This window comes from Argopecten irradians, chromosome 11 (genome assembly GCF_041381155.1).
Source record: "Argopecten irradians isolate NY chromosome 11, Ai_NY, whole genome shotgun sequence".
Classification (NCBI taxonomy): domain Eukaryota; kingdom Metazoa; phylum Mollusca; class Bivalvia; order Pectinida; family Pectinidae; genus Argopecten; species Argopecten irradians.
Window position 1 is genome coordinate 25,545,276 of NC_091144.1, and position 144,179 is coordinate 25,689,454.

The 144,179-nt window shown below is 37.1% G+C and overlaps 6 protein-coding genes across 7 annotated transcripts; 3 read left to right on the forward strand and 3 right to left on the reverse strand.

The window, feature by feature from the left end:
• Window positions 1-5,301: 5,301 nt before the first annotated feature.
• On the forward strand, window positions 5,302-84,920 carry LOC138335117 (uncharacterized). Of its 2 annotated transcripts, none has more exons than XM_069284044.1 (10): window positions 5,302-5,429; window positions 56,291-56,445; window positions 61,944-62,164; window positions 62,727-62,787; window positions 69,478-69,796; window positions 72,466-74,400; window positions 75,650-75,839; window positions 76,267-76,513; window positions 76,870-77,013; window positions 77,589-84,920. In XM_069284044.1, exons 2-10 carry the CDS (start codon window positions 56,353-56,355, stop codon window positions 77,709-77,711), a joined length of 3,333 nt encoding a protein of 1,110 aa, XP_069140145.1. In that variant the 5' UTR covers window positions 5,302-5,429; window positions 56,291-56,352; the 3' UTR covers window positions 77,712-84,920. The 2 variants fall into 2 exon arrangements, with proteins under 2 accessions (XP_069140145.1, XP_069140146.1); XM_069284045.1 differs by lacking the exon at window positions 5,302-5,429 and adding an exon at window positions 29,823-29,959.
• On the forward strand, window positions 33,162-33,941 carry LOC138334502 (uncharacterized). The gene has a single exon (XM_069283160.1). It carries the CDS (start codon window positions 33,162-33,164, stop codon window positions 33,939-33,941), a length of 780 nt encoding a protein of 259 aa, XP_069139261.1.
• Window positions 41,479-46,161, reverse strand: LOC138334503 (uncharacterized). The gene has a single exon (XM_069283162.1). The coding sequence runs from the start codon at window positions 46,159-46,161 to the stop codon at window positions 41,479-41,481; it is 4,683 nt and encodes a 1,560-aa protein (XP_069139263.1).
• LOC138335116 (plectin-like) lies at window positions 45,692-48,792 on the reverse strand. Its single transcript, XM_069284043.1, has 2 exons — window positions 48,638-48,792; window positions 45,692-47,776 (listed from the first exon to the last, which is right to left on the reverse strand). The coding sequence occupies exon 2, from the start codon at window positions 47,640-47,642 to the stop codon at window positions 46,242-46,244; it is 1,401 nt and encodes a 466-aa protein (XP_069140144.1). The 5' UTR covers window positions 47,643-47,776; window positions 48,638-48,792; the 3' UTR covers window positions 45,692-46,241.
• Window positions 84,921-90,891: 5,971 nt separating the features above from the next.
• On the forward strand, window positions 90,892-97,948 carry LOC138335119 (insulin-like growth factor-binding protein-related protein 1). Its single transcript, XM_069284047.1, has 4 exons — window positions 90,892-91,489; window positions 94,288-94,437; window positions 94,898-95,074; window positions 97,004-97,948. The coding sequence occupies exons 1-4, from the start codon at window positions 91,078-91,080 to the stop codon at window positions 97,033-97,035; spliced, it is 771 nt and encodes a 256-aa protein (XP_069140148.1). The 5' UTR covers window positions 90,892-91,077; the 3' UTR covers window positions 97,036-97,948.
• A 705-nt stretch (window positions 97,949-98,653) lies between these two features.
• LOC138335118 (hephaestin-like protein) lies at window positions 98,654-113,637 on the reverse strand. Its single transcript, XM_069284046.1, has 13 exons — window positions 113,394-113,637; window positions 111,320-111,567; window positions 110,377-110,589; window positions 109,573-109,900; window positions 109,147-109,253; window positions 108,455-108,617; window positions 108,026-108,306; window positions 107,461-107,672; window positions 105,294-105,444; window positions 104,320-104,532; window positions 103,617-103,839; window positions 101,124-102,091; window positions 98,654-99,248 (listed from the first exon to the last, which is right to left on the reverse strand). The coding sequence occupies exons 1-13, from the start codon at window positions 113,561-113,563 to the stop codon at window positions 99,211-99,213; spliced, it is 3,315 nt and encodes a 1,104-aa protein (XP_069140147.1). The 5' UTR covers window positions 113,564-113,637; the 3' UTR covers window positions 98,654-99,210.
• Window positions 113,638-144,179: the final 30,542 nt, after the last annotated feature.

Sequence of the window (144,179 nt, forward strand, 5' to 3'; positions counted from 1 at the left end):
CTTTATGGAATGCAGTACTGATTGTGCATGTACCGAAAGCAAAATCAATTATTTTAAACTAGACATTTATATATGTGCGATTTGCATCTTTAATCAGATTGGAGCAAGATATACTTTGATATCAATTATATACCATAAAACGACAGACCAATAAATATATTGGAACTTTTTTACTTATAACACACTCTATACAAAATCTGACAGAGTGAAACGAAGGGAAGTAACTCTGATAAATCAGGAAGTAACATGTACGTGTAGTAGTCAGTGAAGCTTCTGGTTAGTTGTGTTGCTGGTTTTTTTCTGTTTTGCGTCATTTTGATTTTCTTAAACCTACCAGCCAGCAAGGCGAAAAAACACAGACAACAAATTAACACAATGTTTTGTTAAGTTTATTGGGTGTTCAAATTGATTCTGATTTTGTGACAAAAATAAATTATTTCATTTCAACTGATCAAATTTAGAAAATAATTTTCTTTTTATAGATTTTATATTTATGGAAATTGTAGGAAACATTACTTACCCTATAACGCGCCTCTTTTATTGTCAAGTTCGAAAAAATGTTTATGTTTGTTTTCACACTCAAGAGACCTAAAACCTACCAGCACGCCCCAGCTAGCAGCAACACGTCGGACAGACGTTGGCCCAATGCATGACACTAGGTTGGCCCAACGTCAGATGATGACATTGCACCGACGTATTTTTGTCCAACGGATCTACGTTGTCCAGACGTCAGATCCCGACGCTTTGATAACGTTGCCAGACATTGTTCCAGCATCATGTTGTAACTGCTTTCGACGGCTTTCCAACGTTAATCAGATATGTATAGACCTAATTTGCCATTGAAAATAATAACAAACACAGCAAAAAAAGTTTTACTGCTTTTAATATATCACCACAACTTCATTCACTGCTGTACTCAAGAGTCACTGTCTCGTCCCACAGAAATGCTTCTGTCATCCGCTTCTGCCACTGTAAATGGAAAGATGTTATTTAAAAGTACAATAATAATAATTATAACTTAGGAAAGTGTCATTTCTGTATGTACAACAGTTGTATGCAACCGCCATTATGAGAGTCACATGATAATTAAATCGTAGACACATAACCAAATAACGGTAAATATAACTGAAAAACATAAATGTATAGCAACACATAATAACATGAAAATATAAATGACATCTCCATTTTGGAATTCTGTATATAAATAAACCTGTGTGTCGATATAAAAAAAGTTGTGATTTTAAACTGAGTGTACTACGGTATGTATAATACATAGACTTTGTTACATATGTTACGTTGATAAACCCACCCAGGTAAACTAGGTGGTTATAAAACACCACCAAATATATTTATCATATTACATTCCTAAAACATATCTGTACAATTAGGTGTAATTATTATAAGGATATAAAGTTAAAACTTCTTAAATCAACACTGTGTCACCTGCAGTCTTGTTCTGTCGGCGGGAAATTTAAATGTTGCTGTGGCCTCACCCACTATAAAACAATTGATAACGGATAACCGCGCTCGCTGTACTATGGCGCTAAACTGACCCCCTCCCATGAGAATCCGATAACACTTTGGGTGTTAAGCCTAGCGGCATGTTGTCGTATGTCGTATTATGTATGTTTTGTACACAGGGGTATCAGTGAAGTATATACTAGTATATATGTATCTGTTGGAGATGTTTAATTATAGGGGTTAGTTACAGATTTAAAAGGTCTCTAAAACATTAGAGATTTTTTATAAAAGTTAAATATCATAGCCCGTAAAAAATGTGTTTAACGGTTATATTTCAAACGTTGCTCCATCGTCTCGGCAACGTTATTAGTGTTTCATCATTTGAAATTGGCGTTAACAATTTTAAGTGGTTGAACCAACGTTGGCTAAACGTCGTGCATTTACTTTATCTTCATGAGGAAAACGTCGACGTTTGTCCAACGTCGACAAAACGTAAGAAATCCGACTGCGACCTAGCCGACTGAAAATGACGTCGGACCAACGTAACTCTGCTAGCTGGGGCGGACGCAAAACAGAAAAAACCACAACTATGGCCTTACATGATCTCCACTAAGTCTTAAACAGTATAAGCACAGGTGTTTGGCTCTATAGACATTTTTCTTTCTATATGTACATGTAATACTGTGTAAAGGTCTATAACTCGGCCGGCCATATAACACTACCCAATTTCAGAAAAAAAGTATGATTATTAACAAACCGTATAAGATGCGACAATGGGAATACTATCAATCGACACCCTGACAGTTTATCTTTAATTTGGTATATGATACACTATATACTATGCCATATAAATGTCACTAGGTATCCAGAAACATAGAAACAGACAGTTTTCAACTGGTCGGACACGGTGCTGTCCCCCGATAAACACGCCAGGGCTCTAATGGGTAGTCACAACATACCGTTATTCGATTCTTTTAATATAGATTATCAGCATTTAAGGACCAAACTACCTGCTCACCAGTTATCGCACACAGATTCTTCAGTTTTCTTATGATAGAGACAGAGGGAGCAGTGGCGTAGGAAGTGAAACGTAATGGGGGGGGGGGGCAAAGGGGCAAAGGTCCTCAATATTTTGTACACCCCCCCCCCCCCCCCAACTCACAACCATATATGCTTTATGTACATTTTTCATATATCATTAGACAGTGAGGTCGCTAAAAGGAAATTAACGAATACGCAAGTTGGCCAAATTAGCGTGTGAGCGTCGAAGGCGCGAGATTTTGGTGTTTTAGGTGTCTGAGGGTGACTCCCGAGAAAAAATATTGTAATTTAGAATGGCTGAGATGAGTTTTACAATGTATTTTGATGGTTTTGCGAGCGCCCGAAAGCGCGAGATTTTGTTTTTTTGGGGGTCCGGGGCCTCCCCCGGGAAAAATATTACGATTTAGAAATGAGGTTTAATGAATTTCCGAGCGCCCGAAAGCGCGAGATGTTTGTGTTTGGGGGTTCTGGGGGTCTCCCCCGGAAAAAAAATTACGTTTTAGAATGGCTTAGATGAGTTTTACGATGCATTTTGATAAATTTGTGAGCGCCCAAAGGCGCGAGAATTTGGTGTTAGGGGGGTCCGGGTGTCTCCCTCGGAAAAAAAAATACGTTTTAGAATGGCTGAGATGAGTTTACGATGTATTTTAATGATTATAAAGTGTTCTTAACTTGGTAATTTTTCGATTTAAAGCTACCTGCATTCAGAAATGATAATTGTGTCGTCATAAAATTATGCAACCCTACTCGATCTGAATATACCGGCTTCACACCATCGGCACATTGTTGTGTAACATTAAAAAAATGAATTAATTGTCTCGCTAAGATATATAAACAAATTGATCTTTTAAGAGACATTTTTTTAAATAGTACATAGAATCCCTTGATGTACATTTTTAGTCTAGTTCGTGTGTATTGATTTTTTACTGTTTAAGGTTTGACATTATGTGCTTGAACTTTCTAGGAAATGCGCCGCGCAGCGGAAAATTTTCTATAATGAAGTATGAAAAATGTGCAGGAGGACCCTTTATTCTTTCAAATAAGCATTTCTAGAAAATTTTAGTCGGCGAAAATGGGGGGTGGGGGGGGGGGGGGGGGCAAAAAGACATGTTTGCCCCTCCCCCCCGTCCTGGGGAACGGGCAGTAGCCCCCCCCCCCTGCCCCCCCCCCCCGCTTCCTACGCTCCTGAGAGGGAGGATACTGATATGTATCATAAAAGTGATATTTCTCTCAACGGTGAAATCCAAAGTTATAGACCCTTTCGATATACTGTAGAACTTTTCGGAACTCATGATGCTGCAAGTCTTCCTATATAACATGCATTGTAATACTGGGTATACACAGGGGCGTAGGAAGCGGGGGGGGGTGGGGGGCAACTGCCCCCCCCCCCCGTTCCCCAGAACGGGGGGGCAAACATGTCTTTTTGCCCCCCCCCCCCATTTTCGCCGACTGAAATTTTTCTAAAAATGCTTATTTGAAAGAAAAAAGGGTCCTCCTGCACATTTTTCGTACTTCATTCTAGAAAATTTTCCGCTGCGCGGCGCATTTCCTAAATCGTTCAAGCACATATGTCAAACCTTAAATTCAATACACACGAACTAGACTAAAATGTCCATCAAGAGAGTCTATGTACTATTTAAAAAAATGTCTCTTAAAAGATCAATTTGTCTTAGCGAGAAAATTATTCATTTTTTATGTTACACAACAATGTGCCGATGGTGTGAAGCCGGTGTATTCAGATCGAGTAGGGTTGCATAATGTTATGACGACACAATTATCATTTCTAAATGCAGGTAGCTTTAAATCGAAAAACTACCATGTTCAGAACGCTTTATAATCATTAAAATACATCGTAAAACTCATCTCAGCCATTCTAAATCGTATTTTTTTTCCCGGGGAGACCCCCGGACCCCATAACACCAAATTCTCGCGCCTTTGGGCGCTCGCAAATTCATCGAAATGCATCGTAAAACTCATCTTAGCCATTCAAAATCGTAATTTTTTTCCCGGGGGAGACCCCCGGACCCCCAAAACACCAAAATCTCGCGCTTTCGGGCGCTCGCAAATTCATCAAAACTCATTTAAGCTATTCTAAATCATAATATTTTTCCCGGGGGAGGCCCCGGACCCCCCAAACACCAAAATCTCGCGCTTTCGGGCACTCGCAAAATCATCAAAATACATTGTAAAGCTCATCTCAGCAATTCTAAATTACTATATTTTCCCCCGGGGGTCACCCTCAGACCCCTAAAACACCAAAATTTCGCGCCTTCGGCGATCAAACGCTAATTTGGCCAATTTGCGTATTCTTTAATTTCCTTTTAGCGGGGGGTGGGGGGGGGGTTTACAAAATATTGAGGACCTTTGCCCCCCCCCCCCCACCCCCCATTACGTTTCATCTTCCTACGCCACTGATACATGTGCATGTAGGTGCCTAATAAATATTAAAATGGTTAGCGTTTATTCGGTAAAACTTCCATTAAGACAAATGAAATTGTAGATTTCTATATCAAAGTACATTTTTTTTCCTTTTATGCACAACCGGAAAACAATATTTTTTGACTTACATGTACATGCAAAACGCTCTATTCCCTACATCATTCAAATTCAACAACATTTTATTTCAACAATATTTAATTGAATTTTTTTTTCTCATAATCATCACTTAACAGAAACAGAAACAAAAAAATCTTTGCGATTAATTCAAATATAGGTTTTATGTTATACAAAATGATTTTATCTCTGCTGTGTCTTATCATTTACTTTCAGCGTAATATACTTAGAGTTGTCTCCCATTACCTATGTTGTGTGATGGCGCTTGACACGGAAGTGAAATTGATGAAGAGCAGACGGAATGAGGATGAAAATAATTTTGAGGACGAAAATGTCGACTACCTGGCGGTTTAGCAGGGGCTAAATTAAGAAAGGTAATTTGATGTTATTCAAAACAATATAGAGAGTGTTTTTTAGTATCAACAGGTGGTTTTGTCGTTGAATTCCAACACTTCGATTTGTCAACGATACCCACATGTTGGCATCTGCAGCATGTCAGCTTCTTTGTGGAGCTGTCAGTGACTAACGAGTGTATATGTGAGTCAGTGTCGCACTGCATGGGATTTAGATATGGTCGTCCTCAGGTGATATTCATACAGGTCAGTACACAGATAGTGGTCGACACAAATTCAAAGATTTTAATAATTTCATCATAAATTGGATCAGTTCTAAAAACATAGACTGATAGATAGTGTAGCCATGGTAGATTACATTTACAAAACTCCATTTCTAGATTGTATTATGCTATCGCATATACTGACAGTATATATAGGAATATAGTAGATGAAATAACAAGGAAGAACCCAGTCCAGGTTTCAAACTCAAAGTACACCAGGACTTCGACAATTTTAATTGCACTACTCTTTCTTATAGGCCTACTGTAGAGTTCTTACTCTTCTATACGCTAGCTGTCATTAATGTGTAAAGCTTTCTGTGATTAAGAGAAATGAAGTCACTATAGTGACCATTCCGTGGCTCAAACCTAGGACCTCTGAACACCAGCCCGGCTGGATGCTAGCCTCGATCTTATACCTAATTGAGCTAGCTACCAGCTACTGGTTAATCAATGGTTGACCCATGCCATATTATTAGGCTTTTTTAGGTCATCTGACCCGAAGGGTCAGGATGACCTATTGTCATCATGCACCGTCCGTCGTCGTGCGCCGTGCGCCGTGCGCCGTCCGCCGTCCGCCGTGCGCCGTCCGCCGTGCGCCGTGCGCCGTGCGTAAACTTTTCATTCAAACAACTTCTTCTCAATAACCGGAAGGCCCAGGGTACTCATATTTTGGCCTGTAGGTTGCTGGGATGGAGGGCTACCAAGTTTGTTCAAATGAATGACCTTGACCTTCATTCAAGGTCACAGGGGTCAAAAAGGCCAAAATCTTTAAACGACTTCTTCTCAAGAACCAGAATGCCCAGGGTACTGATATTTGGTCTGTAGGTTGCTGGGATGAAGGGCTACCAAGTTTGTTCAAATAAATGACCTTGACCTTCATTCAAGGTCACAGGGGTCAAATAGGCTAAAATTCTTTAAACAACTTCTTGTGAATAACTAAGAGGCCTAGAGACCTGATATTAGGCCTGTAGCATGCTGGGATGAAGGGCTACAAAGTTTGTTCGGATAAATGACCTTGACCTTCATTCAAGGTCACAGGGGTCAAATAGGCTAAAATTCTTTAAACAACTTCTTGTGAATAACTAAGATGCCTAGAGACCTGATATTAGGCCTGTGGCATGCTGGGATGAAGGGCTACCAAGTTTGTTCGGATAAATGACCTTGACCTTCATTCAAGGTCACAGGGGTCAAATAGGCTAAAATTCTTTAAACAACTTCTTGTGAATAACTAAGATGCCTAGAGACCTGATATTAGGCCTGTAGCATGCTGGTATGAAGGGCTACCATGTTTGTTCAAATTAATGACCTTGACCTTCATTCAAGGTCACAGGGGTCAAATAGGCTAAAATTCTTTAAACAACTTCTTGTGAATAACTAAGAGGCCTAGAGACCTGATATTAGGCCTGTGGCATGCTGGGATGAAGGGCTACCAAGTTTGTTAAAAAAATGACCTTGACCTACATTCAAGGTCACGGGGGTCAAATAGGCTAAAATCTTTAAAGGACTTCTTCTCAAGAACCAGAAGGCTCAGGGTACTGATATTAGACCTGTGACATGCTTGGATGAAGGGCTACCAAGTTTGTTCAAATGAATGACCTTAACCTTCATTCAAGGTCAAAGGGAACAAAAAGGCTAAAATCTTTAAACGACTTCTTCTCAAGAACCAGAAGGCTCAGGGTACTGATATTGGACCTGTGACATGCTGGGATGAAGGGCCACCAAGTTTGTTCAAATGAATGACCTTGACCTTCATTCAAGGTCACAGGGGTCAAAAAGGCCAAAATCTTTAAACGACTTCTTCTCAAGAACCAGAAGGCCCAGGGTAGTGGTATTTGGCCTGTAGGATGCTGGGATGAAGGGTTACCAAGTTTGTTCAAATGAATGACCTTGACCTTCATTCAAGGTCACAGGGGTCAAAAAGGCTAAAATCTTTAAACGACTTCTTCTCAAGAACCAGAAGGCTCAGGGTACTGATATTGGACCTGGTACATGCTGGGATGAAGGGCTATCAAGTTTGTTCAAATGAATGACCTTGACCTTCATTCAAGGTCACAGGCGGCAAATAGGCTAAAATCTTTAAACAACTATGTTGTACTAATAGTCAGATGACCGTTAAGGCCCATGGGCCTCTTGTTTTTTTTTAATTTTTTTTTTGCCTAATATATAGTCAGCTCGCGGTACCTCTTAAAAATGTGAAATCGTAGGCCAGATTTGGTCTACGCTACGTCAGCGGCATATTTCTAATATATCGTCCATGCAATGCCGGGAAAACGTACACATACCTTTATATTGGGATCTTATGTACTCCTTTGCCCCCATGTTACATCCCATTTATGAAATTAAACAACTGTGTACAATGAAATACTTCCGAGACCCTTCTATTTCACACATTTGTAATGGCCGCCGTATACACATTTAGTAGAGCAAACGGCAGCCAATCAACTTCGCTTCCGGTTTTATTTTTAAATATCCACGTGTAGTTGAAAGATAAACAAAATTCTACCGTGTATATGCTACATGTATATGCAACGTGAATATCGTGAAAGTTATGCGGTACCAGCAATAGTCGTGTTCAATTTGAATATTTGACAACATGTCGTGTATGTCGACCATGATTTTACTTTAAAAACTCTAACTGGCTAGCATTTTGTTTATCTTTCAACTACACGTGGTTTTTTTAAAATAAAACCGGAAGCGAAGTTGATTGGCTGCCGTTCTCTACTAAATGTGTATACGGCGGCCATTACAAATGTGTGAAATAGAAGGGTCTCGGAAGTATTTCATTGTACACAGTTGTTTAATTTCATAAATGGGATGTAACATGGGGGCAAAGGAGTACATAAGATCCCAATATAAAGGTATGTGTACGTTTTCCCGGCATTGCATGGACGATATATTAGAAATATGCCGCTGACGTAGCGTAGGCCAAATCTGGCCTACGATTTCACATTTTTAAGAGGTACCGCGAGCTGACTATATATTAGGCAAAAAAAAAAAAAAAAAAAAAGCCTAATAATATAGGCAGGTTTAGCGGACTAGCTACCAGCTACTGGTTAATCAATGGTTGACCCATGCCAGTTAAATCCCACTTCATTAAGATAACTGGTGCTTAATTGATATACATGTGCTAAATAATCATGCATCGTTGCATATGGTTTAATAGCTGCACAGGGACTTAATTATTCCCGTCTTTGCATATTAAGAGTTATACCTCCCATGTGATAATTAAGGTATTTATTGATATGTCGTTATTTTGTGAATTAATCTCACATCGTTTTCTCAAAAAAGTACGAAGTAACATTTTTTATACACATGATGTCATGGTTATTACCTATCTGCAAGGGTAGATAACTCTGTAATATGCAAAAACAGAATAATCATATACAGTGTTTTTCCTGCCTATATATTTGGGGCCGAATTTCTGCCCCATTCCCAATTGTATATCTTGTAATTTTTTTCCAAAATCTATATCTAAATTTCCCAAATCAGTGACTCTGACACACAATTTGTGTTACAAAACAAAAAGATCTTGAAATTCCAAGTCATATTTAGTATGAACATCTTAGACTGGTTCTTAAGGAAGCATAATTGTTTATTTCTACTTAATATCTTTTCCAAAATTTCCATAAACACAGTTAAATTTTTTCCCAAATTTCTACTTTATCGCTCAAATATTCCCAATTTTCACCCAGTGGCAATTTCCCAAAATACTCAGGAAAAACACTGATATAATTGCAACATATTGACACATTTTGACCCTGAACTTCTTTCTTGAGCTTGAATTACAAACTTTCAAAAGTTAATACATACTAGTACCCATATAATCACTTGGCCCTATATAAATGTTCTTCGTTTTCCAATTTTACAAACTCTGTCTGGTGTGGTCAAATAAACTTTGATTTCAACATTGTTGGTAATTCAGGAAAGTCACTTCTGTTCTTAAGCTATTATAAAGCAGCTACATGTATAGTGGCAATGTAGATATGAATTTTGTGGTAGTAGATCGAAACTCAATTTGGCTATTTATAGTGCTACCTCATGGAACCATACTGCTATAAACTGTGTAGGATTGGACACTCAGTCAAATCATATAATGACAACTGTGGAGGGTGAAGGTGTCGGTGGGAGGGGGATAGCAGCTCACCACAAGTCGAGGCATATAAGTCAGATCTTGTGTGTCACGAACATGGTACAGAACTAGCCTTCCTGATGGGCATTCCTAACTAAACGTCTAGATGATTAAAGTTAGGTTGGCAATACTAGGCTAATATAATTAATATAATTTTAAGCGAAATCTTTTCGTTGGATAATGAGATTAAACTGCTGAATTGGAAGGGGATTTTTGGAAATTATAAATTGCATTCATTTTGGAATTTGGCAATGTGATCAATATTCCCTATGATCTGACCCCAATAGTTCCCAAAAAAATGCCCTGAAAGTAAAGCTTGAAACAATTAAATCCAGTCACATCTCTCCACAATTTCTTTACAATTAAGCTTGTATTGTAAACATAATATTATTGACATATATCATTGTTATTCTTTGCTGTGATCAATAACCTTTGACCTTCATTCAAGGTTATGGGATCAAATATGTCAAAATCTTTGAACCACTTCTTCTCAACAATAAGAAGATCTAGACAAAGAGACCATGCAGGTATAAAAGGGACTAATTCACGTACCACATGATACCCAATAACATTTGTGGGGGACTATAGGAGATTTTAGAAAAGATGGCGTGACATCACAGAAAGTTTACATCCGGGTCCTCAAAGGTACAAACACAGTATGGCGACTAATAAAAACAATAACAGATACACACATCCCTGCTACACAATCGAAACTGTGACAAAAGTATACACTTTCATACTTGCTAATTCTGATTTTAAAATGGTTTCTTATTGTTTCAGAGGTTACAGACATTTATATTTTTAGCCCACCATCATCAGATGGTGGGCTATTCAAATCGCTTTTCGTCCGTGGTCCGTCCTTCTGTCCTTCCGTCCGTCCGTCCGTCCGTCCTTCCGTCCGTTAACATTTCTTGTTACCGCTATTTCTCCAAAGGGCTTAAGGGATCTTTCTCAAATTTCATATGTAGCTTCCTCTAGGGCCCTAGTTGTGCATATTGCATTTTGGGACCAATCGGTGAATAAAATGGCCGCCAGGCGGCCATCTTGGATTTTGATAGTTAAAGTTTGTTACCACTATTTCTCAGAAAGTACAGAAGGGATCTCTCTCAAATTTTATATGTAGGTTTCCCTAGGGCCCTAGTTGTGCATATTGCATTTTGGGATGGATCAGTCAACAAGATGGCCGCCAGGCAGCCATCTTTGATTTTGACAATTGAAGATTGTTACCGCTATTTCTCAGAAAGTAGTTGTACTGAAGCAATCTCTCTCAAATTTCATATGTAGGTTCCCCTAGGGCCCTAGTTGTGCATATTGCATTTTGGAACGAATCGGTCAACAAGATGGCCGCCAGGTAGCCATCTTGGATTTTGACAATTGAAGTTTGTTACTGCTATTTCTCAGAAAATTCTGAAGCAATCTCTCTCAAATTTCACATGTAGGTTCCCCTAGGGCCCTAGTTGTGCATATTGCATTTTGGGATGGATTGGTCAACAAGATGGCCACCAGGCAGCCATCTTGGATTTTGATAGTTAAAGTTTGTTACAGCTATTTCTCAAAAAGTACTGAAGGGATCTCTTTCAAATTTCATTTGTAGGTTCCCCTAGGGCCTTAGTTGTGCATAATGTATTTTGGGACGGTTCGGTCAACAAGATGGCCGCCAGGCCGCCATCTTCGATCTTGATAGTTAAAGTTTGTTACCGCTATTTCCCAGAAATAACTGAAGTGGTCTCTCTCAAATTTCATATGAAGGTTCCTCTAGGGTCCTAGTTGTACATAGGCCCTAGTTGTGCATATTGCCTTTTGGGACCGATTGGTCAATAAGATGGCCGCCAGGCAGCCATCTTGGATTTTGATAGTTAAAGTTTGTTACCGCTATTTCTCAGAAAGTACCGAAGCGATCTCTCTCAAATTTCATATGTATGTTCCCCTAGGACCTTAGTTGTGCATATTGCATTTTAGGACCGATCGGTCAACAAGATGGCCGACAGATAGCCATCTTGGATTTTGATAGTTGAAGTTTGTTACTGCTATTTCTAAAAAATGAATGAAGTGATCTGTTTCATATTTCATATATGTTGTATGTTTGAAAAAGTTTGAAAAGCAGAGAAAATTAAGATCCTTCTTTCCATAGTCAGACGTAGATCATACTTTGGTGGGCGCCAAGATCCCCCTGGGATCTCTTGTTATATTTACAATGTTTATTGCTAAATATATTTCTGTAGATGCGGTTCCGGGCCGTCATACGTACCCGTGTTTTGTTCACATCTAGACCTTATCTAAATCCATGTTTTGAAAAAGTTATGAATAGATAATTGATTTTTTGGTGTCATGTTTCTGTTATATATGAAAAAGCTGTTCACAACACTATTTAATATATCGAAATGTGGACCATATCTGGCCAGACCACGGCCGCTCGTGCATGGCTTCGTTGGTAGATCATCTCGGGCCACAGCCCATACTTGGGGAAATTAATAATAATGATACGTATGTAATTACCAACACATATCTCAATAAGTACTTGTGTTTTTCGTTCTTTACCGTGTATATCTTGTTTTAAAGGAATGCTATAAACCACTGTGTTACACGTACATGCAGATCTACATGTGTACGTACACGTATGTCTGCCGATATATCTTGAAAAATAAAATGGTGAAATCGCTCAGTTTTCATGCTGTAGAGTTTATTGTTTAATTTTCAGTCGCTTTCATTCCATGGGTTGCTGTATGAAGTCTTAAATTGAAGTGATATTAGTTTTTAATATTTTGAATACATGTTAGATTGACTACATTTAGATTTATAAATACAGATCTTAGTACTGAAATGCCGACCAGAGCACTTTGCGCAAGGCTTCGAGAATCCTAAAATACTTTAAGTTTTGTTTAAGATATCATAAAAAGTAACTATAAACTGACTCATTTGTCATATCATAAACTCAATTCCTACATTTTTGACGAAAAAGTTATCAAGAATACTTAATTTGTTGACTCTGAAAAAAGTCGAAATTCGGGATGTCGGCAGTACGTAATATGGCTGCAGTGCGCTTGGGGTAATCTACGAAAGCAAATTTTAATTTTGTCATAATCACAAATCGCAATTTTGTGTTTTACCATGAAAGACTTAGAAAACAGTAATCGCTTTTTAAAATGACAGTATGATATTTTGGGGAACTTGGAATTTAATTTGTAATTTTAAGCCGATAATGGCGATATTTGCAATATTCTGTCAATGTTTATACGGTATAATGGCGACCGTGTTTTTCTCATGGGCGGTCGAAAATGGAGTCTAAACAAAATAAAATATATGAATATCATATTTTTAGCCCACCATCATCAGATGGTGGGCTATTCAAATCGCCTTTCGTCCGTGGTCCGTGGTCCGTGGTCCGTCCGTCCGTCCTTCTGTCTGTCCTTCTGTCCGTCCGTCTGTTAACAATTCTTGTTACCGCTATTTCTCAGAAAGTACTGAAGGGATCTTTCTCAAATTTCATATGTCGGTTCCCTTAGGACCCTCGTTGTGCATATTGCATTTTGGGACCGATCGGTCAACAAGATGGCCGACAGGCGGCCATCTTTGATTTTGATAGTTAAAGTTTGTTACCGCTATTTCTCAAAAAGTGCTGAAGGGATCTTTCTCAAATTTCATATACAGGTTTCCCTAGGACCCTAGTTGTGCATATTACATTTTGGGACCGATCGATGAACAAGATGGCGGAGAGGCGGCCATCTTGGATTTTGATAGTTAAAGTTTGTTACCGCTATTTATCAAAAAGTATTGAAGGGATCTTTCTCAAATTTCATATATAGGTTCCCCTAGGGCCCTAGTTGTGCATGTTGCATTTTGGGACCGATCGGTGAACAAGATGGCCGACAGGCGGCCATCTTGTAATTTGATAGTTAAAGTTTGTTACCGCTATTTCTCAAAAAGTACTGAAGGGATCTTTCTCAAATTTCATATATAGGTTCCCCTAGGGCCCTTGTTGTGCATGTTGAATTTTGGGACCGATCGGTGAACAAGCTGGCCACCAGGCAGCCATCTTGGATTTTGATAGTTAAAGTTTGTTACCGCTATTTCTCAAAAAGTGCTGAAGGGATCTTTCTCAAATTTCATATATAGGTTCCCCTAGGGCCCTAGTTGTGCATGTTGCATTTTGGTACCGATCGTTGAACAAGATGGCCGAAAGGCGGTCATCTTGGATTTTGATAGTTAAAGTTTGTTACTGCTATTTCTCAAAAAGTACAAAAGGGATCTTTCTCAAATCTCATATGTCGGTTCCCCTAGGACCCTTGTTGTGCATATTGCATTTTGGGACCGATTGGTCAACAAGATGGCCGACAGGCAGCCATCTTGGATTTTAATGGTTAAAGTTTGTTACCACTATTTCTCAAAAAGTGCTAAAGGGATCTTTCTCAAATTTCATATACAGGCCCCCCTAGGACCCTAATTGTGCATATTGCATTTTGGTACCGATCGGTGAACAAGATGGCCGACAGGCGGTCATCTTGGATTTTGATAGTTAAAGTTTGTTACTGCTATTTCTCAAAAAGTACTGAAGGGATCTTTCTCAAATTTCATATGTCGGTTTCCCTAGGACCTTAGTTGTGCATATTGCATTTTGGGACCGACTGGTCAACAAGATGGTCGACAGGCGGCCATCTTGGATTTTAATGGTTAAAGTTTGTTACCACTATTTCTCAAAAAGGGCTGAAGGGATCTTTCTCAAATTTCATATACAGGTTCCCCTAGGACCCTAATTGTGCATATTGCATTTTGGGACCGATCGGAAACAAGATGACCGACTGACGGCCATCTTGGATTTTGATAGTTAAAGTTTGTTATCAATATTTCTCAAAAAGTACTGAAGGGAGCTTTCTCAAATTCCATGCATAGTTTCCCCTTGTACCCTAGTTGTGCATAGTACATTTAAGGACTGATCCATAATGCCTTTCGGCACTGATTGGTAAACAAGATGGCAAACCGGCCGCCATCTTAGATTTCATTGTTGAAGTTTGTTACCACTATGTCTTAGAAAGTACTATAGCGATCTGTTTCAAATTTTATATGTAGTGTGTTTGAACAAGCTTGAAAAGCAGGGAAAAGATCCCTTTTTCCATTGTCAGACATAGATCATTCTTTGGTGGGCGCCAAGATCCCTCTGGGATCTCTTGTTATATCTATAATTATTATTATTACATATTTTCTTTTACACTTTTTGAAATGAAATTAAAGCAACATTTCTCGGATTACCGTACAATTTATTACAATAAAATGTAAACAAACATTCCAAGCGGTTGTGTTTCCACTATGTTAAGTGTACAGATATACGGAGTTGTACCTTTGAGCGCCCGGATGTACCTTTGTGTGACGTCATCGCCATCTTTTCTGAAATCTCCTATTGTTTCTATTGGTTATGGAATGACGTCATAAGATGATGTCCCGCACAAACATCATTTCAGCGGGAAGATTACAAAAAGTTACGTTCTAGCTATTACCAATGGAGATATCTAGTCAAGCACAAATGATATGGGATATCATGTGGTACGGGAATTAGTCCCATTGGTCTCATAGCATGCTGATAAAGTATTATTGTTTATTATTATATATATATATTATATAAAGGACTACCAAGACTAAACTAAGATTGACCTTGACCTTCATTAAAGAATACAGTGGTCAAGCACAAGAGCATCGGTCAAAGTTATTATTTATAGTGACCAATATGAAGGACTACCAAGACTTTACAATATACATATGATTGACCTTGACCTTCATTGAAGGATACAGCGGTTAAGTACAATAATTCCTTATAAGGACTTTACTGATTTACCAAGTCATGCTACCTATGCATGATGCTACAAGCCAAACATTTGATTCCTCGGTCTTCTTCCCATGAAACCTGACTAATCCAATGTTTGCTTTTGTAGTGTACACAGGTAGCATGTAAGCAATGCATGCCCATTGAGCTGTGCAGTATCATGTATTTAAATTGAGCCCTTGTTATATTTATATACAGTATCATGTACATACATTGTTCGTTCGAGACCTTGTTATATTTATGCACTATCATGTCCATACATTGAGCCCTTGTTATATTTATATACAGTTTCATGTCCATACATTGAGCCCTTGTTATATTTGTATACAGTATCCTGTACATACATTGAGCCCTTGTTGTATTTATATACAGTATCATGTTTTTATACATTGAGCCCTTGTTATATTTATATACAGTATCATGTCCATACATTGAGCCCTTGTTATATTTATATACAGTATCATGTCCATACATTGAGCCCTTGTTATATTTATATACAGTATCATGTCCATACATTGAGCCCTTGTTATATTTATATACAGTATCATGTCCATACATTGAGCCCTTGTTATATTTATATACAGTATCATGTACATACATTGAGCCCTTGTTATATTTTATATACAGTATCATGTACATACATTGAGCCCTTGTTATATTTATATACAGTATCATGTACATACATTGAGCCCTTGTTATATTTATATAGTTCATGTATCATGTACAGTACATTGAGCCCTTGTTATATTTATATACAGTATCATGTCCATACATTGAGCCCTTGTTATATTTATATACAGTATCATGTCCATACATTGAGCCCTTGTTATATTTATATACAGTATCATGTCCATACATTGAGCCCTTGTTATATTTATATACAGTATCATGTCCATACATTGAGCCCTTGTTATATTTATATACAGTATCATGTCCATACATTGAGCCCTTGTTATATTTTTATACAGTATCATGTCCATACATTGAGCCCTTGTTATATTTATATACAGTATCATGTCCATACATTGAGCCCTTGTTATATTTTATATACAGTATCATGTCCATACATTGAGCCCTTGTTATATTTATATACAGTATCATGTCCATACATTGAGCCCTTGTTATATTTATATACAGTATCATGTCCATACATTGAGCCCTTGTTATATTTATATATACAGTATCATGTACATACATTGAGCCCTTGTTATATTTATATACAGTATCATGTACATACATTGAGCCCTTGTTATATTTATATACAGTATCATGTACATACATTGAGCCCTTGTTATATTTATATACAGTATCATGTACATACATTGAGCCCTTGTTATATTTTTATACAGTATCATGTCCATACATTGAGCCCTTGTTATATTTATATACAGTATCATGTCCATACATTGAGCCCTTGTTATATTTATATACAGTATCATGTACATACATTGAGCCCTTGTTATATTTATATACAGTATCATGTTATATTTTTATACAGTATCATGTCCATACATTGAGCCCTTGTTATATTTTTATATACAGTATCATGTCCATACATTGAGCCCTTGTTATATTTATATACAGTATCATGTACATACATTGAGCCCTTGTTTTTATACATTGAGCCCTTGTTATATTTATATACATATCATGTCCATACATTGAGCCCTTGTTACATACATTGAGCCCTTGTTATATTTATATACAGTATCATGTCCATACATTGAGCCCTTGTTATATTTATAAACAGCCCTTTATTATATCATGTACATACATTGAGCCCTTGAAACATATTTTATAATAAATCATTTGACCATACTCTGAGCCCTTGTTAAAGGGCAAATTTTTACTATACATGTCCCCAAAAAGTAGCATTGAATTTTTTCTTGGTATAATCCTTTGGATTTTTCATCATACAGTATCATGTCCAATAAACATTATTGGGAGCGGACAATCATATTTTTATAAATGAGTTATTGTAGGGGCCTGAGGGGGTGGGGCCCCCAAAGGGCAAATAATTTTAGCTTTAAAATCCATCCTCCTTACATTTGATGGATTTCATCTATATTTATGTAAAACATTATTGGGGTAGACGAGATAATCATTTATGTAAATTGTGGTCCAACCCCTAGGGGCTGATGGGTGGGGAAAATGGGCAAAGTTTTCTTAATTTTAGCTTTAAATCGCTACTAGTCCTTAGAGTTCTGCATGGATTTACCAAAATTTGTGAAAACATCATTGGGGAAGGGGAACAGAACTTGTATAAATTTTGAGCTCTGTCCAACGGGGGCAGGATTGGGGCCCCTAAATAGGGGAAATATAGAGATTTTAATCCTTTAAAATCCTACTTGTCCTACAAATTTCTGAATGGACTTTATTTAACCAAATTTGACCAGAAACATCATTGGGGGAAGGGGAACAGATTATATTGTATATAAATAATTTTGTCTGATACAGCCCTGTAGATCAGGGGGGGGGCCCCCAATAGGGGAAAATTCTTAATTTTTAAAACCATATTTAATATCAGCTATCTTGTCCTATAGGGGTTATAATTGATATTGAAAATCATATATCAACATTTTCGTAAAGATTTTGGGGTATTCCAAATGGGGCCACTTTGTTTTAATTTTCATCTCCGATCTCAATAAACAAAATTGGGCATAGGGGGGATTGCCCAACATGCAAACATTGATATCCATAGATTTTAGATGTATATCCTGAAAATTTGCCTGTCCCAAACATCCTGTTAGGGGAAGGTTTCATCATGTCATTATCATTGAAAATTGTGTTAAGGGGTTTTAATTGATGCCAGCCGAATACACATAGTAAACACTTTAGGGACATAAGTATCATGTCATACAAATTTTTAGTATTGACAAATTACAGTATCTTGAGATTTAGGTTTATCATTTACAGTCTATGATCCAATGAAAATTGGATAAGTTTTAATTGATGCCCAAACAACATGATTGAAGATTTAGCGGACCTAAGTATTTTAACACAGATTCTGACCTGTTTTAATACAACATCATCCACAATTAGCTTCATTAATGAAAAGTCTATAGGGTTTTAGATTGATTCAGAACTATGTATAATATTTTTATAAGGACCCCCATGGGGAGGATGAGCGGGGCCCCTTGGGAGCTTTGCAGAAAGGCTTTAAAAATCTGACTATCCTTATATAACTTGTCCTTAATGGGTTTACCATATTTATGATTGAAGTCAATGTTTGTTACATTTACCTTTTTCAAGGGGAACTAAACATCCATATTGACCAACAGGAGTACACTTGCCCATTTTGGATATAATTAAGTTAACCAATAGTTTTCCAATACAAATACTGTGACTTTGTTTGTTTATGCCTAAGGTAGATGACACAACTTGTATTAAGTACAGTATCATGTCCATACATTAAGAGCCCTTTGTTATATTTATATACAGTATCATGTACATACATTGAGCCCCCCCCCTTGTTATATTATATATACAGTATCATGTCCATGACATTGAGCCCTTGTTATATTATATACAGTTTTCATGTCCATAACCTTAATTGAGCCCTTGTTATATTTATATACAGTATCATGAACAAACATAGAGCCCCTTGTTTATATTTATATACAGTATGTTGTCCATACATTGAGCCCTTGTTATAATAAATACAGTATCATGTCCATACATGAGCCCTGTTATATTTATATACAGTATCATGACCATACATTGAGCCTTGTTTATATTTATATACAGTATCATGTAAGCATACATTGAGCCCTTGTTATATGTATATACAGAAACCTGTACATACATTGAGCCCTCGTTATAATTATATACAGTATGTTGTCCATAATTGAGCCCTAGTTATATTTAGCTCACCTGGCCCGAAGTGCCGGTGAGCTTATGTCCATTGCTCGGAGTCGGCTCCGTCCTCAACATTTCCTTTAAATCGCTACTTGTATCCATAGAGTTCAGCTTGGATTGTAACCAAATTTGGCCACAAACATCCTTAGGGAAAGGGGAACAGAACTTTATAAATTTTTGGCTCTGACCCCCCGGGGTCAGGACGGGCGGGGCCCAATAGGGGAAATAGAGGTTAATCCTATAAATCGCTACTTGTTCCCTTGAGTTCTGCATGGATATGTAAACCAAAATTTGACCAGAACAAATCCTGGGGAAGGGGAACTGAACTTGTATAAATTTTGGGGCTCTGACCCCCCGGGGGCAGGAGGGCTGGGGCCCAATAGGGAAATAGAGGTTAATCCTAATAAATCGCTACTTGTCCTAGAGTTCTGCATGGATTGCAAACCAAATTTGCCAGAAACATCCTTTGGAAGGGGAACAGAACCTGTATAAATTTTGGTTCTGACCCCCCGGGGGTCAGGATGAGGTGTGGGGCCCAATAGTGGACATAGAGGTAAATCCTATAAATTGCTACTTGTCCTAGAGTTCTGCATGGATTGTAACCAAATTTGACCAGAAACCATCCTTGGGGAAAGGGGAACTGAAACTTGTATAAATTTTTGGCATCTGACCCCCTGGGGGTCAGGAGGGGCGGGGCCCAATAGGGGAAATTGAGAGGTAAAATCCTATAAATCGCTACTTGTCCTAGAGTTCTTCATGATTGTAACCAAATTTAGCCACAAAACATCCTTGGGGAAGGGGAACAGAACTTGTATAAATTTTGGCTTCTGAGCCCCCCGGAAGTCCAGGGAGTGGTGGGGCCCAATGGGGGAAATAGAGGTTAATCCTATAAATCGCTACTTGTCCTAGAGTTCTGCATTGATTGTACCAATTTGGGCCAGAAACATCCTTGGGGAAGTGGAACAGATATTTGTAAAAATTTTGGCTCTGACTCCCCCAGGGGCAGGAGGGCCGGAGCCCAATAGTGGGAAAAAGAGTTAAATCCGTATAAGCCGCTACTAGTCAAGAGATTTCTGCTATGGATTGTAACCAAATTTGGCCACAAACCTCCTTGTGGGAAGGGTAACGAGAACTTGTATAAATTTTGGCCACTGACCCTCCCCCGGGGGCAGGATGGGTCCGGGGCCCAATATTGGGAAATAGAGGAAAAATCTGAAAAATCGATACTTGTCCTAGAGTTTCTGCCATGATATGTAAACCAAATTTGGCCAGAAACCATCCTTGGGGATATGGGAACAGAACATTGTATAAATTTGCTCTGACACCCCCGGGTCCAGGAGGGATCGGTGCCCCAATAGGGAGACAAATGAGGTAATCCTATAAATCGCTACTTGTCCAAGAGTTCTTCATGGATTAGTAACCAAATTATAGCCCGAAAACATCCTTATGGGAATAGGGGAACTGAACATGAAATAAATTTTGGCTCTGACCCCCCCTGGGGCAGGCGGGGTCTGGCCCAACAGGTGGACATAGGTGTCTATCCTATAAAATCTCTACTTGTCCTAGATTTCTTCATTGATTGTAACCAAAATTGCCCCCCCCCTAACACAAAACTTCCTTGGTGGAAGGGGAAACTGTAACATGTACAAATTTTGGCTACTGGACCCCCCGGGGTCAGGAGCGTGCGGGCCCAATGTGGACAAAGATGTTATATCCTATAAAATCGCTATCTTGTCCTAGAGGTTCTGCAATTGATAGTGTAACCATATTATGGCCAGAAACATCCTTGGTGGAAAGGGAACAGAATATAGTACAAATGTTTGGCATCCGAGTATGACGCCCCGTTCGGTCGGTGTCTGACACACTAGGAGCGGTGGAGCCCACTGGGGGAAAGGAGGTTAATCCTATAAGCCGCTATCTTGTCCTACTAGTTTTCGGCATTGATTGTAACCAAAATTAGGCCATGAAAACCCAACCATTGGGGAAGGGGAACAGAACATGAGTAAATTTTTGGCTCTGACTCCACCCGGGGTCAGTAGGGTCCGGAGCCCAATAGTGGGAAAAAGAAGATGTAAAATCCCAATAAGCGCGCTACGTGAGCTAAGATTTCAGCATGTTATTGAAACCGAATGGCCCAGAAACATCCTTTGGAGGAAGGTGAACAGAACTGGTGTAATTTTGGGCACTGACTCCCCCCGGGGCAAGGAGGGACGGGGCCCAATATGGGTAAAAAGATGAAGAATCCTGATAAGCCGCTACATTTCCTAGAGTTTCTGGCATTGATGTGTAACCACATTTGGCCAGAAACATCCTTGGTGAAGGTGTAACAGAAAATTGTTAGTAAATTTTTGGCTCTGACGTCCCCCGGGTGCATGAGGGTCCGGGGCCCAATAAGGGAATATGCGGTAAAACTGGATAAATCGCTACTTTTTTCCAAGAGTTCTGCATTGATTGTACCTCAAGATTGTGTCCTAGATACAAATCACATGTTGGGTGACAGGGGATACAGAAATTGTGTACAATTCTTGGTGCTCATGACTCTCTCGGGGCAAGGAGGGTCGACCGGGCCCAATATGGGGAAATAGCGGAAAATCTGATAAACATCGCGTACTTTTTCCTAGAGTGTCTGCATGATTTGAAACCAAATATATGTACCACAAAACATCCCTGTTGATGCAAGGGGAACCAGAACTTTGTAATTTTGGCACTGACTCCCTCGGGCCCAAAATTGTCTGGGCCCAATAAAGGGGATATAGAGGTAATTCCAATAACATTTGCTAACTACGTCCAAATGAGTTCTGCTTGGATTGTATATATAACCAAATTTGACAACACACATCCATGGGGAAAGGGGAATAGAGTAAAACAGATGATTGTATAAAGGAGGGCAAGAACCAATGTGGGAAATAGAGAGTAAATCCCTATAAATCGCTACTCGTCCTATGTATTCTGCTTGGAACAAATTTTAAACCAATTTTGGCAAAAACATCCTTGGGGTTTAACAGAATTTTATAAATTTTTGGCTTTGACCCCCTGGAATCGAAAGAGTTGGGGCCAATTAGGGGAATTAGAGGTAAATATTCAAATTCCTATCAGAAAGAAAACAATGAACCTGTATTCAGAACTTTACTAGGCCATTACAAACCAGGATAGAGCAATACAGCCCTCTGGGCCTCTGTTTTATACAGTATCATGTACATACAAAGAGTCCCTTGTTTTAATACCATTGAGCCCATGTTATATTATATACCAGTAACATGTCCATAATTGATCCCTTAGCAATATATAACATGTATACCAGTATCAGTACCTCACATTGATTCCCTTGTTATAATACAATGCTGCCCTTGTTATATTTTATATACAGTATCAGTCCAAACATATGAGCCCTATGTTATATTTTATATACCGTATCATGTCCATACATTGATTCTCCTAGTTATAATACCTTTGAGCCCTTTGATATATTTTATATACAGTACATGTCCATACATTGATCCCTTTGTTAATATGATACATTGACCCTCGAAGTATATTTTATATACGTATCATACCATACATTGAGTGCCCTTGTTATAATTTATATACAGTATGCATTCCAACATTGAGGCCCATTGTTATAATACATAGAAGCCCTTTGATATATTTACATTGAGTAACATGTCCAATACATATTTGATCCCTTGTTATAAAGTACAGTTGATCTATGTCCATATTTAAATTCGGTATCATGGTCCATACATTTGGAGACCACCCTTGTTATAAAACATTGAGCCCCTTGTTATATTTATGTATAGTATCATTCCGGTACATTGAGTCCTTGTTATATATACATGTTATACAGTATCTGTACGGTTGATTGATCCTTGTTATAATACATTAAGCCCTTGTTATATTTTATACAGTAGCATGTCCCATGACATTGAGCCCTTGTTATTATATACAGTATACATATCATGTAACATACATTAATCCCTTGTTATTAAATACATAGAGCCTAGTTATATTTATATACAGTATCAAGTCCCCATACATTGAGCCCTTACGAGTATCTAGCATGTAATACAGTACATGTACATACATTGATCCGTTGTTATAATACATTAAGCCCTTGTTTATATTTATATACAGTAACATGACATACATGACCCTTGTTATATTATACATTGAGCCCGTTGTTACTATTTATATTACAGTATCATGTCCATACCTTGATCTTTTATAATAACACATTAATCAAGTAACATACATTGATCCCTGTTATAAAATTACATTGAGCCCTTGTTAATAAAATTATAAACAAGAATCATGTCCATCCATATAGAGCCTTTTATATTTTAAATACAGTAACAAGTACATACAAAGAGCCCTTGTTATATTAATATATAGTATCATGTCCATACGTTGAGCCCTTGTTATATATAAACAGTATCATCGTACGTTACATTGAACCCTTGTTACTATTACATTGAGCCCTTGTTATATTTATATACCAGTATCAATTGTCCATAACATTGAGCCCTTGTGTATATATAGCAAGTATATATCAGTATCCATGGTACAATACATTGATATCCTTGTTATAATAACATTGAGGCCCTATGTAAAATTTATATCCAGTATCATGTCCATACATTAGAGCCCATGGTTATATTATACAATTAAACCGTATCATGGCCATATCATTGATCCCATGTTTATAAATACATTAACCCTTGTTATATTTGTATACAAGTAGCATGTACCCACATTGAACCCTTGTATATACTAAACAATTGAGCCCTTAGTTATATTTAATAAACATGTAATCATGTAACATACATTGACCTCCTTGTTATATATATAAACAGTATCATGTACATCAATGATCCCATTGTTATAATACATTTGAGCCCATGTTATATTTTATATCTATACATGTATCTTGTCCATACATTGACCCCTTGTTATATTTTATCTACAGTAATCATGTACATACATTGATCCCTTGTTAAATATATATATAGTATCAAGTTACAAACAATGTGAGCCCATTGTTATATACATGAAAAAGTTTGTCCATGACATTGAGCCCTTGTTATATTTATATACAGTATCATGTCCAACATTTGAGGCCTTGTAATATTTATCTACAGTGGTCAAGTCCAATACATTAGCCCATGTTAATATTAATATACAGTATGTTGTCCATACATTGAAGCCCTTGTTATATTTAATAAACAGTATCATGCCATTACCATTGAAGCCCTTGTTATATTTATATACTGTTATCATAGTACAGTACATTGAGCCCTTGTTATAATTATATACAGTAACATGTACAATACATTGAGCCCTTGTTTAATATACAGTAAATCATAAATCGCTAGCCCTTGTCCATATTGAGCCCTTTATTTCTGTATCATGTAACCAAATTTGAGCCCAAATATCCTTGGGGGAAGGGGAACATTGAACTTGTATAAATTTTGGCTCTGACCCCCCAGGGGGCAGTATCATGTCCATACATTGGCCCGGGTTATATAGGGGAAAATAGAGGTAAATCCTTTAAATCGCTACTTACTTGTCATAGAGTTCTGCATGGAATTGTAACCAAATTTGGCCACAAACATCCTTGGGGGAAGGGGAACAGAAAATATTGAACTTGTATAAATTTTGGCTCTGACCCCCCCGGGGGGCAGGAGGGGCGGGGCCCAATAGGGGAAATAGAGGTAAATCCTATAAATCGCTACTTGTCCTAGAGTTCTGCATGGATTGTAACCAAATTTGGCCACAAACATCCTTGGGGAAGGGGAACAGAACTTGTATAAATTTTGGCTCTGACCCCCCGGGGGCAGGAGGGGGGGCCCAATAGGGGAAATAGAGGTTAAATCCTATAAATCGCTACATACTTGTCCTAGAGTTCTGCATGGATTTGTAACCAAATTTGGCCACAAACATCCTTGGGGAAGGGGAACAGAACTTGTATAAATTTTGGCTCTCCCCCCCCCCGGGGCAGGAGGGGCGGGGCCCAATAGGGGAAATAGAGGTAAATCCTATAAAATCGCTACTTGTCCTAGAGCATGCATGGATGGATTGTAACCAAATTTGGCCAGAAACATCCTTGGGGGAAGGGGAACAGAACTTGTATAAATTTTTGGCTCTGACCCCCCGGGGGCAGGAGGGGCGGGGCCCAATAGGGGAAATAGAGGTTAATCCTATAAATTGTGCTACTTGTCCTAGAGTTCTGCATGGATTGTAACCAAATTTGGCCCAGAAACATCCTTGGGGGGAAAGGGAACTGAACTTGTATACATAGTTGCCTCTGCTCTGACCCCCTGTAATCAAACCCAGGAGAGGGGCGGGTGCCCAATGGTGGGTAAATAGAGGTTAATCCTATAAATCGCACAGTAGTCCAAGAGTTTCTGCATTTTGATTGTAACCAAATTTGGCCAAAACATCCTTGGGGAAGGGAACAGATATTGTACTACATTTTTGGCTCTGCCTCCCCAGGGGCATGATGGCCGGAGCCAATAGGGGAAAAAAGAGGTACAACCTATAAGCCGCTACTAGTCATAGAGTTCCTAGCATGGATTATAACCAAAGTTGGACCCACTCTAAAACAACAAAAACCCATCCTTGGGGGAAGGTGAACCCGAACTTGTATACATTTTGCTCTGACGCCCCCAGGGGCAGGAGGGTCGGGGCCCAATAGGGGAAATAGAAGGTAAATCTGGGGGGGATAATCGCTACTTGTGTCCAATAGTTCAGCATTGTTTGTAACCAAATTTTGACCAGAAACATCCTTGGGTGAAAGGGAACAGAACCTTGTATAAATTTTGGCTCTGACCCCTCCCGGGGGCAGGAGGGGCGGCACCAATAGGTGAAAAAGAGGTAAAATCCTATATTAAATTAAGTCGCAACTTGGTCCTAGAGTTCTGCATGGATTGAAACCAAATTTTGGCCAGAAACCATCCTAGGGGAAAGGGTAAACAGAACTTGTAATAAATTTTGGCTCTGACCCCCCGGGGTCAGGAGGGCGGGGGCCCAATAGTGGGAAATAGAGGTACAATCCTATAAAATCGCTACTTGTCCTAGAGTTCTGCCATGGATTGTCAACCAAATTTTGGCCAGAAACATCCCTTGGGGGAAGGGAACAGAACCTGTCATATAAATTTTGGCTCTGATCCCCCCGGGTCCAGGAGGGGGGGGGCCCAATAGCTAATCAGGGGAAATAGAGGTTAATCCTATAAATCGCTAACTTGTCCTATAGTATCTGCAATGGAGGATTGTAACCCAAATTTGGCCAGAAACATCCTTGGGGGAAGGGGGGGTGGGGAAACAGAAACTTGTATAAATTTTGGGCTCTGACCCCCCTGGGGCAGGCAGGGGACACGGGGGCCCAATAGGGGGAAATAGAGGTAAATCCTATAAAATCGCTACTTGTCCTAGAGTTCTGCATGGATTGTAACCAAATTTGAGCCAGAAAACACAGGCACATCCTTGGGGGAAGGAGGAAACTGAACCATGTAAAATTTTGGCTCTAGACCCCCCAGGGGGCAGGAGGGGCGGGGCCCAATAGGGGAAATAGAGGTATATCCTATAAATCGCTACTTGTCCTAGAGACATTTCTGCATTGGATTGGTAACCAAAATTTGCCACAAAACATCCTTGGGGAAGGGGAACAAGAACTTGTATAAATTTTGGCTCTTGACCCCCTGGGGGGCAGAGGGGGCGGGGGTGCCCAATAGGGGGAAACTAGAGGTTAATCCAATAAATGCGGCTCGTCTTGAACCTCTGAGTTAAGCCTCGTATCTGGCAACCCATTGCTTGGCTCCAATATGGGTAAACCAGAAAAAAGAGGGTCATCTTTTTAGCGAACCATCCATTGGGGAAGAGGGTTAACAGTAAACTTTGTGATACTAATCTTTTGGCTCTGACACCCCGGGGGTCAGGAAGGGGCCTGAGTACCCAATATTGGAAAAAGTCAGGATAAATCCTATAAATCGCTACTTGTCCTAGAGTTCTGCATTGATTGTAACCAAATTTGGCCAGAAACATCCTTGGGTGAAGTGGAACCAGAACCGTCATAAATTTTGGCTCTGACTCCCCGGGGGCAGGAGGGGGTCGGCCCAATATGGAAAAAAATAGAGGGTAAATCCTATCTGAATTTAAATCCTCTACTTGTCCTAGAGTTCTGCATAGGATTGTAACCAAATTTTTGGCCAGAAACATCCTTGGGTGAAGGGGAACAGAACCATTGTATAAATTTGGCTCTGACCCCCCGGGGGCAGGAGGGGAATGGGGACCCAATAGGGAACAAAGAGGTAAATCCTATAAAATCGCTACTTGTCCTAGAGTTCTGCATGGATGTAACCAAATTTTGGCCAGAAACATCCTTGGGGGAAAGGGGAAACAGAACTTTGTATGAAAAATTTTGCTCTGACCCACCCGGGGGCAGGAGGGGCGGGGCCCAATGGGGGGTGGGAAATAGAGGTAAATCCTTATAAATCGCTACTTTGTCCTAGAGTTCTGCATGGATTGTAACCAAAATTGACCACAACAACATCCTTGGGGGGAAGGTGGAACAAGAACTGTATATAGTTTTTGGTTGGTCTGACCCCCTGAGTGGGCAGGAGATGTGGGGCCCAATAGGGGAAATAGAGGTAAATCCTAATAAATCGCTACTAGTCATAGAGTTCTGCATGGATTTGTAACCAAATTTGGCCAGAAACATCCTTGGGGGAAGGGGAACAGAACTTGTTATAAATTTTTGGTTCCGACCTAACCCAGGAGTCAGGCAAGGGTCGGGGCCCAATAAGGTTAACATAGAGGTATATCCAATAAATCGCTTACTTGTCCATTAGAGTCTGCATTGAATTGTAAAACAAAAAATGTGCCACAAACATCCTTGGGAGAAGGGTGGAACTGTAACTTTATAAATTTTGGCTCCTCGACCCTCCTGGGGGCAGTAGGAGGCGGGCGGGGCCACCAATAGTCGGTAAAATAGTGGGTTAATCCTATAAAATCGCATACTTGTCTCCCTAAGAGTTCTGCATTGAGATGTATCCAAAATTTGGCCGAAAAACATCCTTTGTGGGGAAGGGAAAACAGAACTTGTATAAATTTTGGCTCGGACCCCCTCGGGGGCAGGGAGGGGGCTGGCCCAATAGGGGAAAATAGAGGAGTAAGATCCTAATTTTTTAAGCCGCTACTTGTCCTGTGAGGGGGGGGGGGGGGGGGGGGGGGGGGGAGGTTTCTGCATGGGAGTGTGTCACCAGAATTTGGCCACAAACATCCGTTGGGCGGGGAAGGAACTGAACCTGTATAAAATTTGGTGGCTCGTGACTCAGGGGGGGGCGGGCCCGCGGGGCTGGAGGGCGGGCCAAGGAGTGGAGGGAAAATAAAGGTTAATCCTATAGGGAGAAAGGCTAATTGTCATAGAGTGTCGGAATGGATGGTAACATAATGTGGGGGGACCAGAATATATGACTAGGGGCGGAATGGGAAAAGTAATTGTAGTAATGGGTTTTAGGATATGTACGGAGGGGGGGCGGCCGGGGGGGGGATGTGGGCGGGAAGGTTTGAGGAAAATAGAGTTGTATTATGAGAATTCGATTATATTGTCCTAGAGCTCTCTGCATGGAAATGTACCAAAACTTGGCCTACAAACATCCTTGGGGGATGGGGAAAGAAACTTGTATAAATTTGGCTCTCTGCTTAGACCCCCCGGGGGCAGGAGGGGCGGGGCCCAAATAGAGGAATTAGAGGTTATTTCTTTAATTCGCTACTAGTCACAGAGTTCTGAATGGAATGAAACCAAATTTGGCCACAAAATCTTTGGGGGAAGAGGAACAGAAACTTGTATAACTTTTGGCTCTGGTCCCTGGGAGGCAGGAGGGGCGGGGCCCAATAGGGAATAATAGAGAGGTAATTCCTATAAATTCGCTACTTGTCCTAGAGTTCCTGCATGGATTGTAAACTAAAATTTGGCCCACAAACAATCCTTGGGGGAAGGGGAAACAGAACTTGTAAAAATTTTGGTATCTGATCGCCTGGGGCCAGGATGGGGCGGGCCCCAATAGGGGAAATAGAGGTAAATCCTATGTAAAATCGCCCACTTGTGTAAAGGTTGATAGATCTGAACATATTGGTACGTTGATTTCTATATTTAACAATGGAATTTTAAAAAAAAAATATCCTACACTCTATGAAATAAAAAGCATTGAATATCCTAATATTGTGTCTAGCAAAAGTGCACAACATTTGAAATCTGCAGAATTAGTGTCATACATTTTATAAATTTATATATAATCAACACCCATGTCATGCACAGCTGTCTTCGGTGGCCCTTTCCGGATATCCAGTATTACATGTATAACGTGTGTACTTAATGTGTATCAACCAGGAAGTAGTGGGAAATCTAAAGTCTACCTTTATATAACACTCATTGTACATCACATTTGTAACTGTCGAGGGGACATTTGTACAATTTTACAAGCGTTTGCAATTGGTAAGTTGCATTTAATATGTGTTTGTAAAGAATCTTAAAAGATGCTCCAATGCTGGAAATGGTATTTTTTTCTCTATTAAAAACAGTAGCAGACACATTAATATTTTTCTTCGGTTACAAAAGTCACTTTACACCATCACCACCATTGAAGAGTTTGAGCTTCTTATTTTAATTTTAGATCAAAAATATTAAAAGTAATTAATTGCATCCCCAAAAATTTCCATGGCACTATGTCTTTTATGGAATGAAGTGCTGATTGCGCATTCACCAAAAGCAAAATGAATTATATTTTATATGCATTTTAGTGTTAATTAGATACATATAACCACGATTATACATGATCAACTGTTGTTCAAATGACGAGTACAGTATCATTTCATTGCTCCCTATCGGCGGTGGAGCATCTTTAAAGTACCATGCAGATATTTTGTAGTGAATTCCCAACAAATTTCTTTGACCTGTTGAAGTATATAAAATTTATGCTGCTTTAAAAACAGCATTTGTCCAATTTTGATAAACTATATTTAAGGTTTTTATCAGCTAAAATCATGCCACCAATTTGGTAATTACTAAAATAGTTTACTGTTTTTAACCTTGGCTATAAACATGGTATATCATTTAGAATAACCACAGTTGGGCTTAGTGGTTCTTGGATTGTGCATTTGGATTCTATGTGGGGCTAGTTGCCATAAGGTATGCCTTTACCACATGGTCGGTGGGTTTTTCTGATGGGTACTCCGAAGCTTTCCTCGCACTTTTTTAAAAATTTGGCATATCCTTAAATGACCCTAGCTGATACAGGACAAACTGGACTGCCAGTGGTAATCAAACCCAACAAGGCATTTAGAAGAGTTTAGTAAGCCTGACAAAACTTGTTTACACAGGACCAAGAACAAGATGGCCGACAGGCGGCCATCTTGGATTTTGATAGTTAAAGTTTGTTACCACTATTTCTCAAAAAGTACTGAAGGGTAGTAGTAAACTATACTTGCCAACAAAGTCATCCGAAGGATCACTTTCTCAAATTTCATATATAGGTTCCCCTAGGGTCCTAGTTGTGCATGTTGTATGGGACTGGTCTGTCATCAAGATGGCCGACAGGCGGCCATCTTGGATTTTGATAGTTAAAGTTTGTTACCACTATTTCTCAAAAAGTGCTTAAGGGATCTTTCTTAAATTTTATATACAGGTTCCCCTAGGATCCTAGTTGTGCATTTTGCATTTTCGGACGGAACGGTGCGCAAGATGGTTGACAGGACACCATCTTGGATTTTGATAGTTGAAGCTTGTTACCGCTATTTCTTAGAAAGTACTGAAGGGATCTGTCTCAAATTTCATTTGCAGGTTCCTCTAGGTCCCTGGTTATGCATATTGCATTTTGGTAATGATCGATCAACAAGATGGCCGACAGGAAGCCATCTTGGATTTTGACAATTGAAGTTTTTTCCCGCTATGTCTTAGAATGTACTGAAGGGATCCGTCTCAAATTGTATGTGGAGGTTCTTCTAGGGGTCTAGTTGTGCATATGGCATTTTAGGACAGATCAGTGAATAAGATGGCCAACAGGTAGCCATCTTGGATTTTGATAATTGAAGTTTGTTACCGTTAAATATCTGTTAAAGTAGTCAAAGGATCAAATTTTATGTGTAGTAATATGTAGTAAAAGCTTGAAAAGCAGAGAAAAGATCCCTCTTTCCTTTGTCAGACAAAGATCGTTCTTAGGTGGGCGCCAAGATCCCTCTGGGATCTCTTGTTTCCTATTTTTATTATTTTTTCCCAAATTATTTGTTTTGTCGCTCCTGACATGGAGATTATGTCAATCATTTTGATTAGGAGTATTTCATAGGAACAGTTTAGTAAAAAAAAAAATCAATTCAGATTGAATCCATACAGCACTTCACCTGAATGTGGGCATGTCATGGGCATTACATCCTTTGTTTCCAAATACTTCTATGTCAGGAAATTTCTTGAATAATTACCCTTTGCTACATTTATGGAAATATTTTCTATCAAAAGTAGTGCTACTGTACATGAAATTTTTGTTGTTTCTTGGTGAACTTTTTTCCAGTATTTAATCAAGCAATTAAATGACAGTATGTAAACCATTGCAAAATGCACCAGAATGGCTGATATCTGCTAACCATTGAAGATATATTCAGTATCTGTATTGGAAACTGCTTTATTTTGTACAAGTTCTAGTGACATGAGATCGACATTTGCACTGTTAAGTATGGTATGTTGAATTTACTGTACTTCTTCTATTCTGATTGATCAGAGTTACTTCCCTTTGTAACACCCGGTCAGTTATAAAGTAAAATGAAGGGAAGTAACTCACTTCCCTTTGTATCACACCGTCAGTTATAAAGTAAAATGAAGGGAAGTAACGTACTTTCCCTTGTATCGCTCTGTAAGTTATAAAGTAAAATAAATGGAAGTAACTCACTTCCCTTTGTATCACACCGTCAGTTATAAAGTAAAATGAAGGGAAGTAACTCATGATCACTTCCCTTTGTAACACCCGGTCAGTTATAAAGTAAAATGAAGGGAAGTAACTCACTTCCCTTTGTAACACCCGGTCAGTTATAAAGTAAAATGAAGGGAAGTAATTCACTTTCCTTTGTAACACCCGGTCAGTTATAAAGTAAAATGAAGGGAAGTAATTCACTTCCCTTTCTATTACACCGTCAGTTATAAAGTGAAATAAAGGGAAGTAACTCACTTTCCTTTGTAACACTCAGTCAGTGAAACAGTAAAATGAAGGTAAGTAACTCTGATAGGTCAGAAATTACCTCCTCTACTAGAGAGGCATAGGAAGGTATCAGCATGACTACTTATTACGGCATAACTGGAATTAAATATTTTCTCAGATTTTCCTGTACTTTTAGGCCTTGAAGGTCATAGAATGTGTGATAGGAACCATATACTGGTAAATGGTGCTGAATATCATATACCATATTTATGATTAAAATCCATACTGACAGTTTATTGATACAAATCCTTCAGTGGTGATGGAATCTTAAATAATATTGATAGTGATTGCCAGCAGCGATATCAATATGTTCACTTTTTATATACAAGGCAAATATTGGAGGATACATATACTGTCTACTCTTACCAGTGTAGTTTAGTTGTTTATGGTTTTCTGTGCAATATAATTATAAATGCTTCATTGACTAAAACAAAGAACGCCCCCACCCCTCCAATGAAGATCAATCACTCAATCCCAACAAAGAGCAACACACCCCACCCCACCCCTCAAGCAAAGAGCATCACACCCCACCCCACCGGTCCAGAAAAGAGCATCACACCTCACCACACCCCTCCAGCAAAGAGCAACACACCCCACCCCACCCTTTCAGCAAAGAGCATCACACCCCACCCAACCTCTCCAGCAAAGAGCATCACACCTCACCCCACCTCTCCAGCAAAGAGCATCACACTCCTCCCCACCTCTCCAGAAAAGAGCATCACACCCAACCCCTCCAGAAAAGAGCATCGCACCCCACCCCACCTCTCCACCAAAGAGCATCAAGCCTCACCCCACTTCTCCAGCAAAGATCATCATGCCTCACCCCACCCTTTCAGCAAAGAGCATCATGCCTCACCCCACCCCTTCAGCAAAGATCATCAAATCCCACCCTACCTCTCCAGCAAAGAGCATCATGCCTCACCCCACCCCTTCAGCAAAGATCATCAAATCCCACCCTACCTCTCCAGCAAAGATCATCATGCCTCATCCCACCTTTCCAACAAAAAGCATTACACCCCACCCCACCCTTTCAGCAACCACCATCTCCCTCTACCCCACCCCTCCAACCACCATCATTGTGCCCCACCCTCTGACAACCACAATCTCCACTACCCCACCCCTCCAACCACCATCATCGTGCCCCACCCTCTGACAACCACCATCTCCACCACCCCACCCCTCCAACCACCATCATCATGCCCCACCCCTCTGACATCACATACACCTATTTAATCCTTGTTTAGTTGTAAAGTTTGAATGTCATTATTTGTGTGTTGTTATGGTTTATAATTTATGTCAGACAGACACATCATCTGTATTGATTTGTGCCCTAAGCAGTTTGTAGTACTACTGATAACTGAAGGCTGTTCTGTCAATAGTCCAGTCACAAACACTGGAATAGGACACTCGTTGCATCCCCGCAGGATAATAGGTTATGTCCAGTTTATCTGTTAAATATGGTGTACAAATTTAATTAAAATTTGTTAAGATATGTATATATGAAAAAAAAATAATTAAGATCAGATTAAGTTTTAGGGAACTCACTTCACATTTTTAGGTCACCTGAGACAAAGTCTCATGGTGACCTATTCTAATCGCCTTTTGTCCGTCATCATCTGTCATCCATCATGCTTCTTCTCCAAAACCGCTGATGCAATTTCAATGAAATTTTGCACAAACCTTCTAAGGCATAAGACCAATCAAAATTGTGAATTATATGGTCCTCGACCCCCAGGGGGCTGTGGGAAGGGCCAAAAGGGATAAAATTTACTAAAATTTCAAAAAATCTTCTTCTCTAATCACAGATGTGGTAGAATCAAATACTCTTCCTAGATTGAAAGGTCTTAAGGTCCTTTACAAAAATGTGAATTATATGACCCTGGGGTCTCTACTTTTCCCCTGGGGAGGGGGTTAAGTTTACCATCGTTTATATAGGGAAACACATTTTTCAGCATTATTCGGTCATTTGTAATAGGAAATGAGTCACATTTTATCAGAATTATCAACATGAGATGGCCATTGAATCCTATTAACAAATTTTCCATGACTGATCCCCAGGGACTTTAGGGGTGGGGTCAAATGGGGTCAAATATGCTAAAATTTCAAAAATCTTCTTCTGAAGTTCTGGAAATGGTTGAATCAAATATTTTTCAAAGATGGAAAGGTCTTTACAATAATTGTGAATCGTATGACCCTTTGGTCTCACGTTTCCCCCTGGGGAGGGGGTCAAGTTTACAATAGTTTATATAGGGAAAACACATTTATGGGCACTTTTTTGCTCAATTTTCAGAGTAAACAAGTCAAACTTAGTTAGAATTATTAGCCTAGGATAACATTTTACATCATATGCATATTGGTCCTGGCTGACCCCCTGGGAACAGAGGAGCCGGGCCAAAAGGGACCAAAAAGGCTAAAACTTTAAAAAAATTTCTTTCAAAATTCTTGAATAGGTAGAATCAAATACTCTTTGTAGATTGAAGGTCTTAAAGGTGATAAAAACAGAACGGACATGGAAAATGAGATAATACGCTAGAAACATTTGTAATGCCTATCTGAACATATACCAGTTTGATATTTACTTATATTTTGTCTCTAAATAGTAAAATTAATGAAAGCAATTTTCACATCTTTTCGACGACAGATTTTTTTCTATGACTTACCTCCCTTGAGTTCCGATGAGTTGTGACGTCATCTGAGACAATCAACTACCGGAAGCCGGTGTGCCGATCGCGGAACTGTCAACATGCATGTGTATTTTAGCCACATGTCTTAGTACTTACGGAAATACACACGGAGAAAAATATGTTATATTTCGACTTATTGGGTAGCGTGATTTATCCCCTACATAATGACACATTATTGACGTCATAACCTATGAAATGACGTCACTACATGTAAATAATGATGTCATTAATGTCGCGGGTACATATGTCATGTGGCTTATGGTGTGCCAGGGGTTAAACCACGAATGAATAAGTAGTTCTTTCCTATTCAGTCCACCCTGGAGTAATACGACTGTGCATGTATGTAATTTATAGTTTACACATAAAATTAACCGAGGAGTTTTGATATACATAGAATCTACTGGTAATTTTATGTGCGAAATAAGATCGTAGCGAAAATTGGGCCCACCTCTTTAGACCTACGTTTTAATAGAAAAATCATCTGTTACAAACATACGGAGACATGAAAAATACATGCAGATTAAAAGAAAAAAAATCAATAATTTATAAGTTGTGTCTTTTTGCCCCCCATTTTCGTCGACTGAAATGTTCTCAAAATGCGCATTAAAAATAAAAGAGGTCCTTCTGCACATTTTTCATACTTCATTTTAGGGATTTTCATATTTATTTTGGGTTACACAACAATGTGCCGGTGGTATGAAACCGGTATGTTCAGATCTAGTCCGCTAAACCTGCCTATATTATTAGGTTTTTTTTAATTTATTTATTTTTTGCCTAATATATAGGGAAAAACAACAACTAATAATATAGGCAGGTTTAGCGGACTAGTTCAAATCGAGCAGGGTTGCATAATGATATGACGACATTCACAGTTATCATTATTTAATTGCAGGAATTTAAATTTGAAAAAATTACCATGTTAAGAACGCTCTAAAGTCATCAAAATACATCGTAAAACTCATCTCAGCAATCGTAAATACATTTAGTAATATTTTTCCTTCTCGGGGGAGACCTTAGGACCCCCAAAAAACAAAATCTCTCGCCTTAAGCCCTTGCAAAATCATCATCGGTCTCCCCCGAACCCTCAAAACACCACAATGCTTGCAAATTTGGCCAATTTTAGTACTCATTAATTTCCTGTTATATTCTACATAGTACACTTGCGTATATATATGTAGAATGCGAATTTTACCGATTTTTTTTATTTAGACCCCTAGATCGTCTCATAATGGTCAATAGGCTATCTAGTGTGCTGTGGTCTGTGTGTATACTTTTAAAATTTACTAAGGTCGACAGGTTTCTTATTTCCAAAACTACGCACGGTTAGAAAATATAATGAAGCGGTCTTGTAAATGATTTGTGTTTTATAAGAAATATATGTTGTTTCATGGTCCTGTGTTAGTTGAACTATTACATGTGTATCTTGTCCACGAGTACATGTCATCCATATTAGGTCATTGTATCTAGTATCTGTGTTTTGTGTCCCGTCTTTTTTATCGGCCGTGCGTGTATTGTTACTACTGTACATGTTATTCTATTTCGTACACATCAGTAAAACTCATTATAGAACTTTAAGAAAATAAATAAGTCTAGCCCTTTCTGTGCGGTGTTCTGAAGGATTAAGCTTCAAATAGGAAATATAGAGGTGTGCAGTACGTACATAAGGCGGGATAGGGGCACGTTTATCGCGGTATGATAGGGTTTTGGATAGGGTATGAAGGGTGGCGTTTTTTTTTTTTATAAATATGTGCATGTAGCATGTAGTCTCATTGTAATTTGGGTCCATTTTCTTGTAAAGTCATATTTCTTCTTGTTGGTTTAACTTTAAAGTCTATGTTTTGAGTTTTAAGTTACAGACAAAAGTCAAGCGCAACCCCCTTGAACCTGAGTCAGTGACACACATGTACACGGTGTCAAATGGCTTTTAAAGATGCTCCATCGCCGACAGAGCATAAATGATATTCATCATTTGAACAATAATTGGGGTTTAATCGTGTATATATATGTCTAATTAACACAAACAATAATATAGAATAATTTATTTTGCCTTTAGTGCATGCGCAATCAGTACTTCATTCCATATAGGATATAGTAACACGGATTTTTTTTCGGGATGCAATTAATTATATTTCATGTTTTTAACTTGAAGTAAAATTAGAAGCTCACAAACTGTTCAATGGTGGTAATGGTGTATAGTAAGTAACTTTTGTAACTGAAGAAAAATACTAAATCGTCTGCTCCTGTTTTTGATAGTTAAAATTTACCATTTGTCAGCGGTGGAGCATCTTTAAACTGAACATAACAATTTTATAGCCCAGAATATGACGATAAGAATGAGTAAGCTATCGTTTTTATTATATCATTGTATGTTATAGATTATATATTGTATACGGATTCATTTCCACTATTCAATATAGCAACTACACGTAGCGCGACTGTTTTAAATATCTATAATCGCCAATACCGCAACACTGCCCCATTGAGTTTCCCGGCTCTTGTCACAGCTGTTGGTCTCAGATGACGTCACGAATCTACGGCCACCTGGTGATATCAGGGGCGATAAGCGATGCGATTGTTCTAGACAAGGGTCGTTGTGGACTTCGTTTCAAGCACATTTTATGGAAATTACGTCAAATACAACCTGTATTTTTTGTTGGAAATCATAAAGTGCACCACAATAAACAAATATCAACACAAAAATAGCATATTTAAAATCTGTTTTTATCACCTTTAAGGTGTTTTATAAAATTGTGAATTATTTATCACCCTGAGTCTCACGTTACCCTCTAGAGGAAGGGTCAAGTTTTCTTTAGTTAAATAGGAAAAACACATTTATGAACATTTTTTGCTCAATTTTCATAGAAATGAGTCAAACTTGATTAGATTTAATTATTAGCCTGAGAACTAGAAGGTTAATAGCCATATCAGTCCGCGCTGACCCGCTGGGGGACCAGAGGGGCAGGACAAAACAGGGTCAAAATAACTAAAATTAAAAAAAATTCACAGGTTCGATGGAAGCAAATACTCTTCATAGGTTAAAAAGTCAAATTTGTAAAATCACTGACCAACATCAAGGACAGGAACATAGTGTTTATACGTCTTTGTTTCATATTATATCTCTACTCAGGTGACTGTTAAAGTGAATTGTCGGGCAAAGAAAACCAGTCTAAATGCGTTTAATTGGCCTTCTAAAAGTTCTCACATATCAATACGACGGTCAAGTTCTGCTTAGTTTCCCAGTTCTGACCATTAAAGTAAAGAAAAGTTGAAAGCATTGAAAGCGAGGCTGTGTGGAAATGTAACCACGGACATAGTGAGCCGGGAGGATGTTTTAGAATTTCCATACTTTAAATTAATTTCTTCGTACGCAGACAGATTTTGACGAGATATTTTATTTTTCCATTTCATAAGAAATTATACTGGATACATTCACACCATTTTTACCGACTTTAGCCATCCTTGCCCGACTGTTCACTTTAAGGCCCATGGTCCTCTTGTATTATATAAATAATAGTCAGTGTTTGTCCATATTGCCAGCATATAGAAAATGGCAAGATTTTCACTATAATAAGGAGACTATACACAAATATACCGCGAATAGGCAAAAACTATATTTCATAATCTTATAAGTGTTTTATCCATGAAAGATTGAAAAAAAAAATAAAAAAATATTGATAGAAGACAATTACACCTCATAACAGCAAAGTGTAAGTTTTTGTTATTTTATCATTAAAATTTATCTTTGCAAGGAACCATATACTTTTTTCTGCATAGTAGATTCATTAACTCCATTTAGTGCAATTTTCTATATAATGTATTCTTATACTATGTATTCATAAAAGACAACCCGTTTATAAAGGAGACTCATCAACCCCATTTTGTGCAATTTTGTGTTTAATTGACCTGTCTATAAAGGACAGACTTATCAACCCAGTTTTGTGCAATTTTTTTATATACTTGACCTTTATATAAAGGACACCTGTCTTTAAAGGGCAGTTTTTAGCTGTCCATCAAAGACCAGGTTCATTGTTTCTGTATTATGTAAAAAAAACCACCTCAGTTAAAGACAATAGACTGTGTAAGGTTACTGATATGGCAGAGTTGACTGTAATTTAAACATGTACCCCAAGGTCTCCTAACAGGAAGAAAAAGAGAAGTCTAAATTTCACTGATGCACTTGGGATAAGCTGTGAATTGACATTTTATAAGCAGGAAGCAGTTTACACGATCTGATGCTTTTCGATATTCATTAATTTCCTGATATTTTAACAAAAAATATGGATTACCATATTTGTTCTGGCAACCACAAACATCCAACATCACATTTTGAAGTTAACACTATCTACAGCAATACTATCTCATTTTCTTTTTATTCTGGTTGGGTTTTGAGTTTTATTAGTTTAACAACTTATAGAAAACCAGGGTCATGTAAGTATGTGCCAGGTTTGTTGGTGGGGGAAAGCCAGAGTACCCAGAGAAAAACTACCGATCAGTGGTCAGTACCTGGCAACTGCCCCACATGGGAATCAAACTTACGACCCAGAGGTGCAGGGCTGGTGGTGATGTGTGGAGACATCTTATTCATATTTTAAACTGCATTTAATAAAGATTTTGTTGTAGGTGAACTTGAATTATCAAAAAGGGGATCAGCTAGCTCAAGTGTTCAGAGGTCTAGGGTTCAAACCCCAGTCTGGCTTCTACATTTTCTCCTCTTCTGTTACAAACTTGGCGCCCAACTTAAATAAACACGATGGTGGTATTGTTCTGTCTCAAAAAATCAGAAAGTTCCTTGAACTGTTTCCAACCTTTATTACAGATCCACATAAAGTGGTGTATAGTGGCTTATAGTGGAGTATAGTAAAACCTGAAATACAAACAAGTAAATATTGTTACTTAATGATCTCTGACTTCTGTAGTCATTCACTATTACAGATACAAGTATTAATCCTAAGGGTTAAACTTATTACATAAGTGCTAATTTCACAAACACCTAATAAAGTTGTAATAACTATTGCACAAATAAACACTATTCTGGACTAGATCACACTTACACAATGAATTAGTCAATGTAATATTTCAAGAGAAATATTAAAAAATGTACTTGTTAACTCTACTGTACAGTAAATATGCAGACACAGGTATTTAATAACTTGACATTTGGTATACATCTCTGAGTATCAAGCTGGGATTTCCTTATCATTGTAGGATATAACAATTAAATCCTTTAATATTATGATTTGACACATGAAAATAAGAGAAAACTGTAATTAACATGATTAACCTCTCTACAACGACAACCTGCATACAACGACAACCTGTCTACATCGACAACCTGTTTACATCGACAACCTGCATACATCGACCATTGCCTATACGAGGTTTTCTATTATGCATACCGACTAACAATGATTAACCCATGTGCACGAGTAATTTACATTTAGCTAGGGCATATGTGTTATACATGGCTATCTACCACTAAGATACAAACTAATATGTAAAGACTGATAGGTATTGCTTTATAAACAGCAATAATAAAACGACATCACTCAAAAACATGTCAGAGAATCAAATTGACAAACTGCACGATTTCCGGTGAAATCAAAACATCGCTTCATGTGCATTTATACAAAAAATACCAAATACATGGTATGCACATAGCTTCATCACAATTCTAAATTTTCACACATGAAATAATTAATGCATTTAACATTAAACTATACACTTACAACGTGTGGGGCCACATAGTTGCTACATTTTTGCAGTTTTATCTCTCTCGAGACCATGCTTTCCTTGGGCGGAAATGACATATAGACAGGGGCAGGTAACTCTAATACCATACCTTGATTTTTACGTTATCAGTTAAAGGGAGAGAACTCCTGGTTCCATCACACTCCCCGTCTGATATTAATAATATCACTAACTTTATCTCTAATCAACTAAAGAGTAACATATTTATAAACAAATAATTCCAGCTCTTAACAGTAAATTTTGCAAAGGTTTCAACATGATGTCCATGAACTAAACTGTTACACACTTAGACATCAATTATACACAACATAGTTTATCACTTGACCACAGCTGACAGTCTATGTCTCCTTGGAACAAATGACAACAACCTGAGTAACTGGACGGACGAATGTTGACTTCTTTCCTCCTCGCGATATCTGAATCTCAACTTTCCTGACAAGTCCATCTTCACTAGGAAAGGTACGCGTGATTACACCAAGAGGCCAATCGTTGCGCGCTGTTTGTTCGTCCTTCATGAGAACAACGTCTCCCTCCTCTAGGTTGCGAGACTCGTGATTCCACTTCCTCCTGGCCTGCAACACAGGTAGAAACTCCTTGTGCCATCGACTCCAGAACTGCTCAGCGAGCACCTGCACATGCTTCCACTGTGATCTAAGCATGTCTTTCTGGTTAAAATGTTCAAACGACTCGATCCGACTTCCTGTTTTCTGTGTCAAAAGGGTTGCTGGAGATAAGATTAATGGTTCATCTACATCTGTTGAAACAGGAATCAATGGTCGTGCGTTGATGATCGCTGTTACTTCTGCCATAAATGTCGACAAGACTTCGTGCGTGAGGTTACGATTGTTGTTGAGGAACATGGAGTCTAGTATGCGTCGTGCAACGCCAATCATCCTTTCCCAGGAGCCTCCAAAGTGTGAGGAGTGGGGAGGATTAAATTTCCAGATGGTACCAGATTCACGGAGAAATTCCGTGATGTTTGGGTCTTCTATGAAGATTGCTGTAGCATCCAGGTCCGAGATTGCCCCAACGAAATTGGTTCCCCTATCAGAACGAAACTCTGCAACTTTTCCTCTAATGGAGTAGAATCTTGTCACAGAGTTTATAAACGATGATGAGCTCATTTCTTCTAGTAACTCAATATGAACCGCCCTAGATGACAGACACGTAAAGAGCACTGCCCAGCGTTTACTTGAAGCTGAACCGCCTCTTGTCCTGCGCGTGACAATGGTCCAAGGTCCAAAAACATCGACACCAACGAATGTAAATGGCGGGCTTATAGTAACACGATCCACTGGTAGATCAGCCATCTTCTGTTGGGAATGCTTTCCTCGAAGTTTCCGACACTTCACACAGTGATAAATGACGAAAGAAACCAGTCTCTTGCCCCCAGTGATCCAAAAGCCTGCGGCCCTTATCGCCCCTTCTGTCAGGTGTCTACCCTGATGTTGAACAGCGTTATGGAAGTGTCTAGTCAACAGCATCGCGACGTGATGTCGGCCGGGTACTAAGATAGGGTTCACTTCGTGTCTCGGTAAATCTGAGTTCCGTAGCCTTCCTCCAACACGTATTATGCCGTTTTCGTCAAAGTAGGGTGCAAGTTCCTTTGGACATTTCCTAATGTCCCCATAGAATTCCCTTTGTAATTCTCTGATAATAAATGCTTCTGCAGAAGCACAGTTTTCAACTGATCGATAAATGTCACACTTGTGCCAACCTGTGCACTTGCCGTGATTTGACTTGAAAGACTCAGCTAAGTGTTTTACCAAAGATATTGACAACAACAGCCTTTTCCAACTTGAGAACTTCTCAAATCGCTCTGACCAATTATGAGGTTTCTCACTGTTCGTTATGTCCGTTTTAGCCACGTGAACAACCTCAGGTCGAACTTCAGTATCCTCCTCTGGGTTAACCAAAGGGAAAATTAAGGATTCAGTTGGGGATATGTTTGGTTTAGGTCCTTGAATCCACATGCTCTCCTCTAAGCGAGCTGGATCGATGTATCGAGTGCCGACATCTGCAGGGTTGTTCTCGGTAGAGATGTAAAACCAATGGTCTGGTCTAGAAAATTCCAGGATCCTGCAGACTCTGTTGGCCACATAGATATAAAACCGTCGAGTTGTGTTAGTTACGTAGCCCAGTACAACTTTACTATCGGTGTGGAAAAACACATGTTCTCGGGGAAAGGATAGCTCCTCTGTGACAATTTCTGCTATTTCCACGGCTAAGACTGCGGCACATAATTCCAGACGTGGAATTGTATGACCATGACGCGGTGCTACTTTTGATTTCCCTAGCACAAAACCAAAGCATGACTGTCCTTTCTCGTCAAGAGATTTCAAATACGCGACAGCTGAGATCGCTTTCTCAGAAGCGTCAGAATAGATATGTAGTTCACTCGTGGCATCTATTCTTACTGGGTATCTACGCGATACCTGGAACCTGTCCAACTCTTGGATTGAGGTATCCCAGTGTTCCCATGAGCTCTTGAATTCCTCAGGCAGTGGCTGATCCCAGTCTACTGTTCCTACCACCATGTTACGGAGGAGAATCTTGCTTTGAACAGTTACTGGTGAAAGGAACCCGAGAGGGTCATACAGACTGTTTATGGTAGACAAGACTCCACGACGAGTATATGGTTTGGTCTCTGTAGATATGTTGAATGTGAATACGTCGGTTTCTAGCTCCCAACACAGACCTAGACTCCGTTGTGAAGGAAGGGATTCCGTGCCAATTTCTATCTTCCTAAGATCGCCAGCGAGATCATCTGCAGGCATGGCATTAAGAACATCTTCACAGTTAGAGGTGAATTTATGAAGTCTGATATTTCCTGTACTTAGAGCTTCCTTTGTTCTGTTCAACAAGCTAACCGCCTCCTGAGCGGTGGGAACTGATGTAAGCCCGTCGTCTACATAAAAGTTCTTTGTTACGAAATCTGTAACATCACCACCAAACGTGTTCTCAGTTTCCTGGACTGTTTTACGAAGACCGTAAGTGGCTACCGCCGGTGAAGGACTGTTCCCGAATACATGCTTGCACATTCGGTACTCTATCAACGGTTTTGTTGGATTATTGTCTTCATACCAAAGGAAACGTAGGAAGTTGCGCTGATCTTCCCTGACTCCAAAACAGTAGAACATCTGTTCCACGTCGCAACTAATAGCAATGTCCTCCTTCCTAAATCTCAAAAGAACACCTAGGAGATTGTTTGTTAGGTCGGGACCTTTCATCAACACCTGGTTTAAAGATAGTCCTTCATGTTTGGCTGAAGAATCAAAAACCCCTCGGATCTTATCTGGTTTCTTAGGATGATAAACGCCGAAAAGAGGCAAATACCAGCACTCCTCGTCATCATTAAGTGGAGGGGCCACTTCCGCGTGCCCGTTGTCTAAGATTCCTTTCATAAAGGTGACAAGGTGTTCGCGCTTAACGGAATTCCTTTGAAGAGAGACATCGAGAAGCTGAGCTCGTTTCAGGGCTTGGTGCCTATTATTAGGTAGTCTAGGACGAGGTTCGCGAAAAGGCAACGGTGCAGTCCATTTACCACTTGTGTCTCGTACAAATTCTTTGTCCATGAGATCCAGAAATGCTCTGTCTTCTACAGACAAGCCAACTTTGTTGTCATCATGAGTCTGCTTGAATACTCCTTGTCCAATGATTGGTTCCTTGCAAACCCCTTTCACATTAAACTGATTGTCACATGGATCAAACAATGTAGGTCGACCATCTCCAAGTATCCTTGTCTTGAGAACAGAGACCTCTGATGGGTTTGGAGGATGAGTAGTTCCCAGACATACATTCCCTACGACCACCCAACCAAGGTTTAGCCTCTGGGCAAATGGTGAATTGGGTGGACCAATAATCTGCTCACAGATGTGATGAGCCTCTGGCACATCGCGCCCAATCAACAGTAGAATTTCAGAATTAGACCGTAAGGGAGGCAACTTGACGTCCTTCAAATGACTGTGATAGTTGGTGATCTCTGGAGTAGGAATCTCTGTACGGTTGTTGGGTATCTGATCACACTCCAGTATGTCAGGTAAGGGTAAGGTAAACTGGCCGTTCAGAGAGGAAACTGAGAATCCGTGTGCGCGCCGACCCTGTGTCGGTAAGTCCCCTGCACAGGATACCAGTGTATACTGTTCAACTGTCTCTCCTGAGACATCCATGATATTGAAGAAACCAGGCTTGCACAATGTCCGATTACTTTGATCATCGATTATGGCATACATGTAGGTAGCTTGCTCTGGTGAGTTAGTCCTATGAACTCGAACAAGTATGGTTTTTGAACAAGATCTGCCTGTAAACGTTCCTCCACACACGCGCGTACATTTACTCACAACCCCTTCATTCTCCCCACCGTTCTGACTAGTCGTTATCTCCCCGCCGTTCGGACTTGTAGAATTATTGTTGTTTTTGTCTGGCTTATGACCATTTCGATTTCCGGATGTAGAATGTCCATCCCTGGGATGGAGCGCCGTAGGGTGCTGACTGCTGCTGCATTCTGCGCATTTTACAGAGACTGAACAGTTTTTTGTATATATATGAGCATCTGTGTCACAACATCGAAAACATAAGCGGTGTTCGCTTAATATACGTCTCCGTTCCGACAAGGATTTAAGACGGAATGCCCTGCACTGATTTATGTCGTGGTTAGATGTGTTGTGTATCAAACACTGTTTCTTGGGTTGTTTGTTAGAGTTCTCGTTAGAAGACACCTGAGTTTTATTCACCTGAATATTTGACCGAACTCTGTCCTTGGAACGCGGATCATTGCTTGTACGAGTGGTCAACGTATCTTTATATACAAGGCCGGGGTCATTAAGCATAGAGCTCATTTCCTTTATGAACACCACAAATTCCGAGAATGGAGGAAAGGCTACGCTCTTCTCCTTCTTATACCTAGCAGCTCTGACTGTCCATTTTCCTTGGATATGGAGAGGCAATTTACCCACAATGGGGAGAACGCCTGAAGAGGTGTTGTAATAGCCTAATAATGAGCCATAAATGGGATCTTCCATCATGGCTTCCACTTCTGAAAGAATGTCTGCTAATTCGTATAATTTCGCATTATCCTTTGAACCTAACTTTGGGAACTTCTCTAGTTTCCTTTTAATGAGGTCTCTACCATTTCCGGACATCCATATCGCTCGTGGAGACGCTCCCAAAGTCTTTCCAGTCCTCTAGCTGGGTTTGGATTGGAGGCTCTTATGCTCAAAGCGTGCTTCTTGGACTCCGGTCCCAACCACTTGAAAAGCAGGTCGAATTCCTCATTAGCTGTCACGCCGAGTTCTTTGGTTACAGACTGGAAACTAGCCTTCCACATTGAAAAGGTTTCGGGTTTGTCATCAAAGGTGGTAAGTCTCTGCAGGAGCAAGTCCTTACGTAACAGGTACTTAGTGAAATCAGAATATCCTAGTCGTTCTGGGTAAAAACTAGGTGCGTTAGGATCCATCTGTTGTCTATTGTCATTAACCGTCCTATCTGACTTTTTCTCCATGAATGGAAGACTCATGTATTGGTCACCTCCTTCAAAGGCAGAATCTTGACCTGTACTTATAGGTGCAAGGGTGTTGTTTTCTACACTAGGAGCTCCATGGCTCTCAGTCTGTCCCTGCGCATTGATAAATTGCGCTGTAAGCTCCTTCCTGTCCATCGAAGGTAATGAGAGTTGTGGTCCTCTGTCTATGTCGCCTTCACCCAACTCGTCATACATAGCCTCAAGTTCGGCTTGAGCTACGGCTGCTGCTCGTTGTGATTTTAGATACTGGAGGTCAGATTCATACTGAGCTCTCTGTCGAAGAATTTCAGCCTCCATCTTGGCCTGTTGTTTCTGCATCTCAACTTCTTGGCGTGTAAATGTCAAACTAGTTTTAGCTGCTTCTAACTTTGCACGTTGACGTGCTAATAGCGAACTCCTGCGACTACTAGTAGTAGAACTGCTCACTGATGAATGATTTTTGGTTTGAGAGTTCTTTTTCACTTCTTGTTTCTGCTCTTTGTTTTCTTCGATATCTGTTTCTGGCTGCTTGAGAATCTCCACCATCTCGTTATGCACATCTGTTACCTTTCTATAGATTTTGATATGTATCATCTCTTGCGAAACTTTCTCACTATTACTGGCGGAGGTATTAATACAGGTTAAATATTTCATAAATCCTTTCACTTCGTCAAGGTATTTGTCATAGACCACTCCTAGCTGATCCTTTAGTTTTATCACTAAGTCTCTTTGGTGCTTGGCCGAATTAAACTCCTCGATAGTATCCTCTACCCTTTTTCGGAGTTTGATAAGTTTGGCAGTACTTGTCTCTACCGTGGCCTCATACAGTTCCTCCCCACCTCTTGTGAGGTTTTTCTTCCGATGGGACCTTTCCATCTCTGTTGAAGTAGCATGGGCGTTGTCGGGAACCTGCAATGGTGACCCATACTCCTGCATGGGCGCAAGATACCCTCCTTGCTCAAACGATTTGCTGGGATCCTGATCCCTGGATGTAGACATCATGTACTGTGCAGCTGATACACGTTGTTTTACTGTTCTGTCTCAAAAAATCAGAAAGTTCCTTGAACTGTTTCCAACCTTTATTACAGATCCACATAAAGTGGTGTATAGTGGCTTATAGTGGAGTATAGTAAAACCTGAAATACAAACAAGTAAATATTGTTACTTAATGATCTCTGACTTCTGTAGTCATTCACTATTACAGATACAAGTATTAATCCTAAGGGTTAAACTTATTACATAAGTGCTAATTTCACAAACACCTAATAAAGTTGTAATAACTATTGCACAAATAAACACTATTCTGGACTAGATCACACTTACACAATGAATTAGTCAATGTAATATTTCAAGAGAAATATTAAAAATGTACTTGTTAACTCTACTGTACAGTAAATATGCAGACACAGGTATTTAATAACTTGACATTTGGTATACATCTCTGAGTATCAAGCTGGGATTTCCTTATCATTGTAGGATATAACAATTAAATCCTTTAATATTATGATTTGACACATGAAAATAAGAGAAAACTGTAATTAACATGATTAACCTCTCTACAACGACAACCTGCATACAACGACAACCTGTCTACATCGACAACCTGTTTACATCGACAACCTGCATACATCGACCATTGCCTATACGAGGTTTTCTATTATGCATACCGACTAACAATGATTAAACCATGTGCACGAGTAATTTACATTTAGCTAGGGCATATGTGTTATACATGGCTATCTACCACTAAGATACAAACTAATATGTAAAGACTGATAGGTATTGCTTTATAAACAGCAATAATAAAACGACATCACTCAAAAACATGTCAGAGAATCAAATTGACAAACTGCACGATTTCCGGTGAAATCAAAACATCGCTTCATGTGCATTTATACAAAAAATACCAAATACATGGTACGCACATAGCTTCATCACAATTCTAAATTGTCACACATGAAATAATTAATGCATTTAACATTAAACTATACACTTACAACGTGTGGGGCCACATAGTTGCTACATTTTTGCAGTTTTATCTCTCTCGAGACCATGCTTTCCTTGGGCGGAAATGACATATAGACAGGGGCAGGTAACTCTAATACCATACCTTGATTTTTACGTTATCAGTTAAAGGGAGAGAACTCCTGGTTCCATCACAGGTATAAGGGTCTTGTATGCCTTTGAGGATAAAGACTTTGAAAAAGGAGGGAGGAATGTAGTGGGATTGGACCTGGTCGATCATTGGTGACTGGTTTGCTCAATTTGTAGAGCATTCAACTAGTTGTCAGAGGTCCGGGTTTGAATCCCGGTCTGTCTGCTACATTTTCTCCTCTCCTCTATTACACATTATATTGGCATTGCTTACTATGGGCCATTACCATAAATATTTCTATACCCATGGAATACTTTGTAAGCTCCATTTACCAGAAAAGAAAATAGCCACCAACATTTTGTGTGTATATGTACATGACTGAGTGATGAGGGCGACACCATACAGATTACTAAAGGTCATAGTAAACAACTGGCCTGTTGGCAAATGCACTTTTGAACTTTGTGAGATGAAATACTCCAAAGGGTGTATGAAGCTTTGATGGCACAGTACATTATACTTATGTATACCTACTTCACACTCCCACTACATAGGAGGACATGGAAGGTCCCACTTTTCTGATCTTATGACGAGGACACCTCATGCTTTTGATTACCAGGTACATATGTATTACTCATTTATATATATTAGGCTTGGTATATTTGGGTGGTCGGATGGTGTAGTGGTTAACCTGCCCGCCTTTCACCAAGCTGGCACGGACGTGTAAAGGTTAGGGGTCACCTAGGCTGCCCGATCATGTGGGTTTTCTCTGGGCACTCCGGTTTCCTCCCACACTAAGACCCCTCACGTGCTTGCATCCGGGCCAACTAGAGTGATTTACATAAGTTGTATAACTTGTTTCACAATCGATGTAAAATAAATGAAGTTTGTATTATATTAGACTTGGTTTGATTTGTTTGAGCTAATTATGGACATGCCTGGTGTAGATTATTTAAGTATTGAAAAAAAAACCCCAAAGAAAAACCAAAAATATATGTTAAAAAATATACCCAAGGCTGAACCTGTGGTTACTAAGTGACCAATTGCCCCTTGTTGGACTTGAATCTGTGGTTGATTGCACTGTGATAAATGAAGCGTCAACTGACAGACTTAAACTTGTGATCAAGAAGTGGAGTGCAAATGACTGTTACTGCAGTTCTCCTTTATCTTATTGAACATTTTTGAGATAAAAATAAAACAAATGATATATACATGTGAATACCATCTCCAACATGAACATCCCTATACTGAAGGGAAACTATGAACGTCTGTGTACTAGGTAGAAATTAGTACTGTATACACATGATGTCATTTGTAGTATAGCATCAGATATAAGATGGTGTTGTACATGGTGGCTGCATGGTAAGTTTATTATGGCTTATATAACTCAAATACCCTATATAACTCATTCACCTCTGAAATTTCATAATGGACTGGTTTAGTTCTTGATTTAGCCTGCATGTACAATCTTCATGAGTGAATGAGTTCATTTTATGTTTGCTCCCTGGTACTAAACTGGAGTTTTACCCTGATCCTATGGACTTCAACTTAAAAAGGTTTGATTGTACCTAAAGCGTGAAGAATTTATTTTTATTGGTATGATAAAATCACAATCAATCTAGCTACTTCAATTGTCATAATTAACAGACATATATTTAGGATTGCTTTGTGTCCTGCTTTTGTTGATTAAATTCAATTGTCCTAAATTATTTACTGAGTACTGGATTTTGATAAATGTTTGAAAAACAACCACTAAAAGCCTATGGAAAATAGATACTGAAACCAAAAGATTTTTTTTTATCTCTCTTATAAAAAAATCTCTGCTAAATGTTGAACTTTTTGAGTAGATGTTTATATGGCTGTATATCGGATAGGCTAAGGATAAATAGCCCAGTTTTATGTGTACGTACTGTCAATTTAAATGTCACAGTAACCTTTAAGTGGGTATATTTTGTGAAATATTTTTGAACCTTGTTTGGTACAAGTTCAGATCTTCATGGAGTAAAAACTCAAATTTTATATTATTAAGTTGTGGTAGATTACGTGAGTTAACTCAGTTAGCGGAGTGGAACAAGGTTGGAGTACTTATACAGTATATATATGTACGTAGATTTTATTATTTTGTTAATGCTGCCTTTAAGTGTCTATGAGATGAAAAGTCCAGGTTATTCTGAAATCTACTGTGGTCTTTCTGCTCCATCATAAACTGGTATGTACTAGCTTTGATTTAGAATATAGATAACTTAAGACATTAATCGACAATCAATGATTAGGCATTTCTCGACAGTTAAAAGATAAGATTTTTTTTTTATATTTGCCATATTTGCCAAAAAATAAAACATGTTATATTAATTAACAAGGAATAAAATGACAAAAGATGAGACACATTTGTTGAAAACAAATAAGATATTAATTGACAATTACATTAAGACATTTTAAATAACATACAAACAATAAGATAAGACATTAGTTGACAAAAGACAAAAGATAAGATTTTTTTTTAATATTCGCCAAACAATAAGAGATATATATGTTTGTTGACAAATGATAATACATATAAAATGACAAATGATAAGACATATTGGTTGAAAACAATGAGATGTTCATTGACAATTACATTCAGTCATATTAACTGACATGAAGACACAAAGATACACTTATTGACAAATGATAAGACAAATTATTTGACAAGAAACAAGTTAATTGACAATCAAACATGTGTTGTTACTTGTCAATAAACATGACTATATATGAATTAAGGTGATTTAGACAGATTGATTGATTTAACCATATACCATGGTAACAGTACCCGTTAATTATTAGCTGGACAGTTGGGACTCACCCACAGTACGCTATTTATCAAACTTTGCCCGACATTAGTAGTTGACCCTACCTGGATATTTATTCACATATTTCCTGTTTCATGTTACAAAATGCAAGTCATCAAACTTGGGGTGCTTTCATGTTTGAGTAATAAGATGGTTGTATCATGTATCCTGACTTCTCAGTGTTTGTCATGTTTTATTCTTTATTTAGATAGATGCTATTTATAGAAATTGTCCTTTCATATTGTATTTACAGTATCTCCATTATTCGAGTGTATTTATTCACATACATGAACATACAGTATTTGTATTTAACAAAAACAGATATTTACAGAGACTTGTAATAGACAAATGTTCAGCTTTTTCTAGCTTTTTTTATTAGCACACCATCATCAGATGGTGGGCTATTCAAATCGCCTTTCGTCCGTGGTCCGTCGTCCGTCCGTCCTTCCGTCCGTCCGTCCTTCCGTCCGTCCGTCCGTCCGTCCGTTAACAATTCTTGTTACCGCTATTTCTCAGAAAGTACTGAAGGGATCTTTCTCCAATTTCATATGTAGGTTTCCCTAGGAACCTAGTTGTGCATATTGCATTTTGGGACCGATCGGTCAACAAGATGGCCGACAGGCGGCCATCTTGGATTTTGATAGTTAAAGTTTGTTACCGCTATTTCTCAAAAAGTGCTGAAGGGATCTTTCTCAAATTTCATATATAGGTCCCCCTAGGGCCCTAGTTGTGCATATTGCATTTTGAGACCGATCAGTAAACAAGATGGCCGACAGGCGGCCATCTTGGATTTTGATAGTTAAAGTTTGTTACCGCTATTTCTCAAAAAGTGCTGAAGGGATCTTTCTCAAATTTCATATATAGGTCCCCCTAGGGCCCTAGTTGTGCATATTGCATTTTGAGACCGATCAGTAAACAAGATGGCCGACAGGCGGCCATCTTGGATTTTGATAGTTAAAGTTTGTTACCGCTATTTCTCAGAAAGTACTGAAGGGATCTTTCTCAAATTTCATATGAAGGTTCCCCTAGGACCCTTGTTGTGCATATTGCATTTTGGGACCGATCGGTTAACAAAATGGCCGACACAGGCGGCCATCTTGGATTTTGGTAGTTAAAGTTTGTTACCACTATTTCTCAGAAAGTACTGAAGGGATCCTTCTCAAATTTCATAGTTAGGTTCCCCTAGGACCCTTGTTGTGCATGTTGCATTTTGGGAACGATCGGTCAACAAGATGGCCGACAGGCGGCCATCTTGGATTTTGATAGTTAAAGTTTGTTACCGCTATTTCTCAAAAAGTGCTGAAGGGATCTTTCTTAAATTTCATATATAGGTTCCCCTAGGGCCCTAGTTGTGCATATTGCATTTTGGGACCGATCGGTAAACAAGATGGCCGACAGGTGGCCATCTTGGATTTTGATAGTTAAATAAGTTTGTTACCGCTATTTCTCAGAAAGTACTGAAGGGATCTTTCTCAAATTTCATATACAGGTTCCCCTAGGACCCTTGTTGTGCATATTGCATTTTGGGACCGATCGGTTAACAAAATGGCCGACAGGCGGCCATCTTGGATTTTGGTAGTTAAAGTTTGTTACCACTATTTCTCAGAAAGTACTGAAGGGATCCTTCTCAAATTTCATAGTTAGGTTCCCCTAGGACCCTTGTTGTGCATGTTGCATTTTGGGACGATCGGTCAACAAGATGGCCGACAGGCGGCCATCTTGGATTTTGATAGTTAAAGTTTGTTACCGCTATTTCTCAAAAAGTGCTGAAGGGATCTTTCTTAAATTTCATATATAGGTTCCCCTAGGGCCCTAGTTGTGCATATTGCATTTTGAGACCGATCAGTAAACAAGATGGCCGACAGGCGGCCATCTTGGATTTTGATAGTTAAAGTTTGTTACCGCTATTTCTCAGAAAGTACTGAAGGGATCTTTCTCAAATTTCATATACAGGTTCCCCTAGGACCCTTGTTGTGCATATTGCATTTTGGGACCGATCGGTCTACAAGATGGCCGACCGACAGCCATATTGGATTTTGATAGTTAAAGTTTGTTACCGCTATTTCTCAGAAAGTACTGAAGGGATCTTTCTCAAATTTTATATGTAGGTTCCCCTTGTATCCTAGTTGTGCATTGTACCTTTTAGGACTGATGAATAATGCCTTTCGGGACTGATCGGTAAACAAGATGGCCAACCGGCCGCTATCTTAGATTTCATTGTTGAAGTTTGTTACCACTATTTCTTAGAAAGTACTATAGCGATCTGTCTCAAATTTTATATGTCATGTGTTTGAAAAAGTTTGAAAAGCAGGGAAAAGATCCCTCTTTCCATTGTCAGACATAGATCTTTCTTTGGTGGGCGCCAAGATCCCTCTGGGATCTCTTGTTAATATCAACATGACCTATGTAGGATGATTCTGAGGAAATTTGTTACTAAGTAATTCAGGAAGGAAAAAACTAGTGTTCACTGGCTAGGAGATAACAACTTTTAAATGTAAATTTAACAGGAGAGGAGAAAATGAAGCGGCCAGATCGGGATATGAACAGAGTCTTAGCTCTGACACCTACTGTTCGTTGTACGGTATCATAGATAACCATAAAAAGGTTACATTCTCTACAAACCAGACACCTGTATATGCCGAACAAATGGACTGGTCCCGTTAACAGCCGGTTCAGACAGTTATACTGTAATTTAGAAAGAAAGATAAGATAAGATCCTAAATTAAGTCACCTTTTACGAACATGCAATAGGGGAAGCAGGTACAATCCATAAAATTATTCTATAAAGTAAGGCATAAATCAATTTTCAAAAGAAATCAGTAAGGAAACCAACATTGTTTTCATATTTTAAGTAAGGAAGTGAAATAAAAGCCTAAAAAAGAGGGAGGGGCGTTGATAGGAATTGGGGGTACTTATTTGGTCGAATATTTATGCCAATCATAATTGATAATAAGTGACTTACAAGTATTTCTGTGATATGGGTGACAATAGGTTTGTGTTATGTCCGTCCGTCTTTCTAATCATCCACCTGTCTGTGTGACCATCCACCTGTCTGTCTGACCATCCGTCTGTCTGTCTGACCATCCATCTGTCTGTCTGACCATCTGTCTGTCTGACCATCAGTCTGTCTGTCTGACCATCCATCTGTCTGTCTGACCATCCGTCTGTCTGTCGGACCATCTGTCTGTCTGACCATCAGTCTCTCTGTCTGACCATCCATCTGTCTGTCTGACCATCCATCTGTCTGTCTGACCATCTGTCTATCTGCCCTATGGTATGTAACCTTGTTGAGACTCCTATTTCCTATATTATAGGGGAAATTTGGTACACGTGTCTACTGTAAACTAACTTATTTTCGCAGTGATTTAATTTACCCTTTACAGGTAAAACACTGTATTGTGATTGTAGTTAATTAATTTTCACAGCCATTTATTTCCGCAAATTTTTATCAGCCAGAAATACATCAATGCGAAATTAAATCGCACACGAAAATAAGTTGGTTTACAGTATCTTGAGTTCAGGTGTACTATAACAAGCAGCTCCATATATGATGACCTACATTTTGATCTTTGACTTTTGGTCTCAGTTTCCTTGATTTTCAGAAATTACTTAAAGATCTTCCACCTCCGACAGAGCACAAACAATAATAATTCATCATTTAAACAATAATTGGTGTTTAATTGTGTATATATATATATGTGTCTAATAAACATAGAATAATATAAAATAATTTATAATGCTTTTGGTGAATGTGCAATCAGCACTTCATTCCATATACAACATAGTGTCACAGAATTTTTTCGGGACACAGTTAATTATTTTTAATCTTTTTTATCTTAAAGTAAAATTAGAAGCTCAAACTTTTCAATGGTGGTAATGGTGAAAATTAATTAAGTTTTGTAACTGAAGCAAAGCACTAATTTGTCTGCTCCTGTTTTTGATAGAGAAAAAAATACCATTTGTCAGCGGTGGAGCTGATACTTGATTTAAAGTTTTCCCAAGAAGAAGCCTTAAAGAAGTTACGGAAAACATTGACTTCTGATATGTTCTTCTATGGAAAATTTTAAGGGAAGAAATTCCTAAAAGTTAAGACATGTTCATAAACTGGACCTAGATGCAAATTCTTTAATGTGTAGAATTGTTATATTGTAATTAATAAAAGTTTCATAAAATAAAGATATTTTTAATTAAGATATGATACAAGACCATTATATTCAATACAAGTGTCATAACATACAACATGAAGGTATAAAATGTACTGATACTATAGCCTATCGGATGTCTTGGCCTCATGCCTTCAGGAAGTACTAATGTTTTCTTGTGTAACATGAAGCAGGCCAAATGTTCATTGCTTGTTTGTTAACTTGATATTGTTATAAGTATTCATTAATGTTTGCCTTTATCATAAGAATGCAAAGCTCACATAAGGAGTCTTACTACAATTTTATGCAATGGAAATTTAATTTTCATTAACGCTTTTCTTATTCTATATTTATTTATTGTGAGGCAAAGTTGCTAGGAGTGGTGTATAAGTGTGCCTTCTGGACGAGAGTTCTAGTTGTGTATAGAGTAGAAAGTACTGACTGATTCCTACAACTGAAGTATCTTTATAAATCTTTTTATTTGTTTTATTGATTTTCAGATAGAATTGCAATGTTGTTGTTTCTCTTGTTGTTTTATTGATTTTTGATATGAATTAATGTCTGAATTTTTCATGTTATTTTTGATAGATGACGTGACAAGTGCCTTATGCATTACACAAGTCCTTTGAGGTGGACTCCCATCAGTGGCCATGGAGAATATTATTAAACAGGGCTACCTAAAGAAGGCCAAACCTATAGCAGCAGACAGCCCACGCTCCAGCCTTTGCTCAAGTCTCCTTCAGGTAAAACATCCTGTCTTTGATCAGGTCTCCTTGAGGTAAAACATCCAGTCTTTGTTCAGGTCTCCTTCAGGTAAAACATCCAGCCTTTGCTCAAGTCTCCTTCAGGTAAAACATCCTGTCTTTGATCAGGTCTTCTCGAGGTAAAACATCCAGTCTTTGGTTAGGTCTCCTTGAGGTAAAACATCCTGTCTTTGTTCAGGTCTCCTTGAGGTAAAACATCTTGTCTTTGTTCAGGTCTCCTTGAGGTAAAACATCGATATCAAGTCTTTGTTCAAGTCTCCTTCAAGTAAAACATCCTGTCTTTGTTTAGGTTTCCTTGAGGTAAAACATCGAGTCTTTGTTCAAGTCTAACATCCAGTCTTTGTTCAGGTCTTCTTGAGGTAAAACATCCAGTCTTTGTTTAGGTCTTCTTGAGGTAAAACATCCAGTCTTTGTTAAGGTCTACTTGAGGTAAAACATCCAGTCTTTGTTTAGGTCTCCTTGAGGTAAAACATCCTGTCTTTGTTCAGGTCTCCTTGAGGTAAAACATGCATCCAGTCTTTGTTTAAGTCTCCTTGAGGTAAAACATGCAGTCTTTGTTTAGGTCTCCTTGAGGTAAAACATCCAGTCTTTGTTCAGGTCTCCTTGAGGTAAAACATGCAGACTTTGTTTAGGTCTCCTTGAGGTAAAACATGCAGTCTTTGTTCAGGTCTTCTTGAGGTAAAACATCCAGTCTTTGTTCAGGTCTCCTTGAGGTAAAACATCCAGTTTTTGTTCAGGTCTCCTTGAGGTAAAACATCTCTTCTTTGTTTAGGTCTCCTTGAGGTAAAACATCCAGTCTTTGTTCAGGTCTCCTTGAGGTAAAACATCCAGTCTTTGTTTAGGTCTCTTTGAGGTAAAACATCTCGTCTTTGTTTAGGTCTCCTTGAGGTAAAACACTCTGTCTTAGTTCAGGTCTCCTTGAGGTAAAACACTCTGTCTTAGTTCAGGTCTCCTTGAGGTAAAACATCCAGTCTTTGTTCAGGTCTCCTTGAGGTAAAACATCCAGTCTTTGTTTAGGTCTCTTTGAGGTAAAACATCTCGTCTTTGTTTAGGTCTCCTTGAGGTAAAACACTCTGTCTTAGTTCAGGTCTCCTTGAGGTAAAACATCCAGTCTTTGTTCAGGTCTCCTTGAGGTAAAACATCCTGTCTTAGTTCAGGTCTCCTTGAGGTAAAACATCCAGTCTTTGTTTAGGTCTCCTTGAGGTAAAACATCCAGTCTTTGTTTAGGTCTCCTTGAGGTAAAACATCTCTTCTTTGTTTAGGTCTCCTTGAGGTAAAACATCCAGTCTTTGTTTAGGTCTCCTTGAGGTAAAACATCCAGTCTTTGTTTAGGTCTCCTTGAGGTAAAACATCTCTTCTTTGTTTAGGTCTCCTTGAGGTAAAACATCAAGTCTTTGTTTAGATCTCCTTGAGGTAAAACATCCAGTCTTTGTTCAGGTCTCCTTGAGGTAAAACATCACGTCTTTGTTTAGGTTTCCTTGAGGTAAAACATCCAGTCTTTGTTTAGGTCTCCTTGAGGTAAAACATCCAGTCTTTGTTTAGGTCACCTTGAGGTAAAACATCCTATCTTTGTTTAGGTCTCCTTGAGGTAAAACATCCTGTCTTTGTTCAGGTCTCCTTGAGGTAAAACATCCTGTCTTTGTTCAGGTCTCTTTGAGGTAAAACATCCTGTCTTTGTTCAGGTCTCCTTGAGGTAAAACATCCAGTCTTTGTTTAGGTCTCCTTGAGGTAAAACATCCAGTCTTTGTTTAGGTCTCCTTGAGGTAAAACATCCAGTCTTTGTTCAGGTCTCCTTGAGGTAAAACATCCTGTCTTTGTTCAGGTCTCCTTGAGGTAAAACATCCTGTCTTTGTTCAGGTCTCCTTGAGGTAAAACATCTCTTCTTTGTTTAGGTCTCTTTGAGGTAAAACATCCAGTCTTTGTTCAGGTCTCCTTGAGGTAAAACATCCTGTCTTTGTTCAGGTCTCCTTGAGGTAAAACATCTCTTCTTTGTTTAGGTCTCCTTGAGGTAAAACATCCTGTCTTTGTTCAGGTCTCCTTGAGGTAAAACATTCAGTCTTTGTTTAGGTCTCCTTGAGGTAAAACATCCAGTCTTTGTTTAGGTCTCCTTGAGGTAAAACATCCAGTCTTTGTTTAGGTCTCCTTGAGGTAAAACATCTCTTCTTTGTTTAGGTTTCCTTGAGGTAAAACATCCTGACTTTGTTCAGGTCTCCTTGAGGTAAAACATCTCGTCTTTGTTCAGGTCTCCTTGAGGTAAAACATCTCTTCTTTGTTCAGGTCTCCTTGAGGTAAAACATCCAGTCTTTGTTCAGGTCTCCTTGAGGTAAAACATCCTGTCTTTGTTCAGGTCTCCTTGAGGTAAAACATCCTGTCTTTGTTCAGGTCTCCTTGAGGTAAAACATCTCTTCTTTGTTTAGGTCTCCTTGAGGTAAAACATCCAGTCTTTGTTCAGGTCTCCTTGAGGTAAAACATCCTGTCTTTGTTCAGGTCTCCTTGAGGTAAAACATCTCTTCTTTGTTAAGGTTTCCTTGAGGTAAAACATCCAGTCTTTGTTCAGGTCTCCTTGAGGTAAAACATCCAGTCTTTGTTCAGGTCTCCTTGAGGTAAAACATCCAGTCTTTGTTAAAGTCTCCTTGAGGTAAAACATCTCTTCTTTGTTTAGGTCTCCTTGAGGTAAAACATCCAGTCTTTGTTTAGGTCTCCTTGAGGTAAAACATCTCTTCTTTGTTTAGGTCTCCTTGAGGTAAAATATCACGTCTTTGTTTAGGTCTCCTTGAGGTAAAACATCCAGTCTTTGTTTAGGTCTCCTTGAGGTAAAACATCTCTTCTTTGTTTAGGTCTCCTTGAGGTAAAACATCAGTCTTTGTTTAGGTCTCCTTGAGGTAAAACATCCAGTCTTTGTTCAAGTCTCTTGAGGTAAAACATCTCGTCTTTGTTTAGGTCTCCTTGAGGTAAAACACTCTGTCTTTGTTCAGGTCTCCTTGAGGTAAAACATCCAGTCTTTGTTTAGGTCTCCTTGAGGTAAAACATCCAGTCTTTGTTTAGGTCTCCTTGAGGTAAAACATCCAGTCTTTGTTTAGGTCTCCTTGAGGTAAAACATCTCTTCTTTGTTTAGGTTTCCTTGAGGTAAAACATCCTGACTTTGTTCAGGTCTCCTTGAGGTAAAACATCTCGTCTTTGTTCAGGTCTCCTTGAGGTAAAACATCTCTTCTTTGTTTAGGTCTCCTTGAGGTAAAACATCCAGTCTTTGTTCAGGTCTCCTTGAGGTAAAACATCCAGTCTTTGTTTAGGTCTCCTTGAGGTAAAACATCCTGTCTTTGTTCAGGTCTCCTTGAGGTAAAACATCTCTTCTTTGTTTAGGTCTCCTTGAGGTAAAACATCCAGTCTTTGTTTAGGTCTCCTTGAGGTAAAACATCCTGTCTTTGTTCAGGTCTCCTTGAGGTAAAACATCTCTTTTTTGTTAAGGTTTCCTTGAGGTAAAACATCCAGTCTTTGTTCAGGTCTCCTTGAGGTAAAACATCACGTCTTTGTTTAGGTTTCCTTGAGGTAAAACATCCAGTCTTTGTTCAGGTCTCCTTGAGGTAAAACATCCAGTCTTTGTTTAGGTCTCCTTGAGGTAAAACATCCTGACTTTGTTCAGGTCTCCTTGAGGTAAAACATCCAGTCTTTGTTCAGGTCTCCTTGAGGTAAAACATCACGTCTTTGTTTAGGTCTCCTTGAGGTAAATATCACGTCTTTGTTTAGGTCTCCTTGAGGTAAAATCCAGTCTTTGTTTAGGTCTCCTGAGGTAAAACATCTCTTCTTTGTTAGGTCTCCTTGAGGTAAAACATCAGTCTTTGTTTAGTCTCCTTGAGGTAAAACATCCAGTCTTTGTTTAGGTCTCCTTGAGGTAAAACATCCAGTCTTTGTTCAGGTCTCCTTGAGGTAAAACATCTCTTCTTTGTTTAGGTCTCCTTGAGGTAAAACATCCAGTCTTTGTTTAGGTCTCCTTGAGGTAAAACATCCAGTCTTTGTTCAGGTCTCCTTGAGGTAAAACATCCAGTCTTTGTTCAGGTCTCCTTGAGGTAAAACATCCTGTCTTTGTTCAGGTCTCCTTGAGGTAAAACATCCTGTCTTTGTTTAGGTCTCCTTGAGGTAAAACATCCTGTCTTTGTTTAGGTCTCCGTGAGGTAAAACATAGATATCAAGTCTTTGTTCAAGTCTCCTTGAGGTAAAACATCCAGTCTTTGTTCAGGTCTCCTTGAGGTAAAACATCCTGTCTTTGTTTAGGTCTCCTTGAGGTAAAACATCTCTTCTTTGTTTAGGTCTCTTTGAGGTAAAACATCCAGTCTTTGTTCAGGTCTCCTTGAGGTAAAACATCTCTTCTTTGTTTAGGTCTCCTTGAGGTAAAACATCCAGTCTTTGTTTAGGTCTCCTTGAGGTAAAACATCCAGTCTTTGTTTAGGTCTCCTTGAGGTAAAACATCCAGTCTTTGTTCAGGTCTCCTTGAGGTAAAACATCTCTTCTTTGTTCAGGTCTCCTTGAGGTAAAACATCTCTTCTTTGTTTAGGTTTCCTTGAGGTAAAACATCCAGTCTTTGTTCAGGTCTCCTTGAGGTAAAACATCCAGTCTTTGTTCAGGTCTCCTTGAGGTAAAACATCCTGTCTTTGTTCAGGTCTCCTTGAGGTAAAACATCCAGTTTTTGTTCAGGTCTTCTTGAGGTAAAACATCATGTCTTTGTTTAGGTCTCCTTGAGGTAAAACATCCAGTCTTTGTTCAGGTCTCCTTGAAGTAAAACATCAAGTCTTTGTTTAAGTCTACTTGAAGTAAAACATCCAGTCTTTGTTCAGGTCTCCTTGAGGTAAAACATCGGTATTTGGTATTCACTTACGAGAGGATCACCTAGCACCGTTCATACCTGTACATGTTTCAGGAGTCATTAAAGATAATTAATTTGGAAATTCATAGATTCTTAAATAACTCTGGTGTGATGCAATATGAATGTAGTACTTGTCAATTGGACAAAAATTATACAAAACAATTTCTTTAAATATGGAATAAAATACACTTACTTGTATAAATGATTTATTCAGGTAAGATTGCAAAATCACAAAAATATCTTCCCTGCAAAAATAGCTGGCTTATATGGAAGCAATTTTATTTTATTCTTTACAGTTCTAGGTCACTGATCATATGGCCAGTTTAATGTGCAACACAAATTAGTTATTATATTGACATATTGTTTTTGATAGGGGCTGCTGTGGCTGTGTGGTTAAGATGTCTCAACATATTACCACAAACCCTTTACCTCTGGGCCACGAGTTTGAATTCCATGCGGGGCAGTTGCTAATTAAGTACTGACTGCTAGACGGTGGTTTTTCTGTTGGTTCTCCGGCTTTACTCCACCAAAAACCTGTCATATCCTTAAATTACTGTGGTTGTAATAGGACATTAAACTAATAAAACGCAATACTCCTATTTTTTCATCTGTTTTTCAGCTTTTTGAATCCAGTCGATGGTACATGTTCATTGTAAGAAATGGTCGACCATTCCTGGAAATCTTTGAAAAGGAGCAGAATGCTTTCTCAGGGCAGCCTATTACATCCTATGAACTAAGCTCATGTTATAAAATCACCTACACCCTTGGCAGGACGAGTAAGGCCTGGACCTTCTGTATATTTCTGGAGGATCAGGTGCTGGAAATCACTGCTGAGTCCAGGTAGTTCATTCTCCTAGCAACTAAACAGAAATCTTGATCAATCTTACATATAGTCATTCCCAGCATCAGGTCTTTTGACAAACACTGTTAATAGGATATCAAACATAATCAACCAACAACTTCAAGAAGACTTAATTGATTTCAATGAAATTTGGCAGAAAAACTCCTCATGGCGGAGCCTTCATGGAATCCTTTAGAATAGTTAGTATAAATCCTTTTGTTCCATCCATTAATGTGAAGTTTATTTGGCCCAACACCTGGTGTCCCTATACAGGGCAAGAAACTTATTTTGAAAATTGCTTACCCGAATTTAAGATTTCAGTCTAATTTAACCCCAAACAGGGTAATTAACATTAAAACTTGGCAACTTTACACCAATTTTCACTTGCCCAAGGGCATATTTTACTGTTCTCAGCCCATTGGACCTGGGATATTTCTTGCCCTGCCTACACCTGGTGTGACTGTGTCAACATGAACAATGTTAATCCACTGAATAATGAAAATCAAAGTTAATAATTAAGAAATGAATTGTGATTATTTTACGTCTTTTTTTGTTTCACAGGGATCAGATGTTGGATTGGTGTAGAAATTTAGAGAGAACTTTGGTACATTACGGAAAAATTGTAAGTAACTGTCGTTTATTTTCATTAGGCTCAATTTTCATGGATTATAAAAGTTTACAAAAATTTTAAAACAATATTTTTGTTTGAACAATTCTTTCCGACTTCGAACTTGTTAATATTTTTTGTTTGAACAACACTTTCCTACTTCAAACTTGTTAATACTTTTGTTTGAACAATACTTTCCGACTTTGAACTTGTTGATATTTTTGTTTGAAGAATACTTTCCGACTTCGAACTTGTTAATATTTTTGTTTGAACAATACTTTCCGACTTCGAACTTGTTAATATTTTTGTTTGAACAATTCTTTCCGACTTCGAACTTGTTAATATTTTTGATTGAACAATACTTTCCGACTTCGAACTTGTTAATATTTTTGTTTGAAAAATACTTTCTGACTTTGAGCTTGTTAATATTTTTGTTTGAACAATACTTTCCGACTTCGAACTTGTTAATATTTTTGTTTGAACAATACTTTCCGACTTCGAACTTGTTGGTATTTTTGTTTGAAGAATACTTTCCGACTATGAACTTGTTAATATTTTTGTTTGAACAATACTTTCCGACTTTGAACTTGTCAATATTTTTGTTTGAACAATACTTTCCGACTTTGAACTTGTTGATATTTTTGTTTAAACAATACTTTCTGACTTTGAACTTGTTATGCTACTCCCTGAAATAGACTTTATATAGTGGGGCACTGATAATCCTATGAATGTGTAAACTGACACGACATTTGTATACATTTATTAAAATGATCTATTTTCATGGGTATGTAAATTTGTTGATTATGGTCAAAAAACGAAATCCACGAAAATTAAACCCCAACAAAAATTAATGATTTCACAGTATGTATTGGTGTTTACCAATCACATATTAATTAAAGTGAAATTTTTAACAAATAATGAAACAATGGGTTTGTTGGACTTAAGGCCAAAAAAAATTAATTCTTAGTTTCTCAGGCCCCGCCGCATCAACATTTACCCCCCGCACCAACTTTTTTATGCGCCATAACTTAAAAATTAAAATCGAGACCGCCGCATCGAATGCACCCCAAATTTCCATTCGAACTCGCCCGCAATTTCCATTCGAAAACGCACCCGGAAATTGGCTCCAATTTTAGTATGCACCTTTCATTTCCGGTAAAAATGGCTGCATCGCTCAAAACGGAATGTTTCCTCCCAGGATTATGTATTTTCAACTGGTTTTCTTTGGATATAGTGAGGATTGAGTAAGAATTTACATTTTCTACACGTGTTTTCATTGATTTTCATGTCCTTCAAGTGAGAAAAAAATAAAATGTTATCTGCCGCATTTGTTTTCAGAGAAATAAAAAATAAAAAATATTCCCGCCGCCCGCACTGACTTTTTAAAAAAGTGGCCTGAGAAACTAACAATTAATTTTGTTTGGCCTAAGTCAGGTCTGCAGAACTCATAGAAAACATGTGCATCACTATCAACACTGAAGTGATACTCAGAATTTTTAAGATTTCTCCATATATTTCATTATCATTTTTGAATGTAATAATTGGATATTATGTAAAATTTTATGCAGATACATTGAGTTAAAAAATACAAAGATATTAAAGAAGGGAAAAAGAATTTTATGCAAATCAGTGAAATATGTAAATACTATTATAAAAGGTAAATTAAAGTAATATAGTATATGTATATATTTGAGTGGAATTGTAAAAATAAAAGATTCTTGATTATTGAGCCATATTTCCCAATTTTGAATTTTGCCTTGTAAAAAAAATTTATAAGGTAAAAAATAACCTTGTAAAAATTTTTGAATTTTACCTTGTAAAAATTTTACCTTGCAAGTACAGTCAAACCTGTTTTAAGTGATCTTCCAATGGAAGTTCAAAATAAGGTTGCATGAGACAGGTGGTCGCTTAAGGCAGGGTCAATAATGGGAGGAATAATTAAGGTCGCATAAGACAGGAAGTCGCTGAATACAGGGGTTGTTAAGAAAGATTTGACTGTATTCTGTGTAATAAGCAACCCTCCCCCTATAAGCACCCCTCCCCTTTTTTGGAGTTGAAGTTGTACAAATGCCCCCATCCCATGAATTTAACAATGTTTTACAACATGTGAAGCCTGTAATATCAGCATTGTATCCCATATTACATGAACTTGTGAGTCTTTTACATGTGAATCATGTCATAATAATGCATCTCAAAGGATAAAAGGCATATGCATGTTTACTGTAACAGATTAATGTGCCATGAGTACAGAAAGATTTAAGATATTGCTCATTTTTTTTGTCCACAACTTACACATTTGTCTATGAATAAGCACCCACCCCCCCTTTGTTATTATTATTAAAGCGCCTGGGCGCTAATTACGGTACGTGAATTACTAGAATCCTCTGTAATACCAAATATGCTTGTTAACCATTGTGTTATATTGGCGATACAGAACTCAATAGACTTCAGTAAAAAGGAAAACATTTTTACATTTTTAGCTCACCTGGCCCGAAGGGCCGGTGAGCTTATGTCGTGGCGCGGTGTCCGTCGTCGTCCGTCCGTCCGTCCGTCCGTCCTCCGTCCGTCCGTCCGTCAACATTTAATTTAAATCGCTACTAGTCATAGAGTTCCATATGGGTTGTGACCAAATTTGGCCACAAACATCATTGGGTGAAGGAGAACAGAACCTGTATAAATTTTGGCTCTGACCCCCCAGAGGCAGGAGGGGCGGGGCCCAATAGGGGTAATAGAGATAAATCCTATAAATTGTTACTTGTCCTAGAGTTCTGCATGGATTGTAACCAAATTTGGCCACAAACATCCTTGGGTGAAGGGGAACAGAACCTATATAAATTTTGGCTCTGACCCCCCAGGGGCAGGAGGGGCGGGGCCCAATATGGGTAATAGAGGTAAATCCTATAAATTGCTACTTGCTCTAGACCCCCCGGGGGCAGTAGGAGCAGGGCCTGATACAGTACCTGAACTGTTTAACGTTCCCAAATTTGCGTTTCGTTTGCGTTTGCGTTATTTCCGTTAGCAATCGTTTATCGTTAATCGTTATCGTTTGCGTTAGCAATCGTTAATCGTTAGTTGTGTTTACAATCGTTTGCATTAGAAATTGTTTGCGTTAATCGTTAGCAGGACCCACTTCCGCTAACGTTAGCCACTAAAGATAGAACCAAATGCGGGTGAGATGCTTTGACGATCCGGATATGATATTACGTTTACCGCTTCGTGTAGAAGCGATTATCATAACATCTATGAAATTAAAAAAAAATATGAATAAGGTGTATTGTATTGCATTTTATATCTCTTTTGGGTGTATGTATGTTTGTTAGATGTGGTTGAAATAAAAATATGTACAGTAATGTAACAAGATCGCATACATGACGTACGCTCATATCCGTGAAAACGTTCTGAAATACTCCTATTTAAATGACATTTCAAAACTTATTATTTTTTATTATTATTATCAGAAACATATATCATATATATGTTTGTAGTTACTATGATTTCTGCGAAAGCAATTCAAATATTAACGAAACTGTCTTACAGAATATTATGTCAAAAGCATTATTTTAGAAAGAATCCACGACAACTGAAAGATTACACAAGAAAATAGCTAAAACAGATAATTGAAATATAAAAATGTTATTACAGACACGCTGCATAATATTCTTCTTGTTAAAGGGACAATTCACTTAGGCTAATTCTTTTACATAAGCAAGAAGCAAAATATGGCATAAATGCATTGTTCTACATTTCTTATGAAACATATAACATAAAATATTGACAAATTCCACGTCATTGTTTAGTATTTTAATTAATATCGTTGAAATATCAAATCGTTGATCAATACGATTAAGCAGGTACAACATGGACGCTGTACCTATACCCGAGCCAAAGTCACGCGTGTTAAACAAATAAACTTCATAACCACTGAAAAGGTGATAAAATGATTTTTAGGCAAGACAATTCACCTAATAACGTAAACACACTCCTCTCAGACGATTTGAGCAGTTCTAGACAAAAGTTGCATTACTCTACGAGCAAGGGACAGGGTTCGGCATACAAGAAGTTCGACCACAATGTGTAATGGCGGACAGCGAGCGAGTTTGAACATCTACACACATGTCACCACCATGGGCTTTTCAGGCATATTACAGTAAAACCGACTGATCTAATTTCCATTAGAACTGGTTTTTTCCCGATATATATACAAATTTTAATGTTCTCTTAGACTGAATTGTCCCTTTAAGTTAAATATTATCAATGTACGAAGAACGCAAAAAAAGACTCGGGAGATTTGTAAATAAATTCGTGAAATTTAAAAATCATTAATATAACGAGTTTGAACACGGGGAATAGGTGAGATTTAAAAATGGAATAAAATCATGTAAATGTTTGCAATGTACGAGTATACCTACAACTACATATTTGTAGAACACGTGTAGAGAAGGGGTACAAATGTACGTTACATTGTAAGCCTTCACACGTACTGTACGCGTGTCAAATCAGACACGGATATACGTTTAAGCTCATATCAATAAAAACTGGACAGTCACGGGTACCTTCTCATATGTGTTCGTTGTTATTTGTACCTGGAATCTCTTCAATTCCCAGCGTGACGCGCACGGGTATTTTACCTGTACAGGTATATAGGTCACGACAGGTGTTACCTCGTGTCGACCCCCTGTAGCTGGCCACGGGCGGAGTTCACCTGTAATTAACACCTTCTTGGGAGGGAGATTAACTTTATACCCAACTTACCTGTGCCCCGTACAAAAATGTACACTGTGACAGTACATTTCACGGACATATATGTACTGTCGTATTTCAAAGTTTTGATGTGTGCATATATGCTTTCCTATATATTACGTTGGAATGAATTAGCTTACACTTATACATTGTATGAATAATTAATTTGTTTAAACTGTAAATTGAAGAGATGCTTGATGTGAAATGTGATCAAATAACTATATTTCTTACACCAGTTACAACTGCACATGGCGAAACACGAATTCAAATGTTCAATCTTTATTACAGTAGCTGTGGCGTATGTACGTGCATTTGTAAATGTACATGTACGACCCTAAAATCGATGCCTAGTCAATTGTAAGTAATGAGCTTTTATGAATGCACACCCTAGTAATATACAGCGTGTAATCCGTTATGAAACAAATATTCCGAGAATACAATTTTCCATGATAAGCGGAAGAGCCTTTCAACAATCTGGAAAAAACCCTGAAACTTGCGATTGATGCGAGAAACACTACATGTATAAGATGTTAATTATTACCATTGTTGCGTTATGAAACATCGATAATAGAAATCAAACACATAGATGGAAATTTGATTTACAGCATTTTAAATGTGTTTATGTGAAAATGTTTCCATTTAAAGTACATGTACCAGTATACGCCTGATTGCTTCACTAAAGTTATGACATTGTGACGGTAATATTATCAATAAAGTGTTGTAACAATTTGTTTGTTATTTCTTAAAATGTCGGACAAATATGACACTTAGAATAATACAATTTTCTCTTAATACATACGGTTGTACAAGTAATTTGTAAACGTACGTGTGAAGTGGAAACTTCGTATCGAGTACAGTCGTGTTTGACTTCATTGTGTGATTATCAGTAAAGAGATGTTGTAATAATTTATTATTTCTTAAAATATCGGGTAAATATGACACTTTAGAATAAAACCGTTCTTTCACCATACATACAGTTGCACATGTTATTCATTTTGTAAACGTTTGCATCGAGTACTGTCCTCTTTGACTTCATCATGTCCATATATGATATACAGAAACTCTAATCCCGAACATACTCCAGTTTTTCTTGTACTTTCGTTTGTATTTCAAAACATCAAGATCCGTAATTCATTAACCGTCAAGCCATGTCCGTGATTATAACAATGGTATTTCCGGTTTATCATAGCCGATCGTTTTGCGTTTTGCGTTTTGCGTTAATCGTTAGCCGGTATTGCGTTAATCGTTTATCGTTAATTGTTAATCGTTAGCGTTAGCAATCGTTAGCGTTAGCTAACGGACGATTTTTTTGCCTTGCGTTTGCGTTAGGCTGGGAACGTTAAACGGTTCAGGTACTGTAGGGGAAATGGAGGTAAATCCTATAAATCGTTACCTGTCCTAGAGTTGTGCATGGATTGTAATCAAATTTGGCCACAAACATCCTTGGGGGAAGGGGAACAAAACTTGTATAAATTTTGGCTCTGACTCCCCCGGGGCAGGAGTGGCGGGGCCCAATAGGGGAAATAGAGGTAAATCCTATAAATCGGTACTTGTCCTAGAGTTCTGCATGGATTGTAACCAAATTTGGCCACAAATATCCATGGGGGAAGGGGAATAGAGTTTGTATAAATTTTGGCTCTGACACCTGGGGGCATGAGGGGCAAGGCCCGGTAAATCCTATAAATCGCTACTAGTCATATAGTTCTGCTTGGATTTTATCCAAATTTGGCCCAGAAACATCCTTGGGGTTAACAGAATTTGTATAAATTTTGGCCTTGACCCCCTGGAGCAGAAAGAGGGGAATTAGATGTAAATATTCAAATTCCTTCAGAAAAGAAACAATGAACCTGTATTCAGAACATTACTAGGCATTACAAACCAGGTGAGCGATACAGGCCCTCTGGGCCTCTTGTTTTCTTTTTTGTTCTGTGACCATATTATTATCTGTTTTAATTTCTGCTATAGAAACAGAGCACAGATCATGTGTATGTGGAATACCCCGTACGGTACACACCTAAAAAGACAGGTCTGGAGCAGGAAGCAGGGTTACATGCCAGTGCCTCAGCCTCTGCATCAGCCCCGAACCCGTCGTCTCAGAACCAGGTAGGAATACCCGACCCTACTGAGGAAGACTATAAAGATTTTTTAGATCTGATTGACAACATTGATGATGACGAAGACGATGATGCTGGAGGACGGAATGGTCAGAATGAAGAAACTAAACTTAAAGTAGCTGGAGACTTAGAGAGTCATCATAGTCCAGAAGTCCCGACAAATTCTAAAGGTATGGACCAGAATAACACTGGTGTTCTAAAGGGGTACCTGCTGTATTGGCTGGTGACATATGCTATTTCTGTTAATCTGCCTTCTTTGGCCTTTCATCATCAGATCAAAATTTAAAAGGCATTCTCAATATTCCAGGAGTTACTATCAGTGTCCTTAAACCTTGAATAATCTTATAAACTGAAGTTGCCTGCATGACCTCTATGTAGAACAGGTCATTAACTGAACCCATTAACTTTTGGTCTAGCATTGCCTTAAATGAAGGCAAGTTTAATTTACAGTGATTACTAATAGTAATGTTTGTGCAGGACTAGTATCTCCAGTGGTAATGGAACGTAACTTTTTGTAATCTTCCCGCTGAAGTGACTTTAGCTCGAGATATCATCTTCTGATGTCATTCTATCAGCGATAGAAACAATAGTCCCGCACAAAGATTACCAGGAATCACATGGTAAATGAATTATTCCCATTGCTGTTGGTCCAATACTTGGTTTCTAATTGTGCTGTCCAATACTTGGTTTCTAATTGTGCTGGTCCAATACTTGGTTTCTAATTGTGTTGGTCCAATACTTGGTTTCTAATTGTGTTGGTCAATACTTGCTTTTATTGTGTTGGTCAATACTTGGTTTCTTATTGTGTTGGTCCAACACTTGGTTTCTAATTGTGCTGGTCCAATACTTAGTTTCTAATTGTGTTGGTCCAATACTTGGTTTCTAATTGTGCTGGTCCAATACTTGGTTTCTGATTGTGTTGGTCCAATATACTTGGTTTCTGATTGTGTTGGTCCAATACTTGGTTTCTAATTGTGTTGGTCCAATACTTGGTTTCTAATTGTGCTGGTCCAATACTTGGTTTCTAATTGTGTAGGTCCAATACTTGGTTTCTAATTGTGTTGGTCCAATACTTGGTTTCTAATTGTATTGGTCCAACACTTGGTTTCTAATTGTGTTGGTCCAATACTTGGTTTCTAATTGTGTTGGTCCAATACTTGGTTTTAATTGTGCTGGTCCAATACTTGGTGTGCTCAAATTGGTGTCTGGGTCCAAAATTTGGTTTCTAATTGTGTTGGTCCAATACTTAGTTTTTAATTGTGTTGGTCCAATACATGGTTTCTAAATGTGTTGGTCCAATTCTTGGTTTCTGATTGTGTTGGTCCAATACTTGGTTTCTAATTGTGTTGGATTAATATTTGGTTTTAAAATTGTGTTGGTCCAATACTTGGTTTCTAATTGTGTTGGTCCAATACTTGGTTTCTAATTGTGTTGGTCCAATACTTGGTTTCTAATTGTGTTGGTCCAATACTTGGTTTCTAATTGTGTTGGTCCAATACTTGGTTTCTAATTGTGTTGGTCCAATACTTGGTTTCTAATTGTGTTGGTCCAATACTTGGTTTCTAATTGTGTTGGTCCAATACTTGGTTTCTAATTGTGTTGGTCCAATACTTGGTTTCTAATTGTGTTGGTCCAATACTTGGTTTCTAATTGTGTTGGTCCAATACTTGGTTTCTAATTGTGTTGGTCCAATACTTGGTTTCTAATTGTGTTGGTCCAATACTTGGTTTCTAATTGTGTTGGTCCAATACTTGGTTTCTAATTGTGCTGGTCCAATACTTGGTTTCTAATTGTGCTGGTCCAATATTTGGTTTCTAATTGTGTTGGTCCAATACTTAGTTTTTAATTGTGTTGGTCCAATACTTGGTTTCTAAATGTGTTGGTCCAATTCTTGGTTTCTGATTGTGTTGGTCCAATACTTGGTTTCTGATTGTGTTGGTCCAATATACTTGGTTTCTGATTGTGCTGGTCCAATACTTGGTTTCTAATTGTGTTGGTCCAATACTTGGTTTCTAATTGTGTTGGTCCAACACTTGGTTTCTAATTATGTTGGTCCAATACTTGGTTTCTAATTGTGCTGGTCCAATACTTGGTTTCTAATTGTGCTGGTCCAATATTTGGTTTCTAATTGTGTTGGTCAATACTTGGTTTATTATTGTGTTGGTCAAATACTTAGTTTTTAATTGTGTTGGTCCAATACTTGGTTTCTAAATGTGTTGGTCCAATTCTTGGTTTCTGATTGTGTTGGTCCAATACTTGGTTTCTGATTGTGTTGGTCCAATATACTTGGTTTCTGATTGTGTTGGTCCAATACTTGGTTTCTGATTGTGTTGGTCCAATATACTTGGTTTCTGATTGTGTTGGTCCAATATTTGGTTTCTAATTGTGTTGGTCAATACTTTGTTTCTAATTGTGTAGGTCCAATACTTGGTTTCTAATTGTGTTGGATTAATATTTGGTTTTAAAATTGTGTTGGTCAATACTTGGTTTCTAATTGTGTTGGTCCAATACTTGGTTTCTAATTGTGTTGGTCCAATACTTAGTTTCTAATTGTGTTGGTCCAATACTTGGTTTCTAATTGTGTTGGTCCAATATACTTGGCTTCTGATTGTGTTGGTCCAATATACTTGGTTTCTGATTGTGTCATTGGTTCAATACTTGGTTTCTGATTGTGTTGTTCCAATACCTGTTTATGATATTAGCTTTATTACTGTTCAATAATCTTGAATACTGTATAAATGAAATTCTCGTTGTTTCATGGTTGCTATTGGAACCATAAATGTAAAAAAAATAAAAACACCAAATAATGTCACGTATAACATATTTTTATGTTTTTCAGATTATGTTCAAGATGTCCAGGGTGCTGTAGGTGGTTGCTCTGTAATTATTGATAAAGACAGCAGTGATAATGACTTAGACACGTCAGAAGATGACTTTGTCAACCAAGACTTCTGGTTGTCCAACAAACTGCCTTCTTTACCCCGAAGGTTGGATTCACATCACCGGCCTCCAGCAAGACCATTCTCGGAGTTTGACCTGGACCGTGTACAAGCCATGACAACATCCGTTCCACCCCTGCCTGCAAGAGGAACATCTCTTATAGAAAAAGGACCAACGTTTATTAGCAGTATTCCAATTAGTGTTGATTCCGATTTAAGACCCCCGCCCCGGAGAAAACGCGGAAATGTTAATATCGAACAAGGACTTCACAAAAAGGCATCAAAGTCTATCAGTGAAGATAATGTTTCTGTTCGATCACCCCTGGTTACATCAAATGCAGATGATATAAAGGATTTAGATGATGGGTATGACACTGTTGTTGAACTCCGAAAGTCAAACTCAGATAGCGCGGCTTCTGATCCATGGGTACGAAGCCTAGAAAGTGGTGATGAGAATAGCCGAAAGTCTACTCTGAAGGCTTTTGATGACGCTCAGTTATTTGTTCGTTTACCAAACACAGCGGACGAGAGTGACGACTTCTACAGTCTTAGTACACCAACTCCAGAAGACAGTGTCTCTTACAATTTCACACGTACATCTTCGTGTGGAGAGGAGGGAGTCCACACTGACAACAATTTAGATCTAGATTCTGCTGCAAGTGGGATGAAACATTTGACATTAGGTAAGAAGGACGAAAATTATAATCTTTGTGATAAAAAACCTGATGGGCATACTCCTTCACCAGATGAACTAATTGCTTCAAACCTTTATGACTTTGGGAAAAGTTATTTAATGAAGGAACCTGTCAATGTAAGAGCCGAAAACATCTATGACTTTGCCCGCTCAGAGGGCACTCTTGTCCACACTCCCATTCCCGCCTCTTCTCAATCTAGTCTTCCGCAGCGATCGAACAGTGTTGTTAATCAGCCGACGTTTAGTACGTGTAGTCGAACTGAGTTCAGCGAGTTTGATTCTTTGTATTCAATTCCTAAGTCAGCTAAACCTGTGGCTGGCTTGTCCACCGAGGAGGTATTGCGCCCTGTGCGACCACCAAGGCGAGTAACTCCAGAACCTGCGCCATCATTGTATTCGGTGCCTCCGAAAAGATTATCAAAGTCTCAGAATAGTTCATCTACGGCGGATGTTGAACCACCAGTAGCCTTGTACTCTGTACCTCAGAAAAAAGCTTCAAAATCACACAGTAGTTCTTCCATGTTAGAAGAATCGTGTGAAAATCCCAAATCCTCTACAACACCAAAGACAAAGTCTATGGATTCCTTCCTTGCGCCCAAACCACCCTCTTTGGATACCTTACCAAGTCAGAAGCCGCCTTCGTTAGAAAAGTTAACATGTCCTATTCCGCCACCTGTAGAATCTCTTCCCTCCCAGAAACAGGCTACTGTGACTTCACCAGTGCGACGTAGTCCTCTGTCTATGCGACCCTTGCCTTCGTTACCAACAGACACAGACAGTAATAGTGATATGCAAAACAAATTGATATCTATATCAAAGGCGGAAAGAGCAACCTCGCCATCACATGATGGATTTATGTTTAATTTTGTGCCGGATGCTGAAACAAATTCAAAAAGTAGCACTGCTTCTTCATCAGGATCTGGGGAATCCAAGGAAGAGGAAGCTGATCCTGTGTATGAGGATGCAACCGGTAGGAATGCCAACCCACCGCTTCCACCAAAGAGGAGCATTCGTAGGAATACAAATCGATCCGTCAGTGTATATATTCCTGGCAAAACAGCTGGCTCACAAACTACCAGACTAGACCCAGGGCCCACAAGGGCAGAGTCTATGGACGATCAGGCCATCTCTCGTCCTAAAGGTACCACCTTTTATTAATACTTTTATCATATGAAGATGATCAATTAATCAGATTAGAATGTTTGTTCTAAGAACAAATGGTATTGTATTAGGTAGAACCTCCTTGGAATACTGTATTTGACCCATTAAGCTCCCATGACCCTTTAAGCGTCCCTCACCCTTTTTGAGGCCTCGATTACAATTGCCCAGCATTAATAAAGACCAAAACTACACAAAACTGTACAGATTAACAATAATTTGGTCTATTAAAATCGGTATCTTTTCATTATGATTTTTAAATTTTTAAACGCCCTGGGCACTTATTGTGTTAAATAGGTAGATCAATAGTGTCATTGTGGTCACACTTTGATAAAAAGTTGACTGAAAATATGATAGAAGGAAGATAATATTGCTGTTGTAGATTGTTTGATTGTAGGATTGATTTCGTGTTTTTACATTCGCTATCAATTGTTTTTTTCATTTAAAGTTGGCATACATGTAATTAGAATTTTACTAGACAATAAACTATCATGCATATGTTGGTTAACGTTCTGTAACAACTTAACAAGAAGAATTACATGTTCTACCCAACATGTTCCTTCTAACTTAATATTCAGAGATACAATACATTGCGTTTCACTAGATGCTATCAAGCCTTTATCAAAACCTCCCGCTTTTAAACTCAGCATACATTTATACATACTGGTAGTATAAATTGACATCTTTTTACTGCAACTTTAATTTTTATTTTAGCATGTCTTATTTTTTTGTGGTGGCTAAAATTAAAATTGAAGTTTGTTTGCAGCAGGGTCAATTTGGGTTTCCTACTCAATGTCTTTGACATAATATTCCAGTGAGATAACAAGTTATAATTTAAGATGGAATAGAAATTTCTTTTATTACATGAAGATGGAATTGAATATATTTATAACTATTGCCGGATAGATATTACATTAAGATGGAATTGGATATATTTATAGCTATTTGGGGGTAGTCAGGGTCATTTAAGGATGTCCCAGGTTTAGGAGGTTGAGGAAAACCAGAGTGCCCAGAGAAAAACCAATGACCTGCAGTTAGTACTTGGCTGCTACGACACCTACAATTTGAACTTGTGACCCAGAGGTGGAGGACTTTTGATATTATACCTGGTCATATTAACTTAGTCCTCTTGGCCCTGTGAAAATAAAATCTTTTAAGATGAAGAAAACAAGACTGCAACAGAGAAACTTCACATTTGTGTTGTGTGTTTTCAATAATGTGGTGTATTTCAGTGGGAAGACAAATGTCTCTGACAGAGAGGCAGCAAATACGGCAGCCTGCAGCATCCATAGTGGTGGTGCCCTTGAAGCAGAGCCAAGTCGACTTGTTAAATGAGGAGCAAAAACTACACGGAGTTGGACTAGACATCAGTCCCAAATCTGCCAATGCCATCGCCCTCATTGAAATGTATAATGGTGTATGGTAGGTATCCATGGAGAAGTAAGTTTGTTGACTGGGGCTCAGTACCAAAATCTGAAGTGAAAATTCACCAAAGTCACCTTCTCTTATGTTGGTTTCCTATGTACAATTTCTGTGTCTTCCCTTGCTTGGATCCCATATACATTTCATTCTTATTTCTAGACCAACAAATATGGTCTGCATCATAAGTTGATTATGTGTAAGCAATTATTGTGATAAATTGAATTATTAGTGTTTTTCAGTGAAATGGCTCTTTATATATTATTTGTTATTGCTCAGGCGACATAAGTATCTTGCATGGGATAAATCAGTATGACACAGGTCACCTGTAGGCATAAAAAATGATACCCATCCTGTCATATATCCCATCCTCCCCTGCTATGTGAATACAGGGGGATAGTTTATATCTGTTAATCTTGATTGTTTACAGGATAGCAGGTTGGGATGGACGTCGTTTTCCCCGTCTTGCTGAAAAGATCCACATCGGGGATCAGTTATTATCTGTGGAAGATGTCCGTGTAACAAGTTCGTTACAGGCTTCAAAACTACTGAAACAGACACAATCACAGAGAGTGACTTTTGTCATTAAGCGTCTCCCATATGCCCATATTATAGCTCTTCGCAGAAACCATGACGGAGAAAGCCTTGGCATCACTCGTGAAGGTGGAACGGCCGAGGTAATGTTTTCATGTACAGCCTACTAAGACTACCCAAGTGACAAAGTAAAAATGTATGACCTTTACCCACAGGTCAAATTGTGTTGACCATTTGTACCCCATAGTATGGTCTAATTAAGCAGGGGGTCTTTATGCAGAGGTGGCTGCTAAGGTAGGTTTTATTGTTTGTGTAAAATTATCTGTATTATTCAGATCCAACTCTAGACTCAAGGCAGACTGAATTGTTCAAAATTCTTCGCTTTACTCAGTCTCATTCACCCATGAACATTCATAATGAATCATTCCAACTTCTGAATTGGAAGAGTTCAAATGTGTCTTGAGGGGTAAATGAGTAAAGTTTCATATTTGTTGTGTAGATTACCTATGTGGATCCTAATGGATTGGTGGGACGGTCTGGCCTTCAGAAGCGAGCCCGGACAGTAGACGGAGTCGGGGAATGTAACTGGATGTTGACTGAAATAAACAGCCGATCACTCAACTTCTCATACAAGGGAGAGGAGGTAGGTCTTATCGTACAGACAGTTATATTTTATGGTTAAAATTATCACAATTTGTACAATAAAAATGAAAAATTACATTTTAACAGTTATCACAATATCACAATCTGGCTATGAGGGTATATATATTTCATTTAATTCTTAATATTTCGTGGATTTTTTGCGAAATTGCAGGGAAAAAAAACTGGTTGTACATATATATACATTTCAAATCATGTTTGCAAAATAATTTAAACAATAGTTTCTTGTTTCAGGTTTAAAAAAATATTTCAAAGTTCTTTAAGAGATATACTTGCTTAAATGTACAATAATTGCCTTGTTAAGAGAGAAATGCTTGTGCAGAATTGTCTGATCATACCAGTATTTTCAGAATAGTAACTCACCTACTTAGGACTTGTATGTTTCTTGTTGATTAGTAGTTAGTATCATATGAAAGGGGAGTTGTTAGATCTTGTATTGGAGCATATTGTAGAGCATCGTAGTGGAGTTAAGAGTCTAATTTTAATTAGATTGACTACAAAATTTTTGAATTTTTCATTTCTTTTTTTTTTTTTTTGACAAAGATGTGTATGTTTCAGATTGAGCGTTTGCTTAATGCTGTTGGGAGGGATATCTCCATTGTGGTACAACCAGTGGACTTTGTTAAACAAATGAAGAAACAACTTAAAAAACTGAAAAACTACAAAGATTATCTCTACTGATACTATACAAACAACAGACTACAAGGCTCAATGTTGCTGCTGAAAATTAAGCTTTTGAATTTGTTTGAATTCGCTCACAGGTACCAGGTTATCATTTTCTGGTATTCAGACCATTTCTACAAACAGGTATTAAGAATGTGTTTCTTTTTGATATATATATCTTCAATTTACCCAAAGGCTATGAAAAAATTTAAAAGATGAAACAATTCACAGAAAAGTTGTTGCTAGTTTCTTTAAGCTTTAAGTGATGTGATGTTGTTGCTTTAAAATGGAGAAAAAATGCTTTAATGTTTATGATGTATTTGAAGATTTGATAGAAAAATAATTACAAAATACGCACTGGCTTAGCAAATACATATTATATAAATATATAATCTTGTTATATTTTAAGTGTTACATTTTATGAACAGATTTTTAAAAAAAAAAGACGATTAATATATATTAACAGAAGTAGGCTTGTCTATAAAGAGTTTAACGATTCAAATGTATTGCATTAGGGTACTGTACACCAACCATCTCTCGCGGCTTTTAAATTTCGTGATGTCCATTTCAAAACAAGTTCGTGAAGATTAACATTTGTGGATTTGAAAACTATCCAGAAATTTCTAGCAGAATAAATAATATTAATGCTAATTTGTGAAGATAAACGTTTGCAAATTTACTTTCGAAATTCACGAAAGTAAATCGCACACAAAACAAAGTTTGTTTACAGTATGTTGTTTAAGACTAGCTAGGTAATTATCTGAATGATAAAAAACAGCAATCCAAGCAAAGAGGAAGAATTCACACAAAGTACTGTGACAAAGGAAGGTCATGTTATGACAAAAAACAAAACCAACAAACAAAGTAGCATAATGCTGTGTTTTACTCTGTATCATGAAAGTAAGTATATTGATAATCTTACTTTTCAGATATTTAAATGCTACAAGGTTGCTATAATCACCAATCTTGTAAGAAGAAAAAGTACCGTAGATATAAAATTAATTATATCAAAATTATCAGGATTTCCATCTTAACCAATATTTAGGAAGAAATAGATCTGTTAATGTTGATGTCATATTAATTGAAAATCCACACTTTTCCAATAAATTATCATCAACATGTAAGTCCCTTGCAACCAATAAGTAAATAATGCAAGCCCTTCATATGAATAACCTTGTGTTAAAAAAAATAGTCACCTTCATTTTTTGTGAATTTTTTCAATTTCAAATTGGCTTAAAGTAATTCTCTTGTGTGTTGCTCCTCCGACTTTGGTTACTTTAACACTGTGAGATAGGATAAATATGATAGTTATTTATATTCCTTGGTCAATTAGATATAGAATATGATATTGATTATATGTATATAAATATAGATTTTAAAAGTAATATTTATGCTTGGAAACGATAATTTTTGCTATGAATTTTAGTGATATTTAATTATAGGGCACCTTGTATGTATATCTGTTGAAACATTCCCAATTATTGTAAGTTTTTGTAGTCCAGCATTCCAGTGTTAAACTTTAGAGCCAAATGTTCTAAAACAGCAACTTTTGTTCATCCTTTACGGAATAAAAAGAAATAAGTTACCATATTTGTCTCAATAAGCTCCCAGGGCATTTAGAAAAATGATAAAATGAAAATGTTCTTAAAATGGCGAAATTATTGCAAAGCAAATCACAAACCTATACATTTTTGATAGTTTAAGTCTTCATGTCCGGACAATTGAAATTTACGCGTCAAATGGGGGAGAGGCGCTAATAGGGACATGAGCGTTTATTTGGTCGAATACAGTATTTTGAAGCAATATTTTATTTTAATCCAAAGAATAGATTTTGAACTTTTGCTTAGTTTTGATATCATTCTGCTTTTATTGTCAATATACATTTACCTATAATCTTATGAATAAAACACGGGATGCAATTATGATATTGACAATCAAGGGGAATTTAAGTAAGTATTCAATTTAACTCATTCACCCCTGTAGAGACATTTAGGCTCTTCTTAATCAAAGACTAGACCAGTCTATTATGAAATTTCAGGGGTGAATTGATTTAAAGGCCAATACTAGGACTTAATTGTTGTAAGAAGTATTATAATCATGCTGTTTTCTTTAATGTATAACAGAATAAATTCTTGTCATTTTAAATATTTCCCAAATCTTATTTAACATTTTTAATATTGCATTATATTTATTTTTAGCTCACCTGGCCCGAAGGGCCGGTGAGCTTATGTCATGGCGCGGCGTCCGTCGTCCGTCCGTCCGTCCGTCGTCAACATTTCCTTTAAATCGCTACTAGTCATAGAGTTCTGCATGGATTGTAACCAAATTTGGCCACAAACATCCTTGGGGGAAGGGAAACAGAAATTGCATAAATTTTGGCTCTGACACCCTGGGGGCAGGAGGGGCGGGGCCCAATAAGGGAAATAGAGGTAAATCCTATAAATCGCTACTTGTCCTAGAGTTCTGCATGGATTGTAACCAAATTTGGCCACAAACATCCTTGGGGGAAGGGGAACAGAACTTGTATAAATTTTGCCTCTGGTCCCCCGGGGGCAGGAGTAGTGGGGCCCAATAGGGGAAATAGAGGTAAATCCTTTAAATCGCTACTAGTCATAGAGTTCTACATGGATTGTAACCAAATTTGGCCACAAACATCCTTGGGGGAAGGGAAACAGAAATTGCATAAATTTTGGCTCTGGTCCCCCGGGGGCAGGAGGGGCGGGGCCCAATAGGGGAAATAGAGGTAAATCCTTTAAATCGCTACTAGTCATAGAGTTCTACATGGATTGTAACCAAATTTGGCCACAAACATCCTTGGGGGAAGGGGAACAGAACTTGTATAAATTTTGGCTCTGGTCCCCACGGGGGCAGGAGGGGCGGGGCCCAATAGGGGAAATAGAGGTAAATCCTTTATATGGCTACTAGTCATAGAGTTCTGAATGGAATGTAACCAAATTTGGCCACAAACATCCTTGGGGGAAGGGGAACAGAACTTTTATTAATTTTGGCTCTGACCCCCTGGGGGCAGGAGGGGCGGGGCCCAATAAGGGAACTAGAGGTAAATCCTATAAATCGCTACTTGTCCTAGAGTTCTGCATGGATTGTAACCAAATTCGGCCACAAACATCCTTGGAGGAAGGGGAACAGAACTTGGATAAATTTTGGCTCTGGCCACCCGGGGGCAGGAGGGGTGGGGCCCAATAGGGGAAATAGAGGTAAATCCTTTAAATCGCTACTAGTCATAGAGTTCTACATGGATTGTAACCAAATTTGGCCACAAACATCCTTGGGGAAAGGGGAACAGAATTTGTATAAATTTTGGCTCTGGCCACCCGGGGGCAGGAGGGGTGGGGCCCAATAGGGGAAATAGAGGTAAATCCTTTAAATCGCTACTAGTCATAGAGTTCTGAATGGAATGTAACCAAATTTGGCCACAAACATCCTTTGGGGAAGGGGGACAGAACTTGTATAAATTTTGGCTCTGACCCTCAGGGGGCAGGAGTGGTGGGGCCCAATAGGGGGTTTAGAGGTTAATATTAGAATTCCTTCAGCAAAGAAACAATGAACCTGTATTCAGAACATTACTTGGCATTACAAACCAGGTGAGCGATACAGGCCCTCTGGGCCTCTTGTTAGACATTGATTAGTGTATTTTGAGATTAGCTGAAGTTATCTGCTCTTTGCAGTAGGGATTGAAGTGATAATTACATAATTAGTTTTTGAGAATTATGCTATTAATTTTCGGGGAAATGAAATGACTCTCCAAGTAAAAAAGCTTAACTTCCTTGATAGAAGATGATTTTAAGTTCAAAATCACTTGATAAATATGGTATGTTATTTTAAAAATATAAAATTACCGTCTACAAAAAGGGCAAGGACTGCAGTTTTTTGCAGGTGAATATCCTTAAAATCATTACCATATATGCAAAAGCAGTTATAGAACTACATTTTGTATGAATGCCAGTTGAAATCTAAGCTGTAATGAAATAAGTGTCCCAATACTAATTCATAAACCCTTTTTAAAACATTTTTTAGTATGATTTAATTGTTGTAATGTGAGAGAGATGAATCTAGCTCACATTAGTATCACATTGCAGGAGAGCTTTGTCATCCAATGACAATAGAATTCATAATATTTAAGCATATGAATTTTCTGCTGGTTCAAATAAATATAATCGACTAATTGCCAGGCAGTAGATATATATAGCCACACCTCGTGCTTGCAAAAGCCTGTGTAACTATTCAATGTTAGCATACATAAAAAAAATATAAGGCAGGTGCAGAACCCAGATAGTTCAATCGACCACTGGTGATCTGTCAATTCGAATCTGTTTACATAAAATCAGAATCATGCATATTTTACATTAGTGATACTAATTAACATGTAGAATTGTTTTTACTGCTACACCATACAGTTACCATTGATAGATATCAACTGAGACTTAGATTTGTGTATATTCCAGTAAAAATAATACTTCGTGATTTGAATTATTTTAAAGATTTTAACTGAGGTAGAATGTTTTGTCCTAAAAAAATGTCCAGTCCTTTCCCCATGCCATAATGCTTGGCTATTTTGGAAGCATTAAGAGACATTTAGGTCTCATAGACATTTTTTTTGTTTAAAACAGGAAACCAAAATCATGAAAGATGCAGGTATCGAAAAAATTACCCGAAATTCCAATTTGGAGTTCCTTCCCCTTGGAAAAGTTTGGATGATAAAAGTAGAATGTTTTCTCTGCTGAGAGTTTATTCTCTGCCATCTTATAGAGAAATTTTACCAAATCTGAAAATTTTATTTTCATGAACAGAGAGCTATCCCAGCTGACAATTTTAAATCATCTTCAAATGTAAAATGATTTTCATGTAAATAAACAGACTATATTTAAAATTGTTTAATAAAAACGATTTTGTACATGTTTATAGAAAATTGTGTCCTAAAGCTGGACAAATAGCTTGAAATGATGGTGAAATAATTGTTTATTGTTTGTTATTTGTAAATAAGATTATACAGGAAGCCCGAGTAGTGCATCACCCAAGTCGTGCCAATTTTGTACAAAGAAGCTTATGTGTTAGTAATATTTTTATCTCGACCCTGACTTTTGTGTCATTTTGTGTACAGAGTTATCTCCTCTTGTTAGTAAGATTTCATTATTGTGTAATTATAATTAGAAGAGGAGAAAATGACCTTTAATTAAAAGCCTTCTCTGAGCATGCTTAGCAAAATAATGTGTAGGATAAGCTAAATGGATGTAAACCTTGAGGTGTTTTTTATTGATTAACTTATTGTGTCTCAACTCATCTCATGTGTTACCATATAGCTGGTAATTTGTGAACCAAAAACTTGTTCCAATATAAACGAGTAAATTTTTCATGAATCAAAGTTTTTTTAAATTTTTTTTGCAAGAGTTTTTGAAATTCATATACTTATTATTATTTAACGGATCAAAATTTCCGTGACAATGTCAATGTTTTGTGTAATTGCTAAAATATTAGACTCGCAATTGCAATAGTAACCAACTGTAGAGTATGTGTGTAAAGGGCGGTTGTTGAATACACTGTATACCTAAAGTATTTTTCATTAGCAATACTTTTCAGTAATAGAGAATAATGTGTAGCCAAGTAGACAACTACATTATATCATGATTTTCAATTTACACATTCAAAGAGCTGCGATAACATGTATATGTATTAATATTTAATGAAAACATCATTTAATGATGCAGAGTTTGTAAATAGTTTTTTGCACAAACATACAAATTTACACACATAATATTAACACTGCCTGATTTTTAAGTGCTAGAAGCTTACAGGGTAAATATGCATGCAGGCTATATGTCTTGTATAAATAGGTTGTATATACCATAAATATAGATAATTGCTATATGAAGTTTGAATTTTGGAACATTAAGAAATGGATAATTGCTATCAAAAAGAAAATTCTAAAATACGTTGAAACAAGTTTCTACTATTTTTATTCTGTATTTGCATATTACAGAGTTGTCTAGTAATTCAAAACTAAGAAGTAGTATGAAGATGAGGAAAATGCCATTGCAAGGTGCTTTAAACGTTTTATAGTTAAACATGTTTTACACTACTCTATGTGATGGTATGATAGCGTATTTATATTGTATTTTGTGCTGTTCGTTATATGCACAATATTTTTCTTTTATCATACAGTTACAAGTAAAATCAATAGCCTGTTCATGATCAGTGGCAAATGTACAGTAGCAAGTTAAATATTAGATAAGATCGTAAAATCAATGCCTGGTATTTATCATATGATGACTTTAAAAGAATGTAACATTTTATTAACTTTTATTCTTGGCTGCAAACATGCAGTTTTATATTATGACAAAGGGAATTAACTCTAATAGAAAACAAATTTTCAATTAAAGGCAATAATTTTTTTATATTACATTTTTCCCCGCAGTATTTAAATCAAAGTATGTATTTATTGACAACAGGGTCACAACTGTCATAGATAATATTTATCACCAGATTCTTAAGTACGTTCTATTTATAAACCATGTATTTACTCCTTCCTCTTCTTGCATTCATGAAATTTCTAGAGACAGAGCTTGACTAACTGACCATTGTTCAGAGATGACCATGTCATAACAGATTTGTTTCCTTGCTGCACATCCTTGCCATTGGACAATGGACATTGTTTTGTATATAGCTTTGAACGTGTCCTGTTATAATGTGTTATTGTAGCCTGATGTTGGACAAATGCTGCTGATGAGCATGTGTTAAAAGAGCATCTTATATTAGAGTATTGGTAGAGTATTTTACTAAGTATCATTTTTATGCTTACAGTTCTGTCAAAACTTGTATAATGTTCTCACTTTTTTGGCTTAAAATTAAGGCTGAAGTTGGGGAAGCAAAATTTTCATTGATATAAAAATTCATTTTTTGTTCACCCCAAAAGTATTCAAATCTCAAGACTTACTGGCGGATGAATTCTGCTATTAAATGTGATTATACTGGCTTAATTGTAAAATAAAATGTGTAGTTGCATTGAGAGTATAATGATTCATTTGTACCCTAGGCTATCAAACTCAACAATCAGCAAAAGTATGCAACTTTATATAACACTTCAGATGTTTTCACTACTGTTTAAATACATCATATAACAGGTTTTTTTTTTTTTAACATTTTTGCTATTTGGATTTTAGAGAGTTGACATTTTAGTGATGTGGCTTAATGAAGCAAATAATGTACAATTCAAGCTATACAGATGCTAGAAGCTTACAGGGTAAATATGCATGCAGGCTATATGTCTTGTATAAATAGGTTGTATATACCATAAATATAGATAATTGCTATATGAAGTTTGAATTTTGGAACATTAAGAAATGGATAATTGCTATCAAAAAGAAAATTCTAAAATACGTTGAAACAAGTTTCTACTATTTTTATTCTGTATTTGCATATTACAGAGTTGTCTAGTAATTCAAAACAAAAGAAGTAGTATGAAGATGAGGAAAATGCCATTGCAAGGTGCTTTAAACGTTTTATAGTTAAACATGTTTTACACTACTCTATGTGATGGTATGATAGCGTATTTATATTGTATTTTGTGCTGTTCGTTATATGCACAATATTTTTCTTTTATCATACAGTTACAAGTAAAATCAATAGCCTGTTCATGATCAGTGGCAAATGTACAGTAGCAAGTTAAATATTAGATAAGATCGTAAAATCAATGCCTGGTATTTATCATATGATGACTTTAAAAGAATGTAACATTTTATTAACTTTTATTCTTGGCTGCAAACATGCAGTTTTTATATTATGACAAAGGGAATTAACTCTAATAGAAAACAAATTTTCAATTAAAGGCAATAATTTTTTATATTGACCATTTTTCCCCGCAGTATTTAAATCAAAGTATGTATTTATTGACCACAGGGTCACAACTGTCATAGATAATATTTATCACCAGATTCTTAAGTACGTTCTATTTATAAACCGTGTATTTACTCCTTCCTCTTCTTGCATTCATGAAATTTCTAGAGGCAGAGCTTGATTAACTGACCATTGTTCAGAGATGACCATGTCATAACAGATTTGTTTCCTTGCTGCACATCCTTGCCATTGGACAATGGACATTGTTTTGTATATAGCTTTGAACGTGTCCTGTTATAATGTGTTATTGTAGCCTGATGTTGGACAAATGCTGCTGATGAGCATGTGTTAAAAGAGCATCTTATATTAGAGTATTGGTAGAGTATTTTACTAAGTATCATTTTTATGCTTACAGTTCTGTCAAAACTTGTATAATGTTCTCACTTTTTTGGCTTAAAATTAAGGCTGAAGTTGGGGAAGCAAAATTTTCATTGATATAAAAATTCATTTTTTGTTCACCCCAAAAGTATTCAAATCTCAAGACTTACTGGCGGATGAATTCTGCTATTAAATGTGATTATACTGGCTTAATTGTAAAATAAAATGTGTAGTTGATTGAGAGTATAATGATTCATTTGTACCCTAGGCTATCAAACTCAACAATCAGCAAAAGTATGCAACTTTATATAACACTTCAGATGTTTTCACTACTGTTTAAATACATCATATAACAGGTTTTTTTTTTTTAACATTTTTGCTATTTGGATTTTAGAGAGTTGACATTTTAGTGATGTGGCTTAATGAAGCAAATAATGTACAATTCAAGCTATTCTTGATATTTGACGAATCAGAGTTTCACACCCAAGGTAATAGGCATGCAAATATGTTATTAACACGAAAATAATTGTCTTTATTTCTCGCTTAATCATTATATGATCAGAAATTTGAATTTGTACAAGGAAGACAATATGGAAAATTTGTTTAATCTTTTAAATGACGGAATAGAATTTCATTTCAACTTCCCATAGCAATGTAAAATCTAGAATGTAAGTGGTAGTTATTTTTATCCCTATCTGCATTGCAATGTTGTATTAAAAAGCTCGTCATCATGTGATGGTAATTGTCATCTTACTACAAAGAGTACATTTATTGAATACGGTAACAAATGATGTTTTCATGATACCATTTGTATCACCAATGTGATGTATTATCAGAGTTTTACTCATTATATGGCCGTTATGAAATACAGGGTTTGTAGTAAATTATGATGCAAGTTAACAGGGTCAGTAGTGATGTGTGATCCAGAATCATTGTAAAATCATGCTTATAGAGGCTATGATTTGATGTTACCTATTTTAACTGTAATTCATTTTGTAATTTGACAGAATACCCTAGTTCTACAGTCTGACCTTTCAGAGTTACCCCCTTCGTTACAGTTTACTGAGAAAGTGAAAGAAAGGGGAGTAACTCTTATAACAATGGAAGAATCAAGGGGAGTAACTCTTATAGATCTAAAGTTTACTGACAAAGTGAAACGAAGGAGAGTAACTCTGATAGATTTTTCAGTTTTCTGACAAAGTGAAACAAAGGGGAGTAACTCTGATAGACCTAAAGTTTACTGACAAAATAAATCAGAATGTACTTTTGTTCTAGTGTACAAAACATTATCTGTGAAGAATTCGTCTACTTTCTATATTATATACTTACTGATTGTATCTGTAAAGAAGTCCATGCTGACATTTGATCAACTATTAGACTTAATGACCATATACAGAGTGAACCCAAGGGAAATAACTCTGGTACATCAGAATGAATTCATTATTCATATTCCACTTTGTTAATATTCATAGAATAGAACAAATTGTGACATAGATTACTTCTTATTTACTTTTGGTAGATATGAATTATACATCCCAGATTGTGTGTTAGATACCATATTTGTTACATGCAATTACTTATCCAGATCAAATGATTTTCACATGATCATTGAAATGTACACCATTCTTTTCATTCATACATTTGAGGTATAATATATCTCGGTAAACAACTGTTGTAAGAAATATTTCATTCCATTTTTAACCAGCAGGGATTTGACAGAAATTCTTTGGTCATAATAACCCACTATGTCCATGATGTAAACCATATTAAAATTGGACTAGGAATGGATGCCAATTATCCCCTAAACTTTCCATCTTATGTACATACATACGATATATACCCATGCATAAATACGAAAGTTAAACCATAGATTTTCCATAGAAGCATCTTCTATTATTTCATAGAAATATTCATGGAAATGGAATCTTCTGTATTTGCTTTTTTTGATTATGATTGTTTTGTAGTATTTTGTTATTTTTGTCGGCCGGTACGACTGTAGATCATGTTACTTGTTTTTGATTCTGTATTTTATAAAATTCTATTTAGTTGTTTCTGTAGTGTAAGCCATATGATTACACAGTCTGTTTTGATATGCCTATCTCTATTAAAAAGTCAATAGTACTGACTTTTTTTATTCTTGTTCTTTTCACAGCCAATATACAGCAGTAAATAAATATATTATCAGTAACTAATGATGTCAAGGACGTACTTGTCTTCGTGTATTTCAAATATTTAGACTACAATTTCAATGTTGCATCACAACTGATCAGGACATCATTTATGAGTTACCTCCCTTCGCCCATTCTAAAAGGTTATACTTGGATTACCTCCCCTAGTTTGAGATCCACTATAGCAACTTCTGATATCCACGTATTGCCGGAAATTTCCTCGAATGCTGCGATTTATCGTAGAGGTCAAATTTATAAAACTAATGTTATTGATTTTTCACGAAAATTGTGACCAACCCGTTTAAACCGCATTTAGGGCAACCTTTCAGGTTTTGACAAGAGAAACCGGTATATTAGTGGAAAGGGAAAAAAAGATTCTCTGGTGGTCCCAGCTGAGTTGGAACGATGAGATCCCTGCTGAAACATCTTTTCTATCATCTGTTACACAAATATCTGAATTATTTTGAAAACAAACAATAAAAGATAAACGTTAGTGAAAAGTTATAAACTCTTTAGTCATAGTTTTGAAATAAGTATTCCTGTGTGTAACGGGGAAATATTTGTTCAGTATAGAGGCAAGTTGGTTTTACAGTAATATGTATCTGACATGATTGTAAGATCCTTTCATAAAACAAGAAAAACGAAAATTCACATGGAAACTATACTAGTCCGACAAAATGCAGCCCGATAATGTATATATATGCACAGGGATCTGAGAATCGGTAAAAACTCTATTCTACATTGTACTATACACATAGAATGTGATTTTTACCTATTTTTGTATCTAGACCTCTGAAACCCCTAAAAATGGTCTATGGGTCCATAGTTATATGAACTCTACATGCAAAAATTGTTGGTTTTTAATTTTCCTCTCATTATCTATGTCTATGATAGCATCGAAAAAATGTAAACAACTACCGTCGGCCACTCTCTCGCTTCGAGCTCCCCCCAATGCCGCCTCATGACACAGCGCCCCCTAAGTCAGAGGTACGCACCTCCTGCGCACCCCGATTCCGTTAACCTTATCCACGGTGTATGTACATGTGTCCATATAAATTATTATCGTTATTACGACATACTAAGTCGTTATTACGACATAACTAAGTCGTTATTACGACATACTAAGTCGTCACAACGACATAATATTTTTTTCAATGTGACCCTTACAGGCTTCCGTAGAAAACATTTGACCAATCACAGGCTAGCAAAGATTTCCTTTGAAGACAACAGAGAGAGCGACGCCTAACATCAAAGCCACAGTCAACCGCAGTGTACCGTTATACGGCTATTTTGATGAACACCAAATGACTAAATTACCTGTTCTATTCTGTTGCCTCCAGTTTTACTATGAGATAGTCCAGGGGTGTAGAGATCGTAAGTGATCGGAACCCCTGGAATATCGAGGATGGACAGATACTAGCTCATATTGAATGTCTCATAGTCTCATAGTAGGACTCTGTAATGTACTTGATTGTACAGAAGTGTGCGATATCATTGTATTAATTCTAAGTAATTATAACTGATCGCAATATAGATATTCAAGTCATGACCAATGCAACATCCGGTGAAATGTCCGGCTATCTTCGGAAATGAAACACATACTTACCGAAGATTGTCGGAAATTCGTTAAAGCCATGGTATGAACGATTACCCAGTTACACGGGAAATGAGACTTCATTCCTGTCAGCACTTATGGTGCTATCAAGATACTAGAGATCAGACACATTCATGGAATATATGATTTTATTATAGCTTACATACTAACCACACAATTCATGGACATGGAATGTGTGCTTTATTGGCCGAATGTCTAAGATCCAACCATAAGCCGTAAACAACAATATCAATAAGTTTGTCACATTTCAATTCATTTTATTTAGTTGTCCATATAATTACGTATTCCGAAGCATGACTTAATTCCACAGTATCCATGGTATCGCTGATTGGCTGAAAAAAAATACTCCGTAACTACATATGAATTGTGGGTTAAAGACATACTGAAATGAAATTAATTAAAATACACATCGACACACCCTGTACCCTTACATTCAGCTAGGCAAACCGAAATTTCTTAAAGTAGACTTGGAGTACCGGTAAGAACGATTCCGTAACTGATAAGCATTAATCAAACTGAAATAATTTTATGTTGATTTTTTTCAACGATAACTCCTTGTACAAACGACATAATGCCCCCCAAAAGATAGAATTAAAGAATCAACGAAATCTTGAAATAAAATGCGAAAATACCCCACAGCTAACTGACGTGACTTCGGATATACATTTGTATTACAAAGCACAAATCAGAGATACAGAGTGTACATACACGTTATGAGTAATTTCCAGATATAATAAAACTTTTCTTTTTTTAAGTACCCTATCACTTATACGAACTTGGCATGTGAAGTTCACAACATCTTGTACCGCGCTACAAGTGCATACCAATACACTATTTTCGTTTCCGACAGGAATAAAGAAACTGCTATATGGCACCCCTACACATAGGAAATGAGTAAGCCCTGGGATATAGTCTGGTATACACAAACATACGTCCTCCCAGACATAAGTCAGCTGAGGAGCCCCCCATATTAGGCTCCCAAGGGGAATCTCTAAAAATCTTCTTAAAAAGAACAAAAAGTGGTTATCATTTTTATCTGGTATTAGTTGCTGACTTCTGATAGTTTTCTTGAGATATCAATATATAGTTTCAGAAGAATTTATCGGTTAAACATGTGCAATAAAAATCGCATATTCATGCTGCTCCCATGGGAACCTCTTATGCCAAAAGCTCTACACCACATTTTCTGTAAACACATCATGCACTAGGCCCCCTCCTTGGGAAACGGTATAGAATTACACAGTACTGGTACATTCTGACTTCGGCCCGGATAATCTAGAGCGCTGACCAGGTCAAAGTCAGCACTCATAGGAAACTACGGATCTTCTTTGTTCCGTTAATCTCCTATCGTACAGTCGAAACCTTTCGGATCATCATGGAGGTTTGGATGAGATATTTTGGAGTGTTGTGTCTCCTTTGTGTGGCTGTGTTGGCCGATGAAGATTGTGGAGAGTGTAACAGAAGTGAATGCCCTCCACTGGACACCTCAAAATGTCAGGCCAGCTTTAGACGGGATCGCTGCGACTGTTGTCTGGTTTGCCTCCAAGCCGAGAGGCAGCCATGCGACTTGCCGAATCGTCCACAAAGGTACGGAGAATGTGGGGACTACCTCACGTGCGAACCTGTCGATGATGACGTAGGTCAGTGTACCTGTGTCAACCAAGAGGTCATTTGTGGATCCGACGGAGTTACCTACGATAATCTGTGTCAGCTTCATCAACAAAATTCCAACAGGGACGAAATAGTGATCGTGAAAACTTTTGGAAAATGCAAAAGCGAATCAGGGGGTAAATATATTATTTATTATATATTTATATGAGTTTTGAACCTTTTTATGTATATATATTTTATTTTCAACTTTACGATTTTTTCGTAACAGAAATTATATATTGGTTAATCATGAATGGCTCAAAATCGTATCTTTTCTGAATTTGTTGTTATTGTTTCATTTTCTAAAGCAGAAATATAAATGAACTAAATCTGGGTAATACGGGAAGCAGACGTGTTTATTTCGCTAAAGCAAACGGCAATTCAAACTTTACATATTTTTTCATATATTACTCCCATGGGATACAGTGATTTTATACTGTAAATGTTTTATAGATGTAGTCGGTACAGCTGTAAAATATGGCACGACATAATTCAAATTTTACTATACGTACATATATACAAAGTACCAACGTTTTGATTTATTGGTGTGGAATTGTCGCACGGGTTAGTAACCATTCATCCTGTCAATTAAAGCTGATTACGTAATCATTGACTTATCGGCCGTCTATTAGGGAGATTTGTGGTAGGTTTAGAGTATCTATCTAATCTATACCTACTGAGATAGGGGGTATTAAACCGCGATATCTTGTTGACGGCCACTTGATGTTCGGGGGTGGTAGAAGGGGCCACTAGGCGGGAGACCCAACCACAGGGGTAAGGGGATATTTGAATAAACAGGCACCCTAAACCGCCACAGCCGCTTATACCATAGTCTTTATATGTCTAACCACATGTTCAGTCAAAATACACATGTAGTTAAAACACCGTAACTGCATTTATAGTTATCTTTAGGAGTGTCTGCTTGTATTATAAGATAACACATGTTATTATGTATATATTGCAGTCCAGATTTTTATCCGCGTGTATAACATGAGGTGATATTTAAATTCTGTAAAATAAAATAATAACAGTGAGTAGACTCGCTGTCACCAGTTCTTTTAGACAAATTTTCAAACCAGGGGAGATAATCTATTTTTTAAAATTCAACTGAGAAAATTCTTAACTTAGCGGCCATGATCAGTTCATTGGACATAGATTTAGTTACCCAAGTTCATTTATGGACATACTGGCCTTTTGAGATAATTGAGGAAAGCCAGAGTACACAGAGAAACAAATTCTCCGGCCTAAGGCCAGGCCTGTGAATTTTATAGACACCAAAGTGCAGAACCATTAGAAGAATGTTGAAACAAAGTTCAAACACCCAACATTAATGTTAGCATTTCACCACTACGATCCTGTTGAATCAAGGTTTTTACATAATTGCCTAATTGCTGAATTATGATTATTATCTTTAACGGAGCAGACGTCAAGATTAAAATTCTAATTCCGTTGTAGTGATATTATTAGAAAGAGAACCAGTCTAAGCACAGGCGTTTGGCTCTAAGGACATTTTTCTCTTTATATATATACATAAATGTTATATATGTAATACTGTGTCACTTGAAACAGTAATACATATATATAGATAGAAAAATGTCAATAGAGCCAAACGCCTGTGGTCCAAGTACAATGAAGCATATCAACACATCAACATGTGGTTTGCTCAACATACTCAGTATAGTAAACAAAGCTGCCTTATGACTCATAATTAATATAACATACGGCCATCGTGTGCAGCTCCTTGTCATCAATTATATATAGTTTACTATATAAATAAACAAGTAACTCAATTCTCAAACTTGAATGTTCCTACTGTAGTCATGTGAAAATAAGCAATCTGTACATACAGAAGTTGTATTTCATGATCCCGAAAGTATATTACACGTACACACTAATGTCTTAATCGAGAATAATGAGGATGGACATGAACCTATACCCAAAATCCTCTGTAAATCTCAAACCGGATGTATGTGTAATGTATTGCTGACGTGTACCGGAAGTGCAAATGTCTTCTGCTGACAATTTCAACCGTTTGTTGTGATTGATATACTACAGATGTTTTGGGTGAGAAATAGAGGATGCCGACAATATCTGACACACATATCCGTGTTGGTCTGCTCGCCCTGTGTCTATTCAATACTTATACAGTTCTGGGTCAGGACACGAGCTAGTTTGTTTATGAAAGCTTTAAACCTATGGCTAAAGAAACAAAGTGATGCTAAGAACACAAACAAATTCATGTTCTGAGTAAATTCTATTTGTCAAATTGACGATATAGAAATTTGAACAAAACTAAAACTGATCTTTTTCTTTGAAGTATTAAAATTAAAAAAACTCACCCCGTTACTCATTGAATACACATTTGCTATCATAAGAACGTTCCCCGGGAAACAGTCCCTGTATGCTTTGGTACATATCAAATTGTTACAGGTCAAAAGTGTACTTTAAAAGCTAAAAGTGTTTCAATTGCAACATCTCGGAGAAATTTCCGACAATATGCGTAAAAGGGCGTTCGGAAATTCTATATTACCAAAGATTGCTGGAATTTTTTTCAAGAGATGTTGCTATTGAAACATTTTAATTGGCTTATGAAAGTTATGGCCATGACGTACTAAACAAAAGCATGGTCGTTCAGATTGGTCGATACAAGGTGGCATTTAATTTCTAAGATAAATAGTTTATAGATAAAAAAATGGAAAAGACAGAGATTCTGTAAAGAGAATGACATAATGATACTATATTTAGTATTGTTGCCAACACTAGCAAGAGCAGAAGAAGCTAAACATCTACTAAAAGCAAGTCTCCACTGCAAATGAATTGATACCCCCCCCCCCCTCTTTATGTTGATGTTCTATTAATTAAACCTGTCTGGATACCACGTGTTTAATTACTTTAGATTCATGTGGTAAACATGTTTGTTGTTTGTGTATTTCAGTCTCCAAGCCCATGATCACCAGCGGACCCCCAGATATTGTGAACGGAACCGGAAGTAATATAGCCATGATTTGCGAAGCCACCGGAAACCCCATCCCATACATCTTATGGCTGTTCACAAGGGCTGATGGCACCACCGTCAATATGCCGGGTAAATACTTCACAATGTCAACCGATAACTTAAGACGTATGAAAATTGTCAAAGAAATCAAATATTCACTACTGTAAATCGTGGATATTTCGCGTGGAAACATTGCCATTATTTAGCGAGCAGTTCTTTAAAATATTGATGCTTGTATTGTCATTGTCTCCTTCTAGATGGATATTTATATCCATGTTATTGTTTACTCCGCCTCTATCTGAAAACTGATGGCAAGACAACTTTCGGGGAACACACATCCACATAATCAAACATTCCTTTTTATATACGCTCTTTTTACAGTGACCCATGATGTTCACTAAACGAAATACTTTTAATTGTCTACCCAAACGGCAAATTTTACCATTATGCTTGTATATGACACTCGATCTTAAAGGCAGTACATGTCAATTAACGCGATAGGAACTCCATAATGGCGCCCATATTTTTTACTTCCGGTTTGACTTTGTAGGCGATGACAAAGACGTTTCCATGAACCTTCGTGGGGGCCCAGAGATCAATCAGGTGACAGGTTGGCTTCAGGTCATGAACATCGCCAAAAAGCACGAGGGAGACTACACGTGCATCGCCAAGAACACCGAGGGTGATGTCAATGCCACTGGAAGGCTGAAGGTCATCGAGACCATTGGTAAGGTCACTGTGTAAACGACCACAATATAGTCCCTGTCACATCCGATTTCAACAAGCAATACTATACCTAGTAACCATTTCGAAGAAACTTAATGTGTTCTATTCATCCTTTTTTTTTGCATTTGTAAACCGATTTCAATATTTTGTTTGCTAGATAGAGAATGTATGAAATGAACTAAGGATTAGTTCAGTCGTTTGTAGAGCCTTTAGTGTTTGTATAACATCTTTAAGAAGGCGTAAAATTATGATACATTTGAAGAGAGCGTATGATTGTGAATTGGATAACCCTGAGTTATAATAATAATTCTTAAAAAGGGCGCGTATTGTTCTGGTATATCTTTAAAAGCGTCTATGATTGTAATATTGCTTCTGGGTGTGTGTGATTGCATACATGTACTTCTTTAAAATGGTACACTACCTGTAGTCCTTTTGGGTTTTATTTTGGGAACTCTGGAATTGATTCTGTCATACCATTTAACATTTGATCACATCTTGCGCCACCTGCTGGATTTCCGCAGTTGCCCCCCTTCCATTTACGTAATAAGCAACCAATGAAAAAAACTCGTATCATTATTTTTGTATGGTTGAATAATGGCAGCACCCTTTGAAATACACATGTTGTTTGCGACAGATTCAAAATACCAAAGATAGACATGTTTGTGAGTCATTTGTTTGTCAGTTTGGTCACCGGCTTTGTGTTTCATGCTTCAGTGTCCAATTTTGTCAGGAGATCGCAGTTTATTTTTACATAGTTTGTTTAACAGAGAAACAGAAACCACGCACGTATTTACTTTCTCAATCTGTTTGAAGAGCAACGTATCCATGTACTTCATTCTGCTGGTCCAAAACATTTAATAATTTACTACATTGTAAATATGACTACGCTAGGACCAAATGTAGGTCACTGCTGTCACATTGGTTCGGTTTTGTTGACATATAAAAACTCAGTTTTCATTGATCGCCTGAACCTAGCCGCATCCACAGGTTTACGACGCGCAAAAAAAAAAAAAAAATAAAAATACTGAAAGATTGTTTACTTAGCCCTGTTTCCCATTTCCAGGAAATGGGGTAATTAAGTTTGAAATGCTCTGAACACCATAAAAAATCATCCGATCTGAATATTTTTTAGCTTAACATTGAAGACAATTCCTTACTTGTCACTATGGTATATGATATGATGGGATTATGGGCGAATTTTATTTCATATCGAAAGTTGAATTACGAGGATTCGTGTAAAAATCGATAGTCGGAAAAGTACACGCTACATCCCCAGGTCACGATTCCCTAATTAGCACAGACCGAATAAAATCGCCATCCATTCAACGAATGCATCACTGAAGTGCAGATCCTCAATATAAACTCACTTACTTATAAAAATTGCACATAAGTATCCCTTAGCGATCCCCACGCTCCATTTTTTGTCATACAGAACAGATGATCACCGATCTCGGCCATTTTTTGTCTGTCGTCTCCGATATAGGCCTAAATAAAATTCGCCCATAATCCCATAATATCATATACCATAGTGACAAGTAAGGAATTGTCTTCAATACAAGCTAAAAATATTCAGATAGGATGATTTTTATGGTGTTCAGAGCATTTTAAAGTTAATTACCTTGTTTTCTGGTCAGTATTTTTAGTATTTTGTTTTCTGGTCAGTATTTTTAGTATTTTTTTTTCGCGCGTCGTAAACCTGTGCTGCATCCAATCAGAATTTAAAGGCGGGAACTTCAATTTTGACACGACATCCTTCAAGGGTGTCTGGTGTCGGACTGAGAACCCTTGGCTAGCGAAGTTGATTGGTGACCACTGTCCAGTATGTGGTGTTATTTAAAATACCCGTATATGGTTCATAATTTAAGAATATATTGATGTATTTAACGATATAAATCCACGTGGTGACCATGATATTATTTATATCTTTCAGATATTGCCGAGGAAACCGGCGAGGAGGCATAAGGTGCTCTACTCGGAACCTCTCTGGGCTCAGTTGCGTCATATCCAGACTAGGACAGGTTCTGGAGAAGTTGAGGATGCAAGCCACGCCCCAATCAGTCTTTCTCTCTAGCGATAGATCAATCTTCAGTAGAATTCATCGAGCAATTTTGTTATAGTTTGGGTTTTTTTATTCTGTCTTTGGGTATAAAAGAGATGATATATATTTTCATGGAAACGACAACCAGTAAGGTTGTTTAGGGGATTAGAAGTCAATAAATGTCCTTTTGTAGGTCATTAAGTGCTTCTTTTTCACGGAGAAATCCTTAGAATTTCACATAGTCATATACATGAAATCTTATATTCAGGGAAGGCAGGAATATATTCTCCGGAGGTGACAGAATCTTCAAGAGTTATTGTTCCTTAGGGACCGCATTGAACTCTGGGAGATATTGGAGAGGTGAAGGACACATATACGCGACTGATTCCAGCGGGTTGTAATGTTTCAATAGCGCAATGAGACATTACGTTTCAAGCAATGTTTAGGCCTATATCATTTCTAATCTTCGTAAAAGTTTTGCATTCTAAATTTTATGTTCATTATAAACACTTTAACACAGAGCGTTTGGGAAGTAAAGAACAGTTATATATCGCATGGCTTCAGCTAAATCATTGATGTACTTATAAGGATGAGTCTGTCATACGGATTCAGATATTGTCATAATCAATAAATCTATCTTGTTATATGTTTGTGATGCGAAGTTTAGATATATCTGAATGTTTCTATGTTTTGTATTCTAGTCTATACTTATTTTACAGTATTAATTGTGCTGATAACGTTTTATCTGACAACAATGCGTCACGTCAGTCTTCCATTGTGTTCATTGTATATGCGATGTTAGAAACTCTTTAATAAAAAAAGGGTATTTGATAGAAATGTTTGCCATATTGTGTTTGACGGTTGACAAAAAACGGTGTTTCACTTCAAATTGATCATGTCGTTATGAAAAAACAATAATTTATCAAAATATGCCATGTCATAATATATACATGTAATGTGAAACAACAAATATTATAAACAAAACTACAACTGTCTCCAGGAGACCAAATTTATAATGCCCACCCTCGCAAACCCTTCCCCTGCAAATCTAAAAAAAAAACAATATGCTGGTAGATCATTTTCAAACAAAGGACATAACTCTAAAAAGAGGAGGGAGTGGATGTGGGTATACTATTTATATTTTCACTGTATAAGGACTATCAACCCCAAGTATTGATGATATCCCGCGAGTAGAGGTAACCGTTTATCGTTTAACAAAGGGACATAACTCTGAAAAAGGCGGAGATGATGTACATGTATCTTGTTCTGCTATAGATTAGGCACGTATTAAGGATTTAATGTCACAAAGTTTCGTTGAAATATCTCCAGTAGTTTATGAGTAGTCGGACGGTCGTTGTGTCTAGAGACAGACAGACAGACAACATAAATCTAGTCAGTACCCGTGCCGGGGTGGGGTGGGGTTAGATCATTAAGATTTACCTGGATACTGAGTTTGCAGGTATATAATAATATACAATGTCAATACAATTGTTCATTTCGACACTAAAACATTTTGTGTTTAAAAAAGCATAAGCAAGAAAATAGATATATATTTCAATTTATTTCAAAATCGAATAAATATCACATTATGTACAATGAACAAAAACAGTATTCGAGGATTTCTAAAAGTATGAACGGATTTACATTTGGATTGACCTCTCGTCAAGAGAATATGGATTAAAATATCAAAATTAAACAATATAAATAAATATTACGATCAACTAAGTTTTTGTATCGTTATCTATGTATGCGATAAGAACCGTTTCGTATCCATTTTGCAATAACGGCGAAACAGTACCAAACACTATGCTCGATGGGAGTTTTTTTTTCGATCAAAGAGCACATCAAAGAAGCGCTTAAGTGTCCCAAAGCTTTTGAACATATCATTATAGTTTAGTTCCATCATAAAAACATCCAGAGTACGTCCATGATCGCCAGATAAATCGGCAAACTTGCAATTAATCGTCCAAGTCAGAATTAAAATTGTATTTCTAATATTAAAATATCACGGAAACTGCTGTAAAAGCGGATTTCATCACTATGGCAACAACAGTCTGTAAAACCTGGATACCTTCACTATGGCAACATCAGTCAGTAAATCACCTCCTGCCTAGCCAGTTATAATAACCAGTATTTCCTGTGGAAACAAACATTACAATTTCAGATGGATGTATGAAAAAAGTAACTACAAGATATAATTCTCCTCCCCATTTTAAAGAGATGGGAAAGAACAAAATCTACAAAGATTTTACTAAAATGTCACTAAACAAAGTTAGAACATTTCACACAATGTATTTCTATTAAGACTTGATTTTCATTTCTATATGTAAAACATAAGTTGTCTTAAAAAATAACAATATTATCTGATCCCAAAATTCCATAAACCTCTTTACATTATTGATATATTCATATAAAAATTCTGGCGTAAGGTAAGGTACAGACTTCATTTCTATATGTAAAGTATAAGTTGTCTTAAAAATAATAATATTATCTGATCCCAAAATTCCATAAACATCTTTACATTATTGATATATTTATATAAAAATTCTGGTGTAAGGCAAGGTACAAGATTAAGTCGTAACTTATGTTAACGATTAAGAGTATACATTATTTTGTTACTAAAAACCCGTTTGTCGTATGGCAGGGTGCAAGATTCGTTTGTGTCTTTTGTTAATCATTTCAGTTACAGTATACATTATTTTCTTGTAAAAAAAAAAAAAACCCTGATGCGTAGGTGCAAGACTCGACTGTAACCTATTGCCAACCATTTACACTATACCTTAATTTGCTATAAAAACTTTCTGGGGTTAGGCAAGGTGCAGTTACGATATATTGTATGTACACGGTAATTATACAAGAGATGGTGGTGTAATTATTTAATCATGTCTATTGTTAAGATATTTAACGAAGGTCTACCACGTGCACTGGCGGTTTGATTACTGTAGGAACACAAGCAGAGCTAGTAATAAACAGAAAGTTTCGTATTCAATTTTGAGAGCCTCACAAGGGTTATTGATTTACTTATGTAGTTGTCGATAACGTAAATTATCTATATGAAGAAGCCGAAGCCATGTATTTTTTGTCATATAATGCCCGGCATCGACTAATCATCGTGTAGGCTAATTAGACCATATTTAATTTGATTTTTGACGTAACCGGAAGCGATCGGCCGTATGTACATTGTTAGGTTAGTTCAGACGAGAACATCCCCAAGAACATTCACGCAACTAACTATGTTTATAAGCGGTAACAAAGTCAAGGTTGTTGTTATCAATTCCTTTTAATCGTATGATTTTCTCTTTTGTGATAACATTTACATTGACAGTTAAAGGCCCACTACCTTTCCGAAACGGCTTTTAATTTTTAAAATGGGAATGTAAAACAAGATCGATAATTTTGTAGAGTCTTAAAAATTATTAACTTACCGTTAATACTACATTTATCATTACCTTCTGAACGATTTGATTAAAATAAAATAAAATGTTTATTTTCATAACGCGGGTCGTATTGTTTCCCGCCGTCGTCCTAAATACCGCGCGGTAGTTGACTATTACTGCACCAGACGGCAAAACAGCGAATGGACACTCCACTGTTTTCATATATTACGCAGGAAATATTGCATATGTTTGGTGTCGTAACCTTATATTAGGTCATCGGTATGCATTTTCTGATGTTATTAATGTTCTTTAAGAAACCTTTATATTTTGCTCCGAAAAGGTTATGCGCCTTTAATATCGGTCGGTTTTAACGAACACTAGGCAGTACAGTTTAGAAAACGACTTCCGATTAATAAAATCCGGATCCTTATGATCGATATTGGGTTCACTTCTCCAAACCGAACCCTCTCTAAACAGGCCGAAATTCTATGCACCGACCATTATCGGTTTAGGGAAGTTCCACTGTATATACAAATGTACATGTGTGTACAATATTTTGTTACAAGGCCAATTCTGACGTACGGCAAGATGCAAGACTCAGTCGTAACTTATTGTTAATTATTTACATGACTTACCAGTATGAGTTCGTTCCGTGATGTTGTACGTAACCTCCATACCACGTGTAACATGGTCGCCAAGGTGACAATGGAGGATCCATACCCCCGGGTTGTCCGTATTCATTTCCACAGTCTCATACGTTCCGGGAAACACCTCCACTACGTCTCCCCTGTGTCGGACATTGTCCCGATGTATGAAAGTCTGACCATGGAAATGTACAGTGTGAATGTCAAACGAGGACCCTAGTCCGAGTATATACCATGCAACTTTCTCATCTGTCTCCATCTGTAAACCATGCAGGTTCCCATAAATCTTACCATTAACCATGTTCATTTGGTTGCTAAGTCTAAATTGCGGGTCACTAACGTCAGTCTCGTTTGAACCGTATTTTTGTATATTTTCTGAGAGCAACCAACTCTCGTTTTCGTCCATGACGTTGAATAAGAGGCTAAACTCGCGGTCGACGTCGCGTCGTTTGCCGTTTGTGGCTAGCTTACCGCGTCGACAAATGACGATCGAGCCGACTAATCCTGTGTTCATGTCTTTGATAGTATCGACCCCTGAGTAATATATCCATGGTACACAGTTAGATTCCCTATAATCCTTTGCTGGACCCGCCCTCCGCGGAACGAGCCACTTGTAGGTATAAGTCTTTCCAGGATGCACCTGGTCGCCATTTTCGGGATTAACACGGTTGGCCGCGTCATCGTCTGGTTCTCCGTGTAAAATTCCCTCGTCGCTCTGGTCGTATAAGACACCGTGAGCATGGATAGAATATGGACGACTGGCCATATTACGGAATGTTACGAGGATTGTGTCATAAACTTCCGCTCTGATTACTGGTCCCAGAATTCCCAAGTGTTCCTCTTCCGGTGTCCTTGTTTTAATGGTCGAGAATTTGGAATCTTTGTATTCTCTGTACACTACCTTTTCAAGGGAACTGCCTAAAAAGCCATCATCTGTTTTCACAAAAATGTGGCCATTTCTGAAAAAAAAAACCCGAAAAATAACGAAATATATAGATATTTCCAAAATAATCGCAGTGCCGATTGAACAATTTCATTGGCAAAACAGCCTATAAATGAATCAATCGGTTCAGTGGCAATATCCCATCTTTAAGATAACGTACGCATTTCATTGTGAGCTATTGTCTCGTTTTAACTAAATCCACGTGTAACAGAGACATCAGAAGATGGACGTAAGATAAGGGAGTGTAACCAGTGGTGTCGTAAGAGTAAGCGGCGTTTGCACTGTGGCTTCACTCGCCCTTCAAATCTATATGTTCCAATCTAGTGAGGAGCGGTTCCCAACAAGGGAACAATATTGTTTGTTTATCATCAGTCATTTAAGGACTGCTTTGTATAGTAGGTGGATTACCAGGAGAAAAAAAACTATAAACTACAGCCTCACATGAGATTAGATCTCATGACCCAGAGGTGGAGGGCTATAGTGGTAAGCCACCACAGTACCTGGCTCCGATTTCTCGAAACAAACTTAAGTCAAAAACAAACTTAAACAAACTAAAGTCAAAAACGAACTTAGGTCAGGAATTTTAATATATTAATATTGAACCTTAAATAAGTTGTTCTGTATGCTTAGAAATGGTTTTCAGATGTTTATTGAATATTTTATTACAATGGTTGGTTATCTAAAACGACAGGAAAACGTGGGGAATACCTACATCAAAAATGATAAAAATAGACCGTCATATTCTATTTTTGGAACACAAAACGAAAGCTGACCGAAAGCGAGGTTATAATGAACAACAAACTTGCTGACATGACGAGGAATATTTTATTTTCTTATTTACGATGGTTGATAAATGAAGTTTAAACCATATTTGTTATAAAACAATTTGTATTTAGCGAAAGAATGATAAGTCAAAAGTCAAACAAGACTTTTCATTCGATAGGACACCGCGAAGTGAGGTTCCTGACTTATTGCACATATGTACATCACGCAAGTATAAAGTGGGGAGTTGCTCCCGTCTCTTGCATTTCAGCGATCCATTTATATTTATCTACTTTCCAAATCGCGCACGTAACTGACTCTTGACGTACACTGTTTTCTATCAGAATTCGTTTGTGTTTGCTTCACCCACGTTTTTGACCCACCATTTTGTTTACATTTGTGCAGTGCATTGTGGGAGGTCACTAAAGTTTAACACTACTATATGTACTATCGTTAAAAAATTCGACCGGGCCGGTTCAAAATACAGAAAGATGGAATTTCCATTATAATTATTTTATTTGACACATTTGCACAATAACTGATATATATTACTTAGTAAGGTATCTGACACGTCTTAAATATGTATTTTACTCAAATTTACATGGTTTATTTAGGTTCATGTCCCTTTAAAGTTACATAGGGAGAAAAACTTAAAGTTTTGATTTAAACCTGCACTTTTGTTTCGAAAACTCGGGGCCTGGAGCCAGAATACTTACAAGGCCACCCACGAACATGTTAGGAGCATATGATATAGGCCTAGGACGAAAAGACATACTTACGTATTTGGATCACTTAGATTATGTCCGGAAATAAGGTCCATGTTTCCTGGGGCATAATCCCACGTGGTCTGTACAGCAGCGATGTAGTATTGTCTGGTCACGCCTCTCTTGTAGACGTCATAATAGTAGTCCTTTTCATTGCCATTGCAAGATCTCACGTGGTACTGGACCAGCATGCCCGTCCGGAAGTGGAAGTTGGTTCTACAGACGATCTGCCAATCTCCTATTTAAACAAATAAGTCGTGTGACGGTGTAAGTTGTTAGTTATGTGAAGAAGATACTGTGATTGCGTAAAGATGTAATATAGCATAAAGACAGAATCATTTATAAACCATTTTTTTATCTCTTTTTACATACACCTTCAACAAACGAAAAACAACCTCACCTTATATGTTTTCATATGTTAAACTAAATAATGATAACAACTCTCCTCAAATCGGAGATGTTAAAAACGCATCTATTACTTAAAAACATGAAATTCTGATATGGAGACAGCGCTGATTTATTTTATGACAACTTGATTTGGGTTCTTCTGAAGAGAAATCTTCATGTACAAAAGAGATACTAGTCCATTGTCGGAAAAACTCCCGGAAGCAAAAGAGCTAGATTGGGAGCAGTATACTTCAGAAGACAAATCGAGTTTGATAATGGTTAACCGGATAAATAATCTCTAAACCACATTAGCCTCTAACCAAAACCTTACCGGCGTTATCCGGGATCATTTCGCCCGTAAAACTTGATCCAGGTATAACAACCTTTGAAGCCCTGTTAGACCCGTCAATCTTCATCGTGTTTCCATGGAAATAGGACCCATGCATGCTTACGAAGTCACCAAGAGAGGCAACGTGCCATGTGACGTCATCACGGATACACATATCTAATCCTTCCAAATTACCATACATGCGACCATTGATTGCTAGAATGAAAAAAATGAAAGTTTAGTTTATTCTAGAGTTTCAGCTTTTACAGCGCCGGCGTCTACAACATCTAACACGGCGATCGTAAATAAAAAACAGAACCATAATGGTTTCTAGCAACGTAAATTTATTGCCTTAGCAACATTTCTATGTTGTTAAACTTTGAACTTAATACCACCATTGAAGTTATTCGGAGATGAACACGGTCTTTGATATGAAAAGTTCATGTTTGTTTTGTTTCAAGATTTTAGGTTTACGTAAATATCAAATATATTCGTTTATATTGTCTAACTTCAGGAAGTTTCTTTTATCATATGAAATTATGTAATTTTTCATTTTTCATTCGTAAAAAATTTGTACATGTAGTTTAATTCACGACACGGTATTAAGTGATAAAGTTACCAATAAGTGTTTGTCAATGTTTATTCAAGATAACAACAGACGACTGTCGATTTGTTTCAAAGCATTACAAATCAATGGTTCTTTAGCTTTCTTCCAAAGAGGAGAATATTTTACGCAACATTGCTCATAATGTAGACTGACATTTGTGATGAGCCACATTTTCTGCGTATACAAGGAATAGATATAGAAGCAATCCGAGTGTTTATACATTTTTTATGTTCATGAAATATCACATGAAATATAATTTCAGTACAGGCGTGGTCGCCCATGACTTTATATTTACATTACAATACATTCTATTGGACGCACCCGTAAACACTTACAATGCATTCTATTGGACGCACCCGTAAACACTTACAATGCATTCTATTGGACGCGATGAAAGCCGGATCTGCTTTGTTTACAGTGGCCGGATCCCCGGTATGTACCCGGATGTTGTCGTCGAGGTACCACGACTTATTCTCGTCAATCGTCAGGTAGAAGATAGCAAACTCTTTATCCACATGTTTCTACATAATTAGCAAAAAGAAACTAATTATCATAACCGAGATCACCATCAGTAACATTTTGTCAAATATCAGACAAATAGTGTTGCGGATGTTACTAAATAAACTCCGAGTCATCAACCTTCAAACAGTATTTTAAAAAACATTTTATAATGCATATATCGCACAAAGCAGGACATACATATGGCAAGCCAACATGACATTTATTCAAAGAGCAATGTCGATCATAAATTTCAATGCATATATATATAAGCTATCTTGATTGCGAAATAAGATATCTCATATAGTACATGAAATATCTCATATATTATATAAGATAGCTTATATAATATATGAGATATCGTATATATATTTTTCATTAATCCTATATAAGATATTTTATATAATTGAAATCTCGTTCATATATAAGATATCTTATATAGGAACGAGATTTCAACAAAGGCCCAGAAATGAAGTCTCCCTACCCGGAAGTCATAGAGAGCTGTACATGTGCAGTTATTATAGACTGTTCCCGCCTCAGTTACCTCCCTTGCGTACGCTTCACTGAGTGAGCGGAGCGCAGCCTGGCGGAGAGTAGAGAACTAAGGGAAGGGAACCAGTCTAAGTATATTACTACTCATTCAGCCAGACTCTTGTTGGCTTCGCATGCTACGCCAGTATCAAGCGTTTGGTTGAGCGAGACAAAAGTATGCATGTATAGATAGGTCACCATTATAACCAATATATCTATTGTCGCCCTGTCCGAACTGACAACGAGAGTAATGGGAATTAGCTGCTTCTGCGTTTTCAATACATCGTTGAATGCAACCAAATAGTGCTTTTTTTCTCTCTTTCAGTGCCATCTCTGTCATTGCGAACGATTCTAAGATGTGCTCCGAAGTGCTCCGAATGATGCGCGAGGGAGACATTCGTTTCTGGTTTTAAATGCTACGAAATCTCATTCTATGTAAGAATTCTTATACAGCAACGATGTTTCAATTATAAAAGATATATATTATTTATTATTTGAGATATCTTATAAACGATATAAGATATCTTATATAAAAAAAAAAATAAGATATCTTATATGATATATGAGATATCTTATATACTATATGAGATATCTTATGTTACATAAGATATCTTATATACTATATAATATATCTTTATATATTATATAAGATATAGGATAAATCATGTATATATAAGATATCTTATATAATTATATAAGATATTTTTATATAAATCGATTAAATATGGGATATACCTTGCTCCTTCAATAAATGTTAAATTAGCTTGCCATAAATACATGATGTAGAAACATTTTTGTATACATGTAAGAGAAATTGGAAACTCCATCATTTTTATGATCGGCAGATGTACCTCTATACTCCTAGTCAGGTAATACAGGAGGATAACTTTGATGTGTTATGAAAGTTCGGTAATTTTCAGATGGTTCGGGTACGAGTTTAGGAAGAAAAAAAATCTAACTATGGTCAGTATGACAGCTACCCCACATGGGATTAGATCTCGCTTATATCAATAAAAGAAAAAGCACCTCCGGATTTGAATTTTGGTAAAACCTGATAAAATTGCTTATTTCATTCTTATAAAGTCTTATTAAAACAAATTGTTCAAAATACTGATTATAACAGACCATGAAAACATATTTAAATTTTATATTGATGCCAAAAGATCATGTTTTAACCAATACACTTTTAGTAAGCCAAGGGGAAATGCCTATAACCGGAGGCCTTTGCCGCCAGCTAAGACAATGAAGCAGTTTCCAATCCTCTATGTATATATGTTTCTGGTATTATACAATATTATAAAACATTTACTATTAATTGCCCCAGTTTAAGAATACTATTTTGCTAAAGATTAAGGATGGAACAAAGATAAGTCGCATCCGGAACACTGATCTCAGAGAAATTTTCGACAATCTTCGGAGATGATTTCCGAAGATTCCCGGAAATCCCCGAGATGTTGCGATCGGACCGAAGCATCTGTTTGCCTCATCTTCCTTTCTATATAGCATACCTGTTTGCCATTTCTGTCCAGACTCCATCTTTTACACACCAACAAAGGGCCCATCAGTCCTGAGTGGACATCCCTGATAGGGTCCACGGCGGACTGATACACGTATGTATTGCACACAGGATCTCCGTATGTCGGAGCCACGGTCCTTGGTACATTGAATGTGTACGTCACAGTTTCACCCGGACTGGCATATTTACCAGACATTGCCGACGCTATCAAAAGAAAATAAATATCGAAATTCTAATAGCCGTCAACATGTATAAAAAACACCCACTTCAAAACTCTTCATGAGTCTCTGTTTATTACATGTATATACAGTGCATATTTGTTATATCACCATTTTAACAGTTTTTCAAAGCAATTTCAATGTGCTTGATTTGTTGAAATTTAATAATGAAAATAAGTAAACAAGTTCTGATTTGTTTTTTAACTGTAGTTCCGATTTATTTAACCTAAATACATTAATGTATGCCTTTGTAATGCAGTTCAGATTACAACGTTAATCTATGTTTATCACACTTAATATAATATTAATCCGAATTCCCTACAAAGTCTAAACGCTTACAAGATGGACTCCCTCTATAAATAGCGCCTTCCTCATCTTTATCATACTGTACACCGTGTGGTAAAAAGGAGTAGTTTCGGGACGCAAGGTTCCGGAAAGTAACTTGGACTCTCTCTCCAACGGCAACTCGTAACATAGGTCCAAGAACTCCGAGGTGTTCCGTATCGGAAGTGGGACTCTTCTTCGTTTGGAATTTACAATCGGTATACTCTACATATCGGACCTTTTTATATATCCCTCCAATAAAGTTGGGCCCTTTCTTGAAGTACAGTTTCGATGAACTGGTAACAGATAAATAGAAATCAGTGATCAATCGATAAACCGCACGACTGGGGTTATTTGGTTTGCATGTAAAAATGACCTTTTTCCAAAAATGGAAAAAAAAAAATCGATTTAAAAAAAACGCCGGTAGGTGACGCTTCTACTCACCTGCCATCGGCTGTCAGGTTTGTGCCATAAATAGTATCTGTTCCGGTAGGCCCATAATCCCAATCGCTTTCTTCTGCAGCCAAAAAGAACTTCCGGTCAATTTGTGTACGCCAGTACTTACGATAACTATTTTCTGTCACCGTGAAAAATGCCTGCATGCCACCTTTAAAACAACACAGAATAATATTTCACAAAATGACAGTTTATATTGAAACTAACTACTCATTACTAGTATCACAATTAAATATTTTTGTTAATTAGACACATTTGTCGAGGTCCATAAATTGTACATATTTGTACATGTACATTGTACACGCCCTCGGTTATTATTTTAGATTCTATAAAGGCGATTTAACAGAATATAGATCGAATCAACGGTTCTTAATTTCCATAAGACATGTATAGATATATAATTCATTTGATAAATGTCTGAAGAATAATCCGATGTACATGCATAAATATGTTAATTACAAGAAGAATGATGGCTATAAGACATCACCCTGAATATCTCAACGGTTGGGTAATGAAATCAGGGAAGGTAAAATGATATGTTCTATATCGAACCCCATGTGACCATTCACAATAGAGGATAAAGAAAAAACAGAGCATATCTAAAGTTACAACTTATAAATTCAAAGTAAATGTCAAAGGTCACAACACGAGTTTCTATGACTACCAATTGTCAGCCTCACCTTCGTATTCATTTGATGTCCTGGACTGGAGCAGCCATCTTCCAGGGGAGGTAACTCGCATATTAGCAGATACAAAGGTTGCAGGAAAAGTGCTTATGGTATCCAGTCTATACAATAAAGTTAAACATTAAATTTTAACAGAAATGTAAAAATATAAACCAAATTAATGAATATGAAGCCTATTACTTTATTATTGTTTTATTCATTAATGTAATTATAAAGAAATGAAAAACAAGAGAATGCCGACTTTTCCGCAAGGCATTTCTAACTTCACAGTCGTAGCTCGGGTATATAAACATTTAGTCAGTCTGAAGAAAACTGTGAAAGCAACAAAAAGGCCTTAATTGAGGAAACGTCTGCAGTTTTATTTCTTACAACTTACCTTCATCCATAACTTTTCACAAATATTTGTCCATTTATTTTTACCTTTTTTGTCGATAAGTGAAGGTCTGGCCATTGATAGTGACTCCACGCATACCGGTATTCATGCCCATGAAATGCCAAGCGATTATATCACCATCTCTGGCTTTTAATCCAGGTAAATTCCCAAACATGAAACCATTGATGGCTGGCATCAGGTTGCTTTGTGTAAAACTGGCGTCTTTGTTTTGGATAAGTTCAACACACCTCGACGCATTTCCACAGATGTTCAGATTTTCTTGTATTTTCCAACTATCATTTTCATCCACGTTTTCCGTATAAATTACAAATTCGTCATGTACATCGCTTCTGGTTCCATTGCGGTATAGCACTCCTGAAACAAAGATATAGAACTCAGTATTAGCACAGGGACTTGGGAATCAGGCACAATTAGCAACAGTATATATTAGTAGTATCAGATGGTTCTGGGGCTAACATCACACCGGGTCAACGTACAGTTGATAATATTCACGTGGATTTTGATTTCGCTAAATTCGCAAATTCATCCAAATTTATCAAATTCAATACCTCGCGATATTTATCAAAATCATAGCTTTACCTATTACATCCTGTCGTATGAATAATGCTTTCAAAATCTACAAAAATAAACCCTTGATACTTTTCGATTGTTCCACATTGGAGTATCCAATATAATTTTTGAAATGTTAAAGAATGTTGGGTGCTCTAAAATGGTTATTTGTCTTATCTCCGGTAGACCTTGGAATGGCCATACTCGATATTCCGTGGGTTACTATCATTGTAGTTACCCAGGGAGTATCGAGGATGCAGAATGGCTGCATTTGAATCTACCTCGTTTACACGTGAGAAGACAGCCCACCAAGCCCGTGTTTATGTCCTTTACGGGGCTCACGTGCGAGTGGTAAGCCCAAGACACACAGTTCTCGTCAGATCTCAAGGGTCCGAAATTACTCGTAACGTTCCAAATGTACACGTGACTTCCTCCAGGGGGCACACCATCGTCCTTTTTAAATGTTGAATTTGTTCCGTCAACATATAAAGCTCCTAGAAATTAAGAAAATACATAGATTATAAACTGTTTAGTATTTGGCAACAGATTTATGGATAGCAACTTGAGTTGACTGGAATCGGAAAAGATTATCTATAATAGCATCACTTTTATTCATTCTACATAACATATCGGAATTAGACAGTTTCTACAACATCTAAATATATTTAGTCTCCACAGCACAAGATACAATGACACAGATGAACCAGCGTTTTCGGTCAGAATTCTACCAATTAAGAAGTCAAAGATTTGTCTTGAGATCAACGAATAATAGGCCATTGTTCGTATAAGGTCGCAGCTATTCCTGGCATGGAGTGACCATGAGCAGTTAGGTTAGCTACATCCTCGATCCTCTAGGGGTTACTATAACTGACTTTATGTCCATGGTCTTTAAGAAACCCCATTACCATATCTGTCAAACAATTGTGCATCCTCGATTTTCCAGGATTTACTGTCACTGTCTTTAAAGTGAAAGTAACCCCTGGAGTATCGAGGTTGACATTTGGGCTGATGATACTAAAGTTTTCATAATTGACATTAACTAACTACATAAGTTATGTAAAATTAAAGCAGCTATACATTTTTGTACTATTAGATTTGTACCTGACGAGTTTTCTGATTTTTCCCGATGAAGTGGACTTTGAAAAGAACTGCAGGACAAAATGTGTAAAATCCCACCTTGACGGACCCTAATAAGTTGCCGTAAAATTACATAAAAAAGTTTACCTTCCGCAGTCTTGTCGTAGAGAACGCCGTGAGGGTGTATACTATAATTACGACCTGAAGCCATGTTTTTGAAGTGGATTTCCAATGTATCACCAATTTCTGCTCGGAGGATTGGACCGAGATAGCCCAGATAAGAAGGGGAGATAACCTCGTCCTCATATCGTTCGTCGGTGAACTGTTTGTAAACAACCTTCCGATAAATTGGTCCGATCCTATCATCACTATTGTTCAATTTTGTAACGGCGACACTGTCAATAAAATCATTCAGCAAATCAGAGTTATTTCCCTTGGTTTCAATCTATCAGTCAGTACTACTCACTTCTGAGGTAAATAATAATCGTTTCAATTACATAAATGCATGACACAGACACACGAATGAGCTATGTGGGTTATTGTAGGTCAAAATGCTTCCGCTGTAACTAATTGACAAGTCCCTGTGATTATGATACATCAAAATAAGCAGAAACTGCATAAAGTTTTCATTCCCCTGTGATTTCTACTATGTCTGAAAATAATTGCAGATACAAATGTATGTTAAGATTTTAGACTTGCGACACATAAAAGTGCATTCTCAAAGCAATGTTGAATGAGTTGTTGACTTGTTATAAGAATCGTACATGTACATTTTAGTTGAGACTTAACGTCAAGAACATAAAGCTTAGTTTAACAAAACTTCTTAATTAAAATGAAATATTTACTTAGAGCGGGTTTTTGTTTGTTGTTTTTGCACCCTATGTCAGGTTTTGGAGGTAGATGAAAGCCGGAGTACTAAGAGAAAACAAGTTCCTCATTCTCATGTAGGATTCAAACTCAGAATCCATATGTGGAGGGCTAGTGGTAATATACCGGGACATCCCAACCACTCGGTCACCGCGCCCAATTTTCGTATTTCCGATGTAATTTGAAACTCCTTGACAAATACTCGTAAATAAAGGGGACGTTTCAAAATAATTTCTTCTCACTGCACTTTGTTTTCCTTTCTGTTATTCTTGAATCATTAGCATTTTCAGCCAAAACTAATTCTATATTTAGTGTATATTTGTGTAATTAGTAAAACTTATTTATGTGTCATGATTGAGTATGTGCATTAAGAGTCGTCTGAATATCTGTCATTACATGAAGGAGATATTAATCATTTCATATTAAAAATGTTTAATTTCTTTCCTAGTTTATACTTTAACGCAATAACATAACTTACACAACTCGGTAACTATATATTATAATAAATGAAATATGTTACAGAAGAAATCGAAAACAAATACACGAGAACATATCTATAAACAACATATAATGTTTATGATTGAGACTTAACATTGTGTTCTAATCGAAGAAATACACTCACATTCAAAATGACTTTGATGAAGGTCGCTTAATTTAATTCATACTCATAACTCATAACTTATAATTCATAACCCAATTCTACGTCTAGGGGCGGCGATCGTGGTAAATGACAAGAAATTGAAAGATAGTTATTCAAAGAGACATAACAGTATTCATATTCAAGGCAATGAAATTATTATTGTTTCGAAAATGTATTCATCATTGTAATGTTGTTTACATTTTCGTTCAAAATGTAAACCATATCACGATATTACGGTAATGAATATATTTTCAAACGTTAGGTACGCTCATTTATTTTGATTTTTAAATGTTTACATTTTAAACAAAAAATTAACTTTAAGCATGGGCAATTTCATGAATTTTCGTAAGTTAAGGAAGATTCGTTAACTTAAAAAGTCTCTATAAAAAAGCATTAATTTAAGGAAAACATATTAAGTTAAGGATTAACTTTTGAAATGCTTTTTTTTTCTGATAATAATTTAATATGAGGAATATTATTGTCAAGTTCTGTATGATAATATGATGTAAAACGTTCAACCAAGTGAAGATATTTCTCATAACTATACAAATACATAGCAATAGCAAAATGTACAAGGTAATACGCTATATCATTATACACAAGTTGAGTTATCGAAGTTGTACAACAATACAATGAGTTATCGAAGTTGTACAACAATACAATAAATTATATCTTAATTACACACAATTTGATTTAGCAGATGTCTAAATATACCTGAGATCGTCAGTTACGAGATTTAATCCGTCTGGTGCATAATTCCACTCTATCTCCACGGCAGCTAGGTAAAACCGTCTGACATGTTCCTCGTCAGAGTACCCATAAAAACTATGAACCAAAACCATATATTCAAACAAAATAAACAACATGAACATTTTGTTAACCATGATCACAAAATAAAAATTCAAAAATTTTAGAAGACAAAATGCAGCCGTTCCTAATGCTATCACAACGATTATTGAGAAGAAATGCTAATATATATCTGTTATATAGGTATTTTTCTGGACAAACCAATAAATGGGAGCGGTTTTTTATTGACGTACCGGGTCGCCATAAAAAAGCCGGATATTATCTTTCCGGGACCGGGTCGAGTTTAAGGTAGATTTATTTTTTTTCGGTGGAGTATGTCTCTTTTGGGTACCTATATATAAAATAGGGTTTGAATTGACTGAGGGTGAATATAAAACAGGATTTCTACTCTCGATACTTGTCTGGGACGTGACTAGCGATAAAAATCGTCACATCTTCCTGGTTAAATCTACGTGTTTCTGTGCAAGTATTGTTTATACAGGTATACTGTTAAGTATCTATCTAACCACACTATGACGAAATTACTAAATGATAAATATGAACAGAGACAAGGACAAAAAGGTTAATTCACGAACATTTTATCATAGCACACACATATATTGTAACATACATACACCGTCACTCATAATTCACGAACATTTTATCATAGCACACACATATATTGTAACATACATACACCGTCACTCATAATTCACGTTCATCTTATCATTGCACAATGCACACACATAATCGCTCATAATTAATGTCATATAATTTATTCAGTAAAAGTATGCATTGTTTATCAATGAATTTGAAAATTGCTATGTAAAGCCCTCTGATTAAATTTTTTAAACCCTAACAATTCAATTTCTACTTTACATCACAGGGACACGGCACGAATTTCCAACCAATGTACACATATACATTGACCGTTGGTTTGAAATTTCGAAAAGTCTAGTGTGTTACATATTACTAAACCTCTAACTCCAAGTCACATCCTAGGTAATGTTTTCAATTTATCTGACTGCTTGTAATGAAAATGTGTTTTCAACGTGTTTTCAATTAGTACTTATCATTCGTAGATCACCCGGCTAAGATTCGAACCCCAGTCTGGTCGAACTGACGAATAATTTTCCTCGGAACCGTACAAGAAAAAAATAGTAGCTGTGAGAACCTTAATTAGATGTGAAATAAATCAAATCCCCTTCAACAATTTGAATTAAATGTGACCTATAATCTACATAGAATTTACAAACAAAACATCAGCAAACGTTTATTTGGTAGAACAGGTGTGCACTGTCATCAATGTCGTAATCAAATTCAGTTGCTGCTAATTCTTATCCATCAGAGTTACTTCCCCTTAATTTCATTTCTGAGTCACAATGGGAAGTAACTCTGAGCGCTCAAAAAGCAAAACATTACAGATGTGAAAAAATGTTTCATTAAAAAAAAAAAAAAGGAAAAAAAACACTTTCGTATTAAGAATGTCAATGTAAGAAATTTCTTTCTTCAAAACGATGAACTTTGAAATTTAAGAACAATAATATTGCCCATCAGAGGTTTCTCAATATCGACGTCTACTATTATTGGATTAGTAACTTTGCTTGCCAAGAGTATTCAGTAGGGAAATCATCGTACTGAATACCTTTGGCTAGCGGAGTTGTAATGCATAAAGGTAACTAAAGGTATCGGATAATTCAGGTTCTATGGATAGCTTCAAATGTCAAACAAATTTCTGACGTCACGTTAGCGCAGAAGTCATGTGTGTCGGAAAAGCCCACGGAACTCCTGAGAACCTTCATATGTCACCAGACCAGTGAGCAAAAATGTATATGCGGAGTGTTTATTGCGTCATATTTTCGCCATAGTAAACATCTAAATAGAACGGAAACGATATTTTAAAAACTTGTTTTTTTTGTTCGTTTGGTTTGACGTCCTATTATAGCCAGAGTCATTCAGTGACGTGTGCCATGTTTAGGGGGTGGATGGAATCTGGAGTTCCCGGAGAAAAACTATCGACCTGCGGTCAGTACCTATGTATGTTTGTATATAACTTTGTTGTCAAACGATGAATACGATTATTGTTTAAAATAAGTGATAATTTATCCTTCATATTCGGTTTAACATCAGTAGAGGCAGTATCATAAAATTCACTCAACAACACAGTAAATATTGATATGCCGCAGTTTACGGTAACATATTAAACATTTAACAAGGATACCTTATCCGGTTACTGTGACTATACTAGGGTGGTAAATTAAGAAATAACGGTGATTCATACTCTCGAGGGTTCTCGTTGTCATATTAGTAGATTCTTGGAAGGAACATTAAGGATCCTCTTTTTCAGGTCTTAAATCCGGGAAATCGGCCTGTGTTTGATAATATATAGGTACGTGAAGTTCATGTAGGTGACTTAGTTATGATGAGGAGAATTGCTATAATAACACCAACCCGAATCATGTTCTCCTTAGGTGTCACCCTACACGTAAAACACGGAGAGATGGTGGGACGAACGGAAGGACAGACAGAAAAGATGGACTGACCGTGACAGACAAAATCGTATAAATCTTATTTTTGATACATTTTTTACATTCACTCAGCAAGTTTAAGATGCTCCACCGCCGACAGAGCATAAATGATATTCATTATTTGAACAATAATTGGTGTTTAATCGTGTATATATATGCCTAATTAACACAAAAAATAACATAAAATAATTTATTTCGCCTTTGGTGCATGCGCAATCATTACTTCATTCCATATAAGATATAGTGCCACGGAATTTTTTCGGGATGCAATTAATTATTTTTCGTGTATTTAACTTTAAGTAAAATTAGAAGTTCAAACTTTTCAATGGTGGTAATAGTGTAAAGTAAGTAACTTTTGTAACTGAAGAAAAATGCTAAATCGTCTTCTTAAAGGCCCAAACTTTCCGAAACGGCTTTAATTTTAAAATGGAATGCAAAACAAGATCGTAACTTACCGTTAATACTACATTTATCATAACCTTCTGGACGATTTGATTAAAATAAATAACATATTTGTTTTCATAACGCGGTCGTATTAAATCGTCGTAAATACCGCGCGGTAGTTGATTATCACTGCGCCAGACTGCAAAACAGCGATTTGACTCTCCACTGTTTTCATATGTTATGCAGGAAATCTTGCATATGTTTGGTGTCGTAACCTATTTTAGGTCATCGGTATGCATTTTCTGATGTTATTAATGTTTTTTAAGAAACCTTTATATTTTGCTCCGGAAAGGTAATGGCCTTAAGAAAGTTACAGTATATTATACAGTATTTGGAGGATGGTCGTTTCAGCAGGAGTTGTCTCCCTTTAAACGTGGTGATGGCTTCATATCACTTTGTGAACGCATAGATAAATTAGCATTTAATTATAATCAATTGAATGAATTTTAATCCCTTTCTGACGCTTTAGTGTCTAAGGAGTAAATTTTTTCATTACATTATATAATAAATAAACACAGATATATAACAATATAACTAATAGAATTTTTTATGATGAGTTTTCCGCGTGTAAGTCGTATGTGACTACCAAGTTAAATATGTCAAATTGCAAATATGATTTAATTAAGCTGAATCAAGTACAATCGCATCATCTCGGAGATTTTCGGCAATCTTCAGAATTTAGAATTAAGCAGTAAATTCTTACACGATCATACCCATCTCTCTACGGGTATGTATTATGTGCAATGAGGGTTTTATCACATGGATATAAGAACTTGTATAGTATATGTGAAAATAATTTTATGTCAACAAATGGTCTATGGACACGCTGGTGGGTACTCTTTGATATAAACTGTAAATAAGTCTTAGTTCCCTGTGGGTTTAATACAGTACATGTACAACACTAGACCACCGATTTGATAACATAAGACCAAAACTTATCGTACATCCAAATCTCGAAGTCGATCGGGCATTGTGAACACTTCGAGTTATTCGGGTGTTCGAGTAAATAGAGTTCGATTTTTTTTTATAAAAATCGACACAAGTGAAAAACTTCGAATTAATGGGTCAAGTTAACTTTAAAAATCTATAAATTACATGTACAAACATTTATCCTGTTTGAATTAAAATAAGAATGAAAATGATAAATAAGTCCCTTTCGACCTTTTACTGCCAGCTGCATTGGGCGCATTTAGATGAGTATGCATGGTAACCGTACTGTCCATCGACGCGCATAAGGGATTTGACGAGAACGTTATTGACATTTAGCTTTCTTAATGTCTTCGAGTGGAATTGATCGACAATAATGGCTAGAGATAAAAAGTTAACTGTTTGAACGATATTACCCGTATCGGAGCTATGTTTCTGTGTGGTGAGTGACGGACAGTTATATTTAATTAGTTGTACACCCTAACAACCACACGACAACCATTAGACAGGACTCGGACTTGCTTCAACAATAAAACGCTCGCGCATCGAGTGTCGCTATATGACCTTATCACCGGATTAATGTCAACGAGTTGAATAAATACTCAAGACGTTCATTATTCATAAATAAAACATCTTCCCCTCTCCAAGAATATGTTAATTAATCCTGATGGAACTTCGGTAAATTTGAAACAGCGGTTATTCGATAAAAGAATAATTATGGAACGAAACAGTGTACATTATTTTAAAGATATTGTTTATTTATCAAATACATAGACAAACAAGTTGTCAGACCTTAAAATATAGTCTAATTTTGTCAGTTGGCTTAGCTTTTAATTGATTCTCGTCAAATATTAAAAAAAATCAAGCGGAAAAGAATTTGAGAAGCATAACAGTTTTAAACGATCCTCCCTCAATTACTCCCGAGTGATAACATAGATTCTTACTTATCCCGTGTAAAAAACAATATAAAACGTACGCCAGTAAGTGTTTGAAATATAAGACTTTTGCGTCCAGGGTGAAAACGATAAAAAAGATAACTGTTTAAAATCCGTTTATAGTGTGAGATAAATTGCCCGAAACGCTCGGCGATTATCAGCTATACCCTTGTCAATATGAACTTGGGCTGTTAAGTACACTTATATCAACATATATCACGCCATTCTTTTTTCTCCGTCATTGTCTTTTCTCCTGTCTCCGAGTGAGTATAATCAGTATCGCGAGACTCGGAGACAGGAGAAAGGGAACACAAATATGCGTTATATCTGAAAATGATACTGACTTGATGATATAGCTTCCTCTGGTTCTCTCATTTATGTTATAAGTTATGTTTTAGGTGCACATAAAATGCATACAAACAAACAATGGATACACCTATTCTCTAATTCGCTTGTGTAGCAGTAAGCCCCCAATATTTTTTGCGTAAGCTGCGGACCTCATTCCACAAAACTGCGCGCCAGTATATATAAAGAATCACTAACATTATGTGGAATTTACAGAAAATAGGTTAACAACGAGTTTTTTATTCTTAGGAAATCAGACAGACAACGAGGATGATTTTCCGAATCCAGAAATGATGCACTGAGTTACCTTTATAATGTCTGGTTTTTATTTAATCTGACGTTTCTTTCATTTTTGGAGTTGGTTTGATTATTTTGACGTCCTTTTGACAGCTAGGGGCATTTGGGGACGTTCCAGGTTTAGTTTGATGAGGGAAGCTAGAGTATCCGGAGAAACTCCACCGACCAGCGGTCAGTGCCCACATGGAATTAGCGAACCAGACGTGGGGGACTTGTGGTAATATGTCGGGATATCTTAACTGCTTGGCCACTGTTTGGGACCGAAATGATAAGGTTTTTCGACGTAATACCATAGGTGCATGTATTATATATCTATTTTCTTAATTGATTTGATACTCATTGTTTGATTTTGATACGCTAATGATTTACTGTTAAATTTTCTTTTATGTAAGATGTCCAGACGTATTACCACAAACCCTCCACCTCTGGGATGCAGGTTCGAATCCTTTGTGGGTCAGTTGCCAGGTACTGATCGCTGGTCGGTGATTTTTCTCCAGATACTCCGGCTTTCCTCCACCAACAAACCTGAAACGTCCTTAATTAAATGACTCTTAAATAGGACGTTAAACTTATAAAACCAAACTAAAACCAAAATGGAATTTTATACATGTACTGTTCAATTTTATACACTTACTGTTCAATTAAATACACTTAATGTTCAATTAAATACACTTATTGTTTAATTAAATACACTTATTGTTCAATCTTATACACTTATTGTTCAATTAAATACACTTAGTGTTCAATTAATAAACTTAGTGTTCAATTAATACAGTTATTGTTCAATTTTATACACTTATTGTTCAATTTTATACAATAATTGTTCAATTAAATACACTTAGTGTTCAATTAATACACGAACTGTTCAATTTTATACACTTATTGTTCCATTCAATACACTTGTTGTTTAATTCAGTACCCTTATTTTTCAATTAGATATCCTTTTTGATTTACTGTTAAATTTTGTATTTTTACTGTTTAATTTGATACATTTATTGTTCAATTTGATATACTTCTTGTTCAATTTTATACACTTATAGTTCAATTTGATACAATTTATCGTCATAAATTATGTGATATTCCTTAAGAAGGTCATAATGTGAAGAGGTGCAGAAACGGAGAGTCCGGTGTTGGTATCCGGATCCTGTCACGCCACCGTTTCTTGATTTATATAAATCGGACGGAATATATAAACCATTCCGCCATCCTAAATGAAAATGGCTGTAGCAGGCAATTATATGTTATCTTGTAATGAGATGCATATAACACGATCGTGCACATTTTATCTGTTATCAAGTCGATACTGTACGACTGTAACCACGATATCACGACCTTTGTGTATCACTGCTGCACAGCCTACTGCACTCGTTTATTTTTTAAAGGAGCAGATGCGATATTTTACAATATATTGGCATGAAAAACAAGATCAATCTGAGACTGCTATAGAAATAATATGATTGGTATGGCGTTAAAAATATACATAATATAACGTCAAATGATATTTGCTAATCAGATGCCGACATTGGGCACGGTGGGGAATCACGTGGTCTGTAGTTAGTGTGTTACACGAATCAAAATGGCGTCCGCCAGCAGTTTTGCCAGAAATGGAGGTAAGTCACTGAAAACACCCCTTGTATCGGCATTTTATAGTGACGAGCATATGCTATACATAATTCTAGACAAACCGATACCTTAGTTGTGTTGCAACTCTCTGTACTTTTCTATAACATTCTGACCAAAGTTTTGAATCGGAGCGATTTTGCTCGTAGTAGAACTTTGGTAGTAAACACAAACATACACTTTTCGTACGTTTTCTGTGTTTCCAGACCTTCTGGGTGGTACGTTAAGGCTTCCCTTTGTGGTTCCTTCCATGGTTTTAGATGGTGAAGTGTTAGTGGCACACTTTTCCTCAACGCGCTTAATCGGGCTTGCTCGATTGTCCAACTCATGGCTAACACATATGGGTTGATGTTGTGGTACCATAATATCACTCTTGTCCGGAGTGTCACTGTTGCTGTGGTAACGTGTACACGGTGACCTATCACGGATAATTGCCTCAACCTTAGTTGGTCGAATGTGCATTCGATTTCTACGGTATACAGCACCATTCTGAGCCTGTATCATGTAGGTAGAGTCACTACACTGTTCCAAAACACGACCTAGTATCCATCGTTCATGTTCCTTGTATTGAAAATAGACATTCTGTCCTTCCTTCACATAAGGTAGATCACGAGCAGTCTTGTCATAGTAACGTTTGACACTTTTCTTCCGACTCTCGCGTTTTCGTTTAAACCACGTCATTTTCCTCGCGACCATGGTTCAAATCTGGGAGGAGCGTACGCGTTCGTCGACCGAATACCATCTCGTTAGGACTGAGTCCTGTATCCTGTCTAGGCACGTTCCTTAGTTCCATAAGGGCCTCGTATTGGTCCTCTCTGTTTCTGGTACATTTTATCATAAGATGTTTGATCACTTTTACTGCTTCAGCCTTGCCGTTCGCATCGCTGATGCTGAGGAGATGACGTCACATGGTTAATACCCCATGTCTTGGTAAAGTGTTGGAATTCTCTTAGAGGTAAATTGTGGTCCTCCATCTGACACAATTATTGTTGGAATTCCAAAATGAGCGAATTGTTTCTTCAGAACGTTCAAGATAGAGTAGGTTCTCTTCTTTCCCTTCATGACCTTCTGTAATGGTGGTACGTTAAGGCTTCCCTTTGTGGTTCCTTCCATGGTTTTTAGATGGTGAAGTGTTAGTGGCACACTTTTCCTCAACGCGCTTAATCGGGCTTGCTCGATTGTCCAACTCATGGCTAACACATATGGGTTGATGTTGTGGTACCATAATATCACTCTTGTCCGGAGTGTCACTGTTGCTGTGGTAACGTGTACACGGTGACCTATCACGGATAATTGCCTCAACCTTAGTTGGTCGAATGTGCATTCGTTTTCTACGGTATACAGCACCATTCTGAGCCTGTATCATGTAGGTAGAGTCACTACACTGTTCCAAAACACGACCTAGTATCCATCGTTCATGTTCCTTGTATTGGAAAATAGACATTCTGTCCTTCCTTCACATAAGGTAGATCACGAGCAGTCTTGTCATAGTAACGTTTGACACTTTTCTTCCGACTCTCGCGTTTTCGTTTAACCACGTCATTTGACGCTCGCGCACCATGGTTCAAATCTGGGAGGAGCGTACGCGTTCGTCGACCGAATACCATCTCGTTAGGGACTGAGTCCTGTATCCTGTCTAGGCACGTTCCTTAGTTCCATAAGGGCCTCGTATTGGTCCTCTCTGTTTCTGGTACATTTTATCATAAGATGTTTGATCACTTTTACTGCTTCAGCCTTGCCGTTCGCTCGCTGATGCTGAGGAGATGACGTCACATGGTTAATACCCCCATGTCTTGGTAAAGTGTTGGAATTCTCTAGAGGTAAAATTGTGGTCCTCCATCTGACACAATTATTGTTGGAATTCCAAAATGAGCGAATTGTTTCTTCAGAACGTTCACGACAGCAGTTGAGGTTACCTTTGAGAGATAATCAAACCTCTATGTAGTTGCTGTAATAGTCTACAGTTATCAGATATTGTCTCCCTTTTATCTCAAATAGATCCATAACTAACTTTTTCCATGGCTTGTCACCATCATCATGTTGTCTTGAGTGGTAGTTTCGTAGATCGAGGTGCCATCTCTTGACATGCCTCACAGGTTTCCACCATTTTGCTTTATTTCAGTTTTTCTACCGGGCCAGTATACTGTACCTCTGGCTCTCCTCATAGTGGCGTCTAATCCAACATGTGATTTGTGAAGCTTAGATTTGATGTCAGCTCGTAGTGATTTGGGTACGATGATAGCTTCTCCTTTCACTATCAAACCATCTATAATCCCCAGAGTGTCTCTTACATCGAAGTAGGGCTTACAAGGATTTTGAGTAGTCTCCCTTGTTTCTGGCCATCCCGTTTCTATAGTGTTCATTAAGGTTTGAAGATCAGGGTCTGATGATGTGGCGTTACATATTTCTCTTAGCCATTTGTCTGAAATGTCCTCATTGACCTCTATGTTCATGATGCGAGGTCTAGCTTCGTCAAGATATGCTCTGCTCAGAGTATCAGCAATGACAAGTGATGTCCCTTTAAGGAAACGGAATTCTACATCATACCGGTAGAGTTTCATGATGATATCCTGAAGCCTCCTTGGGGCACTGCTAAGTGGTTTCTTCAGTATTGACTCCAACGGCTTGTGATCATTTTCAATTACTATTTTCCGGCCATATGTATACTGGTCAAACCGTTCTGCACCATATAGGGTAGCGAGTGCTTCCTTTTCGATTTGTGCCCACTTCCTTTCTGAGGAAGTAAGTGCTCGGGATGCATACTCCAATGGTTTTCCATCCTGCAACATAACAGCACCGATACCATCTTTGCTACTGTCAACCTGGATTACTAACTCCTTGTTGGGATCATAGTATGCTAAGACTGGTGTAGATGTGAGTGCCTGTTTTACAGTAGAGAAACATGCATCATGTGTCTTTGTCCACTTGAAATCTACATCTTTACGTGTAAGTTCACGAAGTGGTTCTATCATTGTCGAGAGAGAAGGTAAGAACCTAGCCATGTATTGAACCATACCACAAAATCTTCGCACTCCTGGAGCATCAGTAGGACTGGCCATTTTCAGAATGGCCTCAACTTTCAGAGGGTCTGCTTTAATACCATTGGCGGTAATGGTATGTCCATGAAAGAGTATTTCCCTGAGACCTGTAGCTTTCTTCTCTTCATTAAGGACTATGTTTCTTTCTTTCACATCGCTGATAAAGAATCTCTAGTTTCTCTTTGTTGTCCTCCAGAGCGATTGCGTCTGATGCGCCTTTTCCTACAACAATGATATCGTCAGCTATGGCGAAAATACCATCTAGTCCTTCTAGGGCTTCGTTTAATTTCCTCTGGAAGATTTCACTAGATACCTTCAGTCCAAAAGGTAGTCGAGCCCATCTATATCGTCCAAATGGAGTAATCATGGTTGTATATTCACTGGATTCTTCGTCCAGGCGTATATGCCAAAAAGCCTCCTTTACGTCTAGTTTACTAAATACGCGGGCATTGTTCAACTTTGGCAAAACATCGTCAATTGTCGGTAGTTTGAAGTGCTCTCTTTGAAGGGCTGTGTTTAGTACTTGGGGGTCCAAACAGATCCTAAGTTTTCCGTTTGCCTTATGGGCCACCGCCATTTGACTTACCCAAGGTGTAGGTTTGGTAATTGGTATCAAAATCTGTCTCTCCACCAGACTGTCTAATTCAGCCTTGACACTTGATCTTGGAGTGAGATTGGTAGTTTTCTACAAGGTAGAACTTTAGGTTTTACCTCAGGGTCAAGAGTAAGAGTTGCCTCCCCTAGGTCACCCAGTTTGTTAACAGTTGATGATTCCACTTTTCCAATGAACCGTTCATTGTTTATAGTGACTAGACCCAATTCTTGTATGGATCTTAAACCCAAGAATGTTCTGTAATCTATTATTGACTACAACAAATTTCACAGACTGTCCCTCTCCTGTTTTAGGATTCGTGACCATGAGTTCCGTCTCTCCCAATGGTTTGAGTGTGCTCTCATTAAACATGTGTAGGGTGAGAGTTGTTGGCTGAACTTGTTCTCTCCGAACATATCTTTGGTTGATGGTATTTACATCAGCTCCACTGTCTAGCTGAAATTTCACTGAATTCTCATTTAACAGTCATGGAGGCAGTAATTATGTTCTTACTCTGTTTAATCGCGACAGAGTGTAACCACTGGTTCGTCAATCCATCTTCGTCGAAATCAGAGTTTTTCTCCCTCCACACCGACGACATGAAGATTTTTCTTTTTGCATTTAACTTTGAAGTGGTTTCGTCCATTACACTGGGTACATGTCTTTCCCCATGCTGGGCATGCCTCCTTTTTCATAGTGTGTGTCCGTCCGCAAAATTTACACTCTCTGACAGTTACACTAGCATTTGATTCCCTGTAATTAGGCCTACTGTTCATCGGTTGTTTTTGTTTTCCCTTAACATTGGGCTTGGTAGTGGCTTTCAGTTTGTGTATTTTAGAGTCTTTATAGGCAGGTTCTTTCATTTGACTCACCTGTCTATTTGCTTGTTCATAAGATTGACATATTTTGATTGCTCTCTTGAGGGTAAGGTCGTCATCACGTAGTAGCAGTTGCTGTACTTTTTTCCAGTAGCGCTGAAAAAACTATTTTGTCCCTTATCATCCTATCTTCCGTGGTGTCCCAAAATTACAGGATGCTGCGCGTGATCTCAATTCAGTCAAGAATTGATCAAAAGGCTCAAAATACTGTACAGTCCAAAATTTGTGGGACTCGGCGACCTCGTTTTGTCTAGGATTACAGTAATCTCTAATTTTGTTGAAAACATCTACGGGGTTTATTCTTATCCATCCCGTCTTCCCACGTAAAGTGATCGTATGCCTTCAATAGGGCCTCCCCTCCACAATTAATTATTGTTGCGGTTTGTATTTCGCCGCCCATCCGTGAGATTCCACTCGCGGTTAAGTATATTTCGATATGCCGTTTCCATGTTTTGAAATTCTCCGACACATTTCCTGAATGAATGTTTAATTCGGGGGGTAAAACGTAAATTTGTGTTGATATGCTGGGTTGCCGGTACGGCCATTGCCTCGGCTGCGGGAAGGAAAACCTCTTGACCTTCTTCACCCATTATTTCATAGATTTAGTCATAGAACAGTTCAACACTTACGTTGTACAGTTGGTAGTAGACTAAAGGTTACACATTGTGCACACGGGTTGTGAACTACGAGTGGACACGGAGTGCACGAGGTTTAGACTACAGGTAGACACGGAGTGCACTACGTTTAGACTACAGGTAGACACGGAGTGCACTACGTGTGAACACGGTGTCCACTACAGGTGGACATCGTGTCCAGGTAAAATGTCCACTACATCAAGACCACAGACAAGACTAGATGATGTGCCACAGAGATATGAGAAAATATGTATTTATTCTGCAGTCTATATGGACCTTTGACAGATAGAAATATTTATTGCGATCAGAAACATGATATTTATTGCAACATTAAAAATTGCCGTTAATTACTGGAAATCATTCGTACTGTAATGTTTATTTGAATAGATACATATAAAGTAAAATGTATCAATATATATTATCATACAATTTAATTTATAAATAAGGACGTTTATTAGAAGTTATAAAAGCAAATTAACTGCGTACGGTAAACCACGGTAAACCACGTACTGGTTATGTCTCATCAATGGATAGTTCAAGTCCGCATTTTCCCAGTAAAAACTATTTTTTCTTAGCTAGTGATATGTAGTTTAAAGATGAAATTCTTTTTCGAACGCATATAAATTGATGAACCTTGCAGGGAGTAAGATTTTCAGTGTTAGCAAATCGTCGCCCAAGAGATATTTTGATCGGCAAAATATTTTGATTAAAAAGGATATATTGATGGGCATAATTAAAGCAAGGACATCATGATAAACATAAACAAATTAAATTCTTCATAAGAATGTTTAACTATGTATGCATTGAATATAGTTTTCTAAACGGCAAGGTGCGCGAAAAATAGTTTTAATCCTGTCAAATGTATAATACGTATACATTTGCTACATAGAACCTGGCGCGTTGCAAAGCATTGAAAATATGTGAAATCGTCCATAGACGTTAAAAATCGGCATTCGTGTCCATAGACGTTTTAAAAATCGGCATTAGAAATTACATTTTTATTGTGTCAACCGATTGAGGAACCTGTAAGCACTGGCTTATAGAAAGCAAAAATTTAGTATCAACACTGATTCAAAGTACCGTAATTGTTAATTCTTTGGTTTTACGAAAGGATGAGTAAACACGTACCGTTTTGGATTGATATGAGTTGACACGAACTGCTACATATTTCCGTCAATTTGACCAATCTGGCAAACATTGATAGTGTGTGTTCAAGTGTATAAGATTAACTAAACCAGTTAAAAGTAAGATTAATATACTTATTTAATTTATTAAACTTTAACACATAACATTGGAAGGTGAGAGGTTATACCCGTACCTGTTGAATTCCGAAAGTGACCGGAAGTGGACGTCGTTTGCAACATCAGTCAAAATGGCAAATATGTCCGTTGGTTTTTTTACGACATATATGCCATACAAAACAACAGGAATTCGTAAAATATACCGTACATTCATTATTGGCTTACATCATGTTGATCTCCAGTGACTGCAGTCCAACGGAATTTAAGCACTGTCGTTGGTAAATATATTGATGAATTATTTTACTTTTTACAGTGTTGAATATAACAAATTAGTGATCAATTTCTTAATTGTCTTTGAAATACAAGGGATCCCTGGTGTTATTCCCACAGGAATAAAAAAAACATGTGTGACAACATCCATTTTCATTGAGTTGGCCAACTCAATGAAAATGGATGTTGTCATACATTTTTTGTATTTAGTGGATGGACTGATGAGTATATATGATAGTTATGTGATTTTTTTCAGAAAATATGAAATTTGAAAAAAATATTTGAAGAATCGGGATATTTACTATACTGTTTTATAGTAAATATCCCGATTTTTTAAATAATTTTTATATCGATTTTCATTGGCTGAAAATTCATTGTGACATCACACAGAAACAATAATATGACGTCAGGAAAATGACGTGACGTCAGATTTACGATGACGGCAGGACAAAATGGCGGCCTCTGCTCGATTTTCGGAATACTTTTTGACGTGAAATTGTCATATAGGTAAGTGTAGTTTAAATATGTGATAAAAAGTGTCATAAACTTGTGTTCATTTCATTTTATGAAACTCGTCTCGAAGTTTTAATTTTTGCTCGCCAAGGCTCGCAAAAATGAAAACTTCTTAGACTCGTTTCATAAAATCTCATATGAAATGAACACTCATGTAAGAACCTGTATCTATATATATTCATGAAGCAGTTTGGCATCTTTTGCAGACTCAGTACCATTCACTTTGTCAAAAGTGACACCAAAAACCAGGGATGGGTGTAAAATTTGTGGAGATTGATGTCCATGGGGAGACAAGGAGACACCAAATAGCAAGACTACATTGATGGCATTAGTCTTTGGAAATACCGACAGCCAATGCTATATAAAGACAAAAGTCAAGGAGAAACCAACAGCAAGGGTCATATTAGGACGTTTGTTAACTTTAGGACGTTTGTTAACCTAGGAGACACCAACAGCAAGGGTCATGTTAGGACGTTTGTTAACCTAGGAGACACTAGCAGCAAGGATCATATTAGGACGTTTGTTAACCTAGGAGACACCAACAGCAAGAGTCATATTAGGACGTTTGTTAACCTTGGAAACACCAACAGAAGGATCATATTAAGACGTTTGTTAACCTAGGGGATACTGCAGCAATGGTCATATTAGGTCGTTTGTTAACCTAGGAGACACCAACAACATATTAGGACGTTCGTTAACCTAGGAGACACCAACAGCAAGGATCATATTAGAATGTTTGTTAACGTAGGAGACATCAGCAGCTAGGATCATATTAGGACGTTTGTTAACCTAGGAGACACCAACAGCAAGGGTCATGCTAGGACGTCTGTTAACTTTAGGACGTTTGTTAACCTAGGCGACACCTACATCAAGGGTCATGTTAGGACGTTTGTTAACCTAGGAGACACCAACAGCAAGGATCATATTGGGACGTTTGTTAGGACGTTTGTTAACCTAGGAGACACCAACATCAAGGGTCATGTTAGGACGTTTGTTAACCTAGGAGACACCAACAGCAAGGATCATATTGGGACGTTTGTTAACCTAGGAGACACCAGCAGAAAGGGTCATACTAGGACGTCTGTTAACCTAGGAGACACCAGCAGCTAGGATCATATTGGGACGTTTGTTAACCTAGGAGACACCAACAGCAAGGGTCATATTAGGACGTCTGTTAACCTAGAAGACACCAACAGCAAGGTTCGTATTAGGACGTCTGTTAACCTAGGAGACACCAGCAGCTAGGATCATATTAGGACGTTTGTTAACCTAGGAGACACCATCAGCAAGAGTCATATTAGGACGTTTGTTAACCTTGGAAACACCAACAGAAGGATCATATTAAGACGTTTGTTAACCTAGGGGATACTGCAGCAATGGTCATATTAGGTCGTTTGTTAACCTAGGAGACACCAACAACATATTAGGACGTTCGTTAACCTAGGAGACACCAACAGCAAGGATCATATTAGAATGTTTGTTAACCTAGGAGACATCAGCAGCTAGGATCATATTAGGACGTTTGTTAACCTAGGAGACACCAACAGCAAGGGTCATGCTAGGACGTTTGTTAACCTAGGCGACACCTACAGCAAGGGTCATATTAGGACGTTTGTTAACCTTGGAAACACCAGCAGCAAGGATCATATTAAGACGTTTGTTAACCTAGGAGACATCAGCAGCTAGGATCATATTAGGACGTTTGTTTGTTAACCTAGGAGACATCAGCAGCTAGGATCATATTAGGACGTTTGTTAACCTAGGAGACACCAACAGCAAGGGTCATGCTAGGACGTTTGTTAACCTTGGAAACACCAGCAGCAAGAGTCATATTAAGACGTTTGTTAACCTAGGAGACACCAGCAGCTAGGATCATATTAGGGCGATTGTTAACCTAGGAGACACCAACAGCAAGGGTCATATTAGGACGTTTGTTAACCTAGGAAACACCAGCAGCAAGAGTCATATTGGGACGTTTGGTAACCTAGGAGACACCAGCAGCAAGGATCATATTAGGTCGTTCGTTAACATAGGAGACACCAAAAGAAAGGGACATATTAGGACAATTTGCTTAAGGCACCAAAAACAATGGTCATATTTGGACAGTTTGGTAAAGACACCAAAAGCAAGGGTCATATTTTGAAAGGATGGTAAAGATACCATAGGTAAGTGTCATATTAGGATAGGTTGGTAAAGGTTCCAACAGAAAGGGTCATATTAGGACGGGTTGGTAAAAACACCAAAAGCAAGGGTCATATTAGGACAGGTTGGTAAAGACACAAAAGCAAGGGTCATATTAGGACAGGTTGGTAAAGACACCAAAAGCAAGGGTCATATTAGGATAGGTTGGTAAAGACACCAAAAGCAAGGGTCATATTAGGACAGGTTGGTAAAGACACAAAAAGCAAGAGTGTTTTATTATAACCTTCCCACCGCCAGAGACATAATATGATAAGTAGTTATAAGGGCTATACTTAGGCATGTGTTGAGAACAAAACAGTGGAGGTAATTTGTTTTGAAGATGTACCGAAAAGACAACAACAGCAAGGTTTAAATTGGAACCCTTGCCAAGGAGTCAACAGCCTGTTGGACCTTGAATTAATGAGACATTGAGATCAATGGTCAGACTAGCAGGACCATTAACGAAACATTGAGAGCAATGGTCAGACTAGAAGGACCAATAACAATGAGACATTGGGAGCAATGGTCAGACTAGCAGGACCAATAACAATGAGACATTGAGATAATTGGTCTGACTAGCAGGACCAATAACAATGAGACATTGAGAGCAATGGTCAGACTAGCAGGACCAATAACAATGAGACATTGAGAACATTGGTCTGACTAGCAGGACCAATAACAATGAGACATTGAGAGCAATGGTCAGACTAGCAGGACCAATAACAATGAGACATTGAAGAGCAATGGTCTGACTAGCAGGACCAATAACAATGAGACATTGAGAGCAATGGTCAGACTAGCAGGACCAATGACAATAAGACATTGAAAGCAATGGTCAGACTAGAAGGACCAATAACAATGAGACATTGAGAGCAATGGTCAGACTAGCAGGACTGAGTAACAATGAGACATTGAGAGTAATGGTCAGACTAACAGGACCGGACCAATAAAAGGAGACATTGAGAGCAACGGTCAGACTAGCAGGACCAATAACAATGAGACATTGAGAGCAATGGTCAGACTAGCAGGACCAATAACACTGAGACATTGAGAGCAATGGTCAGACTAGCAGGACCAATAACAATGAGACATTGAGAGCAATGGTCTGACTAGCAGGACCAATAACAATGAGACATTGAGAGTAATGGTCAGACTAGCAGGACCAATAACAATGAGACATTGAGAGCAATGGTCAGACTAGCAGGACCAATAACAATGAGACATTGAGAGCAATGGTCAGACTAGCAGGACCAATAACAATGAGACATTGAGAGCAATGGTCAGACTAGCAGGACCAATAACAATGAGACATTGAGAGCAATGGTCAGACTAGCAGGACCAATAACAATGAGACATTGAGAGCAATGGTCAGACTAGCAGGACCAATAACAATGAGACATTGAGAGCAATGGTCAGACTAGCAGGACCAATAACAATGAGACATTGAGAGCAATGGTCAACTAGCAGGACCAATAACAATGAGACATTGAGAGCAATGGTCAGACTAGCAGGACCAATAACAATGAGACATTGAGAGCAATGGTCAGACTAGCAGGACCAATAACAATGAGACATTGAGAGCAATGGTCAGACTAGCAGGACCAATAACAATGAGACATTGAGAGCAATGGTCAGACTAGCAGGACCAATAACAATGAGACATTGAGAGCAATGGTCAGACTAGCAGGACCAATAACAATGAGACATTGAGAGCAATGGTCAGACTAGCAGGACCAATAACAATGAGACATTGAGAGCAATGGTCAGACTAGCAGGACCAATAACAATGAGACATTGAGAGCAATGGTCAGACTAGCAGGACCAATAACAATGAGACATTGAGAGCAATGGTCAGACTAGCAGGACCAATAACAATGAGACATTGAGAGCAATGGAGGACCAATAACAATGAGACATTGAGAGCAATGGTCTGACTAGCAGGACCAATAACAATGAGACATTGAGAGCAATGGTCAGACTAGCAGGACCATAACAATGAGACATTGAGAATGAGATTGAATGGTCAGACTAGCAGGACCAATAACAATGAGACATTGAGAGCAATGGTCAGACTAGCAGGACCAATAACAATGAGACATTGAGAGCAATGGTCTGACTAGCAGGACCAATAACAATGAGACATTGAGAGCAATGGTCAGACTAGCAGGACCAATAACAATGAGACATTGAGAGCAATGGTCAGACTAGCAGGACCAATAACAATGAGACATTGAGAGCAATGGTCAGACTAGCAGGACCAATAACAATGAGACATTGAGAGCAATGGTCAGACTAGCAGGACCGGTGAAAAGGAGACAACGATAACATGAGTCATATCGAGTTAAGTAGAAACAAATAGACTTATAGTAAGACGATGCCGAGTATATATTAGAATGATGACTCGGACATTTTAAGTACTGTAAGAAAATACGGCGTTAGCTGGGTGAGAATGACTTACACACTGTCACGGTCGATTTACGAAACCAATGAGGCGTGGAGAGCTGGTGTGGTCCCAGAGAAACAGATCCCGAACTACTTACAGCAGATCTGCCTCACAGATACATATCAGATTCACCATCAAATAACTACATCAGGCTTCTTAAGTACACTGATCCTGCTATCTGCTGTCTATTCAAGTGTTTGTAGTGCTAAACACATTTACTTTCTATCTGAGAAAGTGTTTATGACAAAGTTGATATGATAGCGTATATTATATCACGTTTCTGTTTAATATATTAGCATTTTAATTTATGAGTAGTTTTAGTAGTTATGTAAGATGTATTTCTACACATTACGTAAGGTACGAGTGTGTTGTTTGTAGTGCTAAACACATTTATTATTTATCCAAGAGAGTGTTTATGACAAAGTTAATATGAAAGCATATAGTATAACGTTTTTGCTGTTTAGATTTCATGTACAATTAGTATCTGTATCCATGAAGGATGATTTTAGTAGTTATGTGAGTTGTCTCTACAATACGAAGGTGTGAGTGTGTTTGTTTGAGTACTTTTTTGTCATTGTTTACACTATATATATATATATGTGTGAACCACTAATGAACCAAATGATTCAAAGTAACATAGAACTGAAGTGATGAGAGATATGAAAAACACTTTTAAAGTCTTCTTGGATTTAGTAAGTTACATAATCTTATTTCATATTTGATATCAAAATCAATAAACAAAGAAGAAGTCGAAGAAAAGCCGATTGTTAAGTACATGTATATAAATGGGGTGGGGTTATTCTAATAATGAAATATCGTTTTTCAGTTCAGTTATTTATAACTTTGAAACATATAGCTCATTAAAATCATATCTTCATATCTTCTCAAATTATTTTTTTGGAACAAAAGCGTAATTTTGTATATCGATCTGGTTGTAACACACAGGCTTATAATGTCTAATCCAATTCTCTGAGATCAAAACCAACTAGGGTTATTGTGAAACAACCATATGTATTGGAAAAATAATGTAAAATGAAATTGAAGGGGATTTTGGTTCGTTCAACAGGGCCCATTTTATTAGAGTTATGCAAAACTATATGCTTACTTAAAATACGACGTCCTTCTGAAAAGTTGTGCCCACAGGCCGGCTCACAGCATATTCTATGAAAAAAAATGTAGTTTCTGCTCTACATACTGCTCAGCATAAAGTAGTCGTTTTTTTATAAACTATTTTAACTATTTTAGATATACCAGGTAGTCGATCTCGGCTACATCAAGGATTCTTTTTAAGCTGTGTGACGTGGCAGACGTTTGTTTTGTTTTGTTGGTAATCTATGTATGTACTGACTTGGGATATCCAAAAATGTTTCTATGAAATTTTACAGAAGGCGACTTATTATTTCAAATGTCATACAAAAGTGTAACATTAATCTTAATGTCAAATATCAAATTATTAAGTTTAAGAAATGATAAAACATTTAAAACCATGTGCTTTACGTTATAACTTTTATTTCCAACTACCAAATTGAGTTGTCTGAAACTCTGTATACCGGGGCCTTTTACAATGATAGGTACATTAATAATATTTGAATTTCTTTACAAAAAATAAAACCAATTCTTATTGAAGAAGCAAATAATTGAAAAATAATCAATTTCCTATTTGATGATCATATGGAAATGTATCAGGAAAACTTGACGGACAGCAACTGGAATCTGCTCCATGAACTCGTGCCAAACAGGTTGATGGTAGGTGGTGCAATGGTAGAGCCTGTTGTAGTTTTTCTTCTCTCCGCTAGTCTGCGCACCGAAAAAAACGACAGGTCAGGGCTATCGATTTAGTTGCCAATTTGATTGGCTAATATTGATATACATGTAGTAGTTATGAGCGCAGCCTAGCGGAGAGAATTTGGAACAAGGACATGTTATTCGGTTTATTTAAACATTCGGCCATTAAAGATGTAGCATCATACTTCCCTGAATGACTTTAGAAGGACACAGGTATTCACTCTAACCTGATTCTTTACAAAGTGCACTAATTCTACAAATCAATCATATTCAATCTTCTATTTGTTTTTTATTTTTGAATTCACTCAACATAATATTTCTTACTATTGTCACAATCACTCCATAAAATGTTTCTTGTTGCCATATATGGTAAATACATTTTTGAATAATATTTGATATCACCACATACATTCTATAAAGTAATTATTCCTAGTACGTATCACATTCATTCTATAACTCTTTTAAATACTTTCCTCACATTATGCTTATTCCTAATATGTACATCATGTTCATTCCCCAAAACAATTGTTACTATTGTTATATTCATTTTTAAAAAAACTTACTACCATCTTTTTTAAATAAAATAGCATGATATTTATAGATATATTAAATAATAATGTGTCACAATTATAAGGGTATGAAGGTATGATCGAATTACGCCATCTTAAATTTCTTATTAGTGTGATGATAGACGACAATTTGACACTGCGGTAGGATCATCACACCTCTCTGCAGAAGTACAATGATATCCTACATCATACTGCTTGTACTCATTCTCTTATTTACTTATTTAATTATAGTTTTCGAGTGAAATGTTAAAAGTGAGTATTTCATAGAGGAGTTGCTCACCATTAATATCTATGTTCTTTACGTGTCTTGTAATTCATTTGGTGTCGTTGGCTCCATTTACCATGTACTGTCGTGTGTTGGCAATGTAAGGCGTGGTTAGAGACTAGGATTGATGGATTGACTTTGCTTGAGTTTTTTTTATGATCGATGATACACATATACTGTACATTTATAAGGAAAATATCAACACAAACGAAAAAAAAATATTTTAGTGAAAAAAAAACGAAAACTCCCACCACCATTATGATTTCACAGTAATGATAATAAATTTTACATAACGTCAAGACTTTATGGGTGCAAAATGTGTCAATCAAAGAAATTATGCCAAATGAAAAATGAAAAAATATGTACCACGAGACAACATTTTTAGAGAGAAAAAAACGCATGTTGTATTATTTTCAGCAACACCACAATTTATTGTAGCATCAGCGTATCAACTTGAAATAATGCTACATCAATAGAAAACGCCATACATGTGGACTAAGTAAAATTAGATATTTGACAAAATCATTAAAAATAGCACAATTAGTACTGACAAAACCTTGTTTGAGTGCGGATATCCTTGTGTGATGTACAGGTGCGGGATCTAGTCGGTGTATCCTACTCAGTTTATCAGCAAGAGTATCGCACCAAAAGTGTTTTCTTTTGATGGCAATACAATCCAAGGCTAGATCCGCGGTGTCGTGGTCACAGCCTGTATAAGTGAGCTGATAAACATCCAATTAACATATCTTCACATACACTGCATCATTAAAATGCAATAAAACACTAAACCTAAAACCAATCGATACACTATTACTCCGGAATTTATCAGGAGAGGAGTCAACTTTGCCAAACGATACTCTACATATTAAATGGCCGTGATCTATGTAAGTAACTGGTGGTGCTCGTAAATTTGGGCGCAGGTTTCCTCTCCCCACCTTCTAACTTATCTGTAAAGGAAATACGCTTCAAGTCTACTAAACATCTCCCCTCATCCAACACTAAACCCCAATAGATATCAAGGGCTGTGGTGTGAATGTTCTACTGTAAAGTTTTGTATTTTGGTGGCGCTTTATTTTAACACTTTTCGAGTTGGTCCACTAGATAATCACTGAGCTTATTAAAACATTGTATTCTGTTATGGACTTTGTCCAGCCTATTTTGCTTGCCTTATTTTAACGCTTTACGACTTCGCGGTCGGTATTTGATATTTTTTTACTTGCCAAAAGTTTTATTAACATTTCATGACTTGCCGAACCTTATTTTAACACTTTCTGACTTGCCGAATTTTATTTTAACACTTTATGACTTGCCGGTGGGTTTTTTAACATTTCATGACTTGCCGAACCTTATTTTAACACTTCCTGACTTGCCGAATTTTATTTTAACACCTAATGACTTGCCGGTCGGTATTTTAACATTTTATGACTTGCCGAACCTAATCTTAACATTTCATGACTTGCCGAACTTGCCTTATTTTAACACTTTATGACTTGCCGGTCGGTATTTTAACATTTTACGACTTGCCGAACCTAAACTTAACATTTCATGACTTGCCGAACCTAAACTTAACATTTCATGACTTGCCGAACCTAATCTTAACATTTCATGACTTGCCGAACTTGCCATATTTTAACACTTATTGACTTGGTTGCCTTTATTTTAACACTGTATAACTTGCTGGTCATTGTTTTAATTTTTAACGAACTTTTTCAATGGAAATCCTGAAATTTAGTAGCCTTGGAAGAAATATTGTTTATAATATCCTTAGGCTCCGATTTCTCGAAACAAAAGTGCAAACTTAAGTAAAAACTAAAGCTAATTTCTCCTTATGTGACATATGTGAAACAATTACTTTGATCAGTTCTTCATTTAAGTTTGATAAGAGAAATCGGGCCAGCATTTGTTCGATGTAGTTAAATTCAGTTTTTATAATCTGGCTAGTCTAAGAATGATACTGTATACTTGCTACTATTCGCGAGAGTTTTAAATTCTCTAAATTCGCGGGTCCATCCAAATTTGCGAAATTAAATGCCACGCGAAATTCATCAATATCACGGTTTCTCGTATAATTGTCTGTCGTAAAAATGGAACTTTAAAATGCTAGAAAGATACATTGTAATTCGCGAAAATAACATCCCCCGCCTATGGAAAAAGGCCAAAACAGTAAATCGTGAAATCTTTACATCGGCGAAATTTAATAATTATACAATATATGCAAGTTTCCATCTTCAGCTAATAGTGTTTGTACATCAGGGTTTCTCTGAGAGAAATGTAACTAGGAGGACTATTTAAGGACCTAAGATATTCATTGATTGAACTTTATTTCCTCTGAGGTTTTCGTCTCTGGTGTACGAACAAAACATCCTTAACAAAAGGAGGATTAAAAGGAGTAGTCTAAAGCAATATTAAACCATGCTTTTGGTTTCTTTGAATAATTTGTGACGGAGTCGCCTTGTAATTGTGGTTATGTTAGCGAAACAGCCCATAGTAAGATGGATGGAGTACCCGGAGAAAAGAACACCGACAGCGGCCATGTCTTCCAGTGCTCTAAAGACAAAGTGTCGTCAAATAATATTATCACGAACACAAAGACTGGTCCGTTTCTTCAAAAGAAAACATCGTGTTACTACGACCAACAATGCTATTAATTAATCTATGTAACAGACACATAAATTTCAACTTTAATTACCAATTTATCAGAAATCAGCTAGATTACATTAAAATTTGATTTAATATCCATTCATGGGTAAATGAGATAAGTATTAATGAATCGATTATCATAAATGTGTATCAGACAATGACGCAATAAATTTCATCTTAACAATATAATCTTTGTTTTCTTAGCTGCGTCAAAGATATTAACGAAAACAACTTATCAAAACCTTGAGAATTTGAGGCCTAATTGCATTTTAATTTATTGGAAGGCAACCCGATTTACTTGGTTGACGTTAATCCACGACGGACGTAGGTATTTAAATTTGAATTAAGATAAAAGCGGTATCATAGATTGAAATTAATTTTGACAGCACGCGCGATGTACTTTTGTAAGTACAAGTTTTCCTGGTCTATCAAATAAACATTCAAAACAAAACAGAACTAGAACATAAATGGAAATCAAATTCAAGTTTTTGTCAAGGATATGCCATCAACCTATCCCCGTCCCTCCAACATTACTTTACGGCGACTTGTTGGACCTTACGTCCAGTCAAGGTAGTAAAGTCAAGGTCATTTTAGGACATGTTCATTATAAAAGGAAAAGAAAAACCACCAACATACGGTCATAACCTGACAGCTGCTAAACATGTGAACGAATATACAACCGATTGTCTTATAAAGAATATAAGAATGTAAGATAAAAAATCAAATGTCTTTACAAGGCAGATTTCAACTATTTTGCAGGTCAACGTGATGCATCATATACTGATTGGCATGCTATGGAATTTGTGGTGTATTTAGATATACATATTAAGTCATATTATCTATTTTAAAGGTTACTATTTACATATCGTCTGCAATTGTCCTGCACGTTACTAATACTATTTGTATAACAACACCGGTAAATTAATATGAAAGTGAGTGGTAATGTTAAACTTTTTGTCTATTTATTGTGACGTCATTTCCAATGTCACGAGGAAACGTTCTGTAGGCTTTTCCATAAGCTGTTCATCTGTTTCGGTAAAGTCTTGCAAAACAAAAATTCTGTTACAGACGAAAAGAACCGAAAATGTAAAATGAGTGGTATTTTTTACCGAAAATCTAATGTGCAAACGTTTTTCAGTTGCCCCTTTTTATAAAACTATTTGGATGACAATTAAGTAATTGCATGTGTAAGATGTCTGTAATTGATTCCTTTAGTGAATCATTATGGTTTATTTGAAAGTTGGCTCTATATTATTGTCTACATGTCCCGGGGAGCTATCTCTACGCATCTCGTTAGTGGAGAAAACGCACGTCTTGAACACGGAAATTAATACAGTACGCGAGTACACAGCACTTCCAGGCCCATTCATTTCCACTCTCACGATTTAATTCAAGCAGAAATGAGGATAGAGCGATTGGACAATCAGGATAAACTTTATCAAATTAAAACACCGCGTGTTAAATCTATTACAATCGCTGGTTATCAATCACCCTTTAGATATAGAGAAACATTGTTCAGAACATCCCATTCGTATAATCACATTGGCTCTTCGACTTTGAATAATTGCTGCCATTAAACATCAAACTAATGTTCCGTGCCTTCTAAACCCTTCCCAGCGCGTGAAAATGGCCAGGAGGCACAGTGCAAAATTTATTGAAATATTTAGCCTTGTTTGATACTTTTTCTTTCTGTTTTTCTCTCCGTCGTCCGTTCTCGACGATTACACGTGTAGAAACTCATTGAAGTGTTTAAGAATGCTCGGTTGTTTATAACTCATCCCCCCCCCCCTGAATTTGTATAATGGACTTTTCCAGCCTTTAAACTAGATAAATCCAAATATGTCTCCAGTGGTGAATTAGTTAATGCAGTTTTAGATGATGAGGACCATATTACAAGGATAAAATTCTTCTCGGGTCTTTTAAGATGAGATCTAGAGATTTTATTTATTGGGAAGGGGTTGGATGGCGTTCACAAATGCTGATAAACGGTTCAGAAAGGCCAATTAAGCCGAAGTAAACTACCTTGGTAAGCATTTGCTGCATTTAGATAGAGTTATATAGATCCAATGGCGTCCTCTTTCGGCGATGTACACATTAACTTTTCTAGGGTGAAGTTATATAGAGAGCTAGAGCGTTTTATCTGTATATTTACATGTACTGGTACTTATGTAGTTATATACAATTGTTCTTATTGTAGACTTTTCACACAAAATTTTATTTAGAAAGAAAAGTTACTTTTAGTATATTAATAAAGTTATGTTTTTAGACTGTGTACACACAGATTTTGTATTTTAATGTTATACGGATTCCCTTTAAAATGATCAGTTTTATCTAATTTTATTTCAACAACAAAAATGGATCAAATAGGTATTTTCCATATTAGTGACTTTAGACGCTGTACTATTTATATCTCTACTTTAAACATGCGTACCTAGTAGATGCTTAGTTGACAGGCGATACCATTAATAGAATATGATGACCTAATTTATCCTCGTCACCCAGTCAATGTGACCCTTGGATGTAATTATCTTAAGCAGGTCCTGTCAAGATCCACATGCAGTACTAATTATCAACATCAATTTATCAAATGGTTGAAAATGAAAGTATTCAGCAAAACGTAGTTAACGTTTAAATGCCAAAATAGAACAACTGCTTAGGCCAAAAAACAATAATATGTCTTTAGGGTTACCCGACTGACCCTTATTGGTAACCCTGACCCTAATTTTTCCCCCACTTTTCTACGAAAAAAATATATAATAAAAGTCGGAATTTTCACTCTGATATTTGACGTCTGTAACTTTCTTGAGCCCTGAACAAATAGGATGTTTCGAATAGGAAACAATATGTAGGTGACCATTAGGTTTCTTCACGCCAAATATTTTGATAAAAATAAATTATTTAAAAATAAATGTCAATTTATATCTTTATTTGTTCTGTTACTTTTACATTCTTTACCACAACACGCCCTTTCTGCACTTTATCCTTCAATGATATGTCCTATGATCTTAACTTTTGGGGGACAGAACACATACAAAAATTTAGACGGACCAAACGTTCAAAAAGGACGAGCGCTTGTTTACCCACATTGTTCTTACAATGTATTCAATACATAATGTTTAATTCCAACTATCCAAGCATTAGATTAATCATATAGAATTGTAGAAAATAAGAATTTCTTTATTTTACTGATTACCCATTGCTGTAAGAAATTTTCTGCAGACATGGAACTCAATGAAATAAATCTAGAGTTGATCAAGATGCATTATAATTTGCTACATGTAAGGAATTAGTGGTGTTTTTGAACGCATTATTTTATTCCACTCCGTTCTATTTAAATTCGTTTTTGGTTTGTATTCTCTAATCTCATCAACATACCAAAGCCATTCTTTTCACAGCAGTTTAAAAACTAAAGTTGTAATCAATGAAAAGACAGGTTGAGATAATTTGTACTTTTGTCAGGGTTTAATCATTCATTCATATTATGTGGTCACATGGCTGCTGTGTGAGTTCACGGTACTCCACTTCCCACATAAATTGTTAGACGTGTTTCTTGATTGAGCTGAAGTGTCGAACAACGCAATGGTTTCACTCCGTCAGAAAAGATAAATTTACACAAACAAATGCTGTGAGGTAACTGATGAATTCCCCTGCAATTGGACGGTTAAGTGAAACCCAAATGTCACGGTGAATCTAATGAGGAAAAGACTTGAGTCTATTTACTTTTATCCCTGCACACTTTAAATCATAAAAAGATCAACACATTCTTTCTTAATAATATGTATCATCCTTTTATTTATCGCCATTACTGTTTAATTTCCAAACGGTACTAATTAATAGCCATGTATCTAGAAAAAATATTTGTAATCCCAAAATAAAACAGAATTTCACAAAAATGGTGATAAAGAATAAAACCAAAACACACACGGTGATTAATTTTATTCAATTTTCTAATTTTCTATTTTTTGTTTACCTCATGGTATGTTTCTGAAGTTCTAAAATCTTAGACTCCAATTATTCTGAAGACAATAATCTTATTATATGTTAGCTAAAAATATTTTATTTATTATTTAATCTTTATACATATTTATTTTCACCATTTATTCTTTTTATTACATGTTGAGGTGTGCTTTTTTATTTAATTATGATCAATATTTTCATCCGTAATATTTTTTTACATTCATTTCTATAATAATTATGTCATTTTTTTCATTAAGTTAAGCTAAGTTACTTGCTTACTAGATTGCATTTCTACAAATTATTCATTTGTTCGCAAAAAATATTGATATCATACAAACCAAAAGCGTTTTATCATATGATATTTATAAGTAATTATTTTAAAGGGGAAAACTGTTTCGTCTACATGAAAATACTACATAACATACCGTTTCAGGTCTTACGTGACGATTTCAATAAGCGCAAAATCATAGTATGATGTCACCAGAAAGATATCCACGAAATACGGCACAAGATGAGATATACATAATCTATGGTAAACCATTTAAAACACTTTAATTTCTCATCTTTTTATCAAAAAGTAGATTCCGCACAGGTGGGCTAGATTAGTCGACGGAAATTGTTGTCGCATTTTATTAAATGTTGAGTTGAAGGTTAGGCAATATCATGACACGAGCTTTAGTACGAACCTTGATGTGCCAATCAAGGAACTAAAATCCATACTTTGATATTTTCAGGTACTCTGTAAGTGAATACATTTTTTGTATGAAATAAATATTCTAGAAAGTTAAACATTTATTGTTTAGAACAATTGATGGTAGAAGTAATTTGAATAACAAGTAATAATGATTTGATTCTTTGACTCTGTGGATATAGAGGTACAATAAATACAGGTAATACCTATATATTTATTATTGTCACTCCCTGGAAAATTCTAAACAAATTTATTGAATATAGAGAATAGATATACAATGTGTTATACTTTGAGTATACAGATCGAGTTTGTACAATCTTCTTTGCTGGGGAATAATTGATTCCTGACATTGTAACAAATTGACATATAAACACTTTATAATGCATGCATTGGTTTATATAATATTAACTAACTTTTTGAGTGTTTAATTAAATGGCTACCGATGAAGACGCATGCACATGAAGTACCCTTCTTTGATAACCAAACTGTACAGAACTGCACACTTTCAATGTAGTGAAGTGATATGTCCCCCAAATGAAAATTCAAAACATAAAGAGACATGGGAAACCAAATTCTATAAAAATGGTATAAAGGCAGGTACGTCATTTCCAATAACTTGGGAGGTGTTCCAAAGAAGATGTAGTCCTTTTTATCTTCTTCTTCTTCTTATTTTTTTTTTTTTTTGAAGCCTTAAATTAAACATAATACATACAAAGTCAAGAAATCGTTCAAGTTTCTTACGTAGTGATTTATTCAGAGCAAATATTGTTACAGATAAAAAATGACATTGTGGCTTCCCAGTTGAACATACACATGATTTTTTTTAAATTTTAATTTATAAATTGACAAAAGAATCATTCCATTTCGACAGCTTAATCATATATTCCACTCTCTGTCAATTTATTACTTTTTGGAGATATGAACATAAATACACAAGAAAACGAATTAATCTTCATGCACACTCAGCTATATATCAAAGATACTCATAGATTTTAACTTCGTCCTACTATTAGTGTCATATTTCCCTATCTGTTTAACTCCCAACATCTTTCGGGTTTTGTATTTACACGTAAATTTGTAAAATCCTCCGATACTGACGACAAAGAGAAACTTATAATCAAAGGAAGCCTTGAGTGACCTGGAGAAACACAAACCGAAGACAGGGTGATATGAACATTGAGAAGTTGAAAGTTATGAAAAGTGGTTTAGAACTTCTGTCGTCCTTATTGGAGAGATAGATTTTAAAATAAAAATATATTAGGAGGTGAAAATATCACCTTGAGGAGCATACTGGTTATGAAATAGCTCTCTTCCTCTTCTCTATCTTTCTCTCTCTTCCCTCTCTCTCTCTCTCTCCCTCTCTCTCTGTGTCTCAAATACAACTTTGTATATTATGTATTTCCAATATTGTAAATGGCATCTTGTTTTTGTAATTTGAATGTTTAAATTTTTTTAGTAACGGGCTTTATATAAGTTGTACAACTTGTGCCCAATCCTATTGTACATTTGGAAATAAAATATGTTTAAATCAAGATGTCGTCTATCTCATCAGTTTCGTAGCTCTTTGGTTTACAATATATCAAACGTGTGTAACTGCTAACTGTACGAATTCTGAAAATAGTAAAGAAACAAATATATGTATATATAGGACCTAATTAAAACTTGGTTACGAGTTTCATAAAATCTCGTATGAAATTGACACAAAGAATTTCACGTTAAAATGTATTGCAAAAATCCAGAGGAGGCCGTCATTTTGTCCCGTCAGCCTCGAAATCCTGACGTCACGTCATTTTTTCATGTCATTTTTCCTGATGGTATTTTATTGTTTCTGTCATGACGTCAATGAATTTCCAGCCAATGAAAATCGGTCCAGGGAGATTGATTTTTCTTATATTTGTCGTCATCGTTGTTTTCAACATA

What these genes read in the sequence shown, in the direction of transcription:
- LOC138335119 (XM_069284047.1), top strand. Translation starts at nt 91,078, where the DNA reads ATGGAGGTTTGGATGAGATATTTTGGAGTGTTGTGTCTCCTTTGTGTG. An exon ending in CACCACCGTCAATATGCCGG is followed by an intron (nt 94,438 to 94,897) that starts GTAAATACTTCA and finishes TTGACTTTGTAG; the next exon opens with GCGATGACAAAGACGTTTCC. An exon ending in GAAGGTCATCGAGACCATTG is followed by an intron (nt 95,075 to 97,003) that starts GTAAGGTCACTG and finishes TATATCTTTCAG; the next exon opens with ATATTGCCGAGGAAACCGGC.
- LOC138334503 (XM_069283162.1), bottom strand. Translation starts at nt 46,161, where the DNA reads ATGGAAGATCCCATTTATGGCTCATTATTAGGCTATTACAACACCTCT.
- LOC138334502 (XM_069283160.1), top strand. Translation starts at nt 33,162, where the DNA reads ATGAAGATCAATCACTCAATCCCAACAAAGAGCAACACACCCCACCCC.
- LOC138335117 (XM_069284044.1), top strand. Translation starts at nt 56,353, where the DNA reads ATGGAGAATATTATTAAACAGGGCTACCTAAAGAAGGCCAAACCTATA. An exon ending in GAAATGTATAATGGTGTATG is followed by an intron (nt 75,840 to 76,266) that starts GTAGGTATCCAT and finishes GATTGTTTACAG; the next exon opens with GATAGCAGGTTGGGATGGAC. An exon ending in GTGAAGGTGGAACGGCCGAG is followed by an intron (nt 76,514 to 76,869) that starts GTAATGTTTTCA and finishes TTTGTTGTGTAG; the next exon opens with ATTACCTATGTGGATCCTAA.
- LOC138335116 (XM_069284043.1), bottom strand. Translation starts at nt 47,642, where the DNA reads ATGATGTCTACATCCAGGGATCAGGATCCCAGCAAATCGTTTGAGCAA.
- LOC138335118 (XM_069284046.1), bottom strand. Translation starts at nt 113,563, where the DNA reads ATGGTTAACAAAATGTTCATGTTGTTTATTTTGTTTGAATATATGGTT. An exon ending in CTACGACAAGACTGCGGAAG is followed by an intron (nt 110,590 to 111,319) that starts GTAAACTTTTTT and finishes CTTAATTTCTAG; the next exon opens with GAGCTTTATATGTTGACGGA. An exon ending in TTATAGAGGGAGTCCATCTT is followed by an intron (nt 107,673 to 108,025) that starts GTAAGCGTTTAG and finishes TTCTTTTGATAG; the next exon opens with CGTCGGCAATGTCTGGTAAA.